Source organism: Numida meleagris, chromosome 1 (genome assembly GCF_002078875.1).
Source record: "Numida meleagris isolate 19003 breed g44 Domestic line chromosome 1, NumMel1.0, whole genome shotgun sequence".
Classification (NCBI taxonomy): Eukaryota; Metazoa; Chordata; class Aves; order Galliformes; family Numididae; genus Numida; species Numida meleagris.
The window spans coordinates 93,381,758-93,525,936 of NC_034409.1; the positions used below are offsets into that span (position 1 = coordinate 93,381,758).

General features: G+C 37.6%; 3 long non-coding RNA genes across 7 annotated transcripts; 1 reads left to right on the forward strand and 2 right to left on the reverse strand.

Annotated features, from left to right (window-relative positions):
* LOC110392565 lies at positions 52,187-62,084 on the reverse strand. The gene is made up of 3 exons (XR_002434484.1): positions 62,002-62,084; positions 57,635-57,720; positions 52,187-52,329 (listed from the first exon to the last, which is right to left on the reverse strand). It is a non-coding gene; the product is annotated as an uncharacterized LOC110392565 (long non-coding RNA).
* LOC110401657 lies at positions 62,188-76,461 on the forward strand. The gene is made up of 3 exons (XR_002440520.1): positions 62,188-62,314; positions 75,259-75,343; positions 76,265-76,461. It is a non-coding gene; the product is annotated as an uncharacterized LOC110401657 (long non-coding RNA).
* LOC110401662 lies at positions 79,665-107,820 on the reverse strand. Of its 5 annotated transcripts, none has more exons than XR_002440522.1 (6): positions 107,702-107,820; positions 104,099-106,230; positions 99,079-99,162; positions 91,911-92,067; positions 90,845-90,901; positions 79,665-84,539 (listed from the first exon to the last, which is right to left on the reverse strand). It is a non-coding gene; the product is annotated as an uncharacterized LOC110401662 (long non-coding RNA). The 5 variants fall into 5 exon arrangements; XR_002440528.1 differs by lacking the exon at positions 79,665-84,539 and adding an exon at positions 87,592-89,755; XR_002440521.1 differs by lacking the exon at positions 90,845-90,901.

Consider the following 144,179-nt stretch of genomic DNA (forward strand, 5'->3'; position numbering starts at 1 on the left):
TTTTATGTTTTCAAGTTCACAGTGGTCATTTTTACCATAGGTCAGGAGGAAGAAAGTCCTTCCATGGCTACTAATGCTTCTAAAAATGTTGTCCTTGTACAAATTGTCATCTTGAAGAGGTATCTCCCATTGAAGTACATTTAGAATTGCAGAATGTTGCTGGGCTTTGTTTTTCTTCCATACACTATCAACCAAATATGACTGGAGCTGATTACATATGCAGATATTTAAAAATGGATTCTGATATATATATATAATTCCTGTGATCTTTGGCACTTGGAGACAGTAAAACTTTTCAACAGTTTCATTTTCAGAAAAATCTTTTTAAGCAGCTCTATTTAATTCTCATTCTGCTTAAATAACCACAAAATCTGTGAACTCGGTATTTATTTTGTATGATAGGGGATTTTTAATAGTATCTCTTAAGTACATATCAAATACACAATGCCACGGATAATTGGTTGCAGAAATCATTACATAAAAAGCCCTTAATGGAACAAAGATATGTGTGAGAGTATACCCATAGCTGGTTTTTACAGAGCTGGCCTTTATAGGAACCCATTAGTGACACCCACTTTCTACTCAGCCTCTAGAAGTCAGAAAAATGCATTAGGTGTTTCTGATTCAGAGGTGCAATTTCAGCTGCAATTTCTGATCTCACCACAACTCAAAAGGGTGGTCTCGTTTAAATCCCTGTCCCTCAAGTCACCCCACCTCCACCTTGTGCCACATCTGGCACACACCTACTTTTCATCATGAGCTGATTTGTTTCAATTCATTTGCCTGGTAGGAAAAAATTAACTCTTTTCTTCCAGCTCTCCTGCCTCATTGTGGCATTAGACAGACACCAAAGCTGATGCAAGTGATATATATGGGGAGATCATTTGGTCTGGGATGAGGAAGAAGAGAAGGGAGGAGAAGAAGTGTAAGATGAAATGAGACCTGCTGTTTTGGACATGAAAAGGCAGTAGAGCATCTTGGCAGCAGTGCTCAGCTGTGCCTTGAGAGAGGGCTCTGCGTCCTGCTACATTGCTCCACTGATTGGCACAGCTGCATCAAAGGAAACTCACAAAATTAACAAAGCACTGAGATAACAGCATTAAATCTTCTAAGGTAGAGATTCCTGTGAAATAATATTTTTTATCTCATCTGGTTAGTCTCAGGCTGAATCTGTTTGTATGTCTACAAAATACAGTTGTTTTATTGTTTTGTTTTGTCTTACATAGCATACTATCAAGATCATAGAATCACAAAATGGCTTGTGTTGGAAGGCATCTAAAAGCCCATCTAGTTCCAACCTCTCTGCCATGGGCAGGGTTGCCACCCACTAGATGAGGCTGCCCAGGGTCCCATCCAACCTGCCCTTGAATGCTTCCAGGGTTCATTTTTTATTCAAGAAAACTCCAGTAATAAATCATAACTTCAGAAATGAATCCATTGCTGTTTTAGTATTGTTAGAGCGAATTTGACGTTACTTTTCCAAATTTGGGACAAATCTCACATTTGGCCACCAGTAGTAACATATACCAATAAGAACAGTGACTCTATATATTTGGTAGCCATGTTCTGCCTCCACCCTGCAAGTGGGTGCTGCTTTATTTTAGCAAGAAGCTCCAGATTTGGGGATCTGCACGCTTCCTGAGATGAAAGGAATGACTTGCCTTTTACACACATGCACATCCTTTCTTCCAGTGATTCATGCTGCTTCAGTTCTTTCACTCTGCCTCTTCCATGCACACTCTCCCAGATTTTTCACTTTCTATCATCTACCAGGGGCATTTCTGGAAGGCAAATCTATGTAAGGTGCATTTTTGCTAGTATGGGTCTTTGTTCTGTAAATATTGTTATAAAAGAAACAACCAAAACATATTCACTGATTATGTAAATCATTTTGTCTTACATGGCCAGGACCCAATTTTACTATGGCCAAACTTCCATTGCTGTACTCATTGTTGTGGATTTTCTTGTTTTGTTTTGTTTGATTGATTGATTTTGTTTTTTCAGAATCTCTCCAGTTACTGCGTGGGCCTCATTCTCTTCTTGCTGCTGACAGAAATTTCAGGAGACTTGTTTCTGACTTACAGTGGAGCAGCTGAGAGGAGAAACAAAGTTAAATCACTCAGCAGAAATTAACTATTTATGGCAAATCATTCTTTTTTGGTAAGAGGTATTCTTCTGAAGTTCCTGTTAAATCCACATCTAGCAGAAAGCTTGAGCTGGAAAATTGTCAGATTATATAAAATAGTTGCATAGTTTCTGAAGTGCCAAACTCTAGACCATGTTACCTTCTTTTTTCAAATGTTCAGGAGACGTTTTGACAAGTGACTAAGCTGATGCTGACTTTGAAACATGGGAAGCCTGGGAAGTAAAGTAACTAAAACTGAAGGTTGGAAAAAAAATGAAAAATTTAAATGTTTTTTCACTTCCTACTCTACAGTAGACATGTCATAAAATATTTGAATCCAAGCAGCTCTTCTCATCAATGTGTGGAGTGGTTTGGATAAAAACGGACCACTTATAACTCTTCATCTGAAACACAGTAATACCCAAAGTTCTCCTTTCTGAAGGGGTGCTGGTTTAAAGTTAACTTTTTCATTGAATTCTGCATGCCTTGGATTTCTGCTTTCCTGATTAATAACACATCAGGATCAGTGGACATTTTTGCACAGATTTCTGAGACTGCATCATATTACAGATGCAGAAATAATGGAAAAGCAAATGAAATACTTGCAGAATTTTCTCCCCAAATGAACCAGAAAATAACAGAACCCTCAAAGTTTTTTTGTTCTGTTATGCTTTCCCATTCCAGTCATAGGCCAAAGTTCAGATTCATTCATGAAGTTTTGAAATGTTTCTTTTAAATGACAGGATTTTCTTACCTGCAGCCATTGTACAGACCCTGACAGAGAGCCTTCTCTAGGTTCCCAGTGGTTTCATTCTTTCCTCCTGTCACCTCATACATTCCAGATAAAGTGGTGAGGTATGGACTGGAGGTGTGGATGATAAGATAGGCAGTAAAGTAACCAGATCATCAGTCTTGGAGGCACAAAGTCCAACTACTAGCTAGTTAGTTCATCAGTGTCTTTACGTTGACCTGGATGGTAGAACAGAGAATTGCAGAATCACTGAATATCCCAAGCTGGAAGGGACCCACAAACACTATGAAAACCTACTCCTAGCTCCACACAGGGCCATCAAAAAAATCAAGCATTATTTCTAAGATTGCTGTCCAAACAATTCTTTAATTCCAGCAATTTTCATGCAATGGCTACGACCCTGAGGAGTCTGTTCTAGGGCCTGTCCACCCTCTTGGTGAGGAGCCTTTTCCTAATACTCAACTTGAACCTCCCCTGATGTAATTTCATGCCATGCTTCACTGGCCTATGGATCACATCAAATTGGGAGCAGTAGTAAGTATTCTGCAAAGCAGAGAGACATGATAGGCTGGAGAAATGGGTTGGCAGAAATCTCCTGAAGTTCAGCAGAGGCTGAAGTCCTGCATTTGGAATGGACTAGTTCCTGGTAATACTACAGGCTGAGGGCAGATGGTTGCAAAGATGATTTTCAGAAAAGACCTGTAGAACAACAAGTCAGAAGCATGACTTTATAGCAAAGAAGATCAAACATATCCAGGACCCGGTATCAGCAAGATTTCAGCCAGTAATTAGAGGAAAGCAATTCAGTTGTTTTTTTTATTATTATTTTTCACTTGTGGAACTGTGTCTGGAGTGCTGCATTCAGTTTTGGCAACTCTGGTGTAACATGGATAGAGAAACACAGGAGTAAAACCTGTGGCAAACCACAAAGATAACTGGGGTAGTATAGTAGTATAGGAGGCTTGAGGAGAAGCTTAGAGAGCTGGGTTTGGTCATTCTGAGAAAGAAAAGACTTGAGAGAGGTCATGTTTCTCTCTCCACCTAAGTAATAGTGATGGAGCCAGATCATGGAGATTCAATGAACAAAATTGATAATATGGGAAATTACAACTTGATATAAGATTTCTTTTAGTTTTTTTTTTTTTTTTTTAACCTAGGAGGTGGTCAACCCTGGAATAGGTTGCCTAGAGAGATTATGGGTTCTCCATCCCTGGAGATACTCAAATCGTTACTGGACACAGCCTGAATAACCTGCTTTAACTTGTCCTGTGTTGAGGCATGGATTGGAGGAAAGGCCTCCAGAGGTCCCTTCCAGACTGGAAGAAGTGATTTCTGGTTCTTCTTCCAGTCTGCAGATTTGCAACCCCTAGAGGAACATTATGAATTCTTGCACTGTACTTCTCCTTACTGGCAGATCTCTCAGCTGTAAGCAGTTCAAGAGGTAATTTAAAAACCACTTCTATTAAAGATAATGATACCACAACAGAGACCTAATGTTCTCATAGTATCGGTTTCTATGAATGCAGAACCTTTTCTCTTGTTTGCATATGACACCACTGGGTCAAGACTGTCTCTCACCTCTGGACTATAATAATTTCAAAGAAGTTCCTCCTTTGAAAGCGAAAGTTGGCTGGAGTACAGGAGGATTGAGGAGAAGCTCAGAGAGCTTCTTTTTCAAATATAGGATGCAGAACACATATAGTATATCTTGCACCCGAAATCAGTGTTCCATGATCTACAGTACTTGATGTGCACCAGTTTCTGAGTGGAGACTGTCATCCTTACTGGATTTGAACACCTGAATTGGATCTCGGAAGAAATAGAAACAAAAGATAGGAATAATCTGCAAAGTCTGGAATAGGTAAGCTTCTGTGAGTTCTTTTTCCATCTGCATGAGCATAAAGGAACAACTCTGTGTGAGAAAGAAGTATTACCACTGTTTCATTAGAGGAGAGACAAGGGCATGCTGGCTGAGCAGTTGTTAGTCATTCAGGAGGACTGAGACAGAGCAGGCAGCTAAGTGCTTTAATTTGTTTTGAAAATTAGGAAGTATATATAAGTACATTTTGAGTGATAGCTAGGAAGAAGGACAAGCCATAACCAACTCAAAACTTTAATACTATCAAAGAAAAATAATGGCTATTTGTTTTGTTTTTCTTTGATTTTCATGTGAAAGATTTAATAGCAATACATTTCACAGCAGGAGAGCTGGAAATAGCTTTACTGCCAAGAGAACACTTGTGAGCAATGAAGCCAAAGATTTTACCACCATAGTTTATTAGGATTAAATGTTCAGTCACTTGCTTGGAGGTGATTATGGGATGAACTGGGGTAAGCTATGATGCATGCTGGCAATTTTCTTTTGTCTAATGTTAGCTGTGGTTGCAACAAAAGATAAAAACAATCATACTTGAAAGTATACATGGTTTTATGTGCACTAAGTAATGTACCTATAATTTCTTTTTCATAAGAATTGGATTCAGAAGAAAGAGAATGACCATTTACTGGAGATTTTGCTTGCTTAATTTTAGAAAATTAAAGAACAGCTAACTGCTTTTGAAATACACAATCATAGGAAGGTATACCACACAGAGTACAGTTACTTGTGCGCTCTTTCAGAAAGAAGATTTAAATTTCTCTTCTTACCATGAGATAGATGCTTTCAAAACATGACTGTTAACTAAGAGCATTTGATGAGGAAAAACAGTCTGCTGCACTACCTCCAAGGCAGAGGTTCCTCTGAAGTTCAGGTTAAAGTTTATATGAGTGGGTGTAATAGCAACTATCACACTCTTTGAAATCTCTGTAGACCTGGCCCTATAGGTTTCATTACGTTTGAGTATGGCTGAGTGCTTCAAAAAAGACAAATTGTGTTTGCAATGCGGTACAGAGTGTGTTCATCACTTACATCATCAGCTCAGCTGTAGGGTGTCAAATCATATTCCTCCAAACTGATTTGTATCCCAAGATTTCATGCTGAGCTTACAAACCATTATTTGTAAATAAAACCAGGTCTCTGATCATGCTGTTTGGGAGGTTTTATTATATTTTTTCACTTCAAAATTCCCATTCTCATGGATGCTCTGATCATTGTTTTTTGTCACTTACATACTTCAAGCTTTTTCAGTAAACTGTAGGAATATTCTCAAAGTTTTCTTATTCCCCTTCAGCGTTTGTATTACCATGTAGACTTTTTTATTTGTTGCTCACTTTCTGATTGTGACAAAAATTAGATTGCTGTGTATATTTTTCTCACAGAAGAGTAATAATAGGTGAATAATAGTAGAAACTTTTACATAATTTCTCTTAAAAACAATTGTAATGTTCTAAAGTTGAGACTATTTTCCAGGACATAAAAAACTTTAATTGGCCTGGGTATCGCACCTGCCAAAAGTATTACTCATCCCATGTCCCATAGTGTCATACTCCTCACTGGATTTGAACACCTGAATTGGATCTCGGAAGAAATAGAAACAAAAGATAAGGATAATCTGCAAAGTCTGGAATAGGTAAGCATCTGTGAGTTCTTTTTCCATCTGCATGAGCATAAAGGAACAACTCTGTGTGAGAAAGAAGTATTACCACTGTTTCATTAGAGGAGAGACAAGGGCATGCTGGCTGAGCGGTTGTTAGTCATTCAGGAGGACTGAGACAGAGCAGGCAGCTAAGTGCTTTAATTTGTTTTGAAAATTAGGAAGTGTATATAAGTACATTTTGAGTGATAGCTAGGAAGAAGGACAAGCCATAACCAACTCAAAACTTTAATACTATCAAAGAAAAATAATGGCTATTTGTTTTGTTTTTCTTTGATTTTCATGTGAAAGATTTAATAGCAATACATTTCACAGCAGGAGAGCTGGAAATAGCTTTACTGCCAAGAGAACACTTGTGAGCAATGAAGCCAAAGATTTTACCACCACACTCTATAGCATTTTGCACACTGTATTGCATTGCAAACACAATTTGTCTTTTTTGAAGCACTCAGCCATACTCAAATGTAATGAAACCTATAGGGCCAGGTCTACAGAGATTTCAAAGAGTGTGATACTTGCCATTACACCAATTCATATAATCTTCAACCTGAACTTCAGAGGAATCTCTGCCTTGGAGGTAGTTCAGCAGACTGTTTTCCCTCATCAAATGCTTTTAGTGGTTTGTAAGCGTCCATCTCGTGATAAGAAGAGAAATTTAAATCTTCTTTCTGAAAGAGTGCACAAGTAACTGTACTCTGTGTGGTATACCTTCCTATGATTGTGTATTTCAAAAGCAGTTAGCTGTTCTTTTCTTTTCTGAAGTCAAGAAAGCAAAACCATCAGCTATTATTGAGGTAATCAGATTCAATAAACATTTCATTTATCTTCAACTTATCTTTTATTTTCCTACTATAGAAAATTTCAGGTTTTCCATAAATTCTCAACCATCTAGAACTTTGTATGTTTCAAGAAAAATGACTTTTTATTGACATGTGGCACTCTACCTGAGGAAAAAATCATTTGAAAGAAAGAACAAGGATTTTGTTGTACCAGAGATTGTTGAAAGTAGATCAGTTTCTGAAAAAGCGAGGTGCTCTTCTGTATCAGTGAGTGCAATGTAGAACTCAGCTGCTGAACACATGCAAAGCTAAATGTACAATATTAGAAATGTTCAGTCATGAACTAGCAAAGCCCTCCACTGAGATTTCCACATATCATGACCTTTTAGAGATATTTACTATTTTAAAATTTTCAAAAAATCAGATCATTTAAAGGATGCTGAAGTAGCTAACAAAAATTCCTCTAGATTAGCAGAGCTTTGTTTTTAAAGCTCTATTCATCTAACAAAAGCAGCTGTTTGAGAAGTAACAACAGATATCCAGCATTCACCTTCCTCTATTGATAAGAAAGATTCAGACAATCTGTGTGTAGATTGAAAGACCTTTAAGGGTTATGAACAGAAATGAAAAAAATTTAAACCCATGCAACAAAATGGTAGTGCTAACCGTTTTGGACAAATTAGTATCAAAATGAATCAGATCATGGTAGTTCCTTTAAATTCAGTTTATGAAATGACTCTGTAAACTGATGTAAAGATAACTCTACTTGTCTGGATACATTTTCTGATAATGTTAATTATTGTGTTGATTGAGTAAACATCCACAAGACTTCAATGTCCATTTTCCAAAAATCTCTAGTGCTAGAAGAGGTTTTTGAAATCTCATTATTGAAGGAAAACTTATAATAAAGTGAAGGATGTGATGGATTTCTTGCTGATGGGAGTTGGATATTTTCTTTTATGTGAAAACAGCAAAATATACCAAAAGGCTTTTAATCTATAAAAGATGGAAAAGTTGTTGCTGCTTTTAATAGAGAAGACCTGAAAGAGTTGGGTATGGCAGATTCAGATGAAAAGTTTGAAATTTACCTTCTTTCTTATCCATTGTTTCTTTATAGAATAACTTCTCCTTCTTGCCACCCACCATGAGGCTTCACAGTTCAGTTGAGCTGATCTAACTGACACTAACAGAGACCATTTCACCCCCCAAGACTCATCTCCAGTCTTTCAGTGATTCTAGTTATTATCAGATCCCTATGTGAGCTGGTACAGGAAAAAAAATATTTTCTTTTTTCTTTTCCCTTGGATGGATTATTTTCATCAATTTAATGAGCTAGGGGAGAAGAACATATCCAGGCTTGCAGAAGAAAAATGCATAATGTTTCTCTGTTTATAATGATCCAAAATTGATTGAGTTTCTTCCATGTTAAAGATCAAATTGACTGAAATCACCTTATGTTGTATTTGGTTAAAAAAAAAAAAAGAACCTTTATAATATTTTTGGAGCACTGAATTTATATACTGAAATACTGAAATACTGTATTTTTACTTTTGTACTCTGAAAGAAATGATAAACTGTGTGCTATACCCCTGAGCTATAAAGACACCTAATGAGATTTCTAATTCTGATTCTTCACATTCCTCTTTTGCTTGCATCATGGATTGCCTGATGTATTTTAGCAGTTTGAGCAGTGAGAGAAACATGAAAGCGTTACAGAAAGCTTAACTACAGATTTTATCCCATGCTAATAAAGGAGTTGATAATTCCTCCAAACAAACCCCCGACTCTAACAGCAGTTGCTCTGGGGAATAAGAATAGTGCAAAGCATCATATTTCACTCTGAAAAAGCAAAATGTTTCAGTTCACATGACCTAACACTCAATAAGAGTTAACAGAATAATAAATGATAACTATATATACAGACCTGGAAGGTATATTTAAGTAAAGGATTGTTTTGTGAAAAAAATTCTAAAAATGATGCAGGCAAAGGTGGCCAGTGATTTACTGAGTGAATGGCCTTTTCTTCCACAATATTGAATGATATACTGGGTAGCATGTGTGTATATATATATGTACATATATATATGTTTATGTGTGCGCGTATGTGACAGAAAATAACTGTACACTAACATAGGAGCAATAAATATTTCTTGCAGATTTATATGGACACATTCACAAATTCACTAAATATGAAAAGATCCTACTGAGTCTGCAGACAAAGCCCATTGCATTGAACTGCATTGCCCTTGAACCTTCCTTTAAAAGGAAATCTGCTTTTCATATTGACCTAGCAATAAAAAATAATTACTCTCTCATGCTATGAGTAAAACCCTACTTTTCTTAGTTTCCACCAGAGGAGAATTGTGTTCTCTGTTCTCTGAAATGCTTTGTCTAGGACTTTTCCCACTGGGAAGAGTACAGCATCACAGAGGTCTTCCTAAATTGACACCAGGGAACCTACGAGTGAGGATTCTCCCCAACGCCCCTTTATCATAAGGAAATATTAAGTTCTGGACATTACTGGCACTGGCCCATCTGAAATACCTAAACAGAGCAAGGTACCATGTCTGTGAGAAGATGGGGTGATTTAAGACCTCACAAAACAGGAGAATGCTAAGAAAAGTAAATGGATTATTCTTGGCTGGAATATCTAAAATCTCATTACTCATTTGTTTGAATACCCAGATAGTTTTGGCTATTTTGAGAATGATATCAATAACAATTTTCTAAGGCACCGAAGGTAGTAATGTGGTACACAAAAACAATTTTTGCCTCTCCATGAGCCTATCAGGGGCATCTGTTTGGCAATGCATTGAGTGTGCCACAGCGTACCTTCAGGAGGTAGATTCACAGCTGTTTTGTTATGTTAGGGAATTTAAATGAATCTTTCCTAACTTACCTCTCGTATCACACATTTCGATCTCAAGATCTTGGTGTATTCATATATCAAGACATATTGCATATGTCTGTATAAAGTGGGAATCCTGAGGAGGTGAGGTGAGAAAGGGTACGTCTTGAGTAAACTTAATGGTTTTAATAAGAAGTGTATGAATATATAAAATAAAGGACAGGCCAACTCCATCCTCTGAACAGTAACTAATAAAACCTCTTATTTTAATAATACAGTATTGCATTTTAGAAGGGAATAATCTCCCCTGCTAGTCTCCTCCATTCTTGAAAAATCTCCATGTATTTTGCACCTGGGCTGGAATTCAAACCTACAGTCCTGGTCTCAGACCATCTTGTTGATTCCCAAAGTTTTGCATTATTTTCATCAAGAATAGGATTAGCTGCACTTCCAAGTCTTTGAAAAACTCAGTTGGTACCAGGACAAGGAAAATATAATACACTGCTTGGATAGCAATTGCAGCAGCTGCTGGGGTCAGGAGCTGCACACGCAGCCATTGCCACATTCATCACCGTTGTGTCTGAGCACCATATATAAACTCATGTCTAAACTCTATAGTAATCTCTTGTTTTCTGAGAGAAACTTTTAGGGAAGGAGCAGCTGTGGCCTACACTCTGTCTCTGGATTTTGAAGCAGAAGTGGTGGTTTCCTTACATTTCCTCTCATGTTCAACTCTTCTGTATGAAACCTTTCGCTCACTGCCAGCTACGTCTTTCCTTCTCCTTTAGACCAGTCCTTCCATGGAATTGGTCAGCAGCAGGGCTGCCCTGACATTTGAAGGGTGTTTTACCCTTAGCTATGTGAGCTGACAGGCAGACAGATTCCTTGGAGGTTGCAGCATACGACAGTAATGGCTTTTGAAGCATCTCAAGTATGTTAATGTCATTGGAAATACTTTCATGGAATTATCAGGACCTTGGATTAAGAATGTTTTAAATGTTACCTATCCTTACAGCGGTTTCAAACACACATACCTCAACTACATGATTGAGACTGCAAAGAAATCTTAGAACAGTCAGAAAAATTATGGATTGTGTGTTGAGATATTTGCTATGCATTAACTTCGCATGCCATGCTTGAAAACTGTTTATAGACGGCATATAAATTAAAAAGGTCTTTCTCTGAACATTTATCCCTTGATGGAGTCAGTAAAAGCTGGAAAAAGAAAAAAGCAAACCACTTATTTTTGCATTTGCACTGCAACTTCCAAGCATAATTGTGACACCCTGATAGCAATTTAAAAGCAATTTCTCTGGTGTTGGAAAAAAAAAAACAAGCCCATGATACTCAGCAAACAGACAGCAGAGGGCACCAGTGCCCTGCATTGGAGAAAAAAATTACTTCTTCCCTAATGTAAATTGCACAGCAAATCCTTGTTTCCACTTACCAGTTTAATGCAAGAAAGACAAAAAAAAAAAAAAAAAAGTCTATTTTAACAGATTTTTAAGGTTGAATTTTTGGGCATTTCAGATAAGTGTTTCTTTATGGAAATGTAGTTTCCAGCATCTGTTGCCATAAAGAAAAAAGACAAAAATGTCTAAACTGTTGTTTATCAAAATATATTGCTCAGACATTTGCTAAAGGTAATCTATCTACAAGGGCTTGTTTCTTATTCATTTTTAGCTCTTTCCTTCCCAATAAATTATTTATTCTACATGTGAAATATTTTATGCTCTAAATTAATTGTAGTCTAAAGGTTTTAAAGAATCAGTAGGAAAAATCTAATTGTGATTTGTCCGATAGTTGTTTTCACAAAAACTAACAAAAACACCACAAAAATATTTGGTTGCTGAAATCTATGCAAGTTACTGGCATCTCCAAAAAAAAACAAAAAACAAAAAAACCAACAAACGGAAGCTGACAAGATTGCAAAAGCTAAGACCATCCATAAAGAATATTCATTGCATTGCCTTGGTATTAATATGCATGTACAACTAAACAGTGCCCACTACCAGTATTTCAGCTTTCTGTAGAGATGTGAAACCTTGTTCCTCTTCAACATTTAACTGTTGTCAGTTACAAATGGTCAGCAGGAAGGGCTACACAAGCTGAGTATCCATATGAATGTTTTTCATATATACCACATAGAGATTATATCATATGCTCTTATGACATTATGAATTACTTATAGGTGCAAACTTATTTGTATTTATTTACTGAGCCACACAGTTGCATCGTATTACATGTATTTGGATGATGGCTTCAACGGTACGACAGCATGAGCAAAATCTTTGCAAATAGTATTGACACAGGCTACTTTTGCACACGTTCAGAGAATTCTGAGGTAATTGGTTACTGTGAAACCAGTGATTGAACAAGAAATAAGAAAATCCACTGGTTATTTCCTTGGCCTAATATTGGTTTTATTATTATGTATTCATATTTGTTTATTGAAAATAGCCATGTGAAGATAATGAGCTGAAGACCATGCTTTGTTTCTTGGCATTCTCAGGCACCTAGTCTCCAAGGATTGGCATGCTCTAAATTTGTAATAAAATACCCTTCTAATTGGTAAGCATAGAAAATATTACTTTAATAAATATTTGATGAACAAAGATGTTTTATCTGTTCATTAGACTCCAGAGTAATATATGTTCATTAGAAGAAGATGAATAACGGCATTTAATATTCTTTGTTTACAACAGAAGGACACATGGAAAAATATATTAGCATGTAAGTTGTGACCTTCACACTTAGTCAGTTTTAAAGATACTGTTGTTTACCTTATATGGTCAGATCTGTGTTTGATTTCCAGCTTTAATTAAAGCAATTAAATTCACCCTCTGTGACAGATATAATGCACTGTGACTGATGAGATAGGCTTGGTTACTTCAAGAATTCAGTGAAAAAAAGAAAAAAGAAAAAAGTTTTAAAACCATTTTCAGAAAAAAATTATCTGTTCACATGCCATGGAATGAAATGGTAAACTACCAGTGGATATATGATTTAGTAATACCAGAAACAAATTTCAAAAGTAACACCAGATGATTTTTCTTTTTGAACATACATAACTTAACAAGAAATAATGGTCACAGAAAGAGAAATGTGAGGTAGGTCTCTCTCACTGCTTATCTCATGGACATACCTGAAGTTCTCAAGGCTGTTAGATAGTACAACTCTATTTAAAATTGCATGACTGGTAAGTGTATTACACTTATAGCTTTCAGGCATGATTTCACAGAAAATACAGTAGGGAGGAACAAAGAAACAGCAGACAAAAAAAAAAGGGGGGAACTTAGAGCTCATCAAAAGCTGCTTTTGTTGGATTGTTTACTGAATGCAATTGTGCTTTCCAGTATCATGTTCTATCAACAAAATCATAATTTTCTTTATAAATACACAATCTTGGGAACTTGCCTGCAGCTGTATCACAGCTCAGAAAAGAAGTGAGAGCTACAAGAAACCATGGAATCCCAGCTTTCATTACAAATATATATGTGTGTGTGTGTGTGTGTGTGTGCCTTCTTGCAGATTTTCAAATGAAAAGATATCAGAAAACATGAGAAATTCCTCCAAGACCTACATATAAACGTGTAATCAGCAACAATACTGGAGAAAAGCCATCCTATAATACATCTGATTTTCTGGGAGTTAAGCAAGATAGGGTATTTACTTGTGGCCTTGCTCAGACAAGTCCAACCCACGGCTCATGGCTTGCATGTGACCCAGCACAGCTTGCACTGCAGCTGCCCTCTGCCCTGTGCCATCATTGAGGCAGCTCTTCCCCACCAAGCATCTCAGCCTGACGCCAGGGGGCTCAGCAACAACCAAACACTGGTGTGTGTTTGGCACTCTCTGGGCTGAAACCGTGACAAAGGGAGTGCACAGTGCAGTGCTAATTCAAGTTATGGTAAATAATTTTATGCATTTTGATGCACTGGCTAAGCATAGTCCTCTGAACAGTAAAAAATATGCAGCCTTGCTTTCTGTTTTCATAAAGGAATTTGAGAACAGTTTTCGAGATTGCTGAAAAAATAATCAATTTTCTGTGACTCCATCTTCAGTTGACATAAATACATGACCTGCAAATTTTCAAATGGAATTTATACAGTTGCAGTCAGATATTCAACTCAAAAATTTGATCATGTCTCTCGATTGGAATTTTATAAGCCCTATCTTAGCAGAGAAAGATATCCCTCACTTTACAATCACACCTTGTTATCACAGTACAGACATTCATGAAATATTTTCAAAGATGAAGTGCAGGAAGAGTAAAATTTCATCCAAAATCTCAGATGAACACCTTTAAAATTCACTAAGAATTGCAACCACTGTCATTGAACCAGACTGATGCACTTAGTTTTGCAAAAACAAGGCCAAATATCCCACTAGTTTTATGTCTGTTGCTCTCTTTTTAAAAGTATTTTAATAAAAACTACATTAAAAAAAGGTTTTTGTTGCTTATATACATTAACCATGTAATCTATTTTTGCATGCAGGTCAAGGCAATTCTTCTTCACTCAATGCAGCCCAGGCAAGCCAAAATTTTGGACAGCCGTGGCCTAGCTGCTGTATGTAATCTATTTTGTTAACAATATAGATATCTCAAAAATTAGTTATTTTTCTTTTTTTTCTAGTTAGACTATATTCCTCGTTTTCATAAGGAATGGTCTACAGATAATACTTGTGGCATATATGGGTCAGACTACTAAGGAATTCAAAGGAATTCTCTGAGCAAATAAGAAAAAGAAAGTTATTTTGGTTGTCACATACAATCTTCAAATATAATCTTTTCTTGTTTCTTTTTCTTTCCATTTATACATTTCTCTGGTTGAATAGGTATCTCTCTTACCCTAAAGGAGAGCTGAAAAACACTTTGCATCTTCTCCCTAACAATGAACTACTCATTTTTTTCTTTGTTTTAATTTTGTGCTCTAAATACAGGCGCTGAATGTTGACTTCTGTGTGCTACCCTGGCACATACTTTCCCTACAACAGTAAGGCATTAATTACAGAGAAATAAACAACAGTAATAAACCTAGCCATCACTGCGTCCACTCTCCATATTTCTGTAGAAAATCTGAAGAGAATGTGAATTCTGCTTTATCTTTGTGGTTTTGATTTACATTTAACTAAGCCTGTTTTCTTCTGTGTAAAAGCACTTTCCATTGGCATAAACCTATATGTTGCATAAATAATATTGAGTACAAAGGAGTCAGCGTAAAGGATGCAAGCAAGTATTCAAATCAATAAATTAATAGGTAGCTTGTATTATATCTCTTGATGAGGAAGCATTACTTATAATTTTTGATGAAAAAAACTGAGTTTGAGTTTGTAGTTCGGTTCTGATCATGAAGATCATGATGAGAAAGGGTCCTAAAGACACTGAGAGAAATCATTACCTTGAGCAAATTGTGCCCCTTCCTTGTGGCAGTGCTGATACACTAACTGTTCTCTTCTGTGTTACAAAATATTGCATTGCCACAGTTCTGGAGAGGAGCTGCCCCTCCAGTCCACCACTCTGCTTTCCTCAGCATGGGTTTGGTGATTGTCCCCGAAACATAGGCTTGCTAGCAATTCTGCCCCCTGCCCCAGGAAACCATGAAAGAGATGGAAATCGGTCATCCTTCTCCTTTTCTTCCACTATTGTGCACTTCATATGTGAGTGCTAATTCTGAATATGGTTTCATCTTGTTTAAGAAAAGTCATTCTACAGAATTACGAAGCTTTGCTCTTCAGTGTCACAGGTAATACAAAAAGTCATTAATATAGCCACTACATAGGAGTAGTGCTTGATTATCTCAGATGAGGACAGTACCTGATGTTGAATCCTCTCATTTTTTAAAACAAAGACTCAGTATTCATTCATATGACACATAAATTCATTAGCATTTACATGAAAGCCCATCATTTATAGGACATTTAAAATAAATTAGTGATTAAGTTCTTTGCGTGGGAAACTTCTCTGAACCAGACCACCTATTTCCCATTGGTAGTTATTCAGAATTCGTATCCTATGTCAACTTTGTCTTATGAGCACTCTTCTTTGAAAATTCAGTAGAGGCAACAAGATCTGAATAGATGCGATGCTTGAACTTTCCCTCTGGAGACAGATGGTGCCCATACTCAACACAGAGAGTAGCGTGGGGAAAACCTGCTCGTGATTACAATGTCTGAATACAGAGCTGTTCATCTTCACAGATACTAATCTGATAGTGTTTTATGATATTTTTCCAAATTTACATTTGTAATAAAGCTTAAAAAATTATTTCTGTTTCATTTAAACATGATTCCCAGTCAAAGCTCTTCAGTCCTGGGTATAATTACTATTTTTTTCACCTCTATTCAGAGTGTCATCATTTCAAAATATTCAGGGAATACATTTTATTATTATATTTTTCCCTTTCTCTGTTTCAGACATGTTGAATGGTAAAGTATCCTTAAGTATGACATAAGCCAGTTGCTTTAATTTCTAACTGAATAAATATTTCATTCTTTACAATACTAGATTTGGGATGTTGATGCAGCATTGAGATACTGTCATTCTACTGGAAAGAATGTCGAAATAAAACATCAAAGATTGCCAACTATTGCACAATTGTCACAACTCTTGTGCATTCCATCATGTAGAGAGGACAGGTGAAAGAGGAATTTATACTTTCTGAGGAGGAATTTTGGCTGAACTTCATGAGAGGATTTGAAGGATTTGCATAGTTGAGAAACAGCAGATGCAGTTTTTGCAAGCATATTATTCCTAAGACTTACATATTTTCATGTACTTTTCTTTTTTTCCTCTGAAGGCAATTAATGCAGCAACAACAGAACAATCACCTGTTTTTGCACACCAGAGCAAGCTGCGAGCTATTCTGCCACCACTGACTCTCTAAGGATTAGGGTAGGAAAATTTAATAATGAAGAACATGTGTGGTGATTTTAGTAACACTTGGGGAAGCTAGTGAATCTGTTCTCACTGTCAGTAGGGTTCAAGAAAAGAGGATAAATACTAGGAATTGCTAAGATTTGGAGGGATAGAGTATAAATGAAGATCTGATTAGGGTGTGCTATAGAGCTGCAGTGTCCTCACTTTGAGGTTCTGCTTTCACTATTCAGAACTGCTACGACAGAAATGACAAAAGGGATTATCAAAGATGGAGAGCAGCTTCTCTAAGAAGAGAGGCTATTTTGACTAGGATTTTTGCTGGAAAAGAGAGAATGACAGAAAATATGATTAAAAAGTCCATATAAGTCACGTGAAGGCAGATATATGACAATTCAGTTTATAAAATCAGGAGTGGGACAGCAAATGTGAATGAGGGGAAATCTTGAACTGTCAATTTCAGGTTGACAGCTTGGGACCATCAAGGAAAGTGCAACAAGAAGTCCCCAGAGCTGTGGACTCTGAAGCTAGGAGATGCAGCTGGGACAAGTGAGTACGTTGTTGTGAATAAGTGGAGACACGTTATGGAGCTAAATATGTATTTGGACTCATCCAATTGCTGCAATTTTTTTCTTACCTAGAAGAAAATATCAAGAAGATAGACCAATGTATCTGTTTTAGTGTTCAGAAACAGCCAATAGAATATGGAATAAAGATTCCATGGTGATACCAGAAACACTGTTATGAAATGAAGCTGTGCATGGCTAATCCCAAGGACAGTATGCATTGAACATAAACTCACAGTCAGGTTATGTACAAGACAAGAAATCCAGTACTGAAATTTTAAAGAGGTATCAATCAATAGCAAGAAAAAAAAAAAGATTACCACATTTTAATTTCAAAAACTTGTTAATTTAAAATATATGACAATGTTCATCATGAATTCTCACTAAGAAAATTAAAAAACTTTAAAAATTTAAAGGGTATAAAAATTATCTCTGTGAAATTTCAGGTTAATATTAAAAGTTATCTGAATTTTTTGAAGACTCATAAGAATATTCAATAATTATGTGTAAGGCAATTTATCAAAGTCATTTGCTTTGCTGGAATGCAAGTTTTAATATGCAAATGGAAAGCAAAATCACTACTACAGCTGCATATAAATACTATTTCTCACTTCCCCCATGTTAATTTCAATGCTGACAAAAGAGAAATGAATGCTTTTTATTTAATATATTTGCTACAGTTCATTTCATTATGGATAAGATTCAGCTATATGTTACAGAGTGACAGTTTGATTTGGTTTTTCTTGAATATTTGGGAGCTTTTTGAATGGAGAAAGATATGGCATACACCAGAACAATGCTTTACTTCATTTTAATATTCAATATTATATTCACAAATTGAATTAGCTGAAAGTCCCTTAGTAAAGCTTCTACGGATTAATGCAGATTTATGCTATCAAGCAGCTTTACTGTGGCTTTGTTTACCAGTTCTACATTTATAATATATACCTTAAGATGATATGTCAGAGGCAATTCTTGCTGGAGCAGCATTAGTAGAAGAAACTGCTGTATTTCTTGTGAAAGTATGAAAGCCCTTGGTATCAGAAAAAAAAGTACTGAGAACCTGAAATTCAGTGTTGGACAGAAACTTAAATGCTTTTGAACTAAATCCCAGTCAGTAAAGTGAAAATACTCAATATGACTCATAGGGACTCTGATTCAAACTTAGAAATAGTCAGTAATAATTCAAAATGCTACTTTTGAATAATACTGTAGTAGACTGGAGAACAGGGGCTGAAATTCTATGAATTCCAAGGAGGGAATTCTGCTGCAGGTTTAACTCAGTGCGGGCTGTGCTTCCAGAAGCACTTCAGCAGTGTTGATGTCTTGTAGCAACACGAGTGCACATATTCTTCTATTCAGAGGAAGTGGGGGAAAAAACCCACTGATGAAGATTTAAAAGTGATAAAATTTTAAATTCGGTAATTCTATATTATTATTTATTTTTCCTATTGCTTCAGGTTTTTTTGAAAACAATAATAATAAAGAGGTAGATGAGTGAAGCATCATTGAAATGGTTCCAGAGAAAAGGCTAGAAATACAGATGATGGGAAGAAATAATGTAACTATATTTCACAAACCAACTGCTTGTTTAATCTTTTGAAATGTGTAGTTTCATGGTCAGTAATGTAACTTTATGCTTCTCTGTTTATATCAAGAATAGAACAGAGAATCTTAATAATATTCTGTTAGGAAATAACGTTTGAATATCAATACACCACAAAATTACAAAGCATGATTTCCTTATTGGAAACAGATATTGCTTCTCACACCTTGTGATTCTACTAATCTTTTCTATTTGTTTTTCCACTTTCCTCTTGAATTTATTTTGTTTTGGTGTCTGTTTTCATTCTTTTTTTAATTCATATTTTTCCTTTCATTTCCATTCACTTTTGTGATCACCGAGTCATTCAATACATGTTTCCAATGCATAACCTATGTATATATAAACTACGTAATAGATCTGGAGTAATATGAAACACAGTTGGTTTGCATTAGATGTCTCTGGTATTGTTCTTATTTGAGCAGTGTTTCTATGAACATCTGCTGTGGGACACTTCTCTTTTATGCTAAATATGACAGAAAAGTAGCAAAAATGGAGGATGTTTTTAAACATATTTTCCAGTTTTTAAGTGTAAATGAAATGAAGACAATGACAGAACCCCACCAAGTAGATAAAACGTTATCATCTGTGTGATTACATATGTGTATATGTATGTATGAATGTGTAAAATTTTTCTTCTGTGGCCAACGTGTCACTCCTAGATTTCCAGACTACTCTACCCTTAGAAGCTAGCTGCAATTCAAATTGACAGCCAAGTGCAAAAAACCAAGGTTCTTTTCCCAGTCTGTTATTGGCAAGGAACAAGTTCTGTCCTACATGTGCACGTATATGGAAACCCTAAACCTATCAACACTGGCACTAAAATCTAGGAACTCTTATTTCATTTATTGTGGCTTTGAAATATGCTTTTGAAATATGACACACATGCTAGCCAGCACACATTTCAAATGGCTGCCTTTAATCTTTGCAACTCCCCTTTTTGTAATATCAACATACATTCCTCGTTACTTCACTCCCTAGCACTTTGGAATAATCTGGAAATGAAATGACTTTGATGAATCATTGTGACACTTACAGCCCTTGAAAAGTAAGAGAAGGATGACTGTAAAAAACATTGGATTTATGATAGTCTGTCTAGGCTTGTTTAGAAGCAAGTTGTTAAAACAATACGTCTACTTCCTACTCATTGCTTAAATGTTTAAGAAACCAAATGTCAGAGGACTAGCAATGAGGACTGACTTATGGCAGCAACTTCACTTCTGTCAGTAAACAGGGTCAAGGGGACAGCATGTGCCGTCGCTGCCTCAGCAAAGTTCTGGATGAGGGTGCCCAGGTCTGCCAGTAGCTCTTGGCAGTTGGTCCAGTCCTTCCTGGTATCAGCCCCCTGTGGTTTATAGCCACTCCCAAAAAGTTCAAACCCTCTTCACAGCTCTGTAGAATTATTTAACCTCACAATCCCCTGCCACTCTTCTCATCTTTACAGCTTCAGAGACCTTCCCAGGTCCCACTCCAAGACATGACTACGGGCTGATTCTAGTCAAAATGTGCATTTTCTGAGTAATTTGCTTTTTAGCCATCCACTCTAAATCCCTTATCTCAGAACCTTCAGCCCACAGCACGTGTCGTTCACTTGCAGTTCAGCTCAAAGTTGTCTGCTGGAATGTTTGGTGACAGAAGCCTGAACTGGTTGACAGAATCCATACAGTTTGCTCACTTGCCACAGGCAGCAAAGCTCATCATCTTCTCAGAACCATCCTTGTCTCTAAAACTCAGATATAATCTGTGTTGGGATCAAAAAACAGAAGGAAAAGAAGGACCATGATAGCCCTATCTTGGAGCATCTTGGTTCTGTTGCATTGCTACACTTAAAAAGCACATTTCCTTCTCTGTCCTCTGTAGCATACTTCTTCAAGGTAGCCATCTCTTCCAGAGGTCCTCTGAAAGGCCAAAAAGTTGTCATTCAACATAACAGGCTTTCTGGGGGCTGAACTGCCAGTCTGGTGCTGTAAGCCACACACAATATTACAATAAAATTAAAAATAAAAGTAAAATTCTGTAGTAATTCAGTTACAAAGGAAAAGAGCTGCACACAAACTGCAGTTTCTCCAGTCTAGTGATATCTAGCTTAGAGCAGCTTTTAGTTACAAATGTTTTTTAAAAAAAGAAAAAAAAAATCTATTTAATATTGCATGTGATAAACTCTCATCACATGGGTGCTCCCAACAGAGCTGGCAGCCTGTGTGCTTCAGCATCTAGCATTTTCTCTAAGTTGAAAGTCAGTGTCTTTCATTCTCAAGGAAATTACTAGTCTTTAAATACTGAAACGAAATGTTTTCTTCTTTTTTATGCCTTTTCTTTCTACCATTCTCTAATTTAAGCGAGGACTGAAAGTTTCTAATCTGTATCTGCTCAGACACCTCTTCTTTGAATATGCATTATTCCTTATTCTTCCTTGTCTTCAGGAAGAAGAAAGTGAAGTAACTTCTACGGAAAACATTTTTAAGTTAAAATAAATCATTCTTTGGATATTACTATTCTACAATTACATCATAGTGACAAATAATTTACCTGAAAATATGTATATTTAAAACATCACTAAAAAACAGTTGTCTTTCTCAGAATAGATTCCAATTCCACCCCTGCATTGGTTTGGCCACTTTTTTTTTTTTTTTTTTTTAAAGAACTTGAGCATGCTATTTTATAATATACATATATATGTACTTATACAATTAGGTTAAATATTTCGATTGTCCTAAAATATTTCAGGTCCCTCACAACTGAGACCTTTTCTTCTGCCTTTTGTGGTATAACTATCCTGAAGGCTGGAATGGTGCAACCGTAAGTGCGCTGGGACAGATCTTTGTCTCTAGAAGCTGTGACACCTCAGCAGAGTGCCACCATGCTATTGTATTACCGCAGCAAGAAATAAATCAGTTTCTGATTTGAAATTCAGCCTAAATGTTATATCATAAAATCCTAGTGAAAATCCTCAGGAAGGGGTTATGTCTGGAGTTTCTCAGTAAAAGATCCTTCTCCCATTCTCTCCACCATCCCAAATGACAGTTGCTTCAGCTGACCTCTCTGCTGAAGTTTCAAGACTATCTTTCTGCTCTACAGTTTCCTCCTTAATTCTTCAGCATAAGTGAACTTCCGTATTGAATGACCCTGATTTATTCACCATGAAACACTGGAGTTATAAATTTAATTAAACAAAAAGTTCAAAATGAATGACTGCTCTGGAATTTAAAATCTAAGTAAATACAGTATTTAATATGACCGTGACTTACATTACTGGGAATTATAGTTTCTTACCAAATATACAGTTTTCTGTTTTACTTAATAGCAGAAGTTAATTTACATGTGTATCAGAAATATTTATTCAAGACAGAAACAAAAAAATCAGCCTGCCTGAAGATAACCTTATTCTGATTGAATTTTCAATCGCTAATATTATGGTACTGTTACCATGTTGTAACATTCTTAGATAATTTTAAATAATTCAGAATGCATTAAGAACACATAGTAATCATTGTTTTGCTTTGGATCATTACATGAGATACATTTGCTTAATGTCCCTCTTGTTCACAAAGAAAAGGAATTTCTAATCTAAGGAAAAAAATAAACCATTTTCTCAAGGTAAAAAGGCTTTGCAAAATCTTCACTTTCCTTCCTGGGAACCCACAGTTTTAGCAAGAGCTTATGGAAAGACAAAAGTACACTGTCTTCTTTACAAAGTTCACTATAGGTACTTATGCCGAGTTGCCATCATATGCAGGGTATAGACCAACAAATCGGTGTCTTTGGTGTCTTCTTGCCAAAGAAGAGTTAAGCAGCTGGAGATTTAATTGCTGAACAGACAGAAAAAAAGACCCTATATTATGTCATCAGAGGCAGGTGTTTTCTTTTATTATAATTTGTGCCATGAGGTTTTAAAAAATTCACGTTTGTAGAGTTAACTTATTCCGAACTTTTCTACTTTTATAAGAAAAACTTTTGCCTGGTTATTTAGTTGCTAAAATGAATGGAATTGTTCTCATTTTCACCACTTTCACACCAGTGTATCTTCACAGAAATCAGGCCTTAGGTAATTTTATACTAGACAGAGAGGAAGATCACTTAAATGACTAAAAAATGAAATATTTCCCAGGAAACAAAGAATTATCCCAGCAGTGAGTTTTAAAAATCACTTAAAATATCATCCACATGCCATAGGTTTACAAAGCTTCACCTATATTGGGGGGGGGGGGGGGGGGGGGGGGGGGTTGTCCCTGATGGCCGTGCCCCCCCAGGTGCGGGCCAGCGCCATCGGGGGGGATGGGGGGAGTCCTAATTATTTATTTATTCTTTCAAGTTATTTCTAATTTGCCTGTGCTTTGTTTTACCTCATGGTCACTCTGACACTTCTGCTGAAATAAGAGGTGAATGGAAAGATGGTTAGTGCAAGTGGCAGCAGTAAACAGCTATCGTGGACTAATTTAGGTTTTACTCCTCTTGCATAATGCGCAGAAAACTAACCATAGTAGAGTTCCAATAACAAGTAAAGGTATCTCTCAACATCATGCTCCTTATATGAAATCTAAAGAGTTTGGCTTAACCTATTCCTGGTTTGATATGTAAATATGACCCAAATTTAACCAAATGTGTTTGAAATACTTCTATTTCACTACACAGAGTTACTGAATCAGTAACAGAGCTGCTGACCTCTTCATGTATTATTTTAGGTATATGTTACTTAAATAGACTTGAATATAATAAATAATCTTAAATAGCTATAAATGCTTTCCAGTAGTTTTCTTATATGTGTGTGTCATGGTTTTGTGATTTTCGGTTATTGGTATCCCACATCATAACATCATGTAGTGGATATACCTGGTTCTCAGAAGAGAAGGACTACTACAGTCCCCACGGTACTTTGCTCCTCTGTTACCATTTCCAGCCGGAGGGAAAAGATAAAAGCTCGCAGTATAAAAACTTGCAGATCACGAGACCTCGCCCCCTTTTTCCGCCATCTCTCGTCTTGGCAGCACCTCGCTCTCCAGCCGTCTTATCGTCGGTAGTAGAGTAAGGCCTACCTTGATTTTGGGACATTCTCTCTCTCTGTATTGGATTTATCAGTTTAAATTGTAATTATATTGTATTATAGTGTGTTGTTTTGCATTCCGATATTTTATTTAGTAAATTAGTATGTTTCTCCTCAGATTGTTGCTGCTGTTCTTTGCTCTCAGGGCCATCTCCCTACCCTTTTCCCCTTTTCCCGGGACGTGGGCCCTTGGGTCCCCCGTCCCCTTCGTCACGGAATCGGGCCTAACGCCCGTAAACCGTTGACAGTGTGGAATATGAAGTACACATGGATTGTTTATAGAGAGACTAGATGATTCAATTCCTCAACATTTTGACAATTATTTACTAGTTTAAAAGTCTTACTAAATATCTTTGAAGTATTTGCTTAAAAAATAAAAATTCATTTTATACATCTCTGTGCCACTAATGTTTCAGTGCTATTTGTTTGTTTGTTATTTGTTAAAATTCACATCTGAAGTGTAATAGCTGAAGATACAATCTTGTCAAGATCCACATGATCGCTACAATCTTCTGTCATATAGCCATACAAATCAGCAAATAAAATGTAATCCTCCAGTTGTGTTGGGAATTAATGAACATAATTTTTTAGGCCTATGGCAAATACATCTCTACTAGCAATCTGTGGGGTCTGAAAACCAAGAGTAGTCCTTAAATGGAGCTGTGATATCGAGTACTATTGGAGTTTTTGATTCTTGTGGGTATGTGTTGCATGGAGAACGCTGGGAGAGCAAATGATGTCTTGAAGTGTGCAGTGTTACTGTATGAAGTACATTAAAGAACCAACAAAAATAAACTTACTGAGATGCTAACTTCCCTGCACCAAGGAAAGCTCAAAGCAAGGCGTAAGAAAAGAGATGTGAGTGCTTGTATGACTATAAACTCACAGACAACTTCAAAGTATGTTGCATTTTTTTCACACAACAGAGTAAATGAAGCTTAAATCTGTGGTCAGCTAAGCATTTTATAAAAAGCATTCAATTAGATTTATATCGAAGATTTTGATTCTCCGCTGCTCTTTCAGCATATAATTGGACATGTATTTGCATACAGTTAAGAATTCACCAGCATTATTTATTCCATTATAAAAGCTAAACATTTAATTTCAACTGTAATAAATTAAAGCTATATTTGTTTATGGACCCATTTTAGGTTTTCTTTATTGGGATATTTGTGACAGTTTTCTTGGCTAAAACTGGCAAGAAAAGTTGTAAAATGGGTTAAAGTCATTGCTGTAATCTTATTGCTGATCCACAAAAAGGAAGATGAGTAACAGCATGTTACTGAGGAAACACTAGCTTTACAGAAAATAAATTTTACTACTGTTATTTTAAAATGTGAGTTCTCCAGAAAATCACACAAAGAGTAAAGAGCAGAAAGGAGTTCTGTCTTTTCATAAGAATATTCATATTTGATATATAAAATATTCCTACATGGAAAGGTCTAAATAGTCTTCTGTGAGTTTTGATAGTTGCTGGTGTTTTGTCTTGGTTTTGTATCTGTTGCGGTTCTTCCAGCCAACAGCTGATCAGTCTGTCTCTAATATCCATTCCTTGCATTGTGTTCAAAACTTCTAAAAAAGCATATCTCAGTTTAAAGAAATAAAAAACAATCCAGCATAAGATATACCATAATCCTAGGCTAAAGTTAATTAAACATTTTTAGATAAGGTTAGAGTGACCTTCAGTATCCACAATATCCATTATAAGCAGTTGAAGCACAGTGTCTCCTGAGATTTGATGGGGGAAAGAAGGGGAGGAGGGCTGAAATGTTTAATTTTGGTACTGCAAACTGGGAAGATAAGAGAAAAATCTGAAATAAAACATAGCATTTTTCTTTTTTTTATTCTTATTCTGAAAAGACTGTGAAAAATTTTAACAGGTCAAGAATGAGTTCGTAACGTATCATATGAGTTTACCTAATCCAGCTGCCTGTCTCAAACAGTGGTCAGAAGTGGGTACCTAAAGCAGAGCAAATGTCTGTGTTTCTTCCAGCCCTTATTTCCCCTGGTAGTGATTTGCAGTTTATGAAATTTCTACTTATAAGGCATAATATTTATATGTTTTATTTCCCGAAGTTGTTCTACTACTCCTTGAACTTACATAAATTTTGGCATTGTATGATATCTAGGGCAAGGAGTTTCTCACCTTAGTTGCATGTTGTATGAAACTACAGAATTTTCTTTATGACACTGATTCTTCTTTTGTATTTTGATAATTGTTTGTCCATTTTTTTTCTCTCCTGAAGCTTATGGTTTAAACAGATTAGTGATTAGAAAAAAGTTTCAGGAATTGAAAACTGTAGTCAAGCTGAGTATATCTCTTCAGGAAGTGTTCAGATAGCATTTTATTCTCCCAAGAAAGCCATTGGAAAATACAGGTTTTGTACCAAAAGTGATTAGACTTTTTCTGTTTTGGTTTAACTTGGGAATGCCATGTCAGCCATTTTTCCCTTTATAGTGGCACACCTGGAACTATAGCACTTGCACCAGCAAACACAGTCATGGTTTTGTAGGATTGGAAAGATTTGGAAGCCTCACATGATTTGCAGGGTGAAATGGGACATTTTTTTTTTCTCCTGTAGTCCCATGTTGCCACATCAGGCCTAAGTTGCCGCTCTATTTGCCTTCAAGCTTGAATATAATTTTAAATATTTACCATGCAGGTCTTTTTGTATTGGTTTTTTTTTGGGAGGAGGAGGGGAGGGGAGGTTATGACTTTCTGTGTTTGTTTTTGTTGTTATATTTGACTAGATTAACATCTAAAGTCAACAAATGTCCTGCTTAGTGAATGCAAAGTCCTGAAGTAGAAAGGAGAGAAAGAGGAGACCAAGTGATAATAAAGTTGAGATGATTAAGAAGAACTCACTCATTTCAATGTATATATACTTAACTTTCAAACTAATTGGTAGACAAAGTCTACCCTTGAAGTTCTTTGAAAATTCAGTGCAAGGAGCTCCCTTTATTTCTTATCATATAAGCAGATACCTTACTTTTCGGATACAAGTACACTAAGGTGTCTGAAACATACATTGAAATTTGTCTGGAATTTGCTGAATGAAATGATGTTTCTTTGGAACTCCCTTGGATGAACTAGTTTGCTTGATATTCTTTAAAAAAAGAAACATCCACAGAATAACTGTGTTACTGATACAGAAATCTGTGAAAATTCTCAATAGAAGATCAGTTTTTTGTTCTCATGTTTTGATTGATTGTGATTTGTCTAAGCTGCTTCTTTTTAAAAAGATTTCTAGCATATTTAGTAGAAAAAAAAGTTAGGTTGTACGAGGAATAGAGCCATAACTCTTTCAGTATGAAAATCATCATTGTGTCAGAGAAGCTAGCAGAGCTACTCTGCTTTGCATCAGCTGAGAGTCTCCCCCCGGTACATGCATGAACCCTTGTTTTTCCTGAATGATGAGAGCAAACCTCAGAGTGCAGCAGGCAAGCAGGTCTATGCTGTGCAGTTAAGCCACACAAATCTCAGTTTTCATTGCTGGATTTAATTATCATGTAACATTTCCTATAAGTCTGAACGTTCTGAAGCAATTTATACAAAAATCCAATAAGAAAGAAACATTTAATTTCCTGCTGTAGTTTGCAAGGCCTTGAACTGGATTTTATTTTCATGGAACTTTCTGTGGGCCTAAAAGCCTCTTTTAGATTTACTGTTTGTCATTCATATAGATCGAATGTAGCATGGTTTTTTTAGACTATATCTGACACAATCCAGTTTTGAGTGTTTTTTTTTTTTTAATATAGGAATGTATTCAGTGATTTTTACAGCTTAGGCTTTAAATTAGCTTGATTAGATATAAAGGAAAAAAAAACAGTTCAATTTTCTTATTGTATTGTAGTTAATATCTCCTTGCCTGTTAGTTCGTTACCTTTTTTTCCCCGAAAAATAGATGTCCCTCTGTCTGCAGCACATATGTAATGTCACCGAAAGCATAACTGGAGCATGTGCCCTTTGTGCCTCTGTAGGGGTGATGCTCCAATGGCCATTTCTTCATGTTTGTATCGAGCTATCTGGAAACACTGCTAATTATTGCTAACCTAGTCTGTGACACATGAATTCAGTCATGCACTTTCAAGCATAAACTGAGTAACAAGCCAGTCCCTTGCCATATCATTATAGCCTGTCTTACTCTCCTACTTGGGACACTGGGGGAGAGGATTAACGCCATAATGCATTTGAAAGGCATTGTGTGTGACCTGTGAACCTTGTAGTTAATCTCTACTGTCTGGAGAAGTAACGAGAAACCTTAATAATCTATATTTTTTCAGATGATGTCATTTGTGCAAACACATTATATACAGTATTTTCTCTTCATTGAGACTGGAGAAAAATGTCAATGAGAAGAAAGAAATGAAGAAAAAACGATTATAAAACAAAGCAATCATACAATTGTACAACCTGGTCTAAGCAGTGAATATCATCATTAGCAAGTGCAGCCAATCATTTCTTTTCTTTGTCGCAAGTCTATATATTGGATTTTTAACTAGTATTTCCATAGCTATTGTATAAACAATATAAAGGTTTTTTTCCCCTGGTTCTAAAAGAGATGTACTGATTAGGTAATTTGTGGCATTGGGTCAGGTCTGGGGATTTCTCATTCTTTGAAAGAAAGACAGCTCTTTTGCAGTCTCTGTGTCCTTGGAGACTGTTAAGAAGGTTATTCTTTTATCAGTTTAGATGCTTTTCAAATGCTTAGGACAGTGCGTTTTATCTTTTTATTGTTTGTTTTACTATTTAATGACAAATTTCCACCTTTTCTACAATATATCCTTTTTGTTCATATTTTTTCAGTGGTTGAGGTTATCATTTTGTTATTGCAAATAATATGTAATAACATTGATTATGAATTCTTGCACAAAAATATATAACTTTATTTTGTTCTTTTAAAGGTATTTTGAGACAAAGGATGAGCCCTGCTACCTTAGGTAGTATTCTTTCTGGTGAGACTGTTTAATTTCAGTAGGAACACCTGGTGACAGAAATCTGCAGAAGGCTGAAAAACAGGGTTTTATAACTATAGCTGGTATATTACTCCAAGCAAGTGTAACTTCTTATGGCCAGCCCTCACCCATACCCATTATACTTTAACGTGAATGATCATGCTCTAACTTACTAATAAAATCGATAAGCTCAAGCTTTAAACATATCATGAATTCGTAATGCCATATTTCAAAATTTTTTGATGGTTGGGGAATGCTTGGTTGCTCAGCTGTACTTTGAATTCAGTTGAGAATGTTTGGCTGAATATTTCAAAACATATGCAAAAGCGTACATACAAAAGGCACTCAGCTGTAAATTAAGTATTTAGAGTATACATACGTATCATATATTTAAAACCTAAAATAGTAGTATTTAGATACTTATAACATTGAGTCTCATAATGACTTTGATCTGGGTAGAAGATATCTTTCACAGAAGAGTAAAGTAAAACGTTTCATTAAACAATTTTTTTTCAGAATTTCAGAATAGATTTTTCTTTCTCCAGTTTAAGTGTCCAACACGAGTGGCACCACATGTGATTTTCAGAGTTGTTAAGGATCTATGACTTTTCTTGATTTCAGTTATAAAAATGATGCTCTCAAAACCTGTGAAAGTCAGCACAGAGGAGGATAGTTTCAGGAATGCGAAGATATGTTCCAACACAGCAACCGTTTTGTCAGTATTGGTGACTTCAACTTGTAGCGCATTAGTGGTTTAATAATAAAACTGGGTCTTGACATCAAATTTCTGAGGTTTTATTTTAAGTGTTTCATCTACTAGAAATTCACAGAGATTAGTTAGAATGTAAACTGTTGCTGTCTAATTAACATGTTTCAAATTATTTTAGGTTTTACTTGATGACCCAAGAAGGCAAGTTAAAAATTTCCTTTTTTCTCCCTTTACATGAATGCTTTCTATTAAAATAGAGGGAAAAACAAACCCCACAAAAATAACAGAGGTTTGTTTTACTTATTGCATTTTAAATAAAAAGAAAGATAAAAAATTCATGCAGTTCGCTTTTCTCATTTTTGAGTAGTTTTGCCCAGGGATGCTGCCAGTCGTTCACCAATGTCCTAAGGTGGGATCAGCCTCCTCCTGATTCTTCTCTCCTCTTTCTCCTTCATTTCAGCAATTGCTTATGCACTATTTTCAACAGTTCTCAGTTGATGTAATAATCTCCCGACTTTAGTAGGATCAGGAATTTATAATCAAGTGTTTAATGACTATTGTGCCTATGTACACGGTCCCATGAATATTCCAATGAATATTTCTGTTCTTTTGAGATGAAATAATAACATAGCGTGGCAAGGAATTGATGGAACCGTATAGCACGGATAATAATAACAATAACAGAAGCAAGAGTCTTTATTAAAAAAAAAATAATTAAGAAATGCAGATAACAATTGCATTTAAAGCAGATTTTAGACATCAGAAATACTCTCCCCTGCTTTCTTATTCCTCTGAAGCTGCTTGTGTCTCTAGCACAGCCTTGGTCCAAGACCAGGACTTACTGACTTTAAGGCCAATAAGATGACTGGACTTCTGTTTTATAAAACAACAAAAGAAAATCAATTCTTCATAATACACTTTCACATTCTTTAGGAGCTTTTAGTGTGGACATGGTCCTTTCGTCTCTTAAAATACACTCTTGGGCACTTAGGTTTGCATTTCGCTAAGAACGTCTATTTATTTTTCATACTGATGAACTCAGCTCCCATTGTGATTTTTCTGCTAAGGAAATATATTGAGAGTATTAAAGCCATCTGTCTCATCTCAAGGCTGCTATTTAACAAAGGCTTCTAATGGTCAAACTTATTCAATATAACAAAAGTAGATGAAATGAACAGTCAGCTCTTCTGTTTAAGAAACTAATTACAAGGGATCTATAGTTTGGAAAATGAACCATTCACATTCTGTTGCATGTGTTTGGGTTTTTTGTTTGTTTGCTTTTTCTTACAGCTTGACCACTCCTTTGTACTGTCCTTTGATTGTCATTTACTGACAGCTGAAGTCTGTTTTCAGATCTTTTGTACAGTTCTAATCTTGCGATAAAAATCACAAGTTTGGCTGATAATAATCAATTATAATCGTTGTTCACAACACTTTTTAAAATACTTTCATTTAAAATGTGTTTTCATATGAAGACAGACTATCAAAATTAATGTATGCAATAATTTATTCTCATGAAGCACAACAATAAAATATTTTGTACTTAAGATTTGGAACAAAATTATATTAAAATAATTCAATTATACTATTTTCCTCCTGCAAGTAAGTACATCAACATGCTCTAATGTACAATTTTTTATAAAATTAACCCATACTTTTGGAAAAGAAGGTCTCTTAGTGAAGGCAGATTTTTTTCCAGGCCAGATGGAGTTACAGTTTTTTGCTCTTATAAACTACTAATAAATATGTAATTACTTATGAAATTTTCTGCATCAGCTACACAATCTGAAAATAATTAGTTTTTTTCCCTAGGCTTTGCAGAGAAAGCCCTAATTATAACTTTGCTAGAGTTTGAATACATTTTTAATAGTTTCTTTTCTTTCATTTTATTATTTTTTCATAACTGTGGTATTCTTTAACATTACTATGTGGTCGCTATGGAAAGAGTGAAGGTTTACACTTATTGACAAAAAGCCCTGTTCTTGGGGCATCTGCTTCTCAATGAAAGAACCTGATCTCCCAGTATGAAAGGGTTCCCAGAGTTACAGTGCAACAGACCAAACATCTACAACACACTACACTGCAGTTGTTAATATAAACCCTGGAAAAGCTGAACACGCTGGTACACAAACAACACTCTTACATGCCAGTGGCTCTGTTTTCAGTGACTGAGACCCATGTGCCTCCACTGAGTCTTCTCCTGATTCTGATGTGCCTGGGCACAGGTACCAGAAACCCTAACATGAGGTTGGCATAGGGGATTTTCTAATGTATTTCTTTCTGATAGCAGCACACCTACAATGATGCTTATAATCTTTTTGCAATTCATACTTAAAAAGGTATGTTTATTTGTTCTTCTGACACTACTTCTGCTGTTTACTTTTTCTATAGCTTAAGGAAATGAAGATTTTTTTTTTCTAATAAGCAGATGTTACAGTATTTTTTTAAATCATCTAGTCATCATCATTCAACCTCCTGCCCAAATGAACCCTAAGTGCCTTTTGTGCTACTCGGGGACATGAGCTGTACCACCTATCCTTATGGAATTAATTTTTAAACTATATGCAGTGAGTTTAGAGAGATGAGAGGTAATTCACTTAGGTGTTCTCAATTGCCTTGTCTCTCTTAATCACATAAAGCACATATCTACCGCACCTTCATACAAAGACCATGAATACCTTGTAGGAGTTAAGTTAGATAGAGAACAGAAGTAATTATTTCAGCAACTACTTCTACTTCCTGTAGACTTGAGAGTAGCCAGGAGCTTTTTGCAATATATAAACACACACACAAATTATAATATTTAATCCCAGCATGTTAGAGGTTTTTTTTTTTTTAATACTTTGCATGCTTAACATTTTTAAAGTCTCATCCTGGGTAGCACTGTTGTTTTCATGTTTACTGCAAAAGGTAAATAAGACTCGTACCGCAGCTTTTAAGTTTTCTCTGCTCCTATTACATTATTTTCTCTGACTTGATTCTCCCTCTGCCTTAATTTGCATTCATAATAAAAGGAGGCAGAATCTTCCAATTAATTAGATTTTGCCATCTAGCATACTTTAACCATGTAATTTGTCATATACATCAAGTAACCTGGGATTTCAAATAAGCAAATAACTCTTAAATTCTTTTTCACTACATTGGAACTGGGCAAAACTTCTTTAATTAGAAAAAAGTGAGCATAGACTGAAAAATAGATGTTGTTTGAATGATAGGGACTTAAGGGACATGATGTTCTCAGTGTATCAGTGTAGCAAACTTTTTCTGAGTCCAAAGATTTTTTTCCTTTAGTGCTGCGAATCCATATCAGCTCTGGAATGGAGTACTAAATAAATGTGATACATAGCTGAATTAAGTGAAACACAGGTAAAACTTGAAACTTTCTTTCTTATTTGCTTTCTGTCTTTCACACCTTTGTTGAATGCTGAAGACTGAAAAGTGTAGCCTGATATTTTTTCCCTCTACTGAGAGCATCTCAGCACGAATTCTACCACAACACATGACTATGACATGCTGTATTGATGGTGAAAATTTTATTTTATTGAACAGGTAAAACTTATTCTGAAGATTTTAGATATTTTTTGAAATTGCTTGGTGAATTTTGTGTGAGATTACCTCCATATATATTTATTATCTTTTTAGTTTTGTATTCAATAACAAAGACTTCAACTTCTGCCTCAGAAAAATAAAAATGTATTTTAAAAATATTTCAACTGTTTTGTGATTTGAGGTTCAGATAATTTATCATTTGTGAAAACCTACTCGTGTATTGATAAAGTATTTCTGATAAATACTTTTCTGATCAAAACAAATGCTAGTTTCACTCACAATTTAAACAAAAATAATATCTGTCACAATGTGTACTGGAATGATTAATTTGTGTGCATAGCATGGGTACGATTTTTTAGAAGGCAAAATCCTAGATTCCTACATCCACATTTTAAAGCTTGTAACGGAGCTCCAATGTAAAAATATAATAATAATCATAGAGATGGAAGTGGTAACAGGGATGGGCTACAGAAGAGTAATTTAAAAATACTGCCTGGGGATATAGGGATAGTGTTAACAAAACCTCAGCTTGGCTTAAGACTTGCCAAGAGACATAAAGTACAAAAAAAAGAGTTCCTGCCACCAGCTTAGCAGTAACAGGCTGACGAAGAAAGATGTGGGACTGCTGCTGAACCGGGGTGGAAGATGATTTAATGGCAGTGGACACTGGTAAGATTGAGATCACAGAAAGAGCTCGAGGCACTTGCATCAGCCTTCACTGGCAAGGTGTCCCAGGTCTCTCTGCTTAGAGACTGGCTGCATGGAAAAAGAGACCTGCCAGCAATGACTGAGGATTGAGTCAGGTATTGCAATCATTTCACCTCTACAAGTCCATGTTATTGTTTCAGAGGCATACACATAGGAACATTTATTTTTTTCACCACACTTTAGGTCAAAACAAATCATTAAAATACCAAGATGGTCTTTTTAATTTGTCTCACTTCCCGTCTTCTTTTATTTTTCCGACATACTTATTCCCTTCTTAAATTTTTCCTGACATATCTTAAATTTGTGGCAGTAAGAGAATCTATGGTCATGTTCAAATATCTCTCTTCAAGGAAAAGTACAAAATGAATCAGGGAAAAGGATGTGAGTAGGCAAAATTAAGTGCCCTGCTAATTTCGGCTAAAACGAATACTCATGAGAAAGAGGATGCTTTGTTTGTGACCCACCTGGTACAAGGTAATGAAGGGAAATGGGTCACCAGCCTGCTTATTGCTGTTAGGTTTGCTTGTCTAGGGCTGATTCTTCACTTGCTGGTTGTTATTAGAGACAAAATACTGGTTTTGGGTTCTGCACAGATGGGCTACAATATAATTGTTTATTCAAATTAATAGTGATAGGACAAAGAGGAATGGTTTCAAACTAAAGGAGGGGAGATTTAGGTTAGATGCTAGGAGGAAATTCTTCACTCAGAGGGTGATGAGGCACTGGCACAGGCTGCTCAGAGAAGCTGTGGATGCCCCAACTCTGGAGGCATTCAAGGCTGGGTGGGACGGGGCCCTGGGCAGCCTGAGCTGGTGAAGGGCAGCTCGACCTATGGCAGGGGATTGGAACTGGTTGGGCTTTAAGGTTCCTTCCAACCCAAATCATTCTGTGATTCTATGATTCTACAATCAATTATGTATTTATGCTTAGCTTTTGTCAACGGTTTATGAGTGTTTGGCCTGGTTCCATGACGAATGGGGTGGGGGACGCATGGACCCACGCCCCAGGGAAGGGAAAAGGGAAAAATGGTAGGGAGATGGGCCTGAGAGCAAAACAGCAGCAATGATCTGAGGAGAAACAAACTAATTTACTAAATAAGATATCGGAATGCAAAATAACACACTGTAATACAATATAATTACAATTTAAGCTGATAAATCCAATATAATGAGAGAGAGTGTCCAAAGTTAAGGTAGGCCTTACTCTAATACTGACGGTGAGACGGCTGGGGAGCGAGATGCTGCTGGGACGAGAGACAGGCAGAAAGAGAAAATCAGGTCTCGTGATCTGCGAGTTTTTATCTTTCCCTCTGACCGGAATATGGTAACAGGGTCACAAAGTCCCCTGGGAAATGTAGTAGTTCTTCTCTTCTGAGAACCAGGTACATACACTACATGATGTTATGATGTGGAATACCAATAACCGAAAATCATAAAACCATGACAGCTTTGAAGAGAATTTTATTAATTTAAATAGAAATGAAAAGAAAAACTCAGCTGCATCTGCATTAAAAGGCAATTTCTGTTATTTGATTTCTAAAAAATTGCTTTTAAAATTAATTGAATCTCAGAATATGTACTTGGAACTATATGTATTTTTCTTAATATTTTCATTTTTCTTGTTTGTTTTTAGTTCTTGTTAGACTATTACAGGCCTTGAATGCTATATCAACTGGCATAATTAATCATAAAATTCCTTGCCTGTGGAAAAAAATAGGAGGATTATAGCATAAACTTACAGAAAGAAGAATTTTAAAAAAGTGAAATGAAAAGGCTACCTTCATAATCTTACTTAGATGTGGGAGAACTCAAAAAGTGCAGGGCTAAATTCACCTAGGTGTATATATAGTAAAGATTTGAAGTGTGTTGTAGTCCTAAACTGTGGTGATCTGACAGGTTACAAAGAACATAAAAATTGTACTTTTTTGCCCCACTCCCTCCCTGCTCCCCTTTTTCTCTGTAAATAATGCTTCCACTGAATGCAGCTCGTGCAGCTGGCTCATTAGCCTACTGGAAGGTTGCTTCCTTCCAGTGCTGTAACTGGACTTGTAACCTCCATATAGGTAAGCCCTGACAAATCTCTTAATAACGGAGTCAATCTTGTTGTTTAATCTTAAGCAAAGTTTAACTCATGATAAAGAAATTGGAAACAAATTATTAAAATCTGAAAAAAAAAACCACAACAAACATAGCTTTATGCTTAGGATGGCATTTGGTTTCTAAGCTATCATATAGAAACTTTTCATCTAGAATCTGGATGAGCCCTCAGGAGAGGGAGAGAGGTTTTCAAAAGAATTTTCTCCCACCTTCTCGTTGTGTATATTTTAAAAGTCCTTTGAATAAAATAGGACAGTCCTATCTGAATTCTGAATGCATTTGGAGGAAGGGACTGTGCACAGGAATGAGAGGCTCTGTTTGCAAGCTGGTAAAAGGAGTTCTCTTACACAAAAACATAGCCTTCCTAAGTGAAAGGCATTACTGAACAATGTGTCTCTTGTTTAGGGAAAGAATCTCAGCTACACTGCAATTTTGTTAGTCTATTTGCTTCAAGAGAAATTTCACATTTGAGATTTGTAACTTCATTTTTCAATTAGTAAGAAGATACATCTCAAAGGTGATGGTGAAAAATAGAAAAATTGGCTTATTTCCAGCAGATGACAATGGAACAATTTCAGCTGATATTTTTAACACTTCCAGGAGGAATAATTTACAGTGTTAGGATTATTTGATTCCTTTATTAGGAGAATATAGATGGTGCACAAACTATGTAAATCAGAGTAAGGTTTTATTCTTTCTATATCCTTTAGTCTTTTTTAACTAGGACTAGAGGGAATGGCCTCAGGTTTTGTGAGGGGAGGTTCAGGTTTGATATTAGGAAGAATTTCTTCTCTGAAAGTGTGGTTAGGCACTGGAACAGGCTGCCCAGAGAAGTGATGGAGTCACTGTCCCTGGAGGTGTGTAAGGAAAGGGCAGATGTAGTACTCAAGGACATGGTTCATGGGCAATATTGATTGTAGGTGGACGTTTGGACTGGATGATCTTAGAGGTCTTTTCCTACACTATGATTCTATGATTATCAGCTAGCTCCACCAGCCATTTAAAAGCTCTGTTTTAGAAGAAATTATGTTTATGTCTTTGAGACTTTTTGCTCAGTAGATGTTGCATTGCCTTTAAGAAAAACAGCTATGTTCTATTTTAAGATTAAGCTCTTTTAAGAAATACATTTGAAAAAGCCTCAAAACATTCAATACTGGGGGGAAAATTAAATTTTATTGATGTTGAATTTCTTGAATATTCAATGACACTTTAATAACTACTTTACTGATAACACATCAAGGAATATATAATGCACTTTTGCAACTCAGCATGGATTTTCAGCTTAATGACTTTGCTCTGGTTATGAGACTGTCTATTTCAGAAATGATTTGCTTAGAAACAAAGTAATTCCTTGTTTCTTAACTCACCTTTGATTTCCCAAGGAGGACTGAAGGATCATGAAAAGCTTCAATTAGATATATAAGATGAGGCTGAAGGAGCTGTTTCCATGATATTCAAATGCATTTATCATATAAGACATTTTAGTCAGACAATTTGCACAGCATAAATGTAATTGTTGCATGTTACAATTACATTTCCTTGAACAACATACATATTTAGTTAGATAATCTTCTGTTGAAACTCATGTGAAATGAAAGAGGAGAGTCTGCAGAGCATGTCTCACTTCTGACCGAATACAGAGTACATGTGGCTTAGTTCAGCACCACCGAAAATCTAAACTGCATCCACTTGGAAAGCTTATGGCATTGCTTATTCTATCAGTTTCTAAGATAGTACCTGCAGCTTCAAACAGATCTTTGTCACCTCTTTAAAATGATTACAGAGATGAAAGGGATGTATGGTCTGCCAAATCTGAGGGGCCCCTCACTGGTGTCCAAATTTCGAATGGGCAACATTCAGAAGATTTATCTGTTCTTGTGGCAGCTTGGCAGACTGGGGCACATGGCATACTGTGCTGGGACAGGCTCTAGATTTGATAAGAGATTCACACAAGAGAAACAAAGCAATTCTGTATCCAGCTTTCAGTGGAAGCTCAAATATGAGATTGCCTCAGAAGTAGCATGACTGAACTTTGTTTTCTGTATATCTTTTTAAAATACTTAAATGCTGTGCTTTCTGATAAAGAAAGCAGAACTACCATCTATAGAAATGGAACTACCAGCTATAGAAATGACTGTGTGAGATGTTCCACTAAGCCCAGTTTTAGTGGTAATTCTGATTTTAAATATGCAGTTAAGTCTGGCTTAGTAATTTAAACATCTACCAGTAAAAGAAAGCCCTTACCTCAGCCTGAGCCAGGTGGGAAGTGTTTGTAAACCCCAACCTACTCTGCACACACGCTGATTTGCACACGGCTCCCTGCAGTGGTTATCCAAACAGCACAGTGTGCTTTATGGGGTCATCCTGGGACAGTCTGCAGGAGCACACACCGTTAAGTTTGGGGCTTTTTTCACATGAGGTATAAAGTATGTACAGTGACCTTGATCATGGAATGATGTGAGTCAGAATAGTTTTCTCTATATCAAGAACTGGGCACTAAATGAGTTCTGATCTTAAAAGCACAAATCTGAAAAAGAAACAAGAATTTGAATTATCTCCACTTATGGAAGAGTCATGGCTAAAGTTTTGTTCATTTTGTCTTTTGAGTCTAGCCTCCTTGTCACTTTTTAAATAGCTACCAGTTCTCATGTTCTCATATTTGTAGCTGTCAAATCTTAGTTGCTATCTTTCTTACTACATATTCCAGAAGTGAGATGACAGTTTAAAATAGATTTAGATTTCATTCCTGTGGATGGTAGCAGGGGGAACCCTACATCATCAGTACATGTGGATTCTCTTTGAACACACTTTAAGGTTTCTCTGATACTGTTCTGGTGACCTTCAGAGACTGATCTAGCCTTCTGTTTTTGCCAAAAAACGAGACAATTAAAATGTTCTTCTGAACAACTAGGGTAAGCTTTCAGAGTCCAGAGCATTTGTGCCCTAGAAACCAGGGAGAAAAGTTATTAATGAAATGAATCATTAGATAGTAGTCTCCCATGAATTTTAAATTGAGTTCTCTGGAGATCTCATGGGTAATAAGACGTGAAGTGACTCGTATTGACTTATCAAGAAAAATGCAAGGTCCTTTAGCAGAGAATCAGTTTAATAAAATAATTAAGCTTCTAAATACACCTTTCCAGAGTTAGTTTCCATTAGTAATCTTGTTTCATTTATGTTCTCGTAGTTAATATTACTACACAAAGCTGATGCTCTCACCACAAAGTTCCAAACTGGATATTGGTACTATATTTCACCAAAGTAATTTTCCCATCAGTTTTAAAGTGGGGACTAAGCATCGCTCATCTTCTTTCAGTAATTGTAATTCAACCAACTGGGCTGACTACTGAGGCTTCTATTTCACCTGTGTTAAATCCTAAAGAAATCTCAAACACAAAGTAAAAAAAACAGGATATGGCCCAGAGCATCTGTCCCCAGGAGAAAAATTAGTAGGATTTAACACTTGTCATAAAATTCATCTTTACTTCTCTAACTCTTAGCATTGTTGTTTGTTGCTAACATACACTTCATGCAATGCAGCTTCATTTTTGCATCAGGTGTTGCAGTCTATTTTCTATAAGCTTTGAAAGATTGTTGCTATTGGTAATATCTCAATGCAAACTTTAGTTCAAAATATTAAAGAATTTTACTGCAAATATGTTTTGGAGGTTGAAAGAACAAATGTGACTTTACTGTGAACTGGAAGCTTAAATTTTGTTGTCATTTTCACTGAATTTTGCTATCATATTGCACAGAATTCCTTAGGAATATTTTCCCTACTCTTTTACATAAGAAGATGCACACAATAAATAGCATAGTAGCATCTTAAAAAGTCCTGAAAAAACAGTCACTCTAATTTTATTTTTCTATTCAGTTTCTTCTAATAGAAAGTTAGAAATCTTCAGAGGACAAAATGCAGTGCATATTAAATGAATAGGTATATATAAACTCTTCACCTGGAGAACTGCATTGTTCTAACCTGTGTGTACTTCTTCAAGTTTCAACTTCCTAACTCAGTTTTGGTTCATACAGAGTCTTTGATACTGAATGTGATTGATGGACTGAAAAAGGCTAAGTAAATGATTTGTTGATGCAAAAAGTTGTTCTGAGGATTTATGTGATATCATTCGATTTTACAACTTAGCTAAATCTTATGAGAATAAATGAAGTTTGTGATCATAGGTAATTACAGAAACCAGTAGAACACCAGAAACTGCCATTTGGCCTCTTAGCTCTGAGAATCAAGATTTCCAACTCAAGGCACTCCTCAAAAAAAAATGGTTTTGCTGATGAATTTCAACAGAACAACAGTGGAGTCCTGCAGCCAGTTAGGTTAATCAGAAAAAATGTTATTACCTTTTTCCCCAAGGATGCCATTAATTTAACACTGGCACGCTATCATTAGTGCTGTGTGAAATGACTAATTTTCCCTCAGGAGGTGCTCATATATGAGGCTTGGGGTTTTCTGTGAGCATTCACAAGGCTATGTGAATCATAGGTGAGATTTTTTTGCCGCAAGTTCTAGGTAAAAACTGTGTGTGGATTGCTGCTTTTGCTTTTAATGTTATGACCTTTGAAACAATTTATGCAGTATCAGAGTTAAACCTCTAAGACTAACTTTATAGAGAGAATTAATCTAACTTCTTTACATCTCCAAAAATGCTTGCATTTTCTTGTTCAGCTCCAAGCTGCAACTGTGTAACACTGCCTCTTCAAAAGACTCTTGGTCACACTGAGGACATTTTTTGGTTTAAAAAAAATAAAAAAAATAAAAAAACAAAAACCTCAAAACAAACACAAAAACAACAACTAAGGAGAAATAAATGTATAAATAAATGGAAAGAGGAGGTAATTTTTCACTGGAAGGTAGAGCTCTGACTCCAGAGAATAAACTTCTGATTCACGTTTTGCAACATGAAAACTCTGTTTTTCATATGTTTTGCACAAAGGGAATGCACATGCATATAACTTTTTTAAGGGATAATCTCAATAGAAATTTGAAATAGAGCTGCACCTGCATTGATAGGCTAATCCCACAGGGAAAATCCAGAGGCAATTCAAGACATCTATGTGCAAAGAGAGGAAAAAAAAAATCCTTTACTAAGTTCCATGAGCAAATTTTTCCAAGTACTTTTACTTACAGAAAACAAAGTGAGCTCTCTGATTTTTTTACTCTTTAAAATAAACAAAAACAAAACAACACAACAACAAAAACTTGCAAACAAAAAAAATCACACCCCCTGTGATCTAAAATGAGATTTAATTCTTGAAGACATTTAGGATTTATTCTTCACCTGTTGTACTCAAAATAATTTCTCGAAGTTAAGATATGGCCTTTTCTTGTCAATTCTATTGACAATTGCTATTTTTCTATAATGCATAGCACTAAAAGTAGCTATTGTGCTCTCAGTCTCCACATTATCCGAGACTACTATTGAGAAACAAATTGGCTTATACTCTTGAATGATTGTGTTCCTTGTCAGGAGACTCAGTTTTGTGACCTTTGAGAAAATGTTTCAACTTCTTATTCCTCTTGATCTCTTTTGTCTCTTCAAATTTGCTTCTTTTCTAAAATAATTAAGAGGAGATATTGCCATATGTATGTTGAATGTTGAAGCCAAACTGTGCGTGGACAACAGGAGCAGTGAAAAATAACATTTAAATTCAAAATTTTTCATGTCTTCCCTAGCACTTGCATATTTAAGTTTTATCAGCAAACATGTATCTCTCTATCCTCTTACACATACTGTTGCATCCCATCTCCTCCAACTCATCAAAGCTCTCTTTTAGTGTAGTTAAAATACTTCTACCTCCTACTTCAGCTGAAGCAATTCCTATAAAATTTTGCCCTTGCCAGAGATGACTACTGGGCTTCTTCCCCTCTTTTCACCTGCCAGAACATCAGTTCCATGCCTAATGCAAAGAGATGGTTCTGGTGCTACATTCCCTCCACGTACAGATTGTCTTGAAGTTGTTCCCACAGTAGCATTCAGCTTTGGACCTGATACGGAGTGACCCCATCGTACCAAAAGTCTGAGTTAAGAAATCCTGTAGAAACGCACATGTGGCTACATGTTTTCTTGTATGATGTAGAGGGAGTCGGGGTGGGGGCAGCGGTTTGTTTTGGTGGGATTTGTTTTTGTTGGGTTTCTTTTTCTCTTTTAATCTTATCCTTTCTATCTTCTCTCACCTTGTAAAGCTTGCCTAACTTACTTGAAATGGTCACTTCGTGCAAAAACAATTACAGAAGAATGAAAAGGGCCACAATATAAAATGCTCAAATATCTGAGAAAGAATGCATCACAGTATTTGAGGAACTCTACTTGCACTGATGTTTTGTTCACGTCCAATAATTCAACATAGCACTGAAATCCCATCAAATGCCTTCTAGTGTTTTGCTGTGGGTAAAGGACATTGTGAACAAAGCACTGGAAATCCAGCCTCTGCTGATGGAGTTATACAACAATTGATAAAATAATGACAAATATAGAGTATATCCAACGTGGCTTGAGAAGGTAAGAGTAAGAACTAGAGTAAGAGAACACCATATATGTACAGTTAGGGAAATAAAGAACTGCATGGCACAAACACAACTGTCATCACTGGCAGTTTTGCCAGTGATCCTGTGGAGGCAAGGATGTACACAGACTAGACTGCATGCTCCAATGGTTATAAGAACAGTTCCGATCATCTTTAATTCCTGCTAACATGCTGAAGTCAGTAATGCTTTCTGAAAGGAAGAAATGATACAAGTAATTACTAATTTAACTGAGACTAGTTGTTTGTCAATGCAATGCTCCAAAATTATCACTAATTACAATATTAATTAACTTCTTTTAAAATAAGCAAAAGGAAACCACTAAAATTGTTCTCCGGGGCTTTAGGTTATCACTCAAAAGCTGTTTTACGCATCCTTTTCTATTTCTAAATTTTAACATTTATATTGCCTCTCAGTTTCTCTGTCTATAAAGTTGCTACAAAAAAGGTGCACCTTGAAAGCATTTGAAATTTTCAAGTTATTTTTGGTGAAAAAAAAATAGCAAGAGTAACTACAGAAAGAGAACAGAGATAGTAATTACATTATTAATCTAAAGATAATTTTTTCTCATTCCCACTAAGTTCATAAAATTATAAAACAGCCTCCCACTGTTAACTACAGTGTGATAGAGATCAGTATGTAACTGAATAATTGAAAGTATTTTAATTCGCTATATTATGTTTTCAAAGGGGAGGTTGTAAATCCATTGGTTTTATTTAAGAAATGCTTTTCCTAAATATAAATAAATATATGTAAATATATATAGGTATGCATATATGCTAAGTAGTGAGAGGAAAATACGATACATACTAGTCAAATTACAGAATGCTGAATACAAATACTTTTTTTTACAAATGAGTACACATGACGTGGAGTATGCAGTTGTACATGCTGCAATCAGTATGAAGTAATAACTTAAAATAATAACTCTAATTTATATGAGACTAAATATTTCTTTCATGTAATTATGTCCCTATCTAAGTATACATTTTTGCTTGAAGCTCAGAAAAATAGCTGAAAACTCAGACTGGACTTTCAATGAAAACTTTGAATAACTAAGATTACGTAGATTTTGAGTTTCAAGTTTCCAGCACTAAAGGACCAATTGTTGCCATTTCTCCTCATAAACATTTTAACATCTAGTAGCAGTACCAGATCATTTAACATGAATCTGAAATTCCTGAGAATGCAGCAAAATGGAGCTTAATGAATTGTCTCAAATTTTAATAGGATTGTGAAACCCGTAAAATTTTGCCCAAGTTATTCTTGCAAGTCCAGATTACACCCTTATCAGGAACAGAGATTTTAAAAGAATTGTCCACTGCCAGGTACAAATTCCTTGAAGAAAGATATGCATTAAAAATTGCAATAAGAGTCAAACTTCACAAATTTCTCAACTGAAAATAATTATATTTGAAAGTGTACTTTGAATAATGTCACATTATTCAATTCTTTTGGATATTGTTATTCCAGTCACTCTCTCTGTTACTTGCCTACCTTTAGCTAGTGACAGCTGTTTCTCGCAATTACATGTGATTTTTTTTAATTTTTTTCCCCCATCTGGAAAGAATCCAGGATGAAATAGTGAGCCTTTTCATTAAAGCCCTGTTTAACATGGTGAAAGAGAAAGGGCACATGTGGGAGCTGATTACCAGAGGGACCAAGGGCTCACAAAGCCATGGAAAGGGAGGCTGGAGTGGAGAACACATGCTCTTTCTGCTACATGCAGAAAGACAAGGGGCATGGCAGTCCCCACCATGGCAATACCCAGTGCCAGTGTATCTAAGGAGCCCATGCATCACCTGAGCCTTGGGCCCACTGCTCTGGTCTCTCAGTCCAATATTATCACAACAATGCCTCTGAGGAAGGCAGATGCTAGAGCTCTGACCCCTTTCCCTAGCTTACACCTGTCACAGTGAGTGGGGCAGGGTGAGGGAAATTGCCTCCGGCCTGTCACCAGTCCCCACATGGAGCCCACAGGTCTCCTTGTCACCACCCAGGTGGGCACTGCCATCACCTCTGAGAGACTACACTGGCAAGTAGCGCCCCCAGGATCATAATACTGAGACCCATGAGATCAGGATATTGTCCATTCTGCAAATAAAAATATTTTTACATTTATTTTCTTGAGCTCATGAAGTTCAACAAGGCCAAGTGGAAGATCCTGCACCTAGGTCAGGGCAATTTCAAGCATAGATACAGGTTGAGTGGAGAATGGCTTGAGAGCAGCCCTGAGGAGATGGATTTGGGGGGTGTTGGTTGATGAAAGATTCAACATGAGCCAGCAATGTGCGCTTGCAGCCCAGAAGACCAACTGTATCCTGGGCTGCTGACCAGCAGGTCGAGGGAGGTGATTCTGCCCTTCTACTCTGCTCTCGTGAGACCCCACCAGGAGTACTGCATCCAGTTCTGGGGCTCCCAACACAAGAAGAACATGGAGTTGTTGGAAGAGATCCAGAGGAGGGCCAGAAAGATGATCAGAGTGCTGGAGCCCCTGCAAGAACAGGCTGAGAGAGCTGGGGCTCTTCAGCCTGGAGAAGAGAAGGCTCCAGAGGGACCTTATAGCAGCCTTCCAGTACCTGAAGGGGGCCTACAGGAAAGCTGGGGAGGGACTTCTTATAAGGGCCTATAGTGACAGGATGAGGGGAAATGGCTTTAAACTGGAAGAGGGTAGATTTAGACTAGATATTAGGAAGAAATTCTTTACTGTGAGGGTGGTGAGACACTGCAACAGGTTGTCCAGTGACGTTGCGAATGCCCCCTCCCTGGAAGCATTCAAGGACAGGCTGGATGCGACTTTGAGCAATCTGGTCTAGAGGGAGGTGTCCCTGCCTACAGCAGGGGGGATGGAACTAGATGATCTTAAAGGTCCCTTCCAACCCAAACCATTCTATCATTCTATAAGTTGGAAATAAATTTCATGTGCAAGAACCTTCCTATAGTGGAAAGCTATACTTGGGATGGCATCAATTTCTAAACCATGTTTACCATACATCTTGTGGAAAGCAATTACATCCTTCAAATTACTTTGTGTATTTGCTTTTGATTGAAGTAGGTGGATTGTGTGGTGGCACGTACATACCAGTGAAATAAAATACCAGATTTTTAAAATCATGCAGCTCTATTCTGTGACGATATTACTTTCTGTCATGGTTCTAGCTGGGATAGAGTTTAACTTTCTTCATAGTGGCATGCATGATGCTCTGTTTAGGGTTTTGATGAGAACAGTGTTGATCACACACTGATGTTTTAGTTCTTGCAGAGCAGTGCTGTACAGAGCCAAAGGCTTTCCTGCTCATCATGCTGACCTGAGCTGAGGGTGCACAGGGAGATGGGAGAGAACACAGCCAGGACAGCTGATCCAGCTGACCAAAGGGATGTCCCGTACAATATGATGCCATGCTCAGCAATAAAAGCTAGTGTAATGGAGAAGGAAGAGGAGGGTGTTCGGAGTGATGGCATTTGTCTTCCCAATAAACAATTACATGTGATGATCCCTGCTTTCCAGAGAGTGGCTGAACATCTCTCTGCTGATGGGACAAGGGTTTTGTTTTACCTAGCAAAGTGTCTTCATCTCAGCCCATGAGTTCTTTGCCTTTCCAGTTCTCTCACACATCTCACCTGTGGAGACAGTGAGTGGCCGTGTGGTGCTGAGCTGCCTGCTGGGGTTAGACCACATTTCACATTCTGTAGTGATAGTCCTTATGTTATATAAGCATCAGAAGACTCAAACCAATGTAGAGAATTTCTTTGTGCCTAGTGTCTAATTAATAAATAAGCATAGAATCTGGTTTACCATGATGATTAAGCTTCTTTTTTAAAATGCTTTTTTCAAAACCCAACAAATGCATTGCTAAAACAAATTAATAATGGCACATCTCTTTCTGTATTTTCATCACTGTAGAGGGCACTGATAACCATGCAAAATTTAAAATTTCATGGTGTTTCTGTTGCGTGTAATAGTCAATCTAATTCATTATCTAACTATATTGTGAACCTTACAAATCTTGCATTCTAAGAAAATACAGTAATTCTACTATGTATGTTTGGTTGTTTTTGTTTTTGTTTTTGTTTTTGCAGAGAGGACAATACAGTGGGTAACTATGCATTAAACAGTTAATCATAAACAGACTGCCTTGATATATTACTTATCGAATACTAAACAAATTGGCTATTGTATAGGTACTACCTTGTGAAAACCTTGGCTCTAATGTCATCTGATAAATGCCCCTATAGCTTGCTGATTTTCAGTCACAGGCAATGAAATCGTACTGCTTGGTTCAGAGACAAACATTGCAGACCCAACAATATTTTATCTTAATTTAAGCCTTAATCCATTTAAATAGAATCTGCACTGTAATAGTAGTGTTAAATCACAGAAACGGGAATAGTGTTAACAGCAGGACATTATCTTTTATTGAGGGCAAGCAGCAGGGTTGCTGCTAATGAGGACATCATCAATTTATCAGTTAAAGGTCAATCTAAAAGGATTTCTGCCCTCTGCCCGTCCCCCGCCCCCCACGTTTTTTTGCTCTGTACTATCACTGTCTGGACCCTGAATAATTTTTATCAATCATTCTGTGCTGTGACAGGAGACATCTTAATGTAATGTCTGCATAATGTTTACAAGAAGTACAGATATGCCTATCTGGGAAATATCGCTTTCATCCTCTTCTCATCATTTACCTTGTTCCTAACATATTTCCTACTACCTCCTATTTAAAGCATTATAATTTAATATTTTTCTGTCCTGCCACGTTTGTTTAAGTTGCTGGCTGCTTTTAAATATGAGCAGAAAAGAAATATTTGATGGTATGAATCTCCTGGTGACTGATATATTTTACTGGAATAAGTCTTGCAAAAGGATTCAGTATCCTTCACTCATTATGCGGCTATCAAAGACAAGAGTTTCCTAATACAATATTGAAAATTACTGATGCATATCTTCAAAGGGCTTCTTGCTTCCAAAAATATGAAATAAATGAGATATAGCACATTTTTTACAGTCACAGTATAAAGATTAGAGCAATTGAATCATAAGTTGTTCCATAGTAAAATCAAATTTATATTTTATCATAAGAATTTAATTATTTTCCCCCTCCCAAACTGGTGTCATTTTCTACGTACAACATGCCAACCAGAAAGCAATTTTATAATTTTTTTTTAGTGGAACTGTCAAACTCGTATGATGCCCTTTCACAGGTCTTTATATCCAGTGGCTTTTCACACTTGCCAAGGAATGAGACTTTGAGAGTCAACTAAAAGAAACAGTATGCTTTCTTGCACCTAACTGGTAAAATTATATTTTCTTTGAAGTTACAAAAGAGTTGGTTTCTTGGAATTTCATTCTTTCTGAACATTGGTAATAGTGATACTTTATATAGAGAGAAAGAGATAATTTGTTTTAATCCATTAGAAGCTCAAGTTTTCACACTGATTCTTTTCAGTTTTTATTCCTCTTTAATTAACCATATGCAGATTTGTACTTAAGAGCCAGCAGTTTAAAGAAGATTGCAAGTTATTTTCCTCTTCCCAGCCATTCAGAACATTATTTTGTCTAAAAAGGTCTGTCTTTGAATGTAGAAAGAAGGTGCAACACTTCTGTGCAGAAAGTCAAAGAACCTCTACGCATGAAATCCGGGATTTAGGACTGAAGCTTTTAAGTATGGACACACCTGCATGCAGAGTTATGCTGTTTTAATGTTGTGATTATCATGAGTGCCTCTCATTGACAGCATTCCCATGGTGCCAGATCCTGCACAAGGTTCAGGTTATAAGCTCCAAAGGAGACAGTAGCTGTAAAAGCAGTGTGGCCAATGAACAGAGGCTGACAGACAGATAGCTACCAGGAAACAGGAAGACAATGGCGCTCACCATGATAAGCACGAGTCTCAACATGTGTTGTGAAATAATTAGGTTTTTAAACTAATTTACCTAGTGGATTAAACAGGTTAAAGATGGCCTGTATATTGATTTTGTCCAATCTTACGAGAAATCAATTTAACCTAGGTTGATGTTTCAGTTTTAAAACAATTTAAGTGTGTCTACACAGGAGTTTTGAATCGCTTTAACTAATTTCATCTTAAACCAATTTATTTTGGGCTGATATAATATTTTGGACAGGAGACTCTGTAAAAGATACTTAAAAGAACAAATAAATTGGCTTTAATACCAAATTAATGATCAAACTCTGCCTCCAGTTATTTGCATGTCATACCCTGTTAAAATCAGTAGGATTACACTGCAGCTGGCCAGGGCTTTGCCTTACTGAAAAAATACTCATCCAGAGAACAGATGATAAAGTGATGAAGATGATAAGTTTTAGGGTTTTCTTGTTTGTTTACTTCAATTAAGTGCTCCCAGACTGCTAGATGGGTATCAAAACCTTCCACAGAATGGAGGGAAAAAAAAGATAGAAAGATAAAAAAAGACTGTGTGTTATAGTTGCAGTTTGGCCTTTTTCTTGGTTTCTCTTTTAATTATTAGGTAGAGAATCTTTACATCTCTGAAAAGTAGTAGAATGTTCTTGAATATGCCATGTTTCTGTCATCTCTTCTGAAGAACACATACATGCACAGGCAGTTATTGCTCAGCCTCTGCTTCAGGTCCACACTGGGCTGGCTCACTGGCTACATGCAGCTCTGAGGGAGCCAGCCATCAGCGTGTATGTTGTGCCTTTCAGCAAACATCCCCCTCTTGGGACTTGTTTGTTGAAGTTTGGTCTCCATTTCCTTCAGAAAAGAGACTTGTGGTCTCATAATATCCTAGCTTAGAACATAGTCCTTTGAATTCTATGTTATTTCTTTCAAGCCACGAAGGAGTAAATGGCAACCTTACTTTCTTGTAACAGCCTAAAGGTAGGCCATTTCCTGGTGGTCTGGGGTCTTAATTTTAAAAGATCTGCACATGTAGTGGTAGATAATCACATCTTTCAGTTGTTTGGGATCTAGTAAATAATATGATACCTTAACAATGAATTTGTTCCTAGAAGCCCGCATGCCCATCTAAGAATGTTGAATACATTCCTTGCAAAAATTCAGGATTCCAGCATCTTAGATATATTGGTGGTATTGTAGAAATTGCTTGTGAAGAATTAATGCTTCTTTTTTGTTGTTGTTTTGTTTTATGCAAAGCCAAGAAAATAAGTGCTGCATAATAAATCCTGGCAATAATAAAGATCAATACTCATGAGTATATTTATTGCTGTTTGTGAACAAAATATATAAAATGTTATCTCAATTTCTGTAAAAAGTGTTGAGATGAGGCCCATTTAATTCATGGATATTGCTGATATTTTAATTCTGTGGTAGTGCTGAAATGATAGAAACATCCATCTCTCTGAATTTACGCTTGCATTAAAATGAGAACCACTAGAAATATGCTTTAAGAGCAAGTTTCCTGCTAGTTTGCAACTGCAGAATCCTACTTTCACTTGCTTCATAATGAGAAAAGTCTCTATTTAAAAATTCAGATCTGTAGTCTATAGTTTGTCACAAAAAATAATCTTGGAGATAAAACTGAGTGTCAATGACCCTATAGTACACAACATTACAGAATAAATATGAGTGAAGCAGGCTTGGTATTAACTAAAAATTTTTGGAAAAAATTACTGCGACAAGTTCAGTTGGGGATATTTCTCATCTGAATCACCTAAAAACTGAAAAGGTCAGTAATTTGTAGATACTGGACTCAGAAGGACAATTTTTCTTTGGATCTCTTTCTCAGCTTCTGCAAAATAGAGATTTTCTTTCTTAAGAAACAACAGAAATGACTTGAAATTACATAGTTACAGCAGAAATACTTTTCAGATATGTTTCCGTACCTGGAAACACAGTGTAATGCATCCTCTCCAGCTGAAGAAATGGAGAACTTTACAGCTTATTTTTCAAAAATAAAGGTAAAGAGAGACATGGCACTACCGAAGTATTAGTAAATAGTTTAAACTTTCTAAGATGCTTTGAAGGCGCCCAAATATTAAACCATATCAGCAAAATTCTACTGTCAGTATCACACATTATACTTTCTTAATATTAATTTAAAGTAAACGTGTAATGGGCCAGAATGTCTAATTGATGCTCTATGGGCTTTTTTTCATGTTCTTAAATGTTCTTGCTCCACGCCTCCCCACTTGCTGCAGATGGTCAAGCTTCAAAAGGGGCTTGGTTTGGCCAACAAGTGGCTTGCCAACCATATCTCATAGTCATCAATTTCAACACTTGACTTTCTCCCTTCAGTTGACTTTCAATGTGTCTAAAGTGGCATGAAATTCACTTTTGAAGTGAGCTCTTTCTGAACACACCAAAACATATATATATATTTAATGCATCTCAGTGAGCTTATGGGTGTTAAATGGAAAAATGTGTGTGGTTATCAATGATGATGCAAACTATGTGTAAAAATTATTTATTCAAGTTTGAGCTTGGATGATGAAGGACCTGGGGCACCTCTCTTATGAGGAAAGGTCTCATCAGCCTTGAGAAAAGAAGACTGAGAGGAGAGCTGATCAATGTCTATAAATATCTAAGGTGCAGGAGGCAAAGGGACAAGGCCAGACTCTTTTCAGTGGTGCGTGGCAATAGGACAAGGGAAATGGCAACAAACTGAAGCATAGGAAGTTCTGCACAAATGTGAGTAAGAACTTCTTCACAGTGAGGGTGATGGAGCACTGGAACAGGCTGCTCAGGGAGGTTGTGGAGTCTCCTTCTCCAGAGATGTTTAAGACCCTCCTGAATGCCCAGCTGTGCAACCTGGTCTAGGGAGCCTGCTTTGGCAGGGGAGTTGGACTCAATGATCTCTGGAGGTCCCTTCCAGCCCCTACAATCCTGTGATTCTGTGATAAGCAATAAAAGCAAGTTCACCAGAGAATCAGATTTCTCAGCTGAGGAGTGGGATTGGACTGAATTACCAGGGCTCTGCCTTCACCTTTCCAGCTATGGCCTCTTTCAGTAATAATGTGAATTCTCATTTCCTACAGCCAGACCAGGACGATTCACGAAAGGCAATTCCCAATACTTACAGTACCTTACACAAGGTTTTATAAATGTATGTTTATAACCTTTCTTGGAGACCTTAAGCATGTCTCATTCAGTGCCAATAAGAATAGCTTTTTGGTTTATTGTATTCAGTCTCCTACTTCTTTATTACCCTGTTTTTTGAACTTATACAGCTTACAGTTTGTCAGATTTTACACCCTTCTTCATTATTTGTGTGATTTTCTCTCATCAAATAGCAGTAGCTGTTGTGAAATAGTTAGGGCCAGGCCACAAAAGAAGTCAAATTCAACATTTCATGCTACAGAAATTGTGCATTATGTATTTATTTTCACAGTGTCTCTACAGCTCTCAGGGAACCATGGGCCTAGGCAAATAACCCACTGCTGGCTGCTGAACTAGGACACTGAAAAGATAATTCCAGCTAAGTTTAGTATAAACAGAAGTTACTTTTCTTTCCCCTCCTCCTTTCCCTGAAACGAAAGCCTGATAAATATATATATATATATTTCTTCTGTATGGAAAATAATCATTTTAAGGTTTTCGTGAAGAAAATGAAAATCTTCCTCTCTATTTCATTGAGGATGCTCCTCTGGACACTGGTATCCCTGCTACTCTTCTCCGGGCACCATAAATATCACCAGCTGACACTGCTTGGTTCTGTAATGTGAATAGCATAGGGAACAGAAATTAGACACCCTGGTAGCTGCTCCTCAAGTGGATATCCTGATCAACGGAGTAAGCGATAGGTGAGTGTAGCAAACAGCATGAAGGCTGCAACTGCAGATCATGCAGGGTGCCAGTTTCAGCCCTCTGTTTTTAAAGGCAGACTCTTTTGCCTCAGGTATAGATTTTATCCCCTTAGACTAATGAGGGTCATTCCATTCTCTTTTGGGGAAGGATACTCATTTTAAGCAAGCTTCATCTCTCTGCAGCTCTACAACCTGAATATATACTTCAGAAAAGAACGATTAAAAAATCTAGTGTACTAGATGAAAGGGTTGCTCTCTCTCCTCCCTTCTGATATAAGAATGGATGGCAAAGGTGTCTTCCTGGAAACTGAATGCAATCTAAGGGAAGAGAAGGAATGGAGTTCATATTTTCCATACTTTTTTACTGAATTTCAATGTGCTAATGCATTATATGAACCACTCCAAATGCATCAGGGTTATAACTCATGTGCAAGCCATCTGTGATATACATGTGCAGTTTCCTCATAGCTTCCCAGATGTACCAGAGAAACTGCATCAAAGCAGAAGCTTGGGGACCAGATCTGCACTAACACGTCCGTATCATCTTTACAAGCCCGTTGAGTATGTGACTGAGATTTCTGGAACTAATGCAAACAGGATTACAGCTTGTACAGAAATCTCCGTGGAAAAGACAAAGGATGGAACTCAAATAAAACTTTGCAAGGGTAAAATCCCAAAATAAAGAAAAAAAGCTGCCCTTTTTCCTTGAGCAGACTTCTACCTAGCAGTCTGGCACCTCAGAGCCTTATTGGTGCTCCCTGACCCCCTGAATTTCGTAAATGAGTTCCATCTGATGAGTATACCATAAAAGATAGGTACTTGGTCAGGGAGACCGTGGAAAGGAGAAGAAACTGATTTATACACTACATAATGTAGATAGGAGAAGAAACTGATTTATACACTACATAATGTAGATAAGAGATTGCTACTGCATGTCAGGAAAAAATTGAAAATATTATTTTGGGCAGAGCCTTAGCAACGAAGGAGAAGAAAACACTTATTTGGTAAAGTATAATTGTATTGTACTGCAAGAATTCTCATTCATGCCTAGCAAAGCAAGGGAAGCAGAAAGAATGTAGGGCTAGAAGTGTACAAATATTTAAAATAGGATTCAATTTAAATTTAATTTATTTCTGGCATGTTCAATCTTTCATGTTTCAAACATTTCACACATTTTAGGGTATTTTCTTCTTCCAGTAGAGAGTAATTGAATCGATCAGTTCTGTTCTGTGCATTTCTAAAATTGTTGCTGTTTGGAACTAATACATTGCAATTGTATGACAGCTTCTAAATGAGACCAAAAATAAATCAGAGGTTTGAAGGGTTGCCTTGGGCACCTACAGAGGCTGGATGATTAAGTGAAACTGAGTGAATAATACATGGTGAATAATACACTTAGAGAATTTTTATCCTTTTTTTCCCCTCTAGTATTACAGAAACTGCAATCAAATAATGATTTATACAAATTTGTTATTCATCTCAGATGGCTTTTTCTTCGAAGAAAGTTGTTTTGTTATTCTCATTTTATAGACAGATTTTAGTTCCTAGTGTAGTGCACAGAAATTTGCTTAGTGATATCTGCTAGTGACTGATGACTTGGTCCTATGGTTGTAATTCTCTTTGGTTTGCTGTGATTTAGACAGATAGCAATAAAACAAAATAGCAAGTTTTGATTAATGGCTTTGTAGAATATACAAGTTTATGCAGGGTCACATATTTGTGAAACTGAGCCGAACCAATATCAGCATCCTTGGAAAACAGCAGCCCAATTGTGTGATCAGAACCTTTAAGCACTAAAGCTTCAGCATTCTTGTCTACACTTTATGCATGCAAATTCGCTGGTCACAAACTTGGCCTGAAGCATTTGTCCTGTCACTAGAAAAGGCCACTGAAATGTGCTTTGGTTCATATCCTCTGATGGATAATAGAAGTAAATTGTCTGCATGAACTATCAGTACGCTCTTTCTTCAATATTGGTCTGTAAAACTTGGCAACTCCTTTGGATAAAAGTAGCTGTAGGGGCTCAGGAAGAGTTTGTGGTTAAACCATTAAAAGATATGATCTGATCAAAAATCTAATTTGATGAATTTGGTGGGGTTTTTTGAGTTCTTGCATTTTTATTTTTATTTTTGTTTGGTTTTGATTCTTTTCATTTACTAATACAATTATTCGTATGGTGCCACAGGCATGCCTGACATTACATAGGCAGACAGGAAGACAGCACTCTGGCCCAGGCAAGCTTGCAAATCAGTTTAATAGTCCTTCATATCTGGATGTCATAACTTTATGCATTCTTAAGGAAGTGGTCAAGAGAAGCTGCAATGACAAGGGCTGCTCTGAAAGTAATGCCTCCTATTTTATTATATTACCACAGCGTCAGAGGCAGATGTTGGTGGTATGGCAGTGGAGGTTGAACCTTCCCACCAACATTCTGTTACATTTTGTTGCCGTGTGACAGATGGCAGCAGAGGGGCAGCCTAACAGAATGGTGCCTGACATGGAAGTGAGTATGAAGAAAAAGTGTGGAATTGAATTCCTTCATGAGGCAAAAATAGAATGCATTGACATTCACTGATGCTGGCTGAACATTTATGGAGACCAAGCAGTGGACGTGAGCGAAGTGAGGCAGTGGGTGGTGCATTTCAGCAGTGGCCACAGCAACAGTGGGTCACCTACTCTGGTGCAGGTTTTTTATATGTGTGGCATGCAGGGTCTTGTTCATAGCTGGCCAAAATGCACAGTTCATGGTGGTGACTATGTTGAAAAATAGTGTTTTGTAGCTGATAATGTTCTGTATTAAGTAGTGTTATTGTGCTCTTCTATCTGTTGCAGTTTCCATGGAAATAAATTGGAGGCATTACTTCCAGAGTGACCTACATACTTTATAAGTATATTAGTTAAAGTTCAAATTTTCTTGTTTTTTTTGCTCCAGGCTGAGAACAGTAAGTCAATATTTTGTTATCTTTGGGAATACAGCCTCAGAAGCTGCGCAATCCTGATTTTAATATTGATTTCTCCATTGTATAAGAATTAACATATGTCTTGCTTCTTGAATCACAAATCTTATTTCCTGTGTATATTTCACAGAAGAACTTTGGAATAGCAATGAGTAGTTTATCATTTTGCCTGTTTAAGCTTGTCCTAGGTATATGGAAAACAGATAAAATGTAGAGATGTTTGCCCCCAAATTCTACATCAGTGTGTTTTGGGCCTAAGTTACAGAAATATGTATTGTTTCTGGTTTGGCACAGAGCTTGAGACAATTCAGATGACCACCTTACAACCTGACTTGTGAATAAAAATGGATTAATTTTTTAATCTATTCATTACTTACTCATTTATGAAAAGGAGAATGCTATGGGTGGGGTTCCATATTCTGAACTTTGCTCTAAATCTAAAGCATATTGTTGATCTGACATGGTTTGATTATCCAATATGTTTTTCAGATGATATCATAATGCAGCATACTAGAGAGGGACAGATTAAGAAAATGTCATTTGCATTGGAGAATGATTTACTCTAGAAAAATATTGCATGGTAGGCTGGCATTTAAATCATTGTTATACAATGATATGTATTCAGGGATCGTTTCATGAAGAATACTACTACTTATGATGAGACAGTAGTTAGGATCCAAATATCTGGTAAAATCATATAATTTCTCGGTGCACTCTGCATTAAAAGACATATCTCCCTATTCTGGTGCCTCTCTAGTTCTCCTGTAATGCATCAGCAGAATAACAACTTTAAAACGTAGGCAAAATAGATTTGTTTCCTCAGAATGTAGTCTGGTTTATTGCAATTCTTTCTCCCATTCCTGCTGGATCAGCTGACCTCAGTGAGATTAAGTAAGGAAGAGATCAGATGGTAAAAATAAAAAGAATTGTGCAAAGATCAACCCTTTTTACTCAAATCACATTCTCCCCAGGAGACACCAGCTGAATATTGCATCTAGAGGTAAGTACATTTGGGAGTCTAGGAGATTCCCAAAGAGAATCCATTTAATGTTTCAGAGACCACAATGAGCTTTACTTAAATGGCTTGTCAGAGATGTACATCTGCAGGTTTGATTGCTGAATTTCCCTTCTACAATGTACTATTGTGTAAGGTGCCAAATGAATGCTGATTTTTTATACAATTCAACATTTCCTTCCAAGAATGTGTTGCTGCTTAATTAGTGCTATTGTTCTGATACATCCAAGCATAATTTTCTGTTGTATCTCTTGTTTGTTTTCATTAGGTTGTCATGGAAATCTTGGAAATCGTTGACTTGCAACAGATTTCCTTGAAGTTCAGCAGCTACATCAGTAAATGCAAAGCATTCTAGTTAGGATTGCTTCTACTAGGCTATACAATGCTACCCTCTAGTTATTTTATAGTACAATAGCACCTTCCTTTAATTCTTTGTGCAGGTGTAACAGATTAAAAATATGTTTAGTAGATCTGGACAAACAAGTGATTTTTCTTGTGTGTACTTTTGTAGTTAGAAAAAATATTCATTCTATTTCAGTGTACCTACTGCAAGAAGGAAAAAAGTTCTCCAAAAGGGTTTGTCATTAAATGAGAGATAAAGTTGTTGATTTTGTTTTATGTGCTGCTGTGGGTGCACAACATAAATTTGCTACTTGTCTTTCACCGCCACAAGCTGTCAGAAGAAAAAATGCTGAACAAATGCAGTCCTGCTATACTTTGGGAGCTGAACTGAACTGACTCTGTTGCATTCTTTACTCATATAACTGACGTGCATTTATCTTTCAGGTCTCAGTCTTTTCAACAGTAGCAACAGGAACTAAGATAACTCACATTCAAAGCTAACTTGTTATATAGTTAGGAAGTTGCCAGGCCTGAAAACACAGTAAACTGTTGACCTAACAAATAAGCAGTATGGGTGAGAATTGTGCCAACACAGCGATTTTCAGATGTTTTACATAATCAATACCCAGGCTTGTCTGACATAGTACATAGTTTCACAGTTATTAACAAATGTCAGCTTTAAATAATAGTATATAATAATAAATAATAATAAATGATGCTTTTTCCTCTGTATTTTCATGTTAACAACATCATTTCCTCAAAATTAAATCTTCCATTATAAAATCACAAAAGAATGTAACTGTATGTAAGACAAAGCATTAATAATAATGTCATAGGAATCATCAATAATACCTTGCAGGTAATCCTTGGAAGATATAAAATTTGGTTCAAAAGTTTACCTGAAGCTTATCCAATCTATGTAAATCTCCCAGGATGCACCACATCTTATAGGAATTTGTTCAAGTTCATCTCATATCCAACTGGCCTGAAAGTTAGAGAGGAAAAAACTTTGTTGGATGTTATTTAAGTGCTTAGGCTCCAGAGCTATCTGGAACTTTAAAATACAGATATCATGAGTGAAATTATGAATAATGGATGAACATTTTCAAAAACTAAATATTAAACTTGAATTTCACTTGAGAGGGTGGTGCACACTGGTTCTTTCCATTCTATCTGAGAATTAATCTAGTACTTAGACATGGATTCTTAGAATGGATGGACTGTCTCAGACTTATATTTTCATTCTTTTTCAAAAATGACAATGTCTGTTTCTTTTTCCTCATTTTTAATTCTTAATGTTGAGAAATCTGGCCTTGTTGCAGTAAAAGAATGTGAAAAATAGGTCTGCTTTGGATTCATCCATCCTTGATTGTCATTTTGGCATAGGAGCAGTGTATGGGAAAGCAGTAATCACAAAAAGAAAGATCTCACTTGAATCATAACAAATGGTCAAAGAAAGAAGATAGAGATTTTAAATTTGGCCTTTATTTTTTATTTTATTTTTCATAGATTGGACATCTGATAAGTGGAAAATCTTCTTTGTCGTTTTTATACACCCATTGCCTCCTGACACAGAGCAGAATAACATACACATGCAGATACGCTAATGGTGAGCCCACAAGCAGGACATGCAGTACATCATCATTTTGGACTTCTCTGAATGCATAGGCAGCATTTCCCTGACCCACTGAGGAGAGGGAGTGAGAAAGCAGTATGGTGGGCTCCTGGCAGGGAGACAAGGCACCACAGCTAGGGATGTCATTTGTGAGTCTAGTAAAGAACAGAGCCAAGTCATAGGAAAGAATCACGAAGATTTGCAGCTGTAAGGAAAAATACTAGGTGCCACTATCATATAAATTGGCAGTAAAGCCAGACTGCAAAGTCCAGGGAAAATAATGAGATGCAGTAGTTGTTATGGTCCATTTCTGCTCACACCACATCTTCTGAAATTTGATGGGAAATAGATATCTTTACTATTCATACACTGAGCTTCTTTCCAGAGCCCTAAAAGGGACAAAAGAAGGTCCAGTTTGGCCAGGGCAGAAGCTGAGAATATTCTACTTGTACCTTGCTTTGCTTTCTAAGACAACATCTTAATAACACTCCTAATGTTTGCTGGATCGCTGTTTTTCTTGTTTTATGCTTCTCATTGTGACTGCCTCTCAGAGCTCTCTTTTCTTCTGCACCTAATGGACTCTTACACTGTCTATTGACCCCTGTAAGTCTAACGACTTCTGAAAATCATTAGATCGGAAAGGAAAATGTATAAGTCAGAAGATAATGAGACCTTTTGTTATAGCTTTGGATGTGTTGCTAAAAGATGCTGATTGTCTTTTGAAACTATGTAACACTGCTTCCTTGACGGCAGTAGTACACAAATAAACACAAATACATGCAAAATTACATACTAACAGAGTTACTTCTGTTAAAATATTTGTAATTCCTTCAGTAGTGCTTTCTGGATTAAAAAAAAAAAAAGCTAATTATTCTACATCAAAGTTTCATGGAAATTGAGATGATGTATTTTACTGTGTGCTCCAAAAGAAATATAAAAACATTAATTATCCAGTTTAACTCGCAACTGTGTTTTAAGACTGTAGCAGTTTGCAAGGCAGCCTACTTTCTGATAAAGACTATAATCTCAGATGAAACAAAAACAGAATAATAAGAACAATGAAGTATTGATTGATGGTTAAGTGCCTCAGGACAAAAATCTAACTAGCAGATACCCTAGCTGATGATAAGCACATATGAACAAAAGACAAAAACTACCATACTGTGGAAAGAGCTATATTACATCACAGAATGTTAAACCTCCACCAGCAAAGTCAGGACAGAAGAAATCCCTGGCTCTGCAAAGTGGTTGATGAGAGTTGATTCTTGCAGCCACAGAGCTCTAGTGAAATCAGCAGAACAGAAGCTGGTATCAATGGATTACATTGCAGAATCAAATCCAAAAGACTGACTGAGAAATTGTCTGAGACTACTTATTGAACTAAAATATTTTGGTGCTGTGCTATTTGACAGGAGAGAAATTAATTAAGGAGTTACAAAGCCCTGTGAACTTCATCTCTCCCAGTCCCACAGTAGAATTTTAATTCTCATGCCAGTGGCAAAAAAATGATTTCCTGTACACAGATGGAGCTGGGATTTGCTGAAACCCTCTAAGACCTCTGCGTCCAAAGAAAGTACAGCGCAGTGTCCCACTGCTCTTTCCTTGTTCTCTTTGCTTTCTGTTGTTTACTCTGTTAGTTTGCCTGGAGCTGTTTGTTCTGGTTGGTTTGTATTTGCTTTAAGGATGTTGTTGAACGCAGATTGTATCTTGTGTTTGCTTTTCAAATTCAAACACTTTGCTATTCATAGTTACAAGTTGACTGCAATACCAAAAAAACCCAGACAATTCATTCTGAAAATATCCCTTTGATTATGACAGAAATCAAACGTTGAATATCAGTGTGTGCTGTCTTTCAACAATATCAACATATAGGTAAGGCAACACCTGTAGCTAATGGAACTATTTCCATTAACATTTTCCAAATATAACAGGGTCTTTTTTTTTTTTACACTAAACCATGGGATATATATATATATAAACAAATATATATTTATTTCCATATAGATAAAAGCTTAAAAGAAGTACTTTAGCTGTCCCTTTACACTGAGGACCTGCAGCTGTGGCTATGGAGTGTGATGCAGCTGGAGAGTGGTTCAGGTACAACCCCCTGTCCTGCATGGCCCTGTGGAGATTTCTGGCAGCGCTGCACTTGGGGGCTGCTGCTGCATTTAAGAACAGTTCAAAGTGAGATAGCAGGAACTGAGGGGGCAAGCCCTGCTCGTTTGCCCTGGGACTGAGCTGCAAGGTCTACACTAAGGCAATGAAACCCTTGGGAACTAGCCATCTTTTCCCTCTGAGCTACTGCCAGTCCTTTGTGCAAATAAATGGGAGAGCAGCATTGTTGAAACACGTACCTCAACTCACTGCTACAACTGCAGATACACTGTTCCAGTGCAATTTCCTGCATTAAATCTCTGATGAGCACAACTTGTAGCGCTTGTAGAATAATTTTTTAAGTCCTATCAGTTTACTGGTTGAGTGTTTTAATCACCATGAAAGGATTTAAAGGATTTATGGGACCTGATGACATGCATCACAGGCTCCATCATATTCAAATAGTCATGGCTGTCCAGTGAAGTCCCAGGTGACTGGAGAAAGGGAAACTTTACTCTTATATTTAAGAAAAGCAGAAAATAATACCTGAGGAGCCACAGATTAGTGAGTCACCTCACTGTGTCTGGGAAGATCATAGGTCAGATGCTCTTGGAAGAGATGTTAAGGCACATGAGAGATGTGGAGGTGGACCATAACCGCCAGCACAGCTTCGCCAAGGGTAGATTGTGCCTAACTAATGCACTGGCCTTCTGCTAGCGACAGCATTGGTGGACAAAGAAGGAGCAACTGGTCATCTTTCTGGACTTCTTCAAGGCCTTCGACATGGTCCCACATTACAGCCTTATCACTAATTTGGAAATTTGGATTTGAAGGGTGGACTATTTGGTGGAGGAGGGCCACAAAGCTGATCAAAGGGCTGGAGCACCTCTCCTTGACAAAAGGCTGAGGCAACTGTGGTTATTCATCATGGAGAAGAGAAGGCTCTGGGGAGACCTCTTTGTAGCCTTCCGGTACATAAAGGGAGCTTATAAACAAGAGGGAGATGAACATTTTACAAGAGGCAGATAGTGATAGGAGAAGGAAGAATAGTTTTAAACTGAAAGAGGGCAGATTTTGGTTAGATGTTAGTAGGGTGGTGAGGCACAGGCACAGGCACAGGCCGTCCCAAGAAAGCTGTGGTGCCCCATCCCTGGAGGCGCTCAAGGCCAGGTTGGATGGGGCCCTGGGCAGCCTGAGCTGGTGGGGGGCAGCCCTGCCCACGGCAGGTGGCTCGAGCTGTGTGGACTGTAAGCTCTCTTCCAATCCAAACCATTCCGTGCTCCAAGTGAACTTTCAGTCTTTTTCACCAACTATTTTATTAGAGATTTATTTCTTCTAAGAGAATAGAAAAGATGGATTGTGAATTTTCAGTGTTTTATGGATCGGAGTTTTAAATTACGAAGTAAATATATTCCCTTCATCTGTTTTGCTGCCAGAGACAGGTAACGCTGACTAAAATAGGTAAGAGAAGGATAGAAACCCTAAGTATATATTAAAAAATAATGGATCTGAAGGCGAGTACTTTAAATAAAAGAATTATACCGATACAAACTTTACCCAAGGAGCTTGACACCGTAAGGACGCGATGAACGAACGCCTGCCTCTGACTGCGCTCTCTCCGCTCTCCCAAGCCAAGCGCTGAGCCGCCTGCACGGCCGCCTGCCGGCAGGGGGCGCTGCTGCCCCGAGGTGCGTGCAGCGGACGGCGGCGGCCGAGGGTCTGCGCGCGGCCAGGCCAGGACTGGGTCGTGCTGCGGGCAGGCGGCGGACTGCCGCTGGCGCGCCGTCCGATGACGCAGCCTTATCATCGTCACCTTATCTTTTAGGTTTTTGGGGCGCTGCTGGAGACCCTCCACGTGTCATCATATGAAGTAAACTTTTGGCTGATGTGTCAAATTCTTGCCTTCTCTGAGAAAGCTGCTTGATTTTGCATATATATATCTATGTAGTTATGTATCTATCTATATTTCTCCTTTGATTACTTGTGCCCGCATAGACCACAGGGTTATTACTATTGTAATTATAAAAGAAAGCTCAACTGCATTAACGAATTGTGTTCTTTACAAAGTACATGGTAAATGGGAATTGAAACGTGCTAGCTATCGACGAATATGGCAGAACTTCATCACCGAGAAATTTCAGCACCCTGGGGATAAACAAATAAATAAGGATTGATGTAAATATGAGGTAACCCAGAGCCATGACCCATGATGACTCTGAAGGCATGGCCACGTGTAGTGGAGAGTCACCATTATTAGCTATATATTTTCACCAGGGATGAACAGGAGCCTGCATGCCACACTCATCAAAATCTCCACCAGCAGAGATGACCCACTGTCATCACTGGTGAAATGCACCACCCACCACCTCACTGTGCTCACATCCCCTGTTTGGTCTCCAGAAATGGTAAACAATTGTCAGTGAATGTCAATTGGCGCCATTTTTTTTGCATGGAGGAATTCAATGACACACCTTTTCTTCATACGCACTTCCATATCAGACGCCATTCTGTCAGACTGCCCCTCTGCTGCCATCTGTCACATGGCAACAAAATGTAATGGGATACTGGTGGGAAAGTCCAGTCTCTACTGCCATGCCACCAACATCCACCTCTGGATGTCACACTATTCACTTTAATACGTTCTTGAAAAATCTAATTAGTTTTCTCCATCTTTATTCCTTCAATGAAAAAGAAGCTAGGAAAAGTGCATGTTTTTCTTAGAAAGGATGTCCAGAACTTTTTTTGCATTCATCACCTGATCATGTGCAAACCTTATTCAGTGCGGGGATAAACAGAGTCACGTTAAATTTGCTGTGAGCTCGAGCCTCTGACAGTGCTCATTTTATCAACAAAGACAAATGAAGGAGCAGAAATTGTAGCACAGCCTCTACTATTTCATCACTGTCAACCTTAAATACAATCATTCACTGCTGATACATTTTTTTCTTCCTTCTCTGAACTAACAGTAAGCTTCCAGAAGCCCTCTTGATATGGTCCAGAGCCCCAGTAGCAGTGATTAAAGAATAAGGAAATAAATTAGCTTTTTAATATCTATATTGATACATATCCTATTTTCAAATAAAAAGCTCTGAAATTTTCTTGGTGGACATGTCATTTTATTTTTAAAAAAAAGGGGGGGGGTTGACATTAGATGTATATAGAAGCTGATGATTAGAGGGAAACACGTGTTCTCTTAAGAGACAGTGAATTCTGAAGAACAATGGAAACTGTTCTCTCATTGGATATTTATATCCTGTAGAGAGTTCTACATGCAAGACCATATGTTAAGCTCACAAGTTTAGAAAATGCCAATATTCTGATTCATTTTACTGATAAAGCATGCATTTATAGGTTGATCTAATGACTCCAAAGAATTACCTCAGGTGATGGCTTCTCAGCATTAAAGATCATAATCTGACCCCAAGTTCAAGTGACTGAACACTTTTTTAAAATTTTCAAAGGTTCCCTATTTAAGAATATTATTTTTTTTTTTATTCTGTAATTTGCTAATAGGAAATATCGATTGACAATTTCAAGGATGAAAAGTACACAGCTGCTTGCCATATCAACTTATAATTACATGATCCAAATGGGTATTAAATATTGCTATTTAGTTGCATAGAGAAGGTTTCATTAGGTCGGAATTGAGATGAAACAAATTAAATAGGGCAAGGCACATTTCAAAAGTGCCTATTTTGCCCCTGTGAAACGGGATATGATTGGCGATCAGATTGTTTTTGTGTTGTATGAAATAACTAAAGGAGAATCCATGGAGAATGGTGTATTTAAACAAAATAACTTGGAACAGTGTAAAATATAAAAATCACAGTAAGATGAGTTTGACAGTTCCCATACTTTGCAAACGTGAAACAAAGGTCAAATGATGATGCACTGCAAAGGCTAACTAACAATGCAAAATTGTAATACCATATATTTAAATTAGTCATAATCAAGAATATTTGGAAGATTTTTTCTTCAGAAACTGATGGACATGGAAGTAAAATAAATACTCACAAATGGATTTTCCTCCATATTCTATTTCGTTGTTTTAAAACACCAGTGGTTCCTTTAGGTGTTAATTTTTACCCATTTTTAAACTGCTCAATGCGTTGTTTCACATCAAGCTCCAGCGATAAGATCAAGTATGTTTTAAAGATAGCACAAGAGTCCTGTTGACCTTTGCTGAACGTATGTTAAAGAAAGACAACAACTGAAGTTACTATAACTTTGCTTTAAGGATTTGCAGAGGTGAAATAAATTAATGGTGGCATTCACCTTTTGTGCAGAAGGCTCACAAGGCAATGTACTTAATAAATCCTTGTAAAGCCCCATTCAGAGAATTTAAGTTGGATTTAAGTGATGCGTAGGCCTTGCGCAGGCCGGGAGCACTGGTGTAATTTCACTTTAATGACCTCAATGTGAACAGAGTTAGACTAGTAGGAAAAGAGTAGACAATCACTCACAAGGCCCTATGACACTGTAGTCCTGCGTGTTATTTAAATGTGTTAGTTTGTTTGCCCCTGTATTAAAATAAGCAGATTTCCCCCTCCACAGAATATAATAGCTGTACAAAAAGACATAAAGGGTAATTATAATATCAGAAGGCTCTTCAGATTTGGGATTTCATTATTAACTCAGTGTACAAGCTGTCTTTGAGTGTGAATATTATTTCCATTTTCAATAGCCTTTATGATATTTCATCTTTTAAAAATTAATGTTCTGGCATACTTTTTGCATGTTAGCATAACCTCTTATTACGACTTCAGACCAGCAACAACCTCACATCAAAAAGCCAGATCCTTTGCTTCTGGAAGTACTCAGTAACTCAGTTTAAATGAGAATTTTCCTGATTGACATCAGCCTAGGATTTCCAGAGGTGCAATATCAGAGGAATTTAAAAAGTGCATATATGCTCATGCAGAGCAATGTTATTAAAGAAACAAGAGCAGAAACAACAAATACCTCGGGTCATAGAAACAATAAAATGGAACAGATTGATTTACTAGACCCCCAAAATCCAATGTAATATTCCTTTAATACTTGCAGAGGATTATGTCTAACACTATGCCAGCCATTACTAGAACGGGAAGATATGCTCTTTATCTTTCTATGGAGGTTCAGCAGGCAAGCCTAGGGGAATAATGGATGAAAGGACAGGTGTCAAACTGAATATGGAATCAAAGATACGGCTTCTTCTGAAAAGAATAACAAAGAGTTTCAAGATGCAAGTCTATGAGGTTCTGTTGAAACGTAAGGGGACAGAGCTGTGTTTTCTCACCTGGGATGAACTGATGAAAGAGTCAAGGGTTGCTTTTTTTTCTTTTCCTTTTCATCCAGGGATTTCTCTAAAAACATGCTTGTTTCTGTGGAAACATTATCCAGATGTAACTACCAGCAGAGTTCATGAAACACTTTGGCTAACTGAAATATTCTGAAAATAAAGATTGTTTTCTGTGTTAACTTGAACTGGCAGTCATCTCCATAGGCTCAGCTAAGTCATTCAGCATACAAATAATGAAGACACATTGCAATTTTGGATCCAGATTTTTGATAAAGGCTAACGGGAATATATTCTTGAAGGCTGAAAACTCTTCTGAACGAGCAAGTCTCAAAAGAATTGTTTCATACTATTTTCTTGTTGTTGTTTAGTAAAATTCACTAAGTAGAGTGATACCCTTTGTCTCACTTTTGTGTAAAAACAGAATGAGAGCAGTGCATGACTCAGCGATACTGAATCACTCGTGGTGTTATATGCAATAAGGAACAATGTTGGGATCCAAAATCATAGAAGGCATCTGGAAGAGGAAAGCAGTTGCCAGAATTACAGGACATTTACCATTTTTTGGCAAAGAGGCAACAAATAAGGTGCAAAACATGTTAGGAATTTTGTGGTAAAAGATCAGAAGACGGCAGTTAAAGAGGTATTTCAGCACCTGAGGATACAACCAGGCTGTTTTCCATCCACGTGAAAAAAATGCACTATCAGAGTTCTATGTTAGCATACATTGTATATCGTATACAACATCACAATAAATATGTCCAACATAGCGTGATTCGACACTACAAAATATTACGTATCAGCTGAAAAATTGCAAAACAAATTGGTTTTCTTTAAATAGCTGTTGTGTTTAACACAGTTTTCCTCTCCGCAAATGCAGTTTGTAAGATTTTTTCTATATATACCTATGTCTTGTTACCTATAAAATTGATGTGTGTCCTGTGATGCTATCAGTGAGCAAGGAAGCAGAGTTTTGTAGCACAGATATTGTGAAGAGACAATATGACAAAGAGATGAAGCGTCAGAAGAATGCAATTTTGATTTAGAGTTATCGGTCTGACTTTATGTTGCAGCTGGGAAACTAGAAAGAGTACTGTGAATGTGTGATGTTTCTAAAATAGAAATTTACATCCATGTTTTGTATGTCATCAATTTATGGGGATTTTTCTATGCCAGAGTTTGCTAAGGATGATAAATTTTCCTTGTATTATCTAAAAAAAAAAGAAATTTTTGTGAAAATCACAGCCTCGCACAATATAAATGGGAATGATGTTGCATCGTGTGAAGAATAAACAAAATCCAGTTGGCTATGTACTCTCATAAATATAACTGTACTTCTCCCTGTCCCCAGTCACATAAAATGTCATCCATATTACAATACCATTGATTCTGCTTATGTGATTTTTTTTTCCCCAAGGCAAAAAGCCTGCAATGTTAGTGCCTATTGATCTCCTTGCTGGAGGCCCACACCACAGCATGCCAGAGAAGTTTTTTGATATGTAGCTCTATTGGATGCTGAGCATCCTTGCCACCCCTGTACACTGACAGAAGGTGCTGTGAAACTGAGACCTTCTATCACATTTTAAATAAAAGCAGCAGACTTTACACTGAAACAAACAGAGAGTGTCCACTCAGCGTAACTGAGTTTGTGACAAAGGCAATTCTGCACAATAAGGAGGTGAAAACAGGCAGAAAAGTGGCAGAAAATTACACCTTGTCTATTAAGAAGAGGTACTTTTAAGTTCTGACCTTCCCACCCTTGATTAGCCTAGGAAATACATGAGACAGTGTTGATGTCTGAATAACAGCAAAAAAGCTGTTTGAAACAGTAAGGAAACTGTGATAATATTACAAAGTTTTTTGTCAGTCAACAGCATTTCAAGTCCAGACAATTAAACTTCATGTAGGGAGCAATGAAGGAATTTTTTTTTTTTTTTTGGGGGGGGAGAAAGCAGACTTTTTACTTAAAATTCTGTTTTATGCGTCTCAATATACTTAACATCCAATCAAATAGCTTTTTTCAAATTTTTTTCTTTTTTTGGTTGGAGCGCATTTTGAATAAAGATGTTAAACCAAAATTTCCCAGGTTATTTTGAGTGAGTGTTCTCTTTGATTCCTTGACCCAAACAACAGCAACAATGAAAGTCAGAAAGAATTCCCATGTAAATGACATTGTCGTCCAGGCATCTCTCAGTCAGGCCCTCTGAATTTGAGCTGTGCAGTAACACTGAATCCAGAGGTACAGAAAGAAACCTGGTTCAAAACCTTTTTCTTATTTTCTGAAACTCCTCTTGAGCATTTAAAGACAGCCACTGTAGAGTTAGATCAAGTAAATTATCCCAGATAAATATTCTTCAGCAAGTAACACATCATTCTTCCACATATCCCAGTAGTTTCTTCATACAGGATGAGGAGACAAAAGTGAAAGAAAACAGTACACCGTCATTTTAATGTGACAGCGCTTTGTTGCTTGTGCAATAGACAAGGCATAAAGCAGCAAAGATATATACTCACAGATACACACAGTGATAGTCCAGCTAATTGCAAACTCAGATATTGCACATTTCTTCATTCTTTCTTTGTCCACGTCCTGCAAACGTAGTTAATTTCAAATGCTTTAATGTTACAGTTTATGTGTCTCTAGTGTCATACAGCTTCCAGGTAGTTTACCAGTGTGAGAAGGACAAAGGGCAAATAGAATTTGTTTCCAAAATAAAATAAATATATGCAAGGTAGTATTTCCACTTATTTTTTCTTCTGTAAGAAAATAAATTCTCAAATATAAATTAAAAGCAACAGTTAGATGAGAGCAACATAACAGCAACACATTAAGTTGTTCTGAAAAGAAAAAATACATAAAACATTAATTGCTCACAGCTAAAATGTCTATATTTCTGGCTCTACTTGAAAGAATGCTGTTGAAAATAAGTCCTTAGTTTGACTTTGACTGAAGATGTGTAGGTTAACAATTTTTATTTCATTCCAAATGCAGGAGTAGTTCTATAGCTGGCATAAATTGCCATAGGTCGCCAACTATCTATAGAGCTAAAACTGCTTAAGGCAGGTGACCTACACAATGTTTTGTTAAATTCAGGGAAATTTTATGCCTCCTCACTTAGTCTCATTTGGCAATCCCTGACTAATCTAGATCTTAATATTTTTCCACAGGATTTTTTAAAATACAAATATCCAGTAGAAACATTAAAAAAATGTTAGGGAAAAAAAACTGTAAAACCTTAGGGAGAAGGGCACTTTTCTTCTCACTGAGGTATTGCTTTGTTTGCTGTAATGTGTCTCTCTTCTTAGAGAGGATCTTCAAGGATTATCTTCCTTAGGTCAGAGTAGAGGTTATCTTCACCTCCCAGTCACTAGAAGCACGGAGAAAAGGGAGGAGGTGGAAGAGGGCAAAGACATTCGTAAGAGGAGGAATGAGAGGAAGGACATGAAAGTGACCTGGAGGATTTATCAGGAAGGGTAATGCGATGGCCTACAGTGGCAAGAGAGTAGCTATACAAGGATGCAGAAACAATTGTTGAGCAATGTACATGGTACTAAGTTGGTAAAGAGAGTGGAAGGCATGAATGGTGTAAATTCAGAAGATAAGATAGGTAGGTAGTACTAGTAGTAGCTGTTGTTTTGGAGGATGTGTGGAAATCAAATTACTTGGTAAGGAGAGAAAAGGAGTAAGGCCCAAACATACAGGACAAAGGGAAAGAAAATTTGGGAATGAGAGAAGTGGAAAACCACTAGATGGGTCAAGCAGGAACGTGTTCTAAACTAAAAAGCAAAAGAAGGTATAGATCAAAGAGAGGCTATGGCAGAGATAGAGTGTTTCTTCTGTTTCTTGAGATGCTGCCTTTATTCTACATGGAGTTAAATAATTGAAGCATGATGTAATCAGAGATGTACCCTAGTATATAGAGGTACCAAACTCTGACAAGAGCCAATGTTTGCTTTTAAAGAGAAACTAATGATTTCCAGGTATATCCAAATTTCTATGGAACTTGCTTTTGCAACCTTACCACGTGCCATAGCAGTGTCACTCGTGATTTCACATCTCATCAGTCGTAGGGTAGAAAGAAAGTGTAATTAAGTGAAGTGTTTGCAGCCCACTGGAAAATCACAGTAAATTGCTCCAGACTAGAGCCTAATTTAGGCCAAAGCAGCCTAAAATGTGATTGCACTAGTGTAAATTTTCTTGTGAAGGACAGGTTCAAAGACAAGTCTTGTAAATGAAGGTGAAACTAAAAACCTTTTTAAAACAACATTACCATCTCTTTGTGTGTAAATGTTAGGTATAAACCAGTTCACTAAACAACTACGCATAGTCAGCACATCTTTACGTTGTCTCACATTATGACCAAATCAAAAGATACCGATCTGTACAGCTTTCTGCTGTTGTTTTTCCCTAAATTCAAGCCATCATATTAGTAACAGTGTGACAGAACTGTGCTCTTGCTTCCATTCATAAGTAAAAATACTCACTCAGAGAACTTAGAGAAAAAAAAAGAAAAATATTGCTATTATTTGTACATTTATGAAGCGGAAAGTATTTCCAAGAACATTTTCAGGTGCCCTTTTACTTTCTATCTGCATTCTCCCATTTACACTAAAAAAGATTTGAATTTCATGTCCTTGGAATTCTGGTTTCTGGGTTTGTAAAAATAGAAAAGTAGCATTGAATTCATAAAATTTCTTGAGCATAATGAAAAAGTTAACTTCAAAGTAAATCTGAATGTAAGAAAGATTAGCAGATTGCTTCTTAAAAATTGCTATTTTTAATAATTCCTATTATATGAAAATATTTGTGTCTGCTTTATTTATGTCAGCAAGAAATATTTCAGCTTTAAGGAGAACAGCACTCTATTCAAATGACTTTGGCTTTTACCTAATGACCTAATAAGTTAGTGACTGTCTGATGTGTACATATTATGTTTCAGTGGGAAGTTGCCAAGACTTTTATTGAGTGGTAATACTTTCCTCCTGCTAGTTTTGGATTTCTCTGAGGATCAGCAGTTAACATCGCATTTTCTTTTACAATTAAATTGAAGTGCCAGGGATTTGTTTTTCCTTCACTCAATTTTTTAAATTGGGTAATTCCTTAAAAGGATATCTTAATATAGTAAATGCACTACCTCTGTGAATGAAGCATTCTAAATGATACATGGATTTTTGCCATTAGAGCTTTGTACAAAAGATTTCTTACATCAAATTCATATGCTGGCAGAAGTAGCAGAACAAACTTATCTGCTATTCACGAGTGCTAGGCTTGCTTGCATACACAGAAATATCAATCCATACACCAAAAATAACAGAAACCTGTAGAAAATCTTTAATCTTTTAAAGTCAGTGGACTGATCATAAGCAGCTAAGAACTGGTTCATCATTTGATAAGAAGCACTATGTAGGTTTATGCTAGCTAAAGATCTGTCCTGTGCAAATATCAGTTTTAGTTTTCATTGATTTTGCTTCAATCTCTGAACCACTGTAATAAATGGCAAGAAAAATTTGACTGGTACATTTTTATACCCTAGTGACAGATTTTCAATTTTTTGACTAGGTGATTGTGACTTGCTGGGGTTTGTTGAAAAAAAATTACTGGAACATTGATCTAGCTTAGCTTGACTTGCAACTTGTGGTTAGCTTGTTTGTTTGCAGATTGTGTTCAGTCTTCAGGACTTCTTTTTCTGACAATGGAAAAAATAAATGTAGACTGCTACCATCAGTCTTCACAGATTATCATAGAATCATTAAGGTTGGAAAACACTACTAAGATTATCTAGTCCAACCACCAACCCATGCCCACCATACCCACTAAATCATGTCCTTCTGTGCCACATCTACACATTTCTTGAACACCTCCATGGACAGTGATTCAACCACCTCCCTGGGCAGTTTGTTCCAATGCCTTACCACTCTTTCTGAGAATAATTTTTTCCTAAAAGTCAACTTGAGCCTCGCCTTGCAAAACTTGAGGCCATTCCCTCTTGTCCTGTCACCTGGGAGAACAGCCTGACCCCCACCTCACCACAATCTTTCAGGCAGTTGTAGAGAGTGATAAGTTCTCCCCTGAGCCTCCTCTTCTCCAGACTGAACAATCCCAGTTTCTTCAGCAACTCCCCATAAGACTTGTGTTCCAGACCCTTTTATGTCCTAGTTGTACTGTAAGGCCTTTTTTTCTGAAATCAAGCCAAAAATACCACCACTGGAACACTCCAGAGCACTTGACTGCAAAAGAGGTAAAAAAAAAACACCCTGCAGAATAAAATTTGTCTCCAAGCACCATGTTTCTAGTGAAAAATGAGTTTATCATTAATTATAACGGAAGATTTTTTTGATGGGATTCAGTCTGGAGAAGAGAAGAGGAGGCTCAGGGGGGACCTTATCACTCTCTATAACTACCTGAAGGGAGGTTGTAGTGAGCTGGGGGTCAGTCTCTTCTCTCTTGTAACTAGTGACAGGACGAGGGGGAATGGCCTCAAGTTGTGCCAGGGAAGATTTAGGCTGGTCATTAGGAAGTACTACTTTTCTGAAAGAGTGGTCAGGCGCTGGAATGGGCTGCCCAGGGAGGTGGTTGAGCCACCGTCAAGAAACATTTAGATATAGCGTTGAGAGACATGGTTTAGTGGGGCTATTGGTGGTAGGTGGATGGTTGGACTGGATGATCTTGTAGGTCTTTTCCAACCTAGCTAATTCTATGATTCTATGATTCCACCTCCCTTTATGTGATTGTTCAGAGTAAGAAAAATATTTAACAGAAAAAATGAAAAGCACAGACAATATTTAAAGAATTTTCTTGTGATAGACCATTAAAACCACCACTGAGCAGGCTAGCCGTTCACATGCTAATACCTGGAGTCTTAGCACAATCATTGAGAAGAGCTTATCAACTAACTACGTTTAGGTATAGCGTTGGGAGACATAGTTTAGTGAGGTTGGTGGTGGTAGGTGGATGGTTGGACTAGGTGATCTTGTAGGTCTTTTCCAACCTAGCTCATTCTATGATTCTATGATTCTATGATCAAGAGATTCATGGAGAGCTAAAACCTTGAGAATGAAAAGCTCACATACAATGATGTTCTTCTGAATCAAAATGCAAAATAATCTCTAATCCTTGATAATAAACCTTAAACACGTGCTAACATGTTCTTAATTTGACCATAAAGGAGCTAGTTTGGGGACTGTTATCAAATTCTGTCAGATTCTGGTCTTTGATTACTGTAATATTTTCAAGCAGTATAGACAGTATCTTATCATTAGGTTTAAACAGTTTATGTACTGTTTCTCTTGGGCCTCTGTGGAGTTTTAGAGCCACTCTGTCAGATGCAACAGAGATGACTGGTGACAGGCAGTCCTTAAGCCAATATTTTGTAACCTATGTAGACAAGAAGTAGTGGAACCAGAGAGAATAGGTTATGAAATGTTATCCCAAAGCACCGTGGATCAGAGCCAAAGAATCACTCAGGTTACTTCTACATCCATCACTGAACTGTTAGGCCCTATTGCTTTTGAGAGATGATTCATGCTTACATTACATCCTGTTGTGTTTTGATACTTGTAGTCATATCTATAAAAAACAAGGTGCTGGGTGAAAATTTCAGCCTGCTAATAAGTGTTAATTTAGGGAATATTGGAAGTAATTGACAATTCTTACTTTAAAACTCGGGTACTTGTCTTGATTTTGTTTTTTTTTTACACAAATCATGTAGTGTTTGTAAATAATGCCTCAAATACCTTGCAGATGGGCACATGGAATCAATGTGCTTGCTTACCAAGCAAAACTTTTGATAAGAAAAAGAGTGGTTCACTTAAGACCAAAAATATGAAAAGGGTATATTTTTCATATGTCTGCTAGTCCAAAATTACTTTCTGCTGTTAATTATGAATTGACTAAATCAGCCTAAAATGTATTGACTTACTAAGCACTTCCAGTTTTGAAGATTAGAAAAACTGTTGACAGTCTTGTCAGAAAGAGCAGAAATATCGCTCACTCATCATCTGTCCAATGTGACCAATTAAAGCATCCTATCTAACTATTTAGTATACTCAAAGAGTCAAGGTATTCAATTTGTTAATGTTGCTATTAATTATGTATCAAGCATTATGAGTCTTTTAAAATGTGTATAAGATGCAAAGGAAAGACTCAGTTCCTTCCTTAAGAGCCTACAGTATTAATGGAGACAGTCACGTAGACCCCACCAGTACCCATCAGCAGCCTCAGAGGAAGGTCCACCTTAAGAGCAGTCTGGGAATGTCATTTGTTTTATTTATGTAGTGGGTATTCTAGTGACACAGAATTTGCAAGAGTACACAGGATGATTGATCATGTTGAAACCTGGATATGTAACCTTACAAGGTTGGATGAGCCATGCGTTAGAGATGGCATGCGAAGGTGTCTGAACGGAAAAGTAAAGGAGAATTTTCTCTCTATTAAGCAGAAATTCACAGCTTCAAGACTAAACTATGACCCATATTGCTTTCTTTATGTCACAGTATTTACATAAAGGAGCTAGGAGACTCTCCTTTCTGTAGGAGACTACAGAAACATTTGAGGCCTCTAGCTCATCTCTCTTCAGTGTATTCTTGCACAGCAACTGCAGTTAGTTCCCCTGATTGCCATGGGTACTTACAGTAGTGGGTGCCAGAGATCAGACTTTGACTTAGCGATATTTCTCTAACTGGCACCTGTACACAATGATATGTGTATATATAGTTGCTTTGCAGAGCTGTTTAAGCCATGTGCATACACAATTTAAATAAATCTACATCTATTTTCTTTATACAAGAAAAATGAAGTCTTCTGAATTTCACTGAAGTAACATCTGAATTTTAAGCATAGACTATTAGTTCCAGTAAATCATTTGCCTACAGTATGGGACTTAATATTCACATTGGCAGAAATGTTTTTAGTACAGGTGTTATATTCAAGTAAAACATCTGAACTACTAGAATGCTGCGCATTAAAATCTATGCAAAAGTTGTCCTTCTGCACTTTCCATTACCAAATTTAGTAAAAACTTACTTGAGCATATATGTTTTATATATTTCTGTTTTAGCTCAAGTGTTGTGGCAATAAGTCATTTTATTTTTAATTATGTCCATCCTTCTGAATTCTTTTCAGCATATGTATCAAAATGTGAGCAAATTACACTGAGTAATACTATTTGAGATCTGTGTTACTCTAGAACAGTATGGAAAGAAATGAGAACTGCCTCTGAATAAAAGAGAGCTGAGAGAATGTGGGATTCAAAATAAACAAACATCAGTATGAGGCTATGTTGCCTGTAATGTTACTGATTTTTACAGTTGTTAAAGATTTCACCTTATTGGCAGATCAGTAGTTGAAAGAAGCTACTTAATTACTGAATGTATTACTTATAGGAGAAATTATTCCTAATTGAAGACAAAGAACCAAGGGGTCTGCAAGACTACTTGGTTTTAAATGGTGTACTTAAATAATAGTAAGCAGATTGGAGCCAAGTAAAGGAAACAGTCCTGTTAACATTCTGAGTCTAATGTTTCTTTTCTCTTTATAGCACCGAGTAGTATCAGACCAGCCGGAGATCACAACAATGTTTGATGCATGATGGAGAGCACTGCAGGGTTTACAACTATTACCAGGTAAAAATAATAACATAGCCTCTATTTACTGAAATTCTTTCTGAGATTCATATTTCTAGGTGTAAATCATAGAATCATGGATTCACAGAATCACAGAATAGCTCAGGTTGGAAGTGACCTTAAAGGTCATCCAGTCCCAACCCGCTGCCATGGGCAGGGCTGCCTCCACCAGCTCAGGCTGCCCAGGGCCCCATCCAACCTGGCCTTGAGTGCCTCCAGCGATGGACATCCACAGCTTCTCTGGTCAGCCTGTGCCAGTGCCTCACCATCCTCTGAGTAAAGAATTTCTTCCTAATATCTAGTCTAAATCTACCCTCTTCTAGCTTAAAGCCATCAGCCCTTGTTGCATTGCTACAATCCCCCAAAAATATTCCCTCCTCATCTTTCCCATAGGCACCCTTTCAGTACTGGAAATGCACTATAAGGTCTCCTCCAAGTCTTCTCTTCTCCAGGCTAAGCAACCCCCAACTATCTCAACCTGTTTTCAGAGGAAGGGTACTCCAGCTCTTTGAATATCTTTGGGATCCTCCTCTGGACCTGTTCTAACAGATCCGTATCTTTTGTGTGCTGTGGTCCCCAGAGTTAAACACAGTACTGCAGAGCAGAGGATGAGAACAAAGTTCAGGTTTGGGACAAAAAGCTTTTAATAGAGAAAAAGAGAAGGTAACTACACTATGGAGCATATAAAAAAGAGATATTAAAAGGATTCCCTAAAAATCTTTGAAGTCACTCGAGACTTTCCAGTTTCTATAGGAAATGTGGTGAGATACTATAGCAGAAGGAAAAGGTGGAGAGGTAGGTTAGCTCTTTTTACCACTATTTTCATTTCTCAGTAGTGAAGTTCAGATAGCAAAACTTTCTTTTGGGATGAAAATTCAAGATCCTTCTTCTCTATAATGTTAAACTTCCCTTTTCTTACAGACCGTACTGTGAATGTAATCAGCCTTATCTTAAAAGCTTGGTAACCTGGATGTTGGATGACCAGTTTCTGAACACTGGGAGAGGACTACAGGGATAAAGTCAGATTTTTCACCTGGAAGCTGTTAAGTATATTATAGATCATCTCTGCTATTACTGGGCTAACAAGGGGCAGGGATCCACCTTTGATCATTTATGTAAGGTAAGATGCACAGAGACCATAAAGAATGAATGAGAAACCTGAAGTGTTTAAGTCCTGTTCCATGCCATGCATATATCGTGGTTAGAAACCCTTCCTAGAAATTGTAAAATGAATGGGGGGGGGGGGTTCAGTGGAAAACACAACATGTAAATATGAAATAACAGCCTTGTAATGCATGTGCATGAGGAGGTTGAATTAAAATTACACTGATATCTTGTAGCTTTTGACTCCTTAACTCTTACAGGTCCCATTCATATTAGTTTAACTGTGTAAGCATTCCACATCTTCCTTTATAAATTGTATTAGTGAATTCTTAGATACTGTTCTCTGCCTGGCAAATGATTAGGAAAAAAAATAAGTAAATCCTAATAATCTTATTTCATTGTTATACATCTTTTCTGTCATGTATCACAACAGTCATAAGAGAATGCTATGAAAATAAATTTTAAAGAGTTGCATCTAAAGCTCAAAATATCTTTTGAAAAATTCTGTAACCTGATTTGGTTTCTCATGTAAGATGTATGAGTGCCTTCTTTTCCCAACAGTGAAAACTCCTCTCTATGGAGAAAAGGAATGACGACCAAATCAAATACTCAAATCTTTTTAGTTTGCAGAGCATGTTACACTTCATGAAGAAGAATCCACTTGAAATTCGTAATAGCACTTCATACTTAATCACCTTCCACACTGCACAGGGTGTGCGAACATTTGTGCTTATCTAAGGAGCATTTAGATACATGGGAATGAAGAATTATTTAACACTTGCTAATATAAACTAATACCCACATGAGTTACTCAAGAATACAGCCAAATGTACACCTTCTAGCTTTTAGGATCATCTGCTGTCTTTAGGGACACTAAATTCCCACTGAGTGCGTCTGAAGACAGAACTGAGTCCCCCACTTCAAAGAACTTAACTGACTGACTGGCAATGTACAAAAAAATGGACATGATAGTTTTGTGTTGAACTGCATGTAGCCAAACTGATAACAGACACAAGAGAGAAAAAAATTAATTTGCCAACACAATGAGGAGATAGAACGATTGCTTAATTTCACTGACTTCGTCTTAATACTGGATCAAGTAACTCAGAGGTTCAAAGTCTCTTTTCAGAGAAGCCCTAATGGATTCTATGGATCTCCTGAACAAAAATGATTTTGGACTAGGTTTATAAAGCAAACCTTGCCTCAGCATGTGAAAAAAGAGGTTCCGACACCTTCATATGCTATGCATTTGGAAAAATAATCAGATGAATTCATAGCAATTATTATGTATTTTTGAATATATTTTTATAAATAGGAACATATTAATACACTTCTTTGGCAGCGGAAGATTGCCTTATATGTAGTACTTAATAGCATTTAATCAAGGTTAAATGTCCAAATAATGGAATAACAGACAATTCTGTCTGTTCAAATATCTGGGCATTGTCCAGAATGTCTATGTGCATTTTGTTAAGCTCCTTTCAATGTATGGTTCTTGGTAATTCAACAGATGAATTGCATTTTCTTACATGTTTATTAAAGCCTTGGAGGAAAATACCCCTTTCACACTGTACCTTATTGAAAGGCAAATATGATCTTGGTCTTACAGAAATCGTATCTGAACTCCCTGGGACTATCTTTAACTCATTACAGATAAGAGGTTTTTTAATATAATATACTCGCTACTCTATTCTTTTTAATAGAAAATTTAAATGCTCATTCCTTCTCCAATGTGCCATTCATTGCATTTTATTTAATTTTCCTGCCAATTAAATCTATTCTTCTTTACGATTTAATATATGCAGTAATTATTTTGAGTCTTGATGCAATCATTCTGAGCATAAAGATTTAAGAACTTCAGCTAAGTTTTCCATACATCTGTACATCTTTCTCTTTCTTGCTCTCTCTGTGCATGTTTCAGGTCCTGCGTGGATTCAAGGTGATGAGCCCTTGAGAAAACCATAATGTGATTATCTTGCAGAGAGGTGGTAGAATAAATAAGATTATCTATAACAAGCTTAGCCACTGATGAGTTCAAGCCGTGCTGATACAGAAAGTCCTGACACAATTGTAAGGTAATAACAGAAAAAGTATGTGTTTGTGAAGGAGAGAATACTGTTTGAACTATGAAACCTTCAATGATTAATGCAAATGCACCTATAGCCTTTTTATATAAGCTTCACTACATTTTCTAAACCTCTTTCATAGAATATTCCATTGCAGACTTTAAGACTCTTAATGTCTATCAGCATCACTATTATTTAAAGTATGCTAAATTTCCCTTTCATTTTTTCTTTTTTTTTTTAATGGCTTTGAGGGCGTTTGTTTTACTATTTGTCTGAATTTAAAGTTATCCTTGATTTGTGTTTGTGTGAATGAACAGTTTTGATGAGTTGTGTTCATATGACCACGCAGGTCGTAATGACAAGCCAAAATATGCAGACTGTCTTACCAGACCATGAGGACAGCTACTACATGTCACCCACACTGATCTGACTACAGGGACAGTCAGCATTACTTATTTCATGGGGTTTCTTTTAGGAAATTTTCTTAAAAGCTTCTTATTTTAATTCATCTTTGACTCCAACAGTTCACAAACCTTTTCCTCTCTTGCCTTCTCCAGTCCACTAAAATACGTGGAAAAGTTGTTGCTGTGTAAGGTAATCTAACTACTTAATTCACTATTTTGGGGGAAAAAAAAAAAAAAAAAAAAAAGCAGCTTTGACTGTTGTATGTAATAAACCAATGTCAAGTAATCAAGAAATGAATTTAAAATTACTTCTTTTCTAATATTCCTCATGTGAAAAACAGCATATGCAGAAATCAAAAGATTTCTTCAGTATCAAAAGGAAGTATACAATTTTAGTCAATATAAAAATTTTATGGCAAGGTTTTCAAATACTACGAACAGACTCAGTTTGTGACAACTTGATTTCCAGAAGTTTAGCGTATAGGATTTTTTAAGACATTGGCCATTAGTTCGTGTGATGGTGTACATTTGTGCTAGTGTACAGATTTGGCTAAAGAATCCAGTTTTAGATAATCGATTTAGAGCTTAAAAAGATCTTCTAGGTCAAGATAAAATCCTTTTTTTTTTTTCTAAATTATATCTAATATGGGAACTATATGATTTCAAGGACATTGTTGCCTTGAGCTATTCACTGTGCCAAGGAAAGAAAGCATTTCAATTAAAAGAAGCAGTTTCTATAAGGCTCAGTTGTGAGTTGATAACCAACAGATAAGCATTTATTATTAATATAATACAGATTTCGGAGCTGACACAATTCCTATTGTTTCTGAAGTGGTACATAAATGGAGAAGACTTTAAACAGTTTATAGTAGAAGACAGAACTTAACATATTCACATGTAAGTTCATATATTTTTGTTTAAAAACATACGCTGGAAGTGGTATGACACAGTGATATATTTACAGTTAGTGTGAGTGAGGTCAGAATCAGACTCCTCTTGTTCGAAGGAACTAACAAGTTGCTGTTAGTAAACCACTACTGAGGCTTTGGACAGCCTGTTCATTAGTGTCTACAGAGAAATACTTGGCCATATAGACAACCGGCATCCACGGTGAAGTTACATAGCTGCCACCTGGTACTCTAATGAGATTGAAGGCAATTAAAAATAATTACCACAGGAAACTTATTAAAATTCTGAAGGTTTGTTCAACTCTGGGCCCTCATAATTGCTGCAGAACATTTCAGTGTACCTCAAAAACCATAGTGAAACTCAACTATCATATTTTAAATCAGGAACTGAAAGGTAATCACAAATGTTTATTTCAAAGAAGATATTTAACTACAAAACACTGAATGAGAAGTTTAGCATTTCTGTATTATTGTAGCATCAGGGGTTTCATTGCTTCACCGTATTTGGAAGTCTTTCTGTATGTTGTTCAGAATGACTTCAGAATTTTAAATTTTGATATGCATGTACATATACAGACTTTTTGTTTTCAGTGCTTTGAAAAGTAAAGCTATCGGAACTTTTTTCAGTTTTCAAGGCAACATAACAGATATAATGAAAATGTTAAAAAAAAAAAAAAAGGGAAGAAATAGCCTGTATCTTACCATGTAATGGTTTCCATAGAATTGTTTACTAGCAGTGTCATGAGAGAATTCACAGCTTTTTGTGGCATCTTATGGGAGGCCTTTAATTTCAGTAACTATAAGAAAACAATTGCCTTTCCAGGTAGGGCCCTGCTTCTAAACAGCTAAGCAGTAAGTGGTGTCACTTACGTGACAGGAACTTTCTGAGATCACTAAATCTCTTTGGGGGATATCAGCCTTACACCCTTTTACAAATAATGCAGTGGTGCATTTATGAGGCTCTAACTGATAGGACTCTTTAAAAGCATGTAAAGACATTTACAGGATCTCACTTTTATCACCCAAAGTCACTCCTATACTCCATATAAGTTACACTAAGTAAACATCATGGTTCCTTCTGATCTGAAAAAGATCTCCAAGTCCTGAATAATGATCTAGCCAAAGCAAATTATTTTAGATTTTTCTGTACTCTTTTCTAAACTTTTTAGCTAGACAGGAAATAAGAGTACAGCATGCTTTATACAACATACATATACCATACCATGCACATAGGGTGAGCAAGAAGTTAGAATCAAGCTTATGAGCAGTACAAACCTTGTAATACTTGCATAATCACAACTTTGTAAACAAGAGCCATATATGAAGACTTTGGAAAACAAGCAGTGAATTAATTCTCACAGTTAATAATCAAATTACCTTTACTATCTGGTGCTGTGTGGTAGTCTGAAGTTCTGTGGCATCTTCTAGGAGGCATCTAATTCCTGAGATAACTAGTGTCTGGCAGGATAAGGAACATTTGTGCAAAGGAGGTGAATAAAAACCAAGATTAGAGAGAATAGAATAGAATAGAATAGAATAGAATAGAATAGAATAGAATAGAATAGAATAGAATAGAATAGAATAGAATAGAATAGAATAGAGCAAAAGGGCAGGAATGGGAATTTTACCAGCTTTAAAGAAGGAGGAGGCTGGCCTCCAAGTGGGACTTTACTGCAGTCTAGGTACATACTTCCTGCATTCCCTTAATAAAAGGTATTGATCTTCTGGCCTTCTGTTTTCTAAAGACGTAATGCAGTAATAACCAACTAGAACATGAGATAAACTGAAAAAACTACAGGAACAGTTCACACAGTTCAGCCTCTGCTATGGTATACTACCATAATGCTGCTGCAGGTATGACCATAACCTAAGCAGTTATAACTGGGCTGGTTACTGGGTTTGATACAAGAAGTCACAGTTTTTTCAGTCTAGCTACATACTCTCATTTCACGTTGTTTCACAAATACTGTATTGTGAAGAAATGCTGTATCTTAACCCAGTAGTTTAATAAAACAATATTCAACTCCAGAAATTTTCAGAGTTTAATTCCTCATTGTCTATGCCATAATTATCTTTTACATCTGCTTTCTCTTACAAAACAAATGAAAAAAAATGCACATGCCAGGGGACTGATAACTTTTCCTAAAGGCTCAAATCTATTTTTTCCATTCTCACACTACAATTATTAATGATGGCAATATGTTTTTCATTTTCTTTTCCTTAGAAATGTGTAAGTCTCCATATTAACAGAGACAAGTTATCATACTGCAAAGTGTGCTGTCATTTGTCATTATGGATGACAACAGGAACATACTGTAACAACTGCCTGTTTTGCTATTGGTTTATTGGTATCAGGTATACATGATCACCTGCTATGCTGGGGCAGCCAGGAAGACAATACATCATTGTATCATTGTAATTTTATCACTTTGAGAATTTTTATCACTGTATGAGAATGAAAATGTTCATTGCTACAGAAATACGTACAAATTCAAAGAGTGGAATACTACCTTTTTTGGGCTTTCTGTATTTATATTTGAAATACAGCAGTTGCTGTGAGAGAACATGGTCACACAGCTGAACAGTTTCAGAGGTCTAATGAATTAGGTTTTTCCTTGGCTCTCTTGAAAATACTACAATCAGCAGTTTCAGCAATGGCAAGCTCATCTAATTAAATTAAGTGCCTTAGCCATCAATGCCAACAGGACTTCATAAGGCTTATATACTAAAGTTTTCTGATATTGCTAATCTGGCATACATCCCAATGAGATGATTGTACACATTTTAGAGAATGACTGTAAGATCATAGAATATTCCAAGTTGGAAGGGACCCACGAGGATCACTGAGTCCAAATCCTGGCCCCACACAGGAGGACCCAAAATTCAAACCCTATGCCTGAGAGTGTTGTCCAAACGCTCCTTGAACTCTGGCAGCTTGGGGCTGCTGAACACTGCCCTGGGGAGCCTGTTCCTGTTCCAAGGTCTGACCACCCTCTGGTGAGAAACCTTTTATTAACACGCAACCTGACCCTCCCCTACTGCAGCTCCATGCTGTTCCCTCGGGTCCTGTTACTGTCACCAGTGAGATCAGCACCTGCCCCTTTGCTCCCCTCATGAAGAAGTTGTAAGCCTGATGTCTGAAAGGTGTCCAAAATACCAAATCAGGGAACAGCTGTAGCCAAATTGGGATGGGTGGGGAAAAACGTAAATAAGGATAAGTTGTTTATTTCAGTAGGACGGTGGACAGGAAAAAGGCAGATACCAGGGCACCTGCTGGGGCTTTAGGAAAATGAGGCCCGGGCCTGGGTTTCTGCTGAGAAAAACCGTCATCAACACCACAGTAGCTCCAGTGGGTGTGCAGAAGCAGTACTGGTACGAGACAGAGTGCTGTGGGACTAGACAGGGGACAGGCTTCCCAACGGTGATAGCACTGAGCAACAAGTCGCAAAGTCACGGTGTGTGACATCTCCAGGCAATGGACTGTGACCTCACGACCTTCTACTGCATACACTGGGGTGACAGTACAGTCTGCCCCAGCCTGGCTTGTTCCTGGATTCTGGCTGAGCATGTTTGCAAGGCTTGGAGGATTTAACTGAGGCTTTGCGTGGGTTGTGCTGCGAGGCAGCTAGCAGCTGCACTCAGTGCCAATCCCCACATTGTTGCCTACATTTCCCCAGCCCTGCCTGGTTCAATGAATGACTGCAGCCTGTCCTTCTTGCAGTACGCAACACCTGTTGCAGTGGCACCAGTGAGGGGACGAGCTCTTCACCTTCAGCTCCTCCCAGCCCACTGCAGTGTGAAGAACATGGTTATGGAGGAGGTATGATCATGTTCCATCTGCCATGACATGAGAACTGATGCAGCCTACGTGGCTTCCAGTAACCACACATTCTACCTCAGTAGCATCCTCCAGTGGACCAGGAAGAAATGCAGCTTCCCTCTCTGTAGGAGGCTTAGGAATTCTACCAAATTTTCAGTGAGGGCAGATGACTGTCCGGCATGTGTCATCATGCTTCCATTAGAGTCCACTGCTGAGAGCAGTCAGACAGCCTCCCTGCGGGGCACTGTCAATCCAAGCCTTGGACCATCAGCCTTGCAGGTCTCAGTGAGCAAGAGTCCCCCACCTCTTCCAGTACCACTCTTCCTAGGGATCTCAGGGATCATCCCACCATACCCATCGTGAGGGAAATGGATGAGCCCCATGAGGAGCTGTGGTAGGTCCTTCTAACCAGGGCTGCAGCCACAACCCCTCCATTCCTGACTGCTTGCCTAGAGGCCCAGGCATCCCAAAATGAGGAGGACAACAGTACATAGGACACTTCCCCGTCCTGCAAGAGGCTGCCTTCCTGGCACCACTAGCAGGGCTTACACTAATCTTTAATAAAAAAACAAACACAAGAAACCATGACTATCCCACAGACAATGTCTCGGTCCTACTCAATGCTCAGGGCAGAGCACACAGATGCTGCTAGCAATTGAGTGTGGTGTTCCTGGCTATCAGGTACAAAGGTTGGGGTTCAGCAGTCCTGAAGAAGGTTCCCTCAGATCCTGCCGCGGTCTCTCATTAGGAAGCTGTAGGCCTCCATGAAGCATTCCCTCAGTCTCTTCTTCTCTGAGCTGAGCAAACCAAAGGACCTCAGCTGCTCCTCATATGTCTTGTCCTCCAGACCATTCACCATCTTCACAGCCCTCCTTTTGATGCTTCAGCTGTATTCTAAAAATGAACCCATATCATGGATTACTGTACATCCTTATATTGCCATTCATTCAGGGGTGATGGAGGGTAACAGAAGAACAACTAAAAGTTACATTTACTAAAACATCTTAAAAAATAGAGGAAAAGATACAGCACAAAAAGAGATCATAATTCCTGCTGGAAGATATTAGAATACATTATTAGTATGGAAGAAACTTGCATTTTATTAACACAACCACGCTGATTACTTCCTTAAGTCTCAGTCACCAAAGGTAGGCATCAGCTTTCTGCACTGTTGAGGAAGGACTCAAAATGTGAAGTTTTCTAGGTTTGTACCTATAATATTTTTCAACATCTATTCAAGAGCATTGTTCAGTTAATATAAGGTAAAATTTCATTGCTTTTGTTCATCTTGAGATATAGTCACATTGACATAAGTGGCACTCATCTTGCAGCAAAGTACCCTTCCCTGTTACTACAAAGTGAGGACTCACAGAATCGCAGAATTGCAGTGATTGCAAGGGACCTCTAGAGATCATTGAACATAAACTCCCTGTTAAAGCAGGTTCCCTACACTAGGTCACACAGGTAGGCATCCAGACAGGGTCTCGAATATCTCCAAAAAAGGAGACTCCAAAACCTCTCTGGGCAACCTGTTCCAGTGCTTTGTCACCTTTACCACAAAGTTGTTCTTCCACATATTTGTGTGCAAGTTCCTACATTGCAGTTTTTGGCCATTGTTCCGAGTCCTATCACTACACACCACTGAAAAGAGTCTGGCCTCAGCCGATTTCCTCACTCACTTTAGATATTTATAATTTTTGATCAGATCCCCTCTCAGTCTTCTTTTCCCCAAGTTGAACAGACCCAGTCTCTCAGCCTTTCCTCATACAGGAGATGCTCCAGGCCCTTTATCACCTGTGTTGGCATCTGCTGGACTCTATTTAGGAGATCCCTGTCTTTTTTGAACTGGGGAGCCCAGAACTGGACACAGTACTCCAGATGTTGCCTCCTCTGGCCAGAGAAGAGAGAGGGGTCACCTCCCTTGACCTGCTGGCCACACTCTCTTTAATGCTCCCCAGGATACCGTTGGCCTTCTTGGTCACAATGGCACACTGCTGGCTCATGGCCAACCTGTTATCCACCAGGACCCCTAAGTCCTTCTCTGCAGAGCTCCTCAACAGCAGGATAGCTCCTAACGTGTACAGATGCATGCGGTTATTTCTCCTCAGGTGCAGGACTCTACACTTGCCCTTGTTCCTCTCTGCCCAACTCTCGAGCCTGTCCAGGTCTTGCTGAATGGCAAGGTGTGTCAGCCACTCCTCCCAGCCTTGTATCATCAGCAAACCTGCTGAGGGTGGACTCTAACCCATCATCCAGGCCACTGATGAAGATGTTGAACAAGTCTGGACCTTGAACTTTGGGGAATACCGCTAGTTACAGGTCTCCAACCAGACTCTCTGCCATTGCTCACAAGTCTCTGAGCTCTGCTGGTCAGCAAGTTCTCAGTCCACATCACTGTTCACTTATCTATCCCCACACTTTCCAAGCTTCATTACAAAGATGCTGTGTGAGACGGCCCACGTTATTTCTTCTCTCCCCAAAAAGGGCAGACTCATACAAACTCCTTTTCAAGAGTAAAATGAAGAGACTTAAAGCCTGATTGGTATGCCTTTAAGATTTCTCCTTTTAGTATTGAAAACCTGGTATTGCCTTAGCCCTTTTTATTTTTATTTCCTTTTTTGATAAATCCTAAAGCAGGATAATACAGGGAAGATCTTTTCCACGTTGTTTCTTCATGCTTGGATTTGGTATTTAGCATTACTTTTCCGCAATATAAAAGACAGACTTGTTTCTCAGCTATTTTTATACAGACATCAACGAGGACATGGGGTTAATCTGCTCATTTCCCCAATCAGATTTCTTATCACACTTTAGTGAATTTGTTTTCTGGTAAAATAATAAATTGAAGTTATTATTTTCCAGCAGTGCAAAGTGACCTTATTAGGCTTGAGGTTATAGTTCTCTATATTTCGTATTAAGTGGTATAAAAAACCCACAAAACAGAAATTATTCTTAATGTAGAAGAACCTGCTATGACTTCTAGAGAATTTCATGATGTTATCATAGAATCATAGGATCACCATGGTTGGAAAAAAAGCTCCAAGATCATCCAGTCCAACCATCCACCTATCACCAATAGTTCCCCTTAAACCATGTCCCTCAGTACAACATTTAAATGTTTCTTGAACATCTCTCAGGACAGTGACTCCACCAGCTCCCTGGGCAGCCCGTTCCAGAGCCTGACCACTGTCTCGGAGAAAAAGTTATTTCCTACTGTCCAACCTGAATCTTCCCTGGAGCAACTTGAGGACATTTCCTCTAGTCCTATTGCTAGTTACATGGGAGAAGATGTCAACCCCCGCCTCACCACAGCCTCCCTTCAGGCAGTTGTAAAGAGCGATGAGGTCATCCCTGAGCCTCCTCTTCTCCAGACTAAACAATCCCAGTTCCCTCAGCTGCTCCTCATTAGGCTTGTGATCCATCTTCATTGCCCTTTTCTGAACACATTCCAGGGCCTTGATGTCTTTCTTGCAGTGAAGGGCCCCAAACTGAACACAGTACTTGAGGTGTGGCCTCACCAGGGCTGAGTACAGGGGGGTGATCACTTCCCTGCTCCTGCTAACAACACTATTTCTGATACAAGCCAGGATGCCATCGGCCTTCTTGGCCACCTGGGCACACTACTGGCTCGTGTCCACCCAACCATCAGCCAATACTCCCAGATCCTTTTCTTCTGCACAGTTTTCCAGCCACTCTGCCCCAAGCCTGTAGCGTTGCAGGGGGTTGTTGTGGCCAAAGTGCAGGACCCGGCACTTGGTCTTGTTGAACTTCATCCCATTGGCCTCCCCAGCAATCCAGCCTGTCCAGATGGCACTGCAGGCCCTTCCTTTCCCCAGGCAGATCAACACTTCTGCCATCTTGGTGTCATCTGCAAACTTACTGAGGATCCACTCAATGCCCTCATCCAGGTCTTCAATAAAGATATTGAAGAGGACAGGCCCCAATACTGACCCCTGGGGAAAACCACTCATGACCAATCGCCAGCTGGATTTAACTCCATTCACCACCGCTCTCTGGGCCTGGCCATCCAGCCAACTGTCCAAGCCACAAGCTGCCAGCCTCTCCTTGAGAATACTGTGGGTGACCGTACTGAAGGCTTTGCTGAAGTTTAGGTAAACTACATCAACAGCCTTTCCCTCATCCACCAGGTGGGTCACCTGATCATAGAAGGAGATCATGTTGGTCAAGCAGGACGTGCCTTTCATGAACCCATGCTGGTGAGGCCTGATCCACCAGTTGTCCCGCAAGTACTGTGTGATCTCCCTCAAGATGATCTGCTCTATAAACATCCCTGCCACCAAGTTCAGGCTAACAGGCTGGTAGCTCCCTGGATCCTCCTTATGACCATTCCTGTAGTTGAGTGTCACACTGGCAAGCTTCCAATCCTCTGGGACCTCTCCAGCTGACCAGGAACACTGATAGATGATGGAAAGCGGCTTGGCTATCACCTCTGTCAGCTCCCTCAGCACCGCTGCGTGGATCCCATCAGGACCCATGGACTTGTGGCAGTCCAGGTGGAGTAGTAGGTCTCTGTTTCCACCTGAATCGTGGGGTGCTTATTCTGCTCCCCATCCAACACTTCCAGGTCAGTGGGTAGAGTACCCCAAGGATAACTGGTCTAACTTTTAAACACAGACATGAAGAAGGCACTGTGAACCTCAGCCTTTTCCTTATCCTCAGTGGTGATGCAGAAGCAAAATCCAATTCACTTTTAAGGGATACTCTAAACACAAATTAAAATCTTAACAATTTTCAACATGTATTTGAGATAATCATGGCCAAATATAGAATAAGCCCTACATTTTTTAATAAGACAAAACTAAAATTCAGCATTTCCATGTGGCAAAGATTGGCATATTTTTATTGACATCGGCTGACCTTGTATCTCTGCTAGAGAAATTCCTGCTTCTTTTCCTGAAACTATGGTGTTGTGCCAGCTAAAGTATGAATTGTTAAATTCATTATGTTCTCATTTCTTTGCTTACAGTGTTTGTTAAGAGAGGGATAGGCTTGATAATCTTTTAAATTCTAAGTTAATTAAGCCACTCTCAGTTTCATAAAGTCTGGTTATGCAGTGTTATTCCCTTCAGATAAAAGACTGTGTGTTTCGATTGTGTTCACTTGTTTCTATTTTTATTGGACAGATTTATAAAGCAAACAGTATTTTATATCTGCATATGTTCCCTAAACAATATATACGGGTCTGACAATTTCTCTCTTGATACATAAGTGATTCTTTAATCGCATCCTAGGTGGTATCATCCTTTCCAACTGTGTTAATATGAGAAGCCGATTTTCAGCTGATATTTGTGAGCTGTTCCCATCTAAGTATCCTTGCTAGATGCTACTTATAGTAAATCAGTTCCTTCCTGAAGTGATGTAATTCTCTTTTACAAAGCAAAGCTCATTCTGCCAGTCACTACCTCTCAACATCTATGCAAGTCCACTTTCTCAGCCAAAGCTTGCAGAGGCTCTTGCTTAATTCTATGGTGATGATGCTTAGATTCCTTCCAAATTTTCCTTTTCCTACGAGGTTTTCCCTACTCACACACTTTCCATTGTTCTAAATAAATAAATAAGTTCCTTTTTTCCAACAATCTAGCATTCCTCTGATGTTAACACTAGCCTTGAGGAAATAACCTTGTTAGCAGCACCATGTCAGTATTTTCCAGTGACTAGCTAATCCCTGTTTCTCTAAGAACACTGATATTCTCTCTGCACATATCTCTGCAAGACACTCGCTGCTTTTCCTCCCCTACAGCTGAAGCTGATCTGAATCCATGCAGTCTGCTAGATTACCAACAAACAGCCAAACTGAGACACAAATAAAAGAAAAACAGCAATGGATCTACATAGGCAGTTCCAATAGTAATGTCTCCTGTTTACTTCCATGGAAACAACAGATACAAAGAGCAAAATAACACTATTTGACAGAGGAAATACTCAACTACAGAACACTATTTTTCAACACAAGTCACCACCATTAGCCATTGGTGTCCATGAATATCAATGGGTACCATTTTTAATGCATGGAGGAATTCAGTTCCACACCTTTGCTTCATCCACACCTCCAGATCAGGTCAGATGCCATTTTGCTCCTCTACTGCCATCTGTCAAACAACAACAAAATGTAACAGAATATTGGCAGAAAGGTTCAACCTCTACTGCCATACCATCAATGTCTGCCTCTGATGTTGTGGGCCAATACGTGACTCTGGGCAGCCTGGTCTAGCAGTTGGTGACCCTGCCCACAGCACTGGGGTTTGAAACTAGATGATCTTCGATGTCCCTTTCAACTCAGGCCATTCTATGATTCAATATCATAAAACAGGAGGCATTACTTTTGGAGCAGCCCTCATACATTTGAAAAGTGCCCCTAAAGATTATACTGTTGTTACTTGCACATATACTCATTTTGTAACCCGACTGTTCTTCTTCTTGTCACGTCTTTACTCACTGTGACACTTCACAGTTAAGATTTTTTTCTCTGTGAAGATGTTGTGAATTATACACAAACGTTGCCCCCTCTTTTAAAGAAAGCAAGAGTATTTATTATTCGTTATACTCTTTCGTCAGAGTATTTCTCAGACTGGAAACAGTTCTCCATACATTTAAAGAGTGGTGAATAGCTTTTATTTATATGCCGTAACTACATTAGGTTAGGATCAGAACGATAGTTATGTCTGATTTCCAATTCCAGTAAGTTATGTAATACAAACATATGGGAACATGAATTAAAACCTTGTTAAGGAAGAGGCTTTCTCTGTGATGGTATGGAATACACTGTTATAATGTGCACAGTTTTGTGTATATATCTATACAGTAAGTACTCTATGTAGTTTGTTTCATCTACAACTTCTAGGAAAAGTTTAGAATGAGATTCTGAAATAAAAAAAACCTGATCTTCTTTAGTTGAAATAGCAATAGTAACACAGGTAATCTCTACATAGGTCCTTCACTAATAAACAGCCTGCCCTTTCCCCCTCTCTTCACCTTCCCATCTTCTCTATAGGCAGTAGATAGATAAAATGCATATTAACACCAAATGTTAAAAGTCTACTTTCAATATGTTGTGGTCACTGGAGAAAATTATGCAAATCAGTAGAGATGTGGCAATTTGCCCATGGCAATTTCTTTTCAAAGAAGTGAAAAATGTTATGCTTACTGCTGAAATAATACATACATGAAAACATACATACGTGAATGAACTTTGCTTTTAGTTCCATGGTTGTTCCAGGATATGATAATGGGTATATCTAGCATGATGAAAACAAAGAATGAGAAAGAATGGGATAAAGGCTGAAATTGTGCCTGTCTACCATTTTCTCCTTTCCTCTTCAAAACTGAAGAAAACAGTATAGTGTCACTTACAGAGAAGTGGCTTAAGCACAATCCATACCCTGTTCTTAACTAGAAACCCTCTGACCTGCTCTGAGTAGAGGTTATGAAGACTGTCTATTTTTTGTGCTTCAGTCATTTCAGGTCCAGCTGCCTTTTCCCTCTCAATTATGCAAAGCGGAAAGATTTTGCCAGTTATCAATTTGCTTAGCATACAGCATTTGTAATGGTAGTGAGCGACTGAGCTTGCCACTAGATGCCAATAACTTGTATTAGTCATACATAATCTTCCTGAAGCCATAAGCTTAAAATCAACTTTGCCCTTTTTTTCATTATTATTTTTTTCATAGAATTGAGGCTTCTCTACAGCACAGTATAATGTGTACTTTTTCCTTTACTCCACTTTTGCTTCTCCAGCATGCTAGGGTTGTTTTAAGAGTCCAACAACTGCATTTTACCTATTTGGCCTAACAAGCACAGCACAATATACCACACAAGATCAGGTTGCATTTCATCCCTTTTGGTATCCTAGCTTCGTCAGTGACTTTTACCAAATTGTCAGAAGAAATAATAGGTGGATTAGACCTTTTCCAATCAGATCATCAGTTTTACTGTTTCAAAAGTTAACTTGAAACTGTATGCTTAACTTGCAGTAAGAGTCCTTTAAAGATTATTTTAAATTACGTAGGCATATAAGGAGGAAATTGCAAAATGCAACCTTTAAAATGTGACACCAGCCTCCTGGTTTCTTACAGAAAATTGAAACAGAGAAGTTTACTTAACCTTTTTTCTCCTTTTGTCCTCTTCTTAACTTCTAATTTACTTGCAGCAAGGCACTTGCCTCCATTCCCAACCCCTCAATCTGGTCACAGCATTATATTCCCTAGCAGTCCTTCATTTCAAATGACAAATAGGTAATTTACTTACATTGTGATGTAAGGCATCTTGTCATCATTTCTCTTTGCTTGAAGAGAATTTTTTTACCCAGGAAAGTGCCCTAAACATTCATTTGTGGATGTTCTAGTTTGAAGGGACTGTCTGCATCCTGCTGAAGCTGTCACACTCTGAATGATGAACTTATTAGCTGCAGAAAAAGAACAGATTACTGTTACTCAACAGTCCAGCAGATGGCTTCTCTTTCTTGAGTAGGTCAGTCTTTTGCAATGAAAATTTTGCTCTTTCATAGTAAATATTCAGGATTTTGTAGCAGAAGTAAAGGTGTCTTTGCACAAACAAGGAAACCGAAAGGCAAAGCAATTAAAAGCTTACTTTAGTTCCAAGCCTTAGATGTGGGCAGTTGAAGCAGCTTTGTCCACTCTCTGAGCTGACAGAAGTTGAATCATTTTTGATCCAAGCAAAATGTACACATATCATCGTAATAGCACCCCAGCACACAGCTGCCTATCAGCTTTGCAGAACGTGAGAGGCGATTTTCATATTCTTCATCTCTGTCACAAATCTTATTAGCTTTTTATTCTTTGAACTTAAAGCCTTTAGTTTATAATGCTCAATACACAATATAAATGCAGCAGAGACTGACATATCATCGAATCACAGAATTTCTCAAGTTGGAAAAGACCTTCAAGATCCTCAAGTCCAACCACAACCTAACCATACTACCCTAACTCTTACAGTCCACCACTAGATCACGTCCCTGAGCACCACATCCAAACGGTTTTTAAACACATTCGGGGATGGTGACTCAACCAACTCCCTGGGGAGCCTATCCCAGTGCTTAACAACCCTTTCTGTAAAGAAGTTTTTCCTGATATCCAACCTAAACCTCCCCTGGCGCAACTTGAGGCCAGTCATGAGCGGTGTCCCCCAAGGCTTGGTACTGGGGCCGCTTCTATTCAACATCTTTATTAATGATCCTGATGCGGGGATTGAGTGCACCCTCAGTAAGTTGGCAGAGGACACCAAGCTGGGTGGGAGTGTTGTGGTCACAACAACCCCAGGCAACCCTACAGGCCTGGGGAGGAGTGGCTGGCAAGCTGCCTGACGGAACAGGACCTTGGTGTGCTGATGGACAGTCGGCAGAGTATGAGCCAGCAGTGTGCCCAGGTGGCCAAGAAGGCCAGTGGCATCCTGACTTGACATATAAGGCTTTCATATACCTGTTCTGTTAGTAAATTTGAAAACTTGCCGTGTTTAAGTATCATGGATAAATTTGCATGAGTGCAAAGTGTCCAGTTTCCTGAAATCTCTCCCATGTTACACATAGACTCTAGGAGTTGACAGTAAGATGAAAGACAGCTGGAAGTGCTGCGTAACAGACCCTATTTCCGATACAGGATTTTTTACAGGCGGCAAAGACAAAGATTTTGATAGTGTACCTTTTGACATCTATGGAGGTAGCTAATAGCTGAAATAATAGCTGCAGTAAGAAACAAAGTACAAAAGTAGCATCCCAAAGAATCTTCAGTAGCGAAACAGAGCGATGTGACAAGTTAGGGAGTTTCTATTAGCAATCTCACAGTGTCTTAGATCATGGATGGAAATTTAACTACAGGGATTTGTAAAAGGGAAGTTCTGAGCCCTTCCCACAGATTTTCTTGTTTCTTTGCTTTGAATATAAACCACATACTTTCTGGGTAATATGTAAGAAACAGGTTTCTGGGGTATATATCCTAGCCTCATTAGTAACCTCCAATGTTCATGGTAGTGATAACTGAGTCATTTCTTCCACATATTCAACTGAGGATGCACCCAAGCATTTCTAACATCATCACAGTATAACAGTCCTGCAGGCAACTGACCCAGTGGCCTTCATCCGTCTGTTCTCTTAAGAAATGCAGGTGTTTCCTTCTATTTCCTAATCAGCCCTGCTTGTACAAAGATGGGTCTTAGATATATCCTGTGCACCCCACTATATCTTATAATTTTGGATTAATAATGTTGTTCTATCTTCCCAACCAGAAGAGTCTCAAGTCTGATTGGCTTAAGAGTAAGACCGTGTCCACTACATGAATGAAGATCTTTTTAGTTTCATTATATTCCCCTGACAGGGCCAACAGAAGCATAATTCTTATAGTCCATCCTGAAGGAAAGCAGAATGAGCTGCAGAATTGTTCGGCAGTCAGCAAAGAAACATGTCATGGCCCTGCTTTTCAAACATGACATGTTACATGGCCCAAGTCATGCTACCCATCACTTAGATAACATACTGCTCAGAAAGTCTGTAACAATTCTATTGATTAGTAGATGTAGAGTGAAAAGAACCATTATTAACTCACAGTCTGACATCCTCTAATGGCAATGGTTGTCAAACTTTCTGCAGTGACTCCTGCACTATGCTCACACAGGAGCATCCTTTGGCTGGGGCAGGGAGAACAAAACTGAAGGAGATACTCTTTTCCTCTTGAAAGCCTTAAAAATTACCCATTAGCTTTGATGAAGCCAGAAATATTCTTTTTTTTTTTTCTGTTTTACTTTCGCTCCTCACAAAATTGCCTACCCTTACATTGCAGAATTTCTTCCACAGAATATGTTCTGCTAGGAAATGTACTTTGTCACAAAGTTCTCATGCAAGCAAGAAAAGCAACAACTGCCCTATTTTCACAGTCCAGAATGCTACCATTTCAAGAGCAGATTTGAATGGCTATGCACAGCCAAGGAAAACAGAGGATCTAAGGAACAGACACTGAACAGGAACATACCTTTGCTCACAATGATACTGTTGGGACATCAGCACTGACTTCCAGTGAGAGCTGGTACTTTATGCAGTCCTATTTATTATATTTATAAATCTACAGTTTTAAGTTTCCTTGGCCATATAACAGCTACTTGGGAAAATTCTGACTCCAGTTTAAAATGTGAACAATACCCACCTCAAACAATACCTCTCCAAATCTCTGGTACTGATGTTATGCAATACCCAAATTATAGAATTTTATCCTCATTGTTCTCCAATTTCACACCAATCTAACAGACAAAAGAATCATTCACAAACTCAGAAGCTGATCTACAGCAACTGTCCACTGTGAATTCTTTTAGCCCATGGCAAAAGAAAAATAAATTGAGTTTGCTTAGCCTTGTTTCATGCTAACTTGAATTAAGTTGCATTTGCCACAGGCTAAGAGCGCTCAAATAGATATTTATTGTGGATCTGCCAGCACACAGTAACTTCTTACCCTGCAGTAATGTGTTTGTGCGATGTCTCAGGCAAAGAAGTTTTAATGCTGCAAGTTTTCACATTAAGCAACAAAATTTAATAAACACTTTACACTTTAGTGCCAGATCCTGTGAAGAGAGGTGTGAGAGGAGAGGCTGCATAAATCTCATTCTGATATTCTGAAGTCATCTTCTGGAAAGGGAAAAGAAGTTGGCAAACTGGTATCAAAAATGAGTCCATTCTATTCATGAATCAAGGGAAAGCAAAGAAAAAATTAGTTTTTTAGTTAGAAATCTTTTCAAAGCTTCTTTATTTTAATATTTGAAGTAAATTTTGGATATTTATCAAAAATTCTTCAGGATATGCCTTCTGAAAGTGTGGTTGTATTGTCCCTTCATAGAGTACAAATTCAGTGACTGCTTTCTGATTCTGCTAAAAGTCAGACACTTTACATCAAGACTTCACGTATTAACTCCCCTTTCTCTGAAACTGGTAGTTAATATTTGACCTCTATACCCATGCGCATGAGAACACAGGTTTCATCATAGAATTTTTAATCCAATAGCATAGTTGAAATAGCATAGTTGTGACAGCAATTCACAACTAATAAAAATACGTCTTAAAAGAGGTTTGTTATCAGGAGGTTTTATCTAGACTTCTCAAATTCTACCACAGTTTTTGTATTTAAGCTGTGTTCCTGGCTAGTTATTCAGCACATCGGCAGGCTTTCTTTATACACAGAAGAACCAGGAGGATGGTAAAAGACATTAGCTCCCTCCACTCATGAAAAGAGATCCAAGGATAATAGCCCATTTTTCTTTTCTAACTTTCATATTCCACTGGAGACCTATAATCTGTATAAGTTAAAAAAAAAGTCGAAGTAAAGCAGAAATCCAAACTGCAGCTATCCCACCATGTACTGTATGGCTCATACTGTTACCTGTCCCCATGTGTACCTTGTGTCTTGTGTACATGGTTAATGAGAATCTAACTGAACTTAATATTCAACAGAAAGTTATACTTAAGACAGAAATTCATTTGCATCCTTACTTAACTATTTTGTATTTTAGGGCTGGATGGCAACAGAGACAACACGTGACAGCAGCCATGACCATTTTATCAGGAAAGCTTACCTAAAGGAAAAGTGCTAAAATGCCTGAGAGAGCTTAAGGTGCTGAATGACTTCATCACCTCAGAAAAGTGACGAGCCCTAGCTCATCACTTGAAAATACCTCATCCTTAGATCTCCCACACTCGACTTTACATTTAGTGGCTGATATTTGACCAAGCCATTTTTAAATTTAATTAGCTCATGTGAAAACTTATCTTTCTTCTTTTTTAGAGCAGAGATCTCACTCGTGATGAGTAAATTAAAATTTAGCTCCTGCCAATGGCATTTCTCTTCTGTTTCTTTTGGCTTAGACTACAAGATCATGCAGTTCTGGTTTTAGTTAATTTTCTTCCAAGTTGCTGAGTATTTTGCTGTGTTTTGGATTTAGGATGAAAATACTGTTGCTAACACACTGATGTTTTAGCTGTTGCAGAGCAGTGCTTACAAAGAGACAAAGACTTTTCCGTTCTTTATTCTGCTCTGCCATCCAGGAGCACCAGGGACTGAGAAGGGATGCAGCCAGGTCAGCTGACACAGCTGACAAAACTGATGTAGCATACAAAATGGCATCATGCTTAGCAATAAAAACTTGGGGGAGTTGGCTGGGAACTGGCTGGTACTTGTTTTGTATGTTGTGTTTTTATTTTTAATAGTTTTATAGCTGTAGTTGTTCCTTAGTTGTTAAACTATCCTTATCTCCGTTCGTGAGCTCTTGAACTTTTCAATTTTCTCCCCCATCCAACTGAGGGAGGAGTGAGCCAACCACTGTGTTAAACCTCACGATTTTCCATGCTTCATAATACTAAAATTACTACAATTTCTACTAGCCTGAGTAAGGAGTTATTTTTATGTGTGTAGTTCTGTATACATAACTATACATACACACAGTGTATACACAGAAATGTTCAGGTGGATCTATATTCATTTTTCACAGGTACAGCTATATACTCTTTGTATTAATACTTTCAATACTTCAGTATGTCAAAATTATTAAAGTATTTGCCCTTCAGAAGCAGGAAAATTGGAAAGCCTTAATTTTAGTTTTAATAAATGGTAAAAGGAGTTGATCCTCTGGGAGAAAACTAACATACTTGGTAGCCTTAGACAGACAGATTCACACAAAGGGTGCCCTGCTCAGCTATGGGCGTCAAGGGCCATTCTCCTGACAAGAGAGAATCTTAATTGCCTAAGATGTGTTTAACCTTAGTAAGCAGTCCCCAAAAGCGCTTGCAGAGAATAAAGCTATAGGCAAAGAAGCCTTTTTTGATCTGGTTATCAAGTTAGCCACTAGTTGCAGTCACTGAGCCATCTAATAGCTAGGTAGCTGTAATGAAATATCAAAACCAATGGCTGTCAGTTGAAATAAACAGAATTAGTCATATCAAATAGAATTAGACTAACCTCTGTTATTGCTGCTTGTTTTTACTGTATAAAGACAGCATTACTGTGCTGAAGGAGGCCCTGCTCAGGTACCTCTAGCCACACTGATCACTCTGCCATAGCTGCCTTCCCCTTAGGCTCCAATCATCTGCTCCACACCGTCCTTCCTCATCTGGGAAGCTCTGGCTTTGCTGCCTAACACCTCATCTTTCCCTTCTGGGCAGGAAGAGTGAGCAATTTATTTGTCGAGAAAAGAGTCATTCTTTAACTGATCCGTCTGCTCTTTTTTTTCCTTGAGTCTGCTAAATACAGCTTGCTAAACACCAAATACAGCTGCTAAATAAAAAACACTATGATAAGGCTTTTTTTCTGCTTGTTTGTTCTTAAGTACTAAACAGGTGGAAGAAATTAAGAATTTAATGTCCAGGTGGAGAACGACGATACATGACACTTCTCACATATTGGTATTGGGACCAGCACTATTTAAAATCATTGTCAGTGACAGGGGCAGTAGGACTGAGTGGACCATCAGCAAATCTATGCATGACACCAAGCTGAGTGGTGCGGTCAACACACTGGAGAGAAGGAATGCCATCCAGAGGGACTCTGACAGGCCTGAGAAGTGGGCATGTGTGAAAAACACGTGGTTCAACAAGACCAAGTGCAAGGTCCTGCACCTGGATTAGGGCAGTCCCAAAACTGCATACTGAGTGATGAGCAGACAGAAAGTAGTCTATGGAGAAAGATGTGGGGACACCAGTAGACAAAAAGCTTTACGAGAGATAGCAACATGTGCTTGCAGCCAAGAAAGCTAACCATACCCCTCTCTACTGTTGTTAAGACCCTACCACCAGTACAGTGTTCAGCTAAGGTCTACAGCGTATCAAAGTCATAAACTTATTAGAGTGAGTCCAGAGCAGGGCCACAAAGATGTTCAGAGAGCTGGAGAACATCTTCAACAAAAACAGGTTGAGACAATTTGGTTAATTTAGCCTAGAGAAGGCTCCAGGGAAAACTTATAGTAGTTAAAAAACTGAAAGAGGGCCTACAAGAAAGATGGAGGAGGACTCTTCATCAGGAAGTGTAGCAATAAGAAAAGAGATAATGGTTTTAAACTAAAAATGAGAAAGAGATCTGCAGGGACGTACAAAGATTAAGGTGCTGGTGTACATCAGGCAAGGAAATCTGGAGACAGATCTGGCAGGCAGCAGAGACAGAGTAGTCCTCATCACCATTTCCCTAGACATGGCTGCAGAATTTGTTCAACATAAGAGAACAGCTGCTGCCACAGCAGGATTCACAATCACTGGCCAAGAAGCCCACTAAATCATTCCAGATGACCAATGATTACAGATGCATATCCAGCAACCTGAGAGTCCCACAACATTTAAGACTCTGCAAGCTTTAGGAGATACAATACCATGTAATACTACCAACCTCTCTTAAGATATCTCCACTTGAAAACCAGTGAAGTCTTTAACCTTTCTTACTTTTCAGAGCTGATTCCCTCCAGCGGCTTCCCCATTTTCCTCAGCCATACAGGGCATCTGCAGATACAATACGCCAATGCACTTCTATGGTGGAAGAAAATTTATTATAGAGCATTTAATGGCCATCCACAAATAGTTAAAGTCTCGACTACATACAAAAATTTTGAAGAATGTCATTGTTCTGAAAGAATATACGAACAATATACACATTTTTTTTTTTAAATCAGTAAAATATAGAGTTGCTGGCTCAGTTCTCTTTCCCACTTAAAATGCATCATGCCTTACCACACCTGGGAGGTTTTTCCTCCTTTACAACTAGAATGAAAGAATTCTTAACACCTATAGTACAACTATATACTTCAAGTTATGCAATAATCACTTTCTTACACTGTGTAAGTGGAAGTTAATTTTAAATGATAAACTTTTGAACTGGGATCTGACTGTTTAATTGAAAGCAGCTTTTCAGTAGCAATTGTCATTGTGATCATTCTTAACGATGATATAGTCAGATACAGCACCAGAATTTTAAATGGCCAAGTAATTCAGGAAACTTAAATGCCATGTAGAAATATGACATGTGTCATTGTGTATATTCTTACATTCGCACACCAGCACTGAGAACAAGGATTTCACATGCAAATGATTTGTGTACCCCTGGGTAGGCACAGTTAAGAGATGACGTGTATACCATACATATTGGCTGCATTCCTGTAGAAATTGTGCACTTTAAATCTAGTCTGCTAGACGGTTACCTCTAAAGAAGGCAAAATATTAAAAACTACAAATTAATATATAAATGGAAACTGTCAAGATAAGCAATTTTAACTTTTAAACATTTTCCTAACCTCACTGATTCAGCGTAGTTGAACAGCAGAAGCTCTTTTCTTTCTGCACAAACTGTAGGGTGTCACACAGGCAGCATGAGCCAGATTTCATTTTGCTCTTGGTGTTTTTTAAAATAAATGTTCCTAGAATTTCCAGTATTTTCTTAGCAATCCACTCAGCAGAAATTATTCTTGCTGATGCTGTGTGCCATTTTATTGGTTTATAGAGTCACTGAACTTAATTTGAAATTCATTTCCACAGTTATTTATATGTGTATTGTGCAGAACACAAACTCCTGGTCCCGCCAACTTGATCTATACTCTCTCTCCTTTTCTTACTACAAACGAGTGGAAATCACTCACAGCTACTTTGATGTGTCACACTGCCTGACACAAAAAATTCATTAAAAACTATTCAAACCTGAAGAGTCAGCACACAGCAGAGCCAAAGGATCTCAGTATCATATCTATAGAAAATGCTCATCAAAACTTAGAGTGACTATGAGTGCAATCACTCAGGTATTGATATCACTGTCTAGTTATACTTCAGTGAACACCTGTTTTACAGCAAGTTAGACTTGTATTAGGGAAGCTGTGGAACAGTATAGTGCCAGCAGAATTTGGACATACTGTTTCCTGTTTTTATGCAAAGCTTCATCTCTCTTCAGTAGTAAATCTATGAACTGAAAATTCTTCTTTCTTGGGAAATAAAACAAATCTTACCAACCAAACAAAAAAAACTTCCCACAAAATATTGCAGAAACCACTATGTTTCATTAGGTATTAATATAAATGCTGTTTCTTGACATTTAGTTGTGAATTCAAGGACACAGTTACATCTCAGAGAAAAGTGCTGATGCTGCTGCAGCTGTTTTTCAGGTCATTACACATGTACAAAGAAAAGTATTATGAGCTAGTACAAAAAAGGACATTCAAGATTAAAATGGGGCTTAGGATTTGGACTCTCACACCTAATCTGGGATCCTTTAGCAAAGGCGGGGAGAATTCTCCCATCTGTGGATTTAGCTCCTAGTTACTGCTAGGAAAATAAGATCACTGAATCTAAATCTGTTCTTCAGATTTCAGTCAGAAGGGTAATAACTGGTCAGTTGTAGAGATACATCAGCTGACCTTACTGCTGATTAATCTTTAAGCAGAAGGCATATGGATCCCAAATGAACAAAGGTATCTCTCTTAGGACCTAGTGTGATGCATCTTGGGGAAAAATTTATTATTTCAGCTGATGATGTTGCCCACAGGTGCTATGTAATATAGCCAAGGGAAGACCTGTATATTTTTTCCCCCCATGGTTATTACAGAGTCCCAAGATACTCAGGCAGAGTGAGCAGTCCAGAGTCAGATGCCTGGATGCTGAATTGGTAGACACTCAAATTTTACAGTTAAAATAGCCCTAGCTAATAGTAAAGGTTTTGTGCTGGAGCAGCAGAGATATGACTTTCTCAGAAGCAACGGATACTGACTGTGATAGTGTAAACAGGAAGAACAATTGAATTAGACCTCATTCCTGTGTACGACAAGAACTACTGGAAAAGCGTAAGAGCATAAAACAAGCCTTCATTGGATTGCAGTAGGCCTGACTGAAATAGCGCTGAATTTCTTCTAGTAGCCTGTACGGTGTTGTGTTTTGGATTTGTGACTGAAACGGTGCTAACACACAAATGTTATTCACAGAATCATAAAGGTTGGAAAAGACCACTAAGATCATTTAGTCCATGGGGGTCAAACCTTTTGGCTTGCCTGGGCTGCAATGAGTAAAGAGGAACTGTCTTGGGCCACATATACATAAGTTGCTCCTAAAGTAATGCCTCCTATTTATTTCCTCGGAAACTACAACAGCTACAAAGAGCATAATAACACCATTTGATAGAGCAAATTCTTAGTTACAAAATGCTAATTTTCAACATAGTCACCACCACTAGCTCTGTACTTTCGCCAGCAACAAACAAGAGCCTGCATGCTATGATTACAAAAATCTGCATCAGTGGAGGTGACCTACTGCTGCCACGGCTGAGAAGCACCATGCACCACCTGTGCTGACCACACTGTGTGGTCTCCATAAACATTCAGCAAGCATCAATGTCAGTATACACCACTTTTTCCACATGGAGGAATTCAATGACACACTGTTGCTTCATCTGTACTTTCATGTCAGACAGCATTTTCTCAGTCTGCCCCTCTGCTGCCATCTGTCGCACAGAAACAAAATGTAATGGAATACTGGTGGGAAGGTTCAACTTCTACTGCCACACCACCAACATTCACCCCTGATATTGCGGGCCAACATAGTAAGATAGGACGCATTACTTTTGGAGTAGCCCTTGTAAAATATGCAGTACTGTTAAAAGGTAAGTAACAAAACATTTTAATATTTTTCTTAAAATATTAGAAAAGGGAAAAAAAAAACATAAAACTAGTGGGATGTGTGACCTTGTTTTTGTGGAACTAATCCATCAGTCTTGTTCAATAGCAGTGGTTGCAATTCTCAGTGTGCTCTCAACGTGTTCAACAAAGATCTCTGATGACATTTTACTCTTGCTGTACTTCATCCCTCACAACTGTTCACACATTTGCCTATTGCCAAAAAGTAAGGACACGAATAAGGTGTGGTTGTGAAGCATAGGATATTTTTCTCCGGTAAGAGAGGCGTTATGAAAGTCTGGTAAAGGGAAATGATTAGATTTTTGAGTTGAATATCTGACAGCCACCCTCTACATTCCATTTGAAAATATGCAGGTAATATATTTATACCAACTGAAAACTGTGTAGCAAACATAAATTGATGGGTTTGTTTAAATTTTAAAACCTATTCTCAAACCTCTTTATCAAAACAAAAAAGCACAGCTGAGTATTCTTCACTGTTCAGAGCACAGTGTTCAGCCAATGTTTCAAAATGCATAAAATTATTTGCCACCATTTGAGTCAGCAGTGCACAGCACTATCATCCCTGTGCCCAGGTTTCAGTTGACAGTGTTAGCAGCACACCTAAGGTTTGGTTGCTGCTGAGCCATGAGTGCATGCCTGTGGACACTCCTTGGGGAAGAGCTGCTGGGGGCTGTGGGTGGGTCGCATTGCAAGCCATGCTGGCTTTCACACAGCCCACAGACAGCACGCTGGACATGCCCGATAGCTCAACCATCAACCCATCACCACCATGCCTACTAAGCCACGTCACTTAGCACCTCATCTACACATTTCTTGAAAGCTTCTAGGGATGGTGACTTCACCACCTCCCTGGGCAGCCTATTCCAAAGCCTTATCACTCTTTCAGAGAAGTTTTTCCTAACACCCAACCCAAATTTCCCTTGACGAAACCTGAGGCCATTAGCGCTCATTCTATTGCTGTTATGTGGGAGAAGAGACTGAACTCTCCTCACTACAACATCCTTTCAAACAGCTGTAGAGAGCAATAAGGTCTTCCCTGAGCCTCCACTTCTCTTTTTCCCACTCTGACCCCCAGCAAGTAGGAAGGGGGTGCACAAAAAAATAAAAGGGGAAACCCAAATGGTATGCCATGCCATACAACATAATGCTCCACCATAAAAGCATGGGAATGAACGAGGAAAGGATGATGTTTGCAGCTATAGCATTTGCCTTTCCAAGCAACCATTGCGCATGCTTGCCAATAAACTAATCAACATTTGCCTGATGACTGGAAACAGTGAATAAATCCCGTATTTTGCTTTAACTGTGCAAGCAGCTTTGCTTCACTTATTAAACTGTCCTTATCTTGACCCACAAGTTTTCCTTGCTTTGCTTTTCTGATGCCATCCCCCATCCTGATGAGTGGGGAGTAAGCAAGCAACTTGGGTGTGTGCTTAGTGTCAGGCCAGGGTCAAAAAATCACGACAATTTCTCAGACTTGTGATGATTTTTAAAGGAACAATATAACTAGTACTTTGTTAATCCATTTTTTTCCTAAGTAAACCTTTGAAAGTTTTTTAAAGGCTCTACATGAGTCTTTAAATCAGACAAATGCAAATGTGAGCAGATACAGCAAACAGACTCAACAGAACATCAGTACTGCAGAAAAAAAAAGAAATTCTGGGCTTCCATTTAAGAAATACAAGGTCAGCGTAAATAAGTGTAGATCCCATTACACTAAGATGAAAGAAAATTTCTAACTATTTATCAAGAAAAAACATTTTTTTATTTTTTATTTCTAAGATACAAATTACCTTCATCAAGGGAAGCCAGTTTGTGTCATCTCTTCAGGAGGGCCACCAGCAGGCAGCTCCCCTGCACTGCCAGTGGTGAATGCAGCATGCATCTTCTGCAGGCCGTGGATCAGGTGATCTTCCTTGCCCCTTCTGTGCTGGACATCACCGAGAAGCCAGAGCTGAGGGCTGGCCATGTGGACACACACACACAAGCGCATGCAGCAGTGTGCAGAGCAGCTGAGACAGGACATGGCTCAGGTGCTGCATGAGATAGAACAAATGAGTCAGGAGCAAAGTTTGGCAGCTAGAGTGTGCTCTACTCCTCGCTGCCCTCTAACAGTAGCAGTTCTGGGCCTTCGCTGGCCTCCTTGTAGTGCTCTTTGGGCTCTGCTAGTGGACTAGGAAAAGGAGCTGTAAGCCAGAGAGCAGCAGTAAGCAGGGCAGCTCCACAAGTAAGGAGTAGGACAAGGATGATGCCAAGGTAGAAGACAAGTGACTCAACACATAGGATCTGCACATGATTTCTGTTGATCACCTCCAGTGCCCATGGCCATACATGGGTGACAAGTGTGAGGTTATGGAGGAGCTAGCGGTTGATTTTCTTGGGACTTGCCAAGAAACACCTTCATGCATGGATGCAGTTGGGTGTCAGAGTGGCTTGTGTCCAAGAAGGACCGACTGCCCGAGAAGACAATATCCTCTACTGCGTGCTCATGCCCAAGGCCCCTCTGCAGGCACACCTTTCACCAGGAGCTGGGGGACATGTTGAACACGCTGGCAAGTTAAGTCCTGCTTATGCATGGCGCTGGAGTGAACCTGTGAGAGGGAGAGGCTGCTGGGGACATGCTGTGCCTTCTCCACCACACACAAGACAATCTGGGAGGAAAACATGAGCCCAGCCTCCCTGACACCTTCTGCAAGAGCTCCTACCTGAACACGGAGGAAACCATCTGTTGGTTCCAAACCTTGGTGAAAGAAGCCTGTGAGGTTCTGCCTCAGTCACACCACTGCTGCCTGTGCTGCCCTCTCGTCCCTCCTACAATATCAGGATGACCTGTGCCTCCTTGAGTGCACTAGCCACTGAGATAATGCCTGTGGTGTGGCTGAGTGACTCACACACATTGCTTGAGCACAGATCAGGTCACAGTCAGATTCACCAGCAGCACAGTGTGGCCAGAAAGCTTTGCTGCAGCAGAGATGCAGTTTGTTGGACACAAAGCCAGGCATGCCCAGCACCATAGCTTCCATCTCAAATGTCCGTAGACCTGCACTCATCTACTGGTGAACAAAGGCTTTTCCCACAAGCCTTGAAGATGGTTGTGATTCGCCACCTGATGACCTTCCTTACCCTGGAGCAAGAAGGAGCTACCCCTGAAACCGGATAATCTCCTGCGGTACCTCTGCTGCTGCCTGGAGAATAAATGCCTCAACTGCTTCCTCTTAGGCCGTGACACAATGCCCAAGGAAACTGCATGGTCCCTGACCTCCCGAAGAGCCAGACCACTCAACCTCTTCCAACACCTGGCACAGGAGATGGCCATCCACACAAGTTTGAGGAGCTATGAGATTGGCTGATGAGAAGGCTCTTCCTCCACTCATGCTGGAATAGGACTTTTCACACAGAGCTGTGTTTGCAGGACTCACTGCTGGTGGCAGATGATGACCTGCTACCAAAGGGAAGAAGCAAACAGTATGTGGGAGATGGAGAGACAAAGCCCTGTGCAACATCCCATTGCCAAGAGACAACATCTTCCCCAGGAGGCTTTCCCAGTGCAGCAGCCAATGATGACGACAGTATTGCAAATTGCTCAGTCATCAGTTTTCACTGTCTTCCCCTCACAAAGCCTTGCATGGCCTGGGTAGCCATTTTGCATGGTCCAGACATTCCCCCCTTGCAGCTGTGGGTGCATAGGAACCAAGGGAGAGGCACTGCCAATTGGTCCCAGTGTACTTGCCAAGGGCAGGGTGGAGAACCTGACATCCCAGAAAATCCCTGGGCACTGCTGCAGCAGGACAGCGTACACTGAGCACACAGAAGATGCTGCCCAACAGACAGTGGGAGATGCCTCCACACACTTTCTCCACAGCTAATCCATAATCATCTTCTGGGGACACAGACCTCATGCATGAGGAAGATGTTGCATGGAACCCTGCAACAGAGACAAATGTTAGCACCCAGTCAGTGACCATCCCAACTCCTGGAGACAGTCCACTCTCCCTGGAGATTCAGCATGAACATGAGGAGAAAATCCTGTTTAATGAACTTCTTTTTATGACAAGATTACCCATCTAGTTGACCAAGGAAAGCCATCTGATGCCATCTTTCTAGACTCGGCAAAGCTTTAAAAACTGCTTATCACAATTATCCTTCCAGGCCAACGGCATACAGCTAGTTAAATATGTAAAACAATGGGCTGACAATTAGCTTGAGCTCAAAGCATTACTACAGTAAATGAGTTTACATCAGGCTGCCAGCCAGTCACTGGTGGGGTTCCAGAATGCTCCATTTTACGGCCAGTTCTCTTTAATGTTTTTAAAAATGATGTGAAAGCAATACTCAAATGCATACTAAGGAAGTTCACAGATGATTCTAAATTAGGAGGAACTGTTGACTCCCACAAGCATAAAGGCGCCTTACAAAGACGTACTGACAAATTAGAGGGCAATTACCAACTGCATGAAATTTAACAATTCCAAGAGCTGGATTCTGCACCTGGGATGGGGCAACCCCAGATCTGTGTACAGACTGAGGGACATAAAACTGGAGAGCAGCTCCATGGAAGTTGATCTGGGAGTTCAAATTCTGGCTTGTCATCCCATAGCTCATCACTGGCAAGCTTGCCTTTTCACCCTTTGAATCTAGTTTAACACTTTATCAATCAGCCCTGCTAACTCCTGCACACAAATCCTTTTTCCTCGCTGAGAAATGTGCATGTCACCAGGCGGTCACAGGCCTGGCACTGTGAAGACCATTCGACCACCAAGAAACCCAAAATTCTGCTAATGACACCAGCCTCGGAGCCATGTCTTGATCAGCTGGTCTGTCTGTTCCTTTCAATATATTTCCCTGCTACTGGAAGGGCAGAGGAAAACATTACCTTTGCCCTGATCCTTTAAACAATCACCTCAAGGCCATGAAGTCCCTTTTGACAGCTCTTAGAATCACAGAATCATAGGTTCACCAAGGTTGGAAAAGACCTACGAGATCATCCAGTCCAACTATCCACCTATCACCAATAGTTCCCACTAAACCATGTCCCTCAGTACAACATCTAAGTGTTTCTTTAACACCTCCAGGGACAGCGACTCCACCACCTCTCTGGGCAGCCCATTCCAGTGCCTGACCACTCTTTCAGAAAAGTATTTTTTCCTAACATCCAGCCTGAATCTCCCCTGGTGCAACTTGAGGCCATTCCCGCTAGCCATATCACTAGTTACACGAGAGAAGACGCCGACCCCCAGCTCACTACAACCTCCCTTCAGGTAGTTATAGAGAGCGATAAGGTCTCCCCTGAGCCTCCTCTTCTCCAGACTGAACAATCCCAGCTCCCTCAGCCGCTCCTCATAAGGCCTGTGCTCCAGACCCCTCACCAGCTTCGCTGCCCTTCTCTGAACACGCACCAGAGCCTCCACGTCTTTCTTGCCCCAAACTGAACACAGCACTCGACACCGTAGAGCACTCAGCTTTCTACTTCCCCGCGTACTGCAGAAAATGGCTCCCGCGCTGCCGCCCCACCCCCGCCCCGCAGCCGCTGTCGTAGCGCTCCCGGATCCGCCCCGGCGCAGGGGTGGCCCTGCAGGCTGGAAGAACCTGATCAGAGGGCGTTGGAGTTAGGCATATGGCGTACGTGCAAATTTTCAGCAAAACAAGGAATCTGTTCCCGGTTCACTGAAATTAAAGCCATATAAATTGATTTGCTTACTCGATAATAATATTTGCTGTGCAAAGTCTCATATAAATTTAATCCTCTTTATTTTTTAAAACCCTTAGAGAATAACTGCTCCTATGGCATCATTAGAATGCCAAAAAAGTCGCAGAGCAAAGGTTTGTGCAGAGATCACCTACTGAAAGGTTTGCCAGTGACTTTGAGGCTGGATGAGTTCTGTACATTTTTTTTGTAGTTCAATATCCAAAATTATTTAGCAGTATTTAGCAGTAACGACTCATCTGTAAGCTGTATAAATAGGCAGGGTGTTCAGTGAAGAAAGGGATGAAAGAAGTTGATTAAGACGTACCACTTTAATTAGCAAAATGTCCCCAAGAACAGGAATATAGAGCTGCTTTTGAATCCCCTTCTGATTTACAGTCTGGAGGGGATCGATAATACCTGCTCAAAAGAAGAGTACCATAGAAAGCGTCTCTGACAGCCTCTGTTGTTTGTGTATTGTCAGTATGGGTGAGTGACTGGTTGCTGTTCTGGTGTGTGTCTGTTTTCTAACAGAATGAGGCAGCAGGGGTTAAGAGTCAGGTGTACAACATATATCTATTTTAATGTATGTCATAGTTCCTGACAGATCTGAAAGCTTTTCTTTACCACTACGCTGTTCTGCGGTGGCCAGCATGGAGTAATATGTGAATATTTCGTTTTTGTATATTAGGATACAAACACAATTAGTTAATAAGCATAAATGAGTGCAATTATTTCTTTAGATCATAAGCTGTTGGCCATCTGGATGAGTGTCAGGGCTCCAGATTTGCATTGCTGTCACATTTCAGGATTGCAGCACTGTTAGTGTTCGAGGCAATGCACTGCCTGCACAATCCCTATTGTTTCTAGTTCAGTTCCAAAATCTATTTTAACATTAGGGTGGAGGCTGTAGCTTGATTATTCCCTACTCAGAATTCTCTATGGACTACTCACTGACTGCAAGAAGAGAAATTAACCTTGCTAAACTAAATTAGTCTTTGTGAACATTGCTTTATTTTCTCTGTCCTTCATCCTACAGCATAGCTTACAGATAACCCAAATGGAATACTCAGGTGAATGCAAAATATTATTTTTCCTTCCAAACGTGATAGATGCTTACCAAGGTACTGCTCTCTGTTTTCAGTAGGGTTGTAAAGATAACTGGCCCCTAAAGAGGCATGATCTGGAATGTAACAGTCCCTTTCAGACTTTGATTTCAGTTAAGAGTACCTCAGAGTTCTGGCCAAAGTATATTAGCAACTTGATTAAATTTCTCTCTGTTTCTCTCAGACAATGCCCTTAACTGCTTCTGTTGTTTCACTGTATTAAAGGCTCATCAGAGTTATGGCTCCTGACTTAGAGGGTATTAATCACCACTGGAGAGCACCACCGGGGTAAAGTCACAGCATTACTGACACACTTCTCCCTCCATGTTTTATGAAGAAGGTCAGTATTACAGAATCACAGGATCACAAAACTGTAGGGATTGGAAGGGACTTCTGGAGATCATAGAGTTTAACCCCTTGCTAAAGCAGGTTCCCTACAGTAGGTTGCAATTACCACCTTTATTGAATTGCAAGTATTAGCTTTGTTGAATTGGCATTTGTAAGACAGCAATTCTAGACTTAAATTTTTGAAGTGTCAAGGACATGTTGCTACTAACTGGATATGTGATGACAGTTTCAAACTTCCCTGCAGGTCTTTTTATTAAGATATATACATTATTGCTCCTGTATGTGATCTAGGAAAACCAGTAGTTTCTTAGGTCTATTAGATCATTAAAAGTGATATCACTATTAACTCTACACATGTTATTTTTTCATTTTGTTTATGTTTAAATTAGTAGAGCTATATCCACTGACACACTGGTAAATAAAAAGATGGGTTCATGTAGCAGCTTGATATTCATATGGGGAAAAAGCTGATATTGGCCAGATTAGACATACATAAACTCTGTTTATATTTAGCCTGATGGAACCTTGAGCTGCAGAAATACGAAGTTAATGTGAAAGCAGAGTCTTGTGTTATGATTATTAAAGAAATAGGTGAGCAGGCTTGACTGTATTCCCTGATTAAATAGTAGATGTGCTTCTTCTACTAGATAGCTTTCTTTCTGAAAACAGGTAAATATTACTAGCTATTCCTGATTAACAAGGTAGCTATGTGTATTAAAGATACTCAGATGTAGGCCTTCAGAAAAAAAGGTATGGGAAATGAGTTCATGGTTATGGAATTGGAAAAATGATTTAGTCTTGCATTTTTAGATACTTAAGTATCATTGCAAATAGCAAAACTTCACCTGCTGAAAGTTTTGCCAATGAGTTTGAGTCTGGCTAGTTTTTGTACATTTTTTGTGGGTTTTTTCCCCCTATCTTCTTAATACTTTGCTGTTTATCAAATACAGGCTTATATTTAATGATTAATCATTTTATATGAGCCAAGGTGACCTTTATAATGAGCAGCAACACTACTTGTTTTATGCTTTAGGATGGTAGGTCATTTTTTATTTATAATTTACTTTATTAGTAAAGGATTCAGGAGAGATGTTTATCAGGACAGTTAGTGACCCTAGGGTTCTATTGGTTAGGAAAACAAGCCAGAACAAAATTATAACATCCCAGCATGCCTTTGATCAGCTGCAGCATGCTCTCTGTGGACTCAGAGAACATGCGTCTTTGCCAAGAACATCTGGCTTTTGAAAAGCTGATAATAAGTTTGGGATTCCTTCAACAAAAACAGAAATGAATTGCAAACCCAGGAGTAATGTGTAGTTTTTTCAAAGTAGCATCAGTTTAATTTTGCTTGGGGCTGAAGAGCAGAATGATAAGGACTTACCAGTAAAGCTGGCCTAAACAAATTATGCAGTAGACACATGTAGTTCTGCAAACACCAGAAGAACACCAGAAGTTTCAATTTTATCATGAATTTGCAAAATATGTTGGCACCTATAGAGTATAAACGTGAAGTAGCGAGATAGATTTTTGGATTTTTGAAAACTTTTTTTTTTCTAGTTCTCTAGGGATTGACCTAATTAGCAGTTTATGCATTATGTCTAAATCCAAAGGCATGATTAACTTCAAGGTGGGTTTACTCATTTAAGTCCAACGTGTCACTAAAGTAATTTTCTGAATAAAGATCCACATTCTCTGACAGCAAGAATATCCATACTGTTTCCAACTGTGATGCAGACATTGTTCATTTCAGATTATAGCTAAGAAGTCTTTTAGTTTAATTCACACTGCACTGTGTCACCACCAAAATCTAATAACGTTTTTTTGTTTTCCAAATAATAATTAAAATGTTTAGACCATTATCAAGTATATTTTGTCTTCCTTTATGTAGATCACATTGTCTTCTGATGATTATGCTTAATTTTCCCCGAAGTCCAGACAAATAGAAGATAAATGCAACCAGGACAATGGAGCAAAGGTTTCTGTTTTCTCAGTAACACGGAGGTTACTGAGGGATAGGGGGGAGATTGTCCCCCTCTGCTTGGTTCTTGTGAGGCCCCATCTGGAGTACTGCGTCCAGGCCTGGGGCCCCCAGTACAAGAAAGATGCAGAGCTCTTGGAAGCAGGTCCAGAGGAGGGCCACCAAGATGATCAGAGGGCTGGAGCACCTCTCCAATGAAGAAAGGTTGAGGGAACTGGGCTTGTTTAGCTTGGAGAAGAGAAGGCTCCAGAAGGACCTCACTGTGGCCTTCCAGTACTTGAAGGGAGCACATAAACAGGAGGGGGAACGATTGTTCACAAGGGTGGATAGCAATGGGACAAGGGGGAATGGTTTTAAACTAAGACAGGGGAGGTTTAGGTCAGATATTAGGAGGAAGTTTTTCACTCAGAGGATGGTGATGCACTGGAACAGGTTGCCCAGGGAGGTTGTGGATGCCCCGTCCCTGGAGGCATTCAAGGCCAGGCTGGACGTGGCTCTGGGCAGCCTGGTCTAGTGGTTGGCAACCCTGCACTCAGCAGAGGGGGTGAAACTCGATGATCTTTGAAGTTCTTTTCAATCCAGGCCATTCTATGATTCTATGATTCTTGGTTCTCATTTTCCATTCCAGTGAAATAAGCACCAGAATGACTCATCGATCAGATAAATTTACTTTTCTGAATTATCGTATCAGTAAGAGAAACAGATTAAAATATCATCTGTGCAAACAGATGAGTGATTCTGCAGCTTTGAGATCCTTAATTTTGCACGGATGTATGCTAAGCAGCAACATCAAGGCCTCAGCGAAAAGGAAAACTGATCTTTTCTCCATTAATATATAAGTTAGTTTTTGCTATATTCTTCTGCCATATGCCACATAGCTTTTGGAGAGCAGAATGAAGGCTGACTGAAAGCAGATCTTGTGTGCCACAGGAAAGCTAAAATTTTGCTGTTCAGACCCAACATGCTGCTATCTGGGAGGAGACAGGCTTATGTGTTTTGAGAAGACAAGAATGAAACAGGTATAATTACATGCATTATCATTTATATGACAGTAATCCAGTTCTTGTTTGTGTGTGAGCAGTACCTCAAAGACCTCAGTGAAATGAGTAGTCAAATAGCTGTTGTAAATTAGCAGTACTTTGTGAATATAGATGAGAATTTTGTTTTATATGTCCATTGGTAGTATGATTTTAACATGAGCTGTTTGCAGTAATTAGGTGCACATTGCATTTGGGAGAATGTTTAAGACTGCTAATGTTTTGAACAAGTGATAAATTTAACCTATGTTAATAAGATTTACTTACTATCCAGAGAGAATTTTGTTTCCTTGATTACCTTCTTTTTCCAAATATGCAAGAAGATCCAGTGGTTTTGTTTTTTTTCACAGAATCACATAATGAAAGTCAGTGAGCCAGCCCTTTTTTAGAGATTGGTGTATTCTTCATTTACATAATTGAGTGAACTATGGTTTGTGGCATTTTAATAGGAAAAGATCATAAAGAATATTTACATATTGAGAGATTTGAAGAATTACGATCAACATCTAATTAAGTTTTATAAGAAGTATTATATTCTGTGATGATCATAACACCAAGTTCCTTAATGCTACATTCATACTGTAATTGCTGTCATTCTGTTTGCGTCTCATTACCTTCTTTGTGTTTTTCATTCCAGTTTTGATCATTCACCTTGATGAAATCTCAGTTCAGCATAGAACTGGCATATACGTGTAACTTTTAAGCATTGGATTATTTGTCATGGTTTTATGATTTCTGTTATCGGTATTCCACATCATAACATCATGTAGTGCACTGGGAGTTAAAGAGTTAATGCTCGAGTTCTGTGGTTTGTCAATAGTTCCAGGTATACCTTTCTCAAAAGAGAAGAACTACAGCTCCCAGAAGACTTCATTATTCCGTTTCCATTTTTTGTTCAGAGGGAAAGATAAAACTGCTTGGGAGACACAAGACTGCCCCTTCTTTCTGCTCATCTCTTCAGTGTGTGCTCCTCAGCCATCTTGCCTTCAGCATTAGAGTAAGGCCTTTGGTTTTGGACACACTCTCATTTTATTTATTAGCTTCAATTCCAATTACATTGTATTGTATTGTGTTATCTCACATTCTGCTATCGTATTTAGTAAATTATTTTTTCCTTTAGCTCATTGCCGCTGTTTTTTTTTTAGGATCATCTCTCTATCTTCCCCTTTCCCTCTTTCCCGGGGTGTAGGTCTGTGGGTCCCCCCGTCCCATTAGTCATGGAACGTAACTTTTTTGTTAGATCCTGGTAAGGAACCTAACCAGGTTTGATGTTTGAAGTCCTTGCTTGGGACAGCATAAGTCCATTGGAAAATAGAATTTGTAACACACTCTGAGAATATAATCAGGAATGCCGATTCAGAAAGGAGTGGGACAAAAAGAGCACAATACCAAAGATAGGGTGATTCTATAATAGAAATTCAATCAAAGTCTTTTGATTTTTCCTTTAAAGAGAATGGACCAGTCTGTAAAATGTTCCTTAGGTGATGTGATCTGATGGCTCTAGTGGCAATACTGATAAAATTACAACTTCAGGGTTTTTTTTTTCTTCTACCCCTTGGTGGTTAATTTAGTTGTTTGGAAAATCACAAATTAGATCAGTGTACTGATTTCAGCCTCACCCTTTGATTCAGATCAGATTTATTAAGTTAGCCAATGTTCTCAAGAAAGTTAAGAGACTGGACATGGAGAAAGGAATGAGAAGCATTGAGTGAAAGGAATTCATTACAGTTACTACTGAAGACATCAATAGTGGCAAAGGAAGGGGACAGCAAAACATTTTGCTTTAATGTTTTCATATCTGTCTGTGATGCCAACAAAATTTGAAACCAGTGCAGAAGTGGAAGGAAATCCTCTGTCTCTTGACAGCAGTAGGACGCAAAATATCTGTTCCCTCATTGCCATCTCTGTGGGATATGGCTTCTCAGACTGGTACTACCTAACAAGGCTGTCACCATAATTGTCATCAGAGTGAAAGAACATACGGATTGCCACATTGGGTTAGCCCAGCCAGCTATGCCTAAGGCTGCCTTGTGTCCAGCAGTAGGCAACGGCAAACAGTTAACAAAGAGTTAGAGGATCAGGATGGTATGACACCTTCCATAAACACTCTTTGCAGTTTTTAGTAAATTGCAATTCAGAAACTTCCAGGAGCAGAGGTATTTTTGTATTTTATAGCCCTAGGTGTATGCTACTGTATGATGATTGTCATTTTTGTTTAACTGTACTACACAGTACCAAGTCTCAAGACCATTAAGAAATTAATCTTGGGTTCAGCAGGTTAGAGCCTGAAAGCTAATGCCACACTGTGGCCTTGAAATATCTTTGACAGTATTTTTATAATGCAACAAAAATCCTTTTAAGGTACACCTGTATCAATCATTGAAGGATACTTTTCTTATTTCATCTTAGCAGTACTTGTGTCTGTAAATGTTTATTGTAATTTGAAGTGTATAATAACAATAGGCATAGTATGTAATAATCACATAGGATTAATACATGATAAAAAATAATAAAAATAACGATAAGTAATAGTAATATCAGATAGAATAAACAAAGGCATTCGCACAGTCCTTGTACACCACCGGTTATACTTCACATTTTGAATCTGCAGGGAGGAAATATTTATTCTTCCCAGTCTGTGCTGGTGTGAGGGAAGTTAGCTTTTGCAATTCTGGGAGCAAGTGACTGTTAGCATCATCTAAAGCCAAGTATAAATGGAGTGGCTAAAATGGAAGCTGCCACACGCAGTTTACCAGTCTGCTGCACTGAACTGTTATGCTCTGCTACAGCCCTTTGATGGCAGTTTAGTGATTAGAAATTATGTTATTTGCTGCACATGCAGTGACACAGTGGCTTTGTCTAATTAAGGCAGTATTAGAGAAGTGTTCTCTTGGTTAGTGGTAAATGGCAGTCTTCAATGTGGGGTGTTCCCATTTTCGAAAAAATACTGCAGAAGAATGATTCTACCTCTAGGCACAATAGCTTTTTCTTTCATTAGGCCCATTGCAGTTGGACATATTTGAATTAAACTGCTGGAAGTTTTCTGTGGGAACACTGTAGGAACTGCAGGGGCAGTGTAAGGAGAACAGTGTTTGATGGCATCCCAGAGTCCAGGCAGATGGGAATCTACAACTCAACGCACCATGCTGAGCCCACTTCAGAGGTCCTGAGAGCTCTCTGCTGTACCCTGAGTTTAGCAGATAATCCATAGCGTTCCAGAAGCCCTAGTTTCAGGAAAGGGAGTCTCCATTATTTTAAAAAATACAACACTTCCTCTGCAGACTCTGTACTGAAAATGACTGATAGCACAATGAAAAAATCCAGCTATAGTATGAATCATTTACAGTAATATGCTGAATTCCACACCACTAATTTCTTCTGTGCTTCTTCAGTTCTGCATTGTATCCCACAGCTGGACTTAGTAAGTTAAGAAACAGAAGCCTTATACACGGTTTAGAATGTGGCTGTAAAACTTTGCTGGATGCAGTCACCTGAGAAGTATTAAATCTTTAAATAGCTTTCCTGTGTTGCATTTTTCTATGTGTTACAAGGTTTGTATAAAAGAGACTATTAATATCTACATTATATTAAGGATAATATTGATATATTGTTCATCCTCTCTAACATTTCAGTTTCTTATTAGAATTGAGTACTTTAGTTAAAAAGAAGAACAGAAAAATACTACAGAAACTGACCGTAGCAATGATTCTTCCACACATATTGTGTGTCACTTCATTATATTTATAGAATGCATCCTGATATTTAAAATGCACTATCTTAGGACTTAATCTCCATCCTTCAAATACTGCATTACAGTCATAAGGTGTCCTGAGTATACTACCCATTCTCACAACTTTGTATTAAGTTGTATTTTGTTTCAGGGTCTGGTAGGTGGGTTGTTCATTTGTTTGCTTTCCCTGTTACTGCAAGACTTCAGGTCCAGGAGATCACTGGCCTCCAGTTCAAGGGGGATTTCTAGGGAATATTTTCTATTTGTGTTTACATATATTGAATCTGTGCTTTCAAAGTCTTTTTGTCCTCTGAACACTTTCTTTCGTAGGCTTGCATGTATTTCTTCCATTGTAATAACATACTTCATTGACAGTAGAACCCAGTGGGACATGTACAGCTAAATAGCAATTTTCTGATAGAGAATAGAAAGCAAACAGGAACTTGCTAAAGCAAATCTTGATTTAGATGTTACTTGAACTACTTCTAAAATCAAAGGGGAAAAGACATGTATTAAGTTTTTCCCAGTTAAATTACTTGAAAGTCTATCTGCAGGCTCAGCACAGATTCTCAGTAGCAGTTGAGCAAGCTATGTTCTATTAAGTCTCTTTCAGAAAATATTTCTGGTGAAAAGGAACGTTCAGAAACATTAATACAAAAACCACAAAAACCACTGTGATGAGGCTGTGAATGATTTAGTGAAATAGTAAGTTGTGAGTGCTATGAGTATTTTTGCCTTCTCTCACATAGTGTAAATTGGGGCAATTTCACTGTAGTAAAAATAGCCTGGAAAAGTGAGGGCATGTAACATGTAAATAAGCTAGTAAGGTACTGTACCTATACCAGCTGAGCATTTAGTGATTTTTTTAATATGGAGTGAGAAGCCAAGCTTGTCTGTGCATATAATAAGTGTAGATTCTTTGGCTTATTTATTTTTCCTTCAGCATTCTCATATAGGTTCTGGTGAAGAGTCCCTGAAACATCATTTCTTAGAAACAAAGTACACAAAGATTGTGTATGCTTGGAGACCACAGTTCAAAGAGCAGCTCCACCTTAGACAATCTAATCTCCTGTTGATCTGCAGTCAATTTCTTAGATTATGTTTATGTTCCAGAGTTGGCTTGTAGGCATCCTTTTATTTTAAGTTGCACACGTGTGTATACCGCAACTCATTGCTACCTGAGTGTTGCATACCTGGAAAATTCATCCATCATCATGGCTGTCCGTTCCAGAATAGCAACAGAAATTACTGTTTTTAATCAGCTGAAATCTGGACCAAACATAAGTCTTTCCAGGGTAGGGAAGCTGAACTGGTAATTCTGAGCACTCTGCTATACATCATTTATTCAAGACACTAACACCAATATTTCACTTGGAAGTATTTTAGCAGGAAAAATAGTATGTACAATAGACTGAAACCAATAATCAGCTTTCTGGATATCAAAAGGCCTTTTAATGAAGATCACTGACTGATTTTAACACAGCTCAGAGTTGTCCACAGATTTCAGCTTTTATTGCATCATGGTCTCTTTAAACTGGGCTCTTTTTGTTACCAGCCTTTTCACTGGTTGAAGATTTGGCTTTCTCCTCAGTCATCTGCTCAGAACAGTTTGCCCTTAACTGTCCATAAAAGTTAAATAAACTCCAGGAGTGCCACTTGCACATTAATTGTAATTTATCAGGTTGCTTTTGGATTCTCAGTATTTTAAACTCACTATTTTCTGTGATGATAGCAACAATAAGAAAATGCAGTTGTCCAATAAGAAAACCAAACTGTCCTCAATGTTGTATTTTCAGAGACAGAACAAAGGGATGAAAGTGAAAATACCGAAGCACGCACATCTCCTGCCCCAAATGGTGGCACAAAACCTCAGTGTCACATGACATGATGAGAAGCTGTGTGCTGACAGCTTCCACCCTTCTTTCAAAAAAATTCAGCATATAAATGACATGCAGAGATATACCAGAACTATTGCACCTGCACAGGGCAAATAGTTAGCATGTACACAGTGAATCTAACACATCCTGATCACAGATTGACTCTGTGAATAATCTTCTGTGAAACAGAGGTACTCAAGGGGCTCAAGTGTACTATTACATGGAGCCAGCACTGCCCCAGACATGCATGGCAGGGCTGGAGCACTCTGGCACATTCTGCGCGCATGCTACACATTTGAACTCTGCCATCTGTTCAGGACATAAGGGCCTTGAGCAGGTTTTCTAAACATCTGGAAATTTTGGACTAAAGGGCTGAATTGGATGGTGTTAATAATAAAGAACTACAGGACACTTAGTCTTTGCCTCAGTCTACAAAATTCTGTGCCTCCACATGAGCTCAAAATGCTACATGCGTTTGGTTGTAAATTAAGAGCAGGTGTTTTCTTGTGACAGCTTACAAGCATTTCAAAAGTCATGTTACTTAAAAAAACAATGCATGTTTTATAATTCATGAGGCATTACATCTCATTATTCCCTAGCAAGATGCGTGAAGAGACCAAATCCTCTGAATGAATTCTGCAGTGGAAGCTAAAAGGATTCCATGTTTTTCATGGATAACCTGACCTATCTCTTTCTTAGAAAACAGTGATCTGTATTCACCAGCAGAAATTTGTCAAGGCTGTAGATAGATTCAGATGTTCAGTTTCTTTTTTCTCATGTAACATTCGTTTAGTCTACAGAATGATGCTAATTTCTGTTAATATTTTGATATATTCCCATCTAAATGCAATTAAGAAACATAGTGTTTTCACATCTTCTCTGATAAGAAGGCTTCTCATAAAAATAGTGTGAGATGCTAAGTAAGACCCATATGTGTATGATACCTCGTACTGATGTCCCTAGATGTCTCAACTCTGTAATGGGCCCTTTGACTGCACTCAACCGGTGAGGTCTCACACTTCTACCATTCTTCGGTTCTTCTCCTTATCCCACTGTGGGAATTAAACAAACAGCTGTGCGGTGCTCAGCTGCCGGCCAGGTGAAAGCACCGCAGTCATTCTGGTGTCCACTGTGGCCTCTGAATCCATAAACCACAAGACCAAGAGTCTCGTGCTCTACTAAAAAAATATGGAGCACTTCAAGAATTTGCATGTCATCCTTGTGCAGGGGCCGTGCTATTCTTCTTTCCAAATCATTAGGTAAATCATTAGGTCTACTTGGGTGACTCTGCAGTCAAAAATATAGAATATGGGATTGCAGACACCTTTTATAGCAGGATCTTCTGGAACTTAGTAGATGAAATACAGACTTATGTATAGTCCATACTGTATGTGGGAAAGGGTGACTAAAGTCTATTTAGTGAAGTAAGTTCATAAAGAAACAAACTTTTTTGCTTGTTTGAAACAACCCTTTTGTTTACACAGAATTATGTGTAAACAGTTGCTTTGAGGAAATTGAAAATACAGCAATTGGTCAATGTAGAATTTTTTTTGTAGACTATTTCTGTGGTTTCTTTCAGTTTTTAACCCAAAAAGGCCCCCAGAATTCAGTTCAGATCTGGCAAAACTCACTGACTTGCTAGAAATGCTTTTAGGTCTCCACTTGATGGTTTGATATCCAGGGATGATCCACAAAATTTGCCTAAATTTTCATGTGGAAAACTTGGCATGCATTTTTCTCCTGAGATCTTAATGGTGGCCAAGCGGATGCAGCTTTCTTAATTCCAGCCACCTGGACCACTTGGCAGCTTTGTGCTAAGATCATCCCAGGGACTTGCTGGAAGCACTTGTTAGAAATTTACCTTGTAAGTGAGGAGAGGACCAGAGTCACACCTCTCATTTTGTAGCACATAAAGAATCTTCTGCCTTTTTCATGGCACTTAATGAATTGTCTCTGCTAGAGAGCACTTATCTTAAGGTCAGAAATCCAATTTCATATGTTTATTCAATAAATTGAATCTCCAAAACATGCTAATGCTGAAGAGAGTTTGAATAAATAAGTACCATTAATAAGTATTTATAAGACCATAACTGATTGCTGATGAATTGAAGAGAGGAAGGATGAAGGTCTAACTTTTCTCTGAACTTGAATATGACAATAAGTATGTTTGGTTATGGAGCAGTAGCATGAGTACTGAATTGCCTTTTGTGCAATAGAATCCAGTGAAGCAGATTTTTCTATGGGGAAAAACAGACAACACACAGATTGTAAATTACATAATTATCTCCTAGATAATGAGACTGTTAAAACATAAGCAAAACAAAACAAAACAAAAAATACTCACTTAAAAGACTGCTCTCTACAGAGATACATTTAAAACTCATTTGAGAGGGATTAAGAATTACTGAAGCCCTGAAATTTATTCAATATTTTTTTTTTATCTTTTGATGGTTTATATAAATAGATATTACTTTTATTCTGAAAGGTACTGTGTTTCACGTTATCGGAGACTGGAGTATCATCTCTTTATCCATGTATTCTTAGACACAGCTGTATTAAAAGCATCTAATCAATTTCTATAAGATAATTATAAGGAAAAAAAAAACCTGAGTATACTCCTGGAATATCAATTTATGTGCTAGTACTAAATTTTGTCATTCTATAGCTGTTTTATTTGAATAGCATACATACTTATTTATTTCCATCTAACTTTGTTTCTTTCCCATTCTTTTTCATTCACACTCTGTTTTGTTTTGCAAATCAATGTAAAGCAAATTCCATGGCAGAATCATTCCAGTACTAGCAAAATGACTTGTCTTCTACATATTTATCTGATTTTATTTACAAAAGTGAAGTTCATATCTGTAAGAAATTGTTTTTCAATATTGGAAGAAAATACTTAAGGTAAAACGTAATTTCAGGTATGGAAATTACTGCAGAATTCTTCTGGCATTTCAAATACAAATACAATTTTTGTTTGTTTCAAACTGTGCCTACTGTACTATCCATACAATTAAATATATTGTAAGCAAAAGCTATTTATTTCATACATGTAATGTTTAAATATTTATTCTTTTTAATTTTTCTTGTATAAGTAGACTAGTCATTTAATATCCTAATCTCACCTCGAAATGTTGCAGTACCTGGAACAGTTTTTGACCATTATAAAGTTATTTCTGTAAAATAACAGGAATGTGAATAGTTAAAAATTATGAACAATACGATGACATTAATATTTGTTGAAGAACCTAAACTTAGTTCAATAACATTAAATGGTGTTGCATTAAAAAAAAAAATGCACTGTATTTCTCCCATATAATAGCAGACAACAAGAGGAGCTTAACTATGCATTTTTTACAATTACTAGTGTTTATTGCCTTTTTTTGCAGCACGGATAAGAAAATAGCAGCAATACTGTCTTACATAAAGCTAGAGGGTGTCTTCAGGATACTTTTCTCCGTGTCCAGATGAACTGTGGAGGGGTAGACCTAGGTGTTTGTGGAGGAGAAATTATTTTGATAATCATTTATTATATAGATAAAATGAAACAGCAGACATTTTGGATATAACAGCACAGCGCATGTTAATTCTACAATATCTTTAAAATTCTTTGTTTTTCTATCAAAACACTTCTGCAACTATGAAGGTATCCTAGTGTTTTTAATGCAAAAAAGATTGTAGTGTCTTGTGGACTAAAAGGCAGGCTTTTTAATATCAGAAAAAGTGTAATTAAAACTTCAGTGAATAAAGAGGGAAAAAAAAGGATCACTGCTAATTAAAAGCAAGCAAACAAAAAAAAAACAACCAACACTTTCAAATTCTTTTTTTTTAAGAAGGGTTTCTGTGCCTTTTAAAGTGAGAATGGCCTCTTCACGACAAGCATTTTCCAAAAGTTTGTACTCAGCTATTCTTTGTACATTGCTGAATTAGATGAATATAATTTCTACTACACCGGTAGCTGATTCAGAATTTTTAACTGAAGGACATAATCAGTAGTTTTCATAGAATGTACAGGATCTATGGTATGCCATGAAATTTCAGACTTTTTGAAGATTGTTTTGTCTATATACTTCTGTTAGCAACCATCAGTAAAGTCTGCATGCAGTAGATAAAACCGGCTAGTTAGAATTATCTGTTTAACCAACAGACCTATGGAGCTAAAACCAGTGAGCCAGTGAACATCTGTTTCACAGACGCGTACATGTCTGTGCATGCAAGCACACATGCAGATACTGTTTCTAAAACATTTATAATTAAAATATATCTGGATTTTCATTACAGTTCAAATACGATAATGTTTTCAAATGCTATTTTTGTAGGCGTAGAAATGATTTACAATATTTCTACTCAGAAAAGTAACCTTGTTGATTTGTCATTCTAGCACTTGGATGGATGTGATAAGCAATTGCATATGACAGTTTTTCTGAACAGATTTTCAAAAAGCATGTAACTAGAATGCATCGATGTAGAAAAAAAGCAGTAAATAACCAGATTAAAATAAATAACATTTTGAAATCGTAAAGCACAGATACAAAAAAGGAATTCAGGAGAAATCAGGGATCACAACTCACAATTTTGTTTTGGAAAACGATCTGTTAGACACTGTCAGTCTTAACCTTACCAGGTATAAATCCAGCTAACTCCACAGGCAATAATAGAACCATTTCAGTCTGTCACAGCTAAAGAGCTAGCTCTAAATCTTTCCAAGCAAATTCTCCTCTTTTAAACCTGTGCTGTATTAGCACTTTTAAGGATGACCATCTGAGCAAAGTCATTTCTCAAACACAATGGTTTTTAATTATGACAGCCTAAATTAATTGCCCAGGTAAATTAAAGTCTGTGCTTAATTCCAAATAGTTTCCTGACTCCGAACCATTTCTACTTTATTTGAACAATCCTTTTTCCTACTTGCCATGTACCTTGGTGACATTTAATATTTTGTTTGTCATCATTAAGAAATTTCCAGAGCAATACAGAAGTCATGTTCTCCCACTTGTTATGCACAGAAGCCCTGAACATTGATCTTGTTTTTATCATGTAGAAATTAATTTTGACAAATTAATTCTGGTGTATCTCGCTCCAGCAGTGTAGGGTGAATATATGGTAGTCTTCTCTGGTGGAGATTACCATGCTGGTAGCAGAGCTAGGAAAGGAGACTTTGTGCCCATAGTTCATGTGCTTCTCCAACCAGCCATTGAATCTCCTGTAACTTGTTCTGTACGATACTCTGCAATCTGATAAAAAAGAGTAAGTGATGATGCACACAGCACACTCTAGGCCACATGTCATAACCACAATGTACATGCAGTCTTATGAGTGAAAAAATGGGAGTAGTTTAATGGAGAGGTCTTTAAATTCAGTGTTTGGAGGGACTTACCACAAAATGGAAGAAGATAGACTGTTTTGTGCATGACTTGGAAACATAAACAGCAGAAGGAAAGAAAATTTATGAAAATACATAAAATTCAGAGCGAGAGGCTATAGAGGTTATGGAATAGTCATAAAAAAAGAAATGACAAAAGCTGCCTCGTTTGGTGCTTTAAAATTAGATTTTACAAGATAATAAGGAAGGAAAAAGAGGGAAACTGATAAAAGGAGCACTGATTCTTTAATCCTGAGGCTAGCTGAGTTTCATTTATACATCTTAACAGCAGTCACCTAGGCTGATCTAAATTACGTTGATAGCAACAGCTCCCAGAAGACAAGAGTTATGCTCCCTACATTGCAAGGCTGACAAAAGGAACAAAAGATTTTGAAATGAATGTTAGGTTCAACTAATTTAGTTCAAATAGATTAGCCATTTGAGAAATGTTTTCCTCTCTGAAGGAGACTGGAAGTACTGGAACAAATTTTTTCTTTAATGTCCTTACTCTCAGTAGAATTTTATCAAATTTAAATTTGGAGCGCACCAGTGCAAGGCAGCAGTGGAGTTCTCACATTTTTCACTGCAGTGAAGTGCTGAGTTTGCTCGAGTCGTTGCTGGATTAGTGATTACTTTTCAATTTATGTGAATATATTTTATGATCTATTTTTAATTTATTCCATTCTGTTCTTTCAAGGATAACTTAAAAGAAGTTTTATCAGAATCTAGGAAAGTTTTCAAAATCCAATCAAAAAATGAATGGAATGAATGGCTATATTTCCATGACTGTTAGTTTTCAGAGGGCCACCCGTGCTCTTAGAAGGGAACTTTGTAGTATATACAGTCTAAGGATATCTTTCCACTCAGTAAATTCAATGAATAGTTAGTATGGTTTCAAAAGAAGTTGTGTTGAGTTATCATGCTTCACTGCTTTCCTAGAATATTTTGCAGAGAGAATTTGATTGTTTTAGAAAGAGGATACGATTTACCTAACTTACATTTTCAGAAGATAAACAATTGCAGTAAAAAATCAGTAAAAGCTATCAAACAGCCTTTATTAAGCTAGACATTATTTTTTACTAAAAAGAGTAGATTATTTTGAAGGATTGCTTCCTAAATATGAGTGGAATCTGTGAGTTCATTAAAAAATAGTATTTTTCAAAAATGTTATTGTCAAAGAAACAGTACTTTGCATAGAGGAAATGGTAAGAGAAGGCTGACTAAAAGCTAAAAGATAAAGGGAAAAATGATTAATAAAATATTTTATGGTGGAATTACAGAATTGATGAAAAAATTGGTCTGAAATAACTTTTTATTATTTCTAATTTTCTTGTACTGCTTGAATAAAAAGGATGGAAGATTCTCCTATGGATCTCGGTAGGGAGTATGAGCCAAAGTAGATGAAGATTATTTTCAGCAAGTAAGATGACTGGTGATGTTTTTCCTTCTGGATGGGTTAATAAAATACATAAAGAATGTGCTAAATATAGATTAAGTGGAGGATATATTTTTATAAAGTCTCTTGGAACTCTGAAATCTCTTTAACTTTTTTTTTGACTGCTGAGTGCCCATGGAATATATGCAAAATCCAGTTTTGAAAGTGATCCTTAACAATTTAAGCTCATAATTGCATTTGTCCAAAAATGATCATTTTTCCCCATTCAGAAAGTCTAAAATTAGTACCACTTTCTGACATGTTAAGTGGAAAAATAGACATTGAATTGTACCATATGCACTGTGACCCCATTTATTTAAATGGCAGAAATCACGGATCAAACTTTTAATCAAGGACAAAAATATTAATTTTGACTAACAAATGTGAATAATAAAACAATAAAATAATAAGCTATCAATGAAATGAAATGTAAGTCACGCTTCATTTCAAGGTCCAGCCTTGAGTAGTGAGTAGTTGACACTACCAATATAAAAAAGGAAAAAAGATAGAATATACACGGATATTCTAGGTATTTTCAAATTGTACTGTTCAATGCAACATACTTAGAAATTATAAAATTAACTAAAGCAGGAATATGACTTCTCAGGAATTCTGAAAGACTGCAAAATTGCAACTGTAGCCTGTTTAATATTAAAGAAAGAAAACAAAATTCTCAGAATTGTATTTTCCCCATCTTCAGTTTCTAAGTTTAAGTAAACTTCAATCACTTAGATGGTACCTAGAAGATGAATAAATGCTAATAGAGACTGTTTGAAAGCAAATGATGTTAAAAGTATCTAGTGTATTTCTGTGGTGGACTATAGAATTGTGAAGAAGACGAGTACTTGCTGTATGTCTTGATTTCTGTAAGGCTTTCATAGACTGTACTCATTAGAAATATAAAATAAGACCTAACTCAGAGTACTAAAATAACATCTGGAAAGGAATACTGAAGGAGCACTTCATAATGGTATGTTATCAAACTGGAATAATATGTCAATAATTCTTAAAAGATCTGTTCTGAGCCTTCCAGTATTCAGTATATTTGTATGAGCTGACTGATGGAAGAGCATAGGCATATATTTTACAGATACCGACCATTTTGGAAGGGTGGCCCTCTAGGAAGTGGATTCAAATTTAAAATAAATAATCCTGACGGACTGGAGAAATTAGTTGATTCAATTGAAAGTCTCCCTTTGCACAGGCATGTAATGAATTTTTACACTGCAAATGTAACCACTTCAACACTACTGATTGTTCAGAAGAGTCCTATAGAAAGAGCATGTGTTGAAAACTCAGTGTGACAGTGTCATGTTGTTTTTAGAAATACTGACATAGTACTGCAATGTGAACTGGAAGTTTGTCCATCAACTATGTGACAGAATCTTCCCATTGCATGCATCACAAATAGTTTGCCTAGCTCTAGGAGAACATTTAAAAAAAAAAATTGGACTTGCTAGATAATGGGAAAAAAATCTTCTGTGATAAAGAAAATATAGCATAATATGAAATAGTGAAAGTTTTTGAGTTGTTACTGAGATAAACGGGACCTGAAGGAGGAAGTTTATCTGTCTACAAAAGGAGTACTAAGCAGAAAAACAGATGTTACTCCTACAAGAGCTTTTAAAAAAAAAAAAAACAAAAAAAAAAAACCCAAAACTAGAAGAGATGCAGAAGAGACAGGCAGAAAGAATATTAGGAAGGAAATAAAAGTACAGGATGTGCCTTCCAGGTTCTTCTGCTAAAGAAATGTGTATGTTCTGCACTCATCAGCTGTCCTGTAACTCTTCAGCACTTCAAAAACTTAGAGGACTGTGAATTTGTAACAACTTTTTCCAAACTGAGGGATTAAAGTAGTCATCAAAATCTCACTTCTTTTCTGGAAAGCATTCTTCTTCCTGAAAGAAACAAGCCTTTGTTTGCAGAGATGGAGGAATATGTTTCAAGAATCCTTTGGACCATAAAATTAATTTTTCTGAGATTATGTGGGACTTGAGACACCTTCTCCTGTGAAAAAGAAAAGTATACACATACATGCACACTCACAGCTAGCTAGCTAGCAAGCTAGACAGACATGTCATTTCAAAGAAGGCCAAATTGTGCAGAAGGATTATGTACGTGCAGTTCCCGTCTCCCAAGTCAGTAGAGAGGTGACCAAGTGAGACTTTCTAAGATAAATATGCTGTGAACAATTCCCCCAGAAGTAACTCTAGCACAGAAAACAGAGAGACAGAGAATTTGGTAGCATCGTTGTTGCTTGTAATACTTGGCACAGTTCAGAAATGTTTAGATCAAAGCACATTTTTAAAGCCTTTGGCTAATATAATTTAAGGATTTCTTGAAGAAGAATATCTAGAAAGTATTCAAAATTAGAAAGAAAAAATAGATTTTAAGTATGAATACAATTTCTAAAAAAATAAGCTCATTTTTCCCTTAAATGCTTTACTGGATACTTACAGTACTAGCTTAAAATGTAAAATTATATAGTAAGAATAACTAGAACACAGAAAATTAACTATTCTTTAAAATGAGAATAAGATAGGAACAGTCTTTTGCACCTGCAAATAGAAGTTTTCTGTTAGTTCAAGGGCTTATAGAAGATAATTGAAAGTAACTCTTCCCAAGATCCTTATTTCAACTGGAATTATGTTTTCAGGAAAGAGATGCCTGATAGTTTAAGAATATACAGTCCTGAGTGTTCTTACTGCAGGGATAACTTAGCTCTTACAGGTCTTTCTAGATTCTTTTACTTGCATTTGCGTTAGAATGCATATATTTCATCAACGTGCAATTGTAAATACATCCTTCAGAAAAATGACCTAATGACTATAATGTATAATTTAATTTCAATTTCTGTCTGAAATTAATTATAAGCTCTGTGAGACATAATAGAAAATTGTATTTTCTGCTTTGCTTTTTTTTTTTTTTTTATTAGTGGCAATAAATTCATGCTGATTCTTCTTGAATTATGTTTAGGTTTTACTGATATGAAACTTCAACTGATAATACTAGAAAGATGGCAGTAAGTAAGGTGAAGTATACATGAATGCACTTAATCATGGTTTATGATTAACCATAAAAAACGCTAGGTTTTGGAGCAGCTTATCTTTTTCTAATGTCCTTTATTGTGTCTCCAAGGCTTAGAATTAGGTAAAATATATGCCACTCTTACCATGAATAGAAATTAAAACTACAATTTATTTACAGGACATTTTTATAGCCATATGTATGTGTACTGCTGGTCATAACCTTGTATGAGGCTGACTGAAAATGATTTCACTGTAAAATATGTTGCACCTGATATCCCATAGTTCGCTGCAGTACTGTGCAGAATGCATAAAAAGTCACATACAATGGCTTATATATAATGGAATACATTTCCATCTATATAACTGTTTTCTTATTGCATCTTTTACAACCCTTATGTTAAGAACTTGGACTTCATAATGTGAAATGTAATATTATACCAGTTTTTTTTAGCTTTTGTTGGAGCTTGGTCTAGCCTCAGAGCTTTCTCTTTCATATTGCCGTAGGCTGAATAAAATATTTAGGGTCAGGCTTCTCTCAGATTGGGTTGTTTGACATTGCATCCAATATCTTATATACTTAGATCCTAGAGAAGAACCAAGCTGCTAGACTTTCAAGTTCTATAATACCTGAAAGAATGCCCTTAAGGCAAAAGCCAGAGTCAAAGAAGTTAAATCTGTTTTGGATAGGTGGAGCAATATCCTAGAGTTACCGAGGGAGATTTAATTAATAAAAACATGTTAGCTTCCTCTTCTGCATTGGAATATCATCTCACAATCTCTATCAAGAAATATAACAGCAAAAATTCAAATTACAGCCTTTATTCAGAACATATATCTGCTTAGAAAACAAGTTTCAATATTTTTGGAATTTAAAAAACAGTATTACAATAGAAAGAAAGTTACTTCTGAATGACTAAAAACCCTCAGATGCTGTGATTTTACGTATAAACCTAAGACAGATGAAAAATCATACCTACTGTCCTTTACAAAGCATGTTCTTACTCTGATTATCTCCTTCAAGTTGGTGGTCCAAGACATACAAAGTGGTATCCAATTTCTTGTAGAAATTGCTGAATTTCTACTTGTCTGTGAAAAACAAAGCTCCGAGAAAATAAATAGGTAATAGATAGGTAGGTAGATAGATAGATACCATGTTAAATTTATCCACATGGATAATGTTGGAATGGAGTCAGTGATCCAGAAAGAAACTTCACCTGACATAATGTCCATTAGGCCTTTCTCAGTCTTAGTGTTCAGAGTACCAGAAAACTATCAGTGCAAAAGCAGTTGCAGGCAGATTTTATCTTTTTCTTCCTCTCCAGCTTTTATACTGTCTCTAATTGTAGTTACTTTCCCAAAATTCTTTTTCTTCTGCCTTTGTCATCTCTGTTTATTAGGTAGTTCCATCATCAATTTAGTTTTACTTTGTCTATTCTCTTCCAACTTTCCTCTCTGTCAAGTTACTCTGTCATGTTGAGTTGTTCAAGAGCCATAATCAAACATGTCATCACGTTATACAGCTGACTAAAATTTCTGGAATATGATCAACTTGCTGCAAAATACATTTTTGTTATTCTATGAACATCACCTAGTTGGTTTACTTAAGATATTTTCATACAAAAAAATAAAAATTCCTAGCAATCTACTCTCCTCCTGTCTTTTTTTCTTCCACAGATAAATACACATTTTTAGTTCACATCAATAGCAACTTCAGCAGTGGACATTTCTTTGGGTTAATGACCCTTTTGAGGGCTGTGGATCACTGGCTCCCAGGAGGTTGTTAATTCTTAGAAAAAGACCTGTTCTTCTGCTTTTATTGCTTAAATATATTGTGTGTGGAATTGCTCACTGCCATATAACATAAATTTTGGAGAGAAAAGATAAGGCAAGTTTGCAGCTGAGCAGAAACTGATATGACTCAAACTGACTTTATCTTATGCTAGATGACTGTTGGATATTAGCAAGTACATCCATTGCTCATCCCTATTTTAATAAAAGTTTCAGGATAAAAGACTGCCATTTACTTTTCCTTTGTAAGGAACCTGACGATAAATTGTTTTGAGAGCAAAAAATGCAAGTTTTGAATCATAAAAAGAACAAAGCCTAAACAACTTGCATACCTTTCTTCTAATTTGTACCCTGCAAAAAAAATTGTACTATGGCTTTTGTTTGTTTGTTTTCATTCAGCAGTGTTTTTATTTCCTTGTAATTTGTACCACCACTACCAGTTTCCACCAGGAATAGGACAGTCAGAATTAAACCATTGCATTAATTATAGCCTCAGCTGGATTTGGTGTTTAAAATATTAATTGCAACTTTTAATAGGTGAAGTACAGTAGTAAAATAGACTCATGTAAACTCCTACAGTTAAAAAAAAAAGCTTTATGAAAGAGAGAGTAGTAATAGCAACCCCATTAGATTTTCTTTTACGAGTTTGTTGGGTTTTTTTTGTTTTGTTTTTGTTTTTGTTTTTTTTTGAGCCTACCTCTGACAGGCTGTTATTAATTTGAGAAGGTGTGTCCATGTCCACGCTGTGTAGATTATCAAGTTGTTGACACACACCTCATGGAACACAGTGAATGATTAAGGGGAAGTAAGAAATGATTACTGTCACAGTTTCAAAGCTGCCAAAACTCACTCTTTTCTATATAAAAAATTTTGGCATAGCTGATAAACCTCTGTAAGCAGAATTGAAAGTATGGACAGAAAAAGCAATATTTATCAATTACTTTTTGCTCCTTTTAAATCTTGTTATTGTAACTCTCGCTGTGTTTGACCAGCATTGGCCTGTCATGTTTTCATTAGTTTGAATACAAGCCCCTACTTAAAGTTTTATAAGAAACGAGTAAGTCGAAGTTAGATTCCTCTAGAAGCCAGAATGCCAAATTAAAGGTTACAATGATTTATTTTTTTCCAGATTAATATTTTCTATGCTGAATTTTATCAGTTTGACTGCCTTTTGGACTACTGATTCACTTGCTAGAGAATGATAATACATGCATAAGTGTATGTACATGACATAAATGACATGATAAGTCATTTATCTATATAAGCATCATAGTCCTTTGGCAGCTGAGTGACCAGCCAGAACTGTTCTTCAGAGCTAAGTCAATTGCTTGGATACACAGTGAAGAAGTATATGAAGTCTCCAGAGCTGCATATTCCATGTAAATTATTGTTCCACATTTCCACAAATCACTGTTATCTACACTGAAGCTACTGTGCAATGCCAACTTAGACCAGATAAAGAATCTGTACACAGAACTCATAATAGTAAGAAAAAAATCTCCTTGGGGGTCCTGATGGACAAAGCCGGATATGAGCCAGCAATGTGCTACTGGATTCCTGGGCTACGTCAAAAGAGAGGTGGCCAGCAGGGAGAGGGAGGTGATTGTCCTCATCTACTCTACCCTTGTGAGGCCCCATCTGGAGTAATGTGTCCAGGCCTGGGGCCCCCAACACAGGAAGGATGCAGAGCTGTTGGAGGTGGTCCAGAGGAAGCAAGGAAGATGATCAAAGGGCTGGAGCACCTCTCCTGTGTAGAAAGTTTGAGGGAGTTGGGCTTGTTTAGCTTGGAGAAGAGAAGGCTCTGGGTAGACCTCATTGCGGACTCCCAGTACTTAAAGGGAGCTTACAGGTAGGAGAGGGACTGACCTTTTATGTGGTCTGATGATGATTGGACAAGGAAAAATGGCTTTAAACTAAAAGAGGAGAGGGAGAATTAGGTTAGATGTTAGGAAGAAATTTTTTACTCAGAGGGCGGTGAGGCACTGGCACAGGCTGCCCAGAGGAGCTGTGGGTGCCCCATCCCTGGAGGTGTTCAAGGCTGGGTTGCATGGAGCACTGGGTAGCCTGAGCTGGTGGGTGGCAGCCCTGCCCATAGCAGGGGGTTGGAACAAAGTGCTCTTTAAGGTCCTCTCCAACCTGAACCATTATATCATTCATATGATTCTGTGATCCTTGATGGTGACAAGATATGCAGTATTATATCCACACATGAGACATTTGCATCATACCAAACGGTTGTTTAAATGCTTATATAGGGTGTAATTGGGTTGATCTCTTACAAAACCCTAAAGCAGCTTATGCACGTGCCTTAGAGACTCAAGCTCTTCAGGTGCCCAGTGCTGTGCTTCTGGGTGCAACTTCCTAAGCCTCAGGTTCTCCAAGCAGCTAAATGTCTAAGTTCTTCTAGGAAAACCAAGCAAGGTACATTTTGCTTCTCCTGAAATGCTAAGTGCAATGGACCTACTGAATTTATTACAGAACAGAGGTCCCATAATTTACAACAATAATTTAGTTAAATATATAGGTTGCTCCAAAAGTAATGCCTCCTATTTATTTCCTTGGAGGATACAACAAAGAGCACCATAACACTATTAGATGGAGCAAATTCTCAGCTACAAAACACTATTTTTCAACATAGTTAACACTATTAACTATGCATATCCACTAGCAATGAACAAGATCCTGCATGCCGTGCTCATTAAAATCTACACTAGCAGAGGTGACCCACTGTTGCCGTCGCCGCTGCTGAAATGCACCGCACACTGCCTCACTGTGCTCACACCCACTGTGTGGTCTGCAGAAATGTTCAACAAGCATCAGTGAATGGGTGCCATTTTTTCTGCATGGAGGATTTCAGTGACACACCTTTGCTTCACATGTACTTCCCTGTCAGACGCTATTTTGACAGACTGCGCCTGCTGCCATCTGTCACACAGCAGCAAAAGGTAATGGAATATTGGAGGGAAGGTTCAACCTCTACTGCCATACCACCAACATCTGCCTCTGTTTTCATGGGCCAACATAATAAAATAGGAGGCATTATTTTTGGAGCAGCCCTTGTAGAAATATGGTGCACTACCTTCTTGACCCTCTACTAGTTTCTTAACCAATGGCTTAGTTGTTCATTTTCTCTGAGACCATATGAGTTCATTTTCATTCTCTGTCTGACTATAAGCAAAAAGCTAGTTTCTGGAAATTCTCTTAGGCTGTCAGGTGAGGTTTCAGTTTGGAAAAGTTCACATCTCCTTATTTTGAGACTAAAGCAACCCTAGCTGCATAAGTTCATGTTTAAATCCTCTTTTCTGTAAGGAGAGAGAGAATGTTTAGCTGTTCCCAAATCTGCATTTTCAGATAAAGAAATGAGTATTCAGGACAATTTTGGCAAAAACTTTTTGTCTTTAATTCAAAGTGTAACTGGAGGGAAAAAAACACACATGCATCTTCATGTTTCCTTCCCAGTTTTTCCTTTTTTCTGTATACAAAGCATTTCAGCATTTACTGCTATACATTACATGAATTATACAAAGTCTTAAATATATATGAAAATGGAGTCTCCTATTAGTATTACTGAAATGTGCACAAATAAAAAAAGAAAGAAAATCTCACTTTTGAAAATACCACATTTTTACAAGGGAACTTTCTAAGTAAGGCAGGGGTTTGGCCTTTGTTGCAATATTAAAAGACTTAGTCCTTTTGATGAACTAAATCATTGGTAGACAAAAAATTGTGTTTTTTATAAATATTCATAAAGACTTCCAGACTAGTCCTCAATATATTTTGTATGTGTACATATATATTAGCAACAAAGAGAAGTATCTGTATATATATGTGTATATATATACATTTTACTCAGTAATTCCAAATATGTCTGACCTAATGAAGCCCTAAACATGCTAAAACATACCTGAGTTATTCAGTCACCTACTGTGTATTTGTAATGAAAAAGGAGAGTGTGACAATTATCTTCTGAGTGATAGTTATTTTGTGATTGTGTTAACAAGTTAATATCTACAGCTTTAATTGTTTGTTCCGGATTAATGCCAATACAGTCTCACAAAGATAACAAACGTGTTTGATTTGTCTTACAGTAGGCTACTGTCAAGATTGCAATTTTTGCAAGCAAACTTTGTTTCCAGCCCTTCCAAATTCTAGTCCATGACTGGTTCATGCATATGAAGGTATACTTCTTAAGAGTTTTCAGTGAGTGCATTTTCTCCACCATCTTGTTCTTCACTCATTTTCTTAATAAAATAAATTCTCCATCCTATAATCATATCTTTATTTTGTTTGCTGTCCTCAGTCCTTCAAAACCAGTGCAACGACTTTGATCACCGCTGTCCTTCAGCCTCAAGTCAGAACTTCCAGCTTCAGGGCTTGCACTTGTTTGGATGACCTCCAACAGAGGTTAGCTGGGGAATAGAAACTCAATATGAAATCAATTAAAAATACTATTTATGGGGACTAAAGAGGAACTACGGAATTCAGACTCACCAGAATGTTGCCAAAATGGTAGTTAAAAGGCACAGAGGGAATATAGGATGTTTTCTGTTTGAATTTATAAGTATCAATACAAAAATTAGAGGTAAACTTACAGTACAATACAATGGCTGTATAATGCTGTCTTAAATTGTAGAAAAGATCATAATGCTTTTCTTCATTTTGGTGAAAATATTGAACATATTACTGGACTAGTACATGTTTGTCACTATATTCTAATGATACTACCTTTGCAGGTGAATGATTTTCCCAGAAGGATTTCTATACATATACATACATATATATACACACATATGTATTTGTTGTTGGTTTTGTTCTGTGACTTTCACAATACAAATGTGGGCTTTGGTACAAGAGGACTTATTTGTAAATTTAAGATGCAAATACAGTCATAGTAAATAAAGAAAAATTCTTACATGAACTGTGTATTCTTTAGAAGGGACTACAACAAGGGTTTATATTAATATCTTTCATATGAGAAGCAATATTGGACAAAAAGTAATGGACATGACTGCATTATTTTGGAAGATATACAAAATAAAAAGCATTAATCAGTCTGCTCACAGAACTACTTAAGCCAGAAATCCCATTAAGTGCTTAAATTGATTTACTCTTCCTCCTACAAAATAATAAAATAAAATTCTTCAAGTGTCTATTAAATCAGACAATAAATAAAGGTAGGTAGGCAAAATCCTTGGGGAAAAGGGGGACCTTAAGGCCATCTGATTCATATTTCATATCTCTTGCGTTTCTCCATCTTTTTTTATCCTTGTTGAAATTCATACATACACAATGTCATAAGCTAGTGTTGCTTTAGATTCAATTTATTTCTCAAAAAAAAATGATAAAAAAACAATTCATGTGAACCGAGGCCAAAATAGTCTAGTGAAATAATGTGTTTTTTTTTCATTTATATTCAGTGCCATGTCTCTTCGCTGAAGTTAATGCGTTTTTCCCTGAAAGGTAATTCATTTCAATTTAAATCAATACGGTATCTTTGAACTAATGCCTTCCAGAAATGCCATGCTTGAACCAACAGTAGTATGTTTGTTTAAGTTGCAAATTTTATTGGTAATTGCACCTAAAAAGGTGCTCAGGATTAAAACTTTTGCTTGTAGCCAGTACGGAGCATGAGCATAATTGTGCAGATATTGTTTTGTTTTGACTTGGTATTCAGGAGTTTATGGGCTTTGGCATAAAGAAGGGAAGTAAAAAGCTGCTTGATATATCTGAATGCAACCAGGTATAATTCTTGCCTAAAACATGAAATAGTACTTCCATGAAAAGTGATTTTGGGGCAGATTTAGGGGATCACTAAGTCATCAGGGTTAATGTTATAAATTCATAACTCAGGCATATGCACCTAGCAGTCATCTAACTTTTCCAGAGGCTTTAATGTTCAAGAAGATAAGAGTTTTTCCTGACAGCAAAGCATGATGAAGAGCTTCCCTCTTTTTAATTTTTAAGTAGAATAATAATAATAATAATAATAGATAATTTTTAAGTAGAATATGAACTACAGCAAGGGTCTCTTAACTTTGTAGTTTTCTAACAGCAGTATTTTAGATATGTGTTATTTTTTTAAACCATACCTAGCAAAGCAAAATGGCTCTGCTCACAGGTGCCTCAGCATTATTTTGTAGGTATTTGCAATGCCAAGAGACGGGGTGCAATGCAGACAGGAATAGGGGAACCACCTTAGATGGTGAAGGCCACAAGGTAGTGCAGTGGCTCCCTCATGCAGCCTCAGTGAAGTGAGATGGGCCAGGCCAGGGGTGGTGACCAGGGTCAGCTGGGCCTTGCAGTCCCCTTACACCACCACAAGCTAGGGCCTGGCTGGGAAGGCCAAAGTATTGGGGTTTGAGAGTTTCCAGGTGTGGTTTTAGGGAAGAGAGTACTGAAAACATGGTTCTGGCCTGCCATGCTGTTTACTTTCTCTGCTCCTTTGAAGTACCAGTGACTATGTCTTGAGATCAAGATCATAACCTGTCCTTCCATACTGAATAAACAAAAGGCTGTATGGTAAGTACAGTTTAGAGTCAGACTCCATCACATCAAGACCTGTTTGAATGGGATAGTTCACTGGAGGAAAAAAAACAAAAAAACAACATTTTTATTTTACATCTATGTAATACAGTTCAGTTCTGAGCAGAAACTGGTACCAAGTAATATCTTGGCTGAGTATCAGTAGCAGCAACTAAATTATCTGTGAAAGTTGATTTGTCTTCTATTTTTATATAGTACTTGCCTTATAGAGCCTTCAAATGTAGCGCTCATGGAATTATGTAGGTAGACATTACTTGAATATTGGTTGTCAGTGATAGTTCTGTATTCCTCTGGAGTTCAAATACCCGAAGGTAAAACATTTGCTCTAAGACATGGTGTGTTCAGAGCAGCTTACCCACTGACCACACTAAGCATGTAAGAGTTGCAAGAATCTAAGGCAAGAAACCTATACCTGAAGTAATTTCTTTTAATAAGATCAGAAAAGGAAAAGAATATGAAGATAGTTAAACTATCACAGTTTAGTAAGTAGCTCTAAATATATTAGATGGGAATTAAATTAACATTTTCTGATACCTGAATAAGAGTAAAAAGACAAGAATGGTCATGTTGCCCACATAACAATTTATTCTACCATCATTTAGGTGCCAATTGTCATAAAGGCCTTCCATGCCAATATTGTTCAAAATGATGAAATGACCCAACCTACATTTGGAAAGAAGATCATACACTCTTATGTTAGGAATTTAGCTGTTCAGACATGACAGCCACCCAAAGCCTCAAATATATACTTCATCCTCCTTTTTTTCATACTGTTATCTCCTTTAACTCATCATGCGGTCATCATTTTTTCCAAAGAAAGGAAAGGAAGGGGCAGAAGGGTGCTGATCTGTTATATATTTAAGAATATCAGTGTTGTTTTTTTGTTGTTGTTGTTTTAATCACTTTATCTTTTTGTGTCCAGTTCATTGTGTGGATGGGTATTGATCTTTAAACAAAATACCTCCAAATCTTTCTGTATGCTTTTGACAGCTCCCTTGTTTATTTCTTTTCTTTCTTTCTTTCTTCCTTCCTTTTTTTTTTTTTTTTTAAGAAGCCAGGGATGCTTAAAATAGTTCTTCCTTGAGATATCATTAAAATATGCTAACTAAGGTAAATGAGTAACAGAGACTGCAGACATTTTTAAAGGTTATGATCTATGACAATACTTCTTAGCTTTAGAGTTAGTTTAATTGAATTAATTGTAGCATTGAAGAAGCTGAAGAACAAAGAGAGCTCTGACTCTGAATGTATTAATGGAAAATATTTGACCTTTTCAATATGTTCCATTTTGATTGGCATTCCTTTTTACTGTAGCTCTCAAAAATTATTTCTTTATATTTCCCCATGAAAATAAGGTAGGTGTGTCAAAGAGCCAAAGTACAGCAGAGATAATTGGAAAGAGCCAAAAAGAGAAGCATGCAAATATATATGTACACAATCTTTCATAATTCACAGAACATTAGCAATGGGGTTTTCATTCTGTTGGCAAAGCTTTTATCAAAAATAAAACAGTAAACTAATATAAAGCTATTTTTTTTCCAATTAGTATGCTAATTTCAGACTTATTTTAGTTTATGGAATCAGAGGGAACCCACTCTTCATAAGTTTTTATCTCTGCTAAAGCCTGTTCCCTGCTATATATGAGAATAAAAAAGGTGGGGTTTTTTTTATGTCATTCATGTTATTTCTTAATAGATCAGTCTGAAAATTGAAAGTACTTTTTTTTTTTCTTGACACATTTTTAACTTGCTAAGATAAAATCAGTTTTATGAAAAAAAGCAGCAAGAATTTCAGTTATCATGACATTTACCCAGGATATAGACATTTATTTTACCTCTTAATTCTTCTTCATTACTAGATACATGCCGTTCTCATCTTGTATTTCACTGTGTGCAGCCTGTCCAGCTCCATAGCCCTGTGTTTATGCATTACTTATTCCGGAGCTTACTGGTATTTTCAAATCTCTTCCTCCTGGTTATGTGAATCATACAGGACTGCTCCAAAAATAATGCCTACTATTTTATTATGTTGGTCCACAACATCAGAGGTGGATGTTGGTGGTATGGCAGTAAAAGTTGAACCTTCCCACCAATATTCCATTACATTTTGTTGCTGTACAACAGAAGGCAGCAGAAGGGCAGTCTGACAAAATAGCATCTGACATGGAAGTGCATATGAGGCAAAGGTGTTTCACTGAATTCCTCCATGCAGAAAAAATGGCACCCATTCATTGATGCTTGCTGAACATTTCTGGAGACCACACAGTGAGTGCGAGCACAGTGAGGCGGTGCGTGGTACATTTCAGTAGCAGCGATGGCAACAGTGGGTCATCTCTGCTAGTGCAGATTTTAATGAGCGTGGCATGCAGGCTCTTATCCATCACTGGTGAAAATGTAAAGCTAATAGTGGTCACCATGTTGAAAAATTGCAATTTGTAGTTGTGAATTTGCTCTATCAAACATTGTCATTGTGTTCTTTGTATCTGCTATCTTTTCCAAGGAAATAAATTGGAGGCATTACTTTTAGAGTGACCTTCATATACAAAAATTCAGGTAAATTGCACTTTATCAGCCTGTGAGTGTTCTCTCTGAGAGTTTATACGGTCTTGGTGCACTCTGAAGTCTTCAGGAACAGTTCCCACAGTATTCTTATAGCAGAGAAGGGAAAAATTCCAGGTGGTAATGTCTGTTCAGCCTGTACACTGCTTCCAGTATTTATCTTTTACTGGAAAACTTGTCTATTTTGTTTTTGTTTAAAACAAAGAAAATGAAAGCAGGTAATATATGAATTACTGATGTTTACTGGTTTATTGAAAATACCCAATTTCACTTTACATGCAAATCTTCTCTAATCCCTCAGAGGTGAAGAAATGTGTATTTCTACGCAACCAATATCTCTTTCCGTAGTGCTGTAATTGTATGCAAAACCAAAACAGAAATTGTTTTTCATATATAGATTAAAGCATGCTCAAGGCAAAAATCTGGGCTTGTTTTCAATTAATGAATAATTTTCTGTAGGCTACCTAAGCACCATGTTTCTGTGCTGCTGTTGCATCTCTTTAATGTCCTTGTAAATTGTTTGGGAGCAAAATACTAATTTTGATCTTTAATAGCTGATTGTTATTTTCCCTGTGTAAAGTTTGAAAGCCAGTAAGTGTTTTGAGCTGGTTCCACATAATTTACTGATCATTTCTAATTGTCAAAACATTCACAAAAAGTCTCACAATGTGCCTTTGCCTTTATAGGTATATGTTTTAAATAACATTCTACCTCTCATTTTAAATTTCTGTTGACTTCAGTTTTCTGTGTAGAAAAACACATTCAACACATCACCAGATCACTTTAACCTCTTTGAAAATGCATTTCAGGTGCATTGATGGATCTCTTGCTCAGCAAGTGGCCTTGGGAAAGTGTACTTTTTATGTCACACCGAGTGTCACATACAATAATCTGTCAGAAAGTGAACAGAAAATGCAATGGAAGGCTGAAAATGATCATTTAGCATAGTGACATTATTTGTGCATTTGACACTACAAGAGAGATTTTTGTCATGCATATGGCTGATGTTGATCTGAGGCTATAACTGCTGAACTGGCCATATATCTGGTGTCTGAAGAGTTCTGAAGCATGACTTAACCTGTAAGTTATTTCAGCCTCTCTCCATAATCTTTGAAGACTAGGACTGATAAGATCTCCCACAAAAGGTGCTCCACTGAAGTGAAGCTGAATGGTTGTGATGCGTTTCCAATTGCCTACAGAGCAATTTTGAAGGAACTTAGCTTCACTTTTATTAACCCCAGAGGTCTTTCCATTTGTTTGGCTTTTCTAGTCTGTATCTACCTTTCACTGTCCAGCTAAATTGACAGAGCACAGTCCTGTTTCATATAGCATGCTTCTTTGTAGGAATCCCTTTAAAAGCTCTAGCACTTATGAAAAATCAATAGCACTTATGATGTCTTGCAGGCATCCCCTCTCCTGCCCACTAAATTCTTGTGAACCCATTATTAGCCTGGCTTGAGTTACTGTTGGAAAAGGAAAGTAAACATTACATCTTGAAAGCACTCATGTGGCATTGCACTTGAATAACGTTGTCTGTCCTTCTTAATGAATTTAGTGGAGCTGTGTTGCTGTTATATTTGGAAAGAGAAAGGACTGTGCAAAATGCAATGCAGACACAGAGCCAAGTATATCTATTATATACAAATCCGATGAAATAAAATGAGCCCATAGAAATACTCATACTTTTCACAACTCTTTAAAACATAAATGATTGTGAAGACAATAAAATATTTTTTTTCTCCAGATTTATCTTTAAATCCCTGAAAGATTAACCTGTAATTTATTGCTGGAAAGAAAATGTAGAGATAAAAATATGCAGTGAAAAAAATGAGGAAAAAATTATGTGGCTGAGCTACACTTAGAAAAGAATTTAGGAAACAAAAACACCAAATACAGAGACACCTAAATTTCAAGCATACAGTCTCCAGATGCTTTCAGATGGTTCCTACACCTGTACAGTCCCTTTGTCTTGGAAAGAGATCTAAAAGAATGGTATCTGGAGGCATCTAAAGCTGAATGGAGGTCAGTAAGAATAATAGTTTGCCTTTAGTCTTGTTCCTTGTGAGAAGAATGAAGAGCAGAAGAACATACATCAGGGTACTGAGTTGTATGCAGGTTTACTTATTCACAGTTAGATTCTCTTCTTGTTTATGATGCCTGTGGTTCTCTGGGGTTTATGAACATGACTGGTTTCTTTTATAATAAGAAAGAGACAGAATCTCTTTTGGTTTGTTTGTTTGGTTTTTTTTTTATGGAGTATTACAGTGGCTAGAGTGGCAACTTAGCATATCTGCATCCTGATTTCAACATCCTTATTTTCTTAATAAACTATTAAGATATTCATTGCCATAGAAAATGACCAGTTTTCTAGGGTGCTGGCTAGTTCAGCAGCGTTTCTGCACCTATTGAGGGAGGATGAGGAATTTCCTATTCTGCACGTTGAAGTGTTTTTCCTTAAAGTAAAAATATTAAAGATTTTTATTCCAAGAGTGACAGTGCGAGCATCGGTATCATTCTGTAGTCTGATGATGATGATGACATTTCCTGGAAAGAGCTCAGTTTTGTTCACACAACATTTCTGATTTATTTATTTATTTATTTAGTTTTGTAATTAGGCATAATGATTAAGCAGCCTCTGGAGATTAGTGTATAAACTGAGTTCACATCTTCTTCCTGAGTGTGCCCTGTATATCATGTTGAAGAGAGTCTTGTTTTTTTTTTTCACATTTATTTTTCTGCTCAGAGACTACGATTTGCCATTCCCCAAACCAGTTTGATAGTCACAATATGTTTTGCCTTTATGAATGGGGGGAAGTTAAAATTCACTGGACATAAATACAAGGGTATTGCAAGGTAAGTGCTCTGTCATGATTGAAGAGAGACCAGTTTGTCTCCACTGAGTTTTACAATAAAATCTTTTTCTCAGGCTTTGTTTGAGTGAAAGCACTTCAGAGTACATGCACATCCTCACAGGAGAAAAGGAAAGGAAAATCTATTTTTCTGAAGTATATTGGTCTTTTACTTGTAGCACAAAGTACTGGATGATGCCCACGGCACAACTACACTGTGAGTCCTGCCATTCCCTCTTCATGGCTACAGTACAACTGCACTTTGTCCCTTTATCTTCAATCCTGATACAAGATGTATTCTGTGTTCTAAACTTGATCACTGACATGAAACACAAAGAAAATAAAACCAAGACAAAGAGACATCTAAAACAGATTGCAAATACATACATGGCTAAGTGAGAAATTTGAGGAAATGGTCTTCCCCGTGGTAAGAAAAAACAAAAAAGACGAGTAGGCTTTGCAAATGAATCTTTTCTCATAATCTGCTTCTTGTGGAGGAACATATTTTTTTTCTCTGATATATTCTATTGTTTCCATCAGCAAGTCTTTTCCCCCTTTTAAAAACAGAAATAAGTGGCATTTCACACCTCGTCTGCAGAAACAGTGGGTTTTGGCATCTCCTGTGCCCAAGAAGAGAGTGTGAAACATGCCCAAGAGAGTTCTAGCTTTGTAACTGCAAGGAGCGTGATCTTTCTGTTTTCTGTCCCTTTACTGACCTAGAGACAAGAACACTTTGCATTGACTTCAGTGGATTTAGAATCAGGTTCTAATTCCTTTATCTATAATTTCATTATTTCATACCTAATGTATAAACTACATAAACTCAGTGTCATTTTTTATATATCACTTTCTGGGATACAAGTGCTCACAGTGTTCTTTTTGCTCCAATTTAAATATTTAAATAAATTTAAATATGATTTTAGCATATTTTTCTTTGTAGTGTTATTTGAACGGTAAACTTTGATAGAATGTAAACATAGTAACATGTCTGAAGATGTAAACTAATCACTATCTTCCAGATAGTGGGATAGAGCTGGAGAAAGGCAGATGGAAGGTTTCGCTTTAGTCAATGTTACATAATAGCCATAAAACCACAAAAGAATTCTTGCTGTGACTTAACGTAGAAGACAGTTTAATTTAGCGTACAAAACAGCCTTTTCCGTGAAGAATTATATATTAAAAAGTAAGGAAAGTGGATTGCAGTATCTTAAACCAAAGTTCACTGTGACCAGAGAAGATGGTCAACTTTACCAGGAAGAGATGAACTAATTATATTAAATACCAAAATTCCAATATATGTTTAAAATCTGTGTTCCGTAATAGTCATTTAGTTATTTTCTTTTTATATAAAAAATTCTGTTTTTATCCCAGAACTAAACCTTGTGTAAACAAGAAGAGAACACACACCTCTCAAATTTATATCAACAATTCACTTTTTATAGAATTTCACTGTTTTTTATTACTTCTAACTCCAAATTTTCACCATAGTCCTCCTAGCCTTTAAAAAAACTCTCATTTTCCAAGACATGTTGTGAAAGTCTAATTTGCCTTAGGTCAGACTATGTAACCAGAAAAAAAATACCCCTCTTCCTCTGTATCATCATGTAATACATACATCATGTTAACATGGGATCTTTCCTTCATTTTTAGTATTCTGTGGATTATTGTAAGGTAAAGAGTTCTTCAGGACTCATCTTCTTCATTTACAAGAATCATAACCACTCTGTCGGCGTACCATGAAAATATTTTTTTTTATGATGCATGGATAAATACATCTACAGGAAGATTAACTGTTCATCCCTCTTGAAACGGTTTATCCAAATTAAGCTCAAATCAAAACATGAAATAGGTTTGTTTTGCTCAAACTGACAGCCAATATCCACATCAGCACACAATTTAACATGATGGGTAGTCTTGGCTTAGGGAAAACAAGTATAAAGCTCAGGTATATAAGCAAAGCTGTTAGAATAAAATTCACCGGTGTCCAGTGATACCAACAAATCTTTTGTAGTTTTAAGAGAGTAATAGAGGAAAAAAAAATAGAGGAAAAAAAGAAAAGCAAGAGGAAGCTGCTTTTTCATTTATATGCAGTCTCTATTCTTACTGCATTCAGTGGATACACTGGTTAAGGTCAAATACTGTCAGTTTAAATTTTGTGCAAACTGGCAAACTGATTTAAAAGAAAGATTTCTTTAAAATCTTACAAGCAGACAGAAGGCAACCTAATGCATCCACTGGACAACATCACAAATTGTGGCACAAGATTGCATGAAGGAGTAAGCCATGTATTGTTTTCCTTGATACTGTAGTATAACATAAGCAATATACAGATGTACTTCTCAGTCATCTCAGTAGTACTGGAACAAGCAGGTGTGAATTTTTTCCAGTATAGAGATGCAAATTCTCAAAATGGCTTTTAAGAAGCCATTACATACATACAAGCCATATATATATATTACTGTAAGAATGTCAACTTATCTCTCAGTTTTAGACAGTGCATTTCCTTTACAAATACTTAGGTTAAGTGAAGTTATGGACCTTTATTCATCCA